Here is a 144179-nt window from a genome sequence, read left to right on the forward strand (position 1 = left end):
GAGCTGGAGCTGACAGAGGGAGCTCATCCGCACTCTCCCCTGATTCGAACCTGAGACCTGTTTGTCTTTAGTTCCATTGCTTGAGCTCTTTAGATATAGGACAGGTTATAATATCTATCTATCTATCTATGAGTCCTGCCAGCACAAGTGTTTAACCCATTGTGCAACTGGGGCAATTATCAGTGAATGGCCTTGTAGCTGCCTGCTTCCTGCCTGGGGGAATCCTTTGTCAGGTGTTAGCTGGCCACTCAGAAAACAGGAGAATTCCAGTCAGGAAAAGATCAGGGCCAGCTAACACCTCCCAACAAAGGATTCCCCCAGGCAGGAAGCAGCCAGGCTTTGAAGCTACAGGTCATTCAATGCTAATGCAGATTCCCCATGCAGGAAGCAGACAGGCTTTGAAGCTACAAGGCCATTCAGTGCTAATGCAGATTCCCCACGCAGGAAGCAGCCAGGCTTTGAAGCTACAGGCCATTCAATGGTAATGCAGATTCCCTAGTCAGGAAGCAGCCAGGCTTTGAAGCAACAAGGCCATTCAATGCTAATGCAGATTCCCCAAGCAGGAAGCAGGCAGGCTTTGAAGCTACAAGGCCATTCAATGCTAATGCAAATCTAGACAGGAAGCAGCTAGGCTTTGAAGCTACAAGGCCATTCAATCATAGACTCATAGAATCAAAGAGTTGGAAGAGACCTCATGGGCCATCCAGTCCAACCCCGTGCCAAGAAGCAGGAATATAGCATTCAAATCACCCCTGACAGATGGCCATCCAGCCCGTTTAAAAGCTTCCAAAGAAGGAGCCTCCACCACACTCCGGGGCAGATTTCCCAAGCAGGGAAATCAATGCTAATGCAGATTTCCCCTAGCAGGAAGCAGCCAAGCTTTGAAGCTACAAGGCCATTCAATGCTAATGCAGATTTCCCAAGCAGGAAGCAGCCAGGCTTTGAAACTACAAGGCCATTCAATACTAACGCAAATCTAGGCAGGAAGCAGCCAGGCTTTGAAGCTACAAGGCCATTCAATGCTAATGCAGATTCCCGAAGCAGGAAGCAAGCAGGCTTTGAAGCCACAAGGCCATTCAATGGTAATGCAGTTGGTAATTGAAGTCCAAGCACCTGGAGGGCCGAAGTTTGCCCATGCCTGATCTATAGCGTAAAGTTAATGCAGTTTGACACTGAGTTTATGCCTATGGCTCAATGCTAGAGATTCATAGGCAACCTGGCCTCTGCAGACAATATTCCTGCAATTCCCAATATTGGTGGAGAATTTATAAATGCAGGCTTTAGATCTCCAAAGCAAAGAATCATAGAATCAAAGAGTTGGAAGAGACCTCACGGGCCATCCAGTCCAACCCCATTCTGCCAAGAAGCAGGAATATTGCACTCAAATCACCCCTGACAGATGGCCATCCAGCCTCTGTTCAAAAGAGACCGCAAGTTAATGTGAAAAAGGTTGTTTTGCTTTCTCTGGTTGGCTCGAAGGGAAATGCTGCTGAGCCTGGGTGCAGCCTGGTTTGGAGAGAGAGCCCGCGCATGCGCGGAACATTACCGAAGGCATTACAGAAGGCAAAAAAGGAGGGAGACGGAGCGCGCATGCGCGGAACACGGCTATCCACCTCTTTCGCATTACAGAAGGGGAAATAAATGGGGGAGATAGAGCGCGCATGCGCGGAACACGGCTAGCCACCTCAGTACAGAAGGGAAAAAATGAGGGAGAGGGAGCGCGCATGCGCGCAACACGGCTCTCCACCTCTTTCGCATTACAGCAGGGGGGAAAATGGGAGAGATAGAGCGCGCATGCGCGCAACACGGCTATGCACCTCAGTTCAGAAGGGAAGAAATGAGGGAGAGGGAGCGCGCATGCGTGGAACACGGCTAGCCGCCTCTTTCGCATTACAGAAGAGGGGAAAAAAATGAGGGGGAGAGAACGCGCATGCGCAGAACACGCCTCTCCACCCCTTCGCATTACAGAAGAGGGAAAAAAAATGAGGGAGAGAGAACGCGCATGCGCAGAATACGCCTCTCCACCCCTTTCGCATTACAGAAGGCCCAAGAAGCAAAGCGCGCGCACGAGCCCTCTCCTTCCCTCCCTCCCTCCCTCATTCAGAAACACCCTTTAGGGCGCGAGCAACCGCTCTGATTGGCCGCCCGGCCCGCAAGATCCCGCCCACTCCTTACTCCTTTGGACCCAATCAACGGTTCGGAAGCGAGCCCCGCCTATTCTTTTTTCCCACCCCCTTTTCCCTGATTGGTTGTTTCTCGCTTCCCTTCCATCCTCTCCCCAAGGCAGAACCTCTTCCTCCCTCCCGTTTCCCTTGTCTCGCTTGGCGCGCATGCGCACTCGGGTCTCTTTTTTTTCTCTCATTTCTAATAGCGGTCTCTCTTCTAGACAGAGAGAACCCCGCCCCCTCTTTTTTTTTCTTCGCTGGGGCTGCGCGCGCATACTCCACCCCGTTCCCTTCTCTGTCTCTCTTTCTCAAGGGGAGGCCTGCCTCGCGCGCACGCGCATGCGCGCCGCATACTCCACCCCGTTCCCTTCTCTCTCTCTCAAGCGGAGGCCTGCCTCGCGCGCACGCGCATGCGCGCTCCCGCTTATGGTGCCGCCGCCTTGTGAGGTGAAAACGAATCTGCTTCATCCTCCGCCATTATTATTATCCTTATTATTATTATAGGCCTCCTTTTCTCTGAGGAGAAAAAGGAAAGGAAAGGAGAAAAGGAGGGAGTGAGAGGAAGGAAGGAAGGAAGGCAAAGAGAAAGAGGGAGAGAGGGAAGGAAGGAAGGAGAGAGGGAGGGAGAGAGGGGAGGGGAACATGGCGCCGCCTCCTTCTCCTCCTCCTCCTCCTCCCGCTGCCGCTTGGGCTCCTTCTCCGCCCCGCCCCACCGCCGCCCGCACCCGACCGAGACCACCGCCATCCGGTAGGTTGCCTCGCGCCCCAGGCCCACCTCGGGGAAGAAGAAGGAGGGAAGGAGGGAAGGGACAATGGGGGGGGGGGAGGGAAGGGAGGCAGGGAGGGACTGTGGGGGGTGGGGGGGGGGGCTTTTGTGTGGAGAGAGGGGGAGAAAGGTCCTTTCTTGGCGAGGGGAGGGGCGCGGCGCGAAGAAAAGACCTTTCCCCAAGAGGGGATTCGGGTGGGGGGCTCTCCCCCCCCCCACGGGCATCGCATCTACTTACATCTATACATACACATATATAGATTTCTTCTCAATCGATATATACGTATCTTTCTACTACAGGCACATACATAGATCATACACATACATAGATGTCCACTCAATCTATACATACTGAGAGAGAGAGATTTAATCAAATATATATACTATAGATATATATATACTAAATACACATACATAGATGTCTATTCAATCTTCTGTATTATATATATATACACACACATATACATATCTTTCCACTACATACATAGATCATACACATTCATAGATGTCCATTCAATCTATATGTATATATATATATTTATATATATAGTAGATTGAGTAGATGTATATCTTACTACTACATAGACAGCTACTCAATGTACTGTATAATATATATATATATATATATACCCATATTAAATATACATCTTTCTACTGCACATACATAGATGCCCATTCTATCTATATACACATATATAGATTTCTACTCAATCGATATATACGTATCTTTCTACTACAGGCACATACATAGATCATACACATACATAGATGTCCACTCAATCTATACATACTGAGAGAGAGAGATTTAATCAAATATATATACTATAGATATATATATACTAAATACACATACATAGATGTCTATTCAATCTTCTGTATTATATATATATACACACACATATACATATCTTTCCACTACATACATAGATCATACACATTCATAGATGTCCATTCAATCTATATGTATATATATATATTTATATATATAGTAGATTGAGTAGATGTATATCTTACTACTACATAGACAGCTACTCAATGTACTGTATAATATATATATATATATATATACCCATATTAAATATACATCTTTCTACTGCACATACATAGATGCCCATTCTATCTATATACACATATATAGATTTCTACTCAATCGATATATGCGTATCTTTCTACTACAGGCACATACATAGATCATACACATACATAGATGTCCACTCAATCTATATATACTGAGAGAGAGAGATTTAATCAAATATATATACTATAGATATATATATACTAAATACACATACATAGATGTCTATTCAATCTTCTGTATTATATATATATACACACACATATACATATCTTTCCACTACATACATAGATCCTACACATTCATAGATGTCCACTCAATCTATATGTATATATATATATCTACTTAATGTAATTTATATATATATAGTAGATTGAGTAGATATCTTGCTACTACATAGACAGCTACTCAATGTACTGTATAATATTTATATATATATATACCCATATTAAATATACATCTTTCTACTGCACATACATAGATGCCCATTCTATCTATATACACATATATAGATTTCTACTCAATCGATATATACGTATCTTTCTACTACAGGCACATACATAGATCATACACATACATAGATGTCCACTCAATCTATATATACTGAGAGAGAGAGATTTAATCAAATATATATACTATAGATATATATATACTAAATACACATACATAGATGTCCACTCAATCTTCTGTATTATATATATATACATACACATATACATATCTTTCCACTACATGCATAGATCATACACATTCATAGATGTCCACTCAATCTATATGTATATATATATATATATCTACTTAATGTAATTTATATATATATATATAGTAGATTGAGTAGATATCTTACTACTACATAGACAGCTACTCAATGTACTGTATAATATATATATATATATATACCCATATTAAATATACATCTTTCTACTGCCCATTCTATCTATATACACATATATAGATTTCTACTCAATCGATATATACGTACATTTCTACTAGATAGGCATACATAGATCATACACATACACAGAGATGTCCACTCAATCTATATATAAGTCTACTTAATCCATATATACATTTCTACTACGGACACATACATAGATCATACACATCTCTCTGTCTCTATATATATAGAGAGAGAGATTGAGATTCAATCAAATAGAGAGTAGATTGAGTAGATGTATATCTTTCTACTACAAACACATACATAATCATACATATACGTAGATGTCCACTCAATCTATATATATATATATAGAGAGAGAGAGATTCAATCAAATATATATAGAGATAGAGAGTAGATTGAGTAGATAAATATCTTTCTACTACATACACATACATAGATCATACACATACATAGATGTCCACTCAATCTATATATATATATATATATAGAGAGAGAGAGAGACTCAATCAAATATATATATATATAGAGAGAGTAGATTAAGTAGATGTATATCTTTGTGCTACATACACATACATAGATCATATACATACATAGATGTCCACTCTATATATTTATATATATAGAGATTCAATCAAATATATATATAGATAGAGAGTAGATTGAGTAGATATATATTTCTGTTACATACACATACATAGATCATACACATACATAGATGTCCACTCTATCTATCTATATATATATAGAGAGAGAGAGATTCAATCAAATATATATAGAGTAGATTGAGTAGCTGTATATCTTTCTGTTACATACACATACATAGCTACCAGACTCAATCTATATGTGCTCTGACTCAATCTACATGTGTATATATATATGAGAGAGAGAGAGACATTCAATCATATATATATATATATATATATATATATATATAGGTATATCTTTCTGCTACATGCATAGATAGCTACTCAATCTACTGTAATATGTGTGTGTGTGTATATATATATATATCTGTCTACTACATACAGACATAGATGTCCACTCAATCTACTATCTATATAGTAGACTGAGTAAATGTATATCTTTCTGCTACATACACATACATAGCTATTCAATCTACTGTAATACACACACACATATACACATATCCATATCTGTCTACTACATACACAGACATAGATGTCCACTCAATCTACCCTCTCTCTCTCTCTATATATATATCTACTCAATCTAATATATATATATAGTAGATTAAGTAGATAATATATCTTTCTGCTACATACATAGATCATACACATACATAGATGTGAACTCAATCTACTATATATGTATATATAAAATCATATATATAGAGAGTGGGAGAGTAGATTGAGTAGATATATATCTTTCTGCTACATACACATACATAGATATGTACTCGGTTTGCTATATATATATATATATATATATATATATATATATATATATATATATATTCTACTACATACACATACATAGATGTCTACTCAATCTACTGTATAATATACACATATACATATCTTTCTACTCCATACATAGATCATACACATACATAGATGTCCACTCAATCTAATATATATATATATATATATATACACACACACACACAAACACACACACACACTAAATCTACTATATATATATAGAGAGAGAGAGTAGATGGAGTAGATATAGATCTTTCTACTACATACACATACATAGATATCTACTCAGGTTACTATATATTTTATCTTTCTACTATATGCACATACATCAATGTCTACTCAACCATATGTATATTGAGTATACTATACACACACATCTCTATACTAAATCTGCTATATATTGTGCATATATAACAATCTCTACTAAATCATTTATCTAATTATCTCCATCTTCTTACTAAATCCAATATATGTGTGTGTGTACATTTCTCTATGCTAAATCTACTATATATATATATATACACACATACACACACATCACTCTAAATCTAATATATATATATATATATATATATACATACACATATGTATCGACTCAATCTATTATATATACATCTTGCTAACAAATACACTATATATATATATATACACACACACACTTCTCACTACTAAATCTACTATATATACAATTCTTACTACTAAATCTATATACTGTATATGTCTGTTTCTATTAAAACATTTATCTAATTACTTACCTCCATCTTCCTACAAAATCTACTCCATATATATATATATATATATATACATTTATGTGCTAAATCTATATTTATATGTACACACACATCACTCTACTAAATCCACTATATATCTACTAAACCTACTGCATATACACCCATATATATCTACCCAATCTCCTATATATATATATACACTAAATCGTGTGTGTATGCTTGTGTGTGTATATACACACACATTTCTCTCTACTAAATCGACTATACACATATTACTTTACGAAATCCACTATATATATCTACTAAACCTATATATATATACACACACTTATATACTCAATCTGCTATATATATATATATATATATATATATATATATATACTAAATTCACTGTATATACATTTCTCTCTACTAAATCTACCACACACACAACCACTCTACCCAATCTATTATATAGATATACATCCTTTTCCTAAATCTACTATATAGATATACATGCACACAGATATATATCTACTAAATCTGCTATATAGATACATCCTCCTACTAAATCCACTATATATATAGTGTATTTACTATATATCTATAGTAAATCTTAATAGTATAAATATATACTACTCACTACCCCCCCACACACCCCTACTAAATCCACTATGCATACAACCACACATATCTTTTAAATCTACTATATATACATCTCCCTATTAAACCTACTATTTAGATATACATCCCTCTACTAAATCTACGATATATATACATCTCACTACTAAATGTATATATATATCTTGCCACATACACACATCTCTCTACTAAATCCACTATATATACACACACATATCTACTAAATCTATATATACACATCTTGCTACTAATTTCACTATATATATACACACACCTCTCTACTAAATCCACTATATATATCTATATCTATTCTCTCTCTATATATACACACATTTCTCTCTACTAAATCTGCTATATGTATATATATACACACACACCTTTACTAAATTCACTATATATCTATACTAAATATACTATATTTGTACATCCCTCTACTCAGTCTACTATATACGTACAGACATAGTACATCTACTAAATAAACTATATATGTGTGTATACATCTCTCTACTCAATCTACTATACACACACACATCTACTAAATCTACATATATCTCTACTAAATTTACTATATAAATACATCTCTCTCTACTTTATATATACACCTCATTGCTAAATATATATATATATATATATAAATACATACACATTAAACTATATATATACACACATATATGTATTAAATCTCTATATATAAACACACATCTCTACTAAATTTACTATATATACAGATGCATATATATCTACTACATTTACTATATATATATACATACACATTAAATACATCTATGTATAAATATGTATACACATATATCTATTAAACCTATATATTTATACACACAACTCTACTAAATTTACTGTATATACACATGGATATATATATACACGCACACACATTCATATATACACATATATCTACTGTATCTATATATACATATCTACTTTGTCTGCTCTATGTATATATACACCCCCACACCCACGTATATCTCTCTTTTCTCTGCATCCCCTCTATGGTGAGATATGAAGAGGAAGTGGGGGTGAGAAGGGGTGTGTGCATTACGGGACACAATCTGTTGAGTGCTGCTTCATAATATCTATTTACATCCTCCCTTTTCCTCAAGATTGGGACTCTTTGAGGGGTGGCTGGAAGGCAAAGGTTCTCCCCTCCCTTCCCCTGTATGGACTGGTCAACCAGTTAAGCTGTTTCCTTCCCTTCAGTGTCTCTAGAAAGGGGTGGGTGGGTGTTTATGGGGTTTGGGCAGTTGTCTGTTCAGGAGACCCCCTTCTGAGAGGAGTGGAAATTGGGTGGACAGAACATGCCTGGGCTTGACATGATGGCTAGGGGTTTGGATAGGAGCATATAGCGATCCTTGGGTGGGAAGATTAGTCATCACTCAACCAACAGTGGATATAACTTCATAGTATTGCCTGCAAACAAACAGAGGCTTGTTGCTTGGGGTGAAGGAATGGATGAAGGCTGGAGCTGGGGAGGAATAACCCCGGAAGGCAGATGAATAGAGCCATGCTTGCTAGCTCTCCCATCCCTGGGTTGATGGTGGACAAGGCCTGTCAATAACCCTTCTTCTATTTTCCCTCCTTTGTTGGTCCTCTCTCCCAGAAGCATGGTGGATGCGACTGGGCTGGGAGCAAATAGCCATCTGTTGTCGCTTGCTTTCCTCAGCTCAGTTTTCTAAAGGAGTGGGGAACCTTTTCCACCCACTTTTGCAGGCACTCGCATTGGTGCTGATGTCATGCCATAAGTGGAGGAAGCCGAGTCTTTGCTTTATGCTCCCCTGTGCTCTTGGGAATAACGCTTATGGCCCTTGTTTTCAGTTTGTGTGCGCATTCCATCATACTTTGTATGACATAATAGAGAATTGAGAGCACTTTTGTCTTTTCCTCGTGAGTGCATTGTTGCTCCCTAAATACCAAACATGTCTAGTTAGGTAAAATTATGAATATTTAATTCTTTTGGGGGTATATTTTTATTAGAACCATAGCACTTCAAGATCTCCTTGCCATTCTATCTTCTATATATATATAAAATGCTCTGTGCATAATGAGTACCTTAAAAACAAAAGAACCAATGAACGAAATCACACCAAATTTGACAACAAAACATCTCACAACACAAGGAGTGACCATCACTCAAAAATTATGATTTTGTCATTTGGGAGTTGTAGTTGCTGGGATTTATAGTTCACCTCAATCAAAGAGCATTCTGAACTCCATCAACGATGGAATTGAACCAAACTTGGCACACAGAACTCCCATGTCCAACAGAAAATACTGGAAGTGTTTGGTGGGTATGGACCTTGAGTTAGGGAGTTGTAGTTCACCTACATCCAGAGAGCACTGTGGACTCGAACAATGATGGATCTGGACCAAACTTGGCACAAGCACTCAATACGCTCAAATATGAACACAGATGGCGTTTGGGGGAAATAGACCTTGACATTTGGGAGTTGTAGTCACTGGGATTCACTGTTCGCCTACAATGAAAGAGCATTCTGAATCCCACAAACGAATTGGGGCAAACTTCCCACACAGAAGCCCCATGACTAACAGAAAATATTTATCCAACTCCCTTCATCAGGGCAAGAAAATGTAATCAAAGTCCTCCTGACAAAGAGCCACCCAGCCATAGATAGATAGATAGAGAGATAGAGAGAGAGAGAGAGAGAGAGAGAGATATGATTCACACAGACACACAGATATAGTATCATAGATTTGAAAGGGACCCTTAAAGGACTATGATATGTTGCATGTTCCAGAGTAGGCAAACCAGGCACTCTCCACATCAATACTGACAAAGAAACAGCAAGAAATATTGTTTACTCACAAGCAAAAAGAAATTACATATATTAGAAATCAACATCTTCTCATTACTTTATTTTCCAGATCACCAGACTGGGCCACAGCAATGTGTGGCAGGGGACAGCTAGTCAGTTTATAAGTGGTAGGGTTGTTGGAAACATCTCCTTCAATGTTTTCTTTTTTACTTCTGAGAACTATCATCTTTGAGCTTTCTGAATAAAAGGCACATTTTATCTATATGTGTTTACCATATGTGCTAGATAAAGGTATAAATAAAAGATTGAAAGACGTTGTTCTTAACTTTGGATATATATTAAAGTTTGCTGCAGGGTTTTTTTTGGTGTTGTTTATTCTGATGATAATTTGAATTATCATCCTGAAGGTGTTGGTAGCACAGCAGAATGTGGAATGGTGAGTGCCCATTTTACCTGCAAGGGCAAGCACTTTTTCCTGTTTACTGTGCCTATTCTTGCACTGGGATCCAAGTTCATGTCAGAGTAGCCTTACATCAGTGATTTCCAACCTTTTTTTTTGATCAGGGACCACTCTCCAACATTAGTACCAAAAGGTTTACAAATCAGTTTAGGTTCAACTTTAGATTCGGTTAGGTTATTTGGGATGCTAATTCAGAAAATTGCATTGGATAGACCACATCAGCAATTGTTTCTGATACAGAACACATGTCATCCAGTAGTCGTCATCTGCTTGCCCACAGAAAACCTTATTTAATAATCTAGAGCTGATGCGGTAGTAGGAATATTTTGTGGTTTGTCAACCTCTCCCCTCCTGACATCCCCATTGCCTTAGCACTATAAGACCTGTTGCTCTCATTGTCATGTGGTTTTGAGCCAACGGTGTAGTAATGGTGAGTACGTGGACCATATTTTCGTTCTTGCGGAACACTTCATGGACCACAGGTTGGGAACCACAGCTTTACATCTATATAAAAGTTATCCAGATATAGAAAGATGTGAGAATGATGGTAGGATGCAGTATTAGAGAATATTGGCATTCATTTTGAGACTTCCTCACAACATTCTTTTATTTCTTCCTAGATTCTTTTCATTCTTATATAATTGTGTGATCTTTGGATAGTTTCTGGACCTCCAGATCATACGCATTTTCTTGCCATGGTACTTTCCCGAAGGAGGGTAAGGTTGTGTAACCAATGAGCCATTGGCCTTTTGGTTTAATAATAATAATAATAATAATAATAATAATAATAATAAAAATAATAAAAACTTTATATACCGCTCTATCTCCCCGAGGGGACTCAGAGCAGTTCCCAGGTAAAAAACACAGAACATACAAGTAAAAACAACATAACCATAAGATTAACAAAACAAAATATGCATAAAAATTGTCGACATAACACACATATATTAAAAGTAATCCCACCTGTTCAAGGCAATTTAAAAAATTTAAAAGGCTGGGCCAAGATTTGTGCAGGCCCAAAAAATTCTAGGGGGCCCGGGAATTAAATGCAATGCTATGGCAGGCAACAATAATATTAGATATGGATCTGTGGCTGTTCATTCCAGGGCCGAATAGAGGAAATAATCTGGGAAATTGGTAGGAAGAATAAGGCTGTACTCAATAATGTATAGGGCTGAGTTAGAACTGGCCATTTTCAAAGGCTTGTTGAAAACTACCAGGTCTTCAAGCTCTTACAAAAGGTAGCGAGGGATGGGGCCTGTCTTATTTCCCTTGGAAGGGTGTTCCCACCAACTGCGCTTGAGAGGGTAGTTGGACCGAGAGGAGGGCCTACCCGGAAGATCTTAGAGTTCTCGTTCTGCTCTCTTTAAATCAGTCTTTCTGTCCGATGTTCTGGGAAGTTCAAACCCCAGGACTATAAAATAAAGGAGTTTCACTATGCCCCTTACTTAATCCTGGAACAAGAAGAAGATGGACCCCTGGGGAAGGGGTCGCAAGGGAGGTTGAGAGGGATCACCAAAGACCATCAGAAAACACATATTTCGGATGGTCTTAGGAACCCCTTTGGCAGAGAAGGCAGAAGATCTCTCCGCCTGTCCTTCTCCTCCTTTTTGGAAACAGAGGGGAAATCCTCCCACCAGAAGCCCACCTCCACTGTGATTGGCCATCTGAAAGGGGAGCCAAGGGGAGGGATGTTTCTGAGACCCCAAGTAGAGGAGAGGAGAGCAGAGCAGGCCTGCTTGGCACATGGCAGCATAGTCCGCATGTGCGGATGAGGGAGAGCATACGAGGATGGAGGGAGGCCCACACTGGTGAGTCACTTCAAGGGCATGGGGGTTCTGTGTGGGAAGTTTGACACAATTCTATCACTGGTGGGGTTTAGAATGCTCTTTGTCTGTAGGTGAACTATAAATCCCAACAGCTATAACTCCCAAATGTCAAGGTCTATTTTCCTCAAACTCCACTAGTGTTCATATTTGGGCATATTGCATATTCATGCCAATTTTGGTTCAAATCTATCATTGTTTGATTCCACAGTGTACTCTGGATGTAGGTGAACTATAACACCAAAACTCATTGTCAATGACCACCAAACCTTTCCAGTATTTTCTGTTGGTCATGGGAATTCTGTGTGCCAAGTTTGGTTCAATTCCATTGTTGGTGGAGTTCAGAATGCTCTTTGATTGTAGATGAATTATAAATTCCAGCAACTACGACTCCCAAATGATAAAATCAATCCCCCCAACCCCACCAGTATTCAAATTTGGGAGTATTGGGTATTTGTGCCAAATTTGGTCCAGTGAATGAAAATACATCCAGCAGAACTCAAAATTTGGACACAAGACACCTAACAAAACAATGCATGTCCTTCACTCAAAAAAGTGATTTTGTCATTTGGGTGTTGTAGTTGCTGGGATTTATAGTTCATCTACAATCAAAGAGCATTCTGAAACCCAACAACGATGGAATTGAACCAAATTTGGCACACAGTTATCCCATGACCAACAGAAAATACTGGAAGGGTTTGGTGGCAGTGCCCTTTGTTTTTGGAGTTGTAGTTCACCTATATCCAGAGATCACTGTGGACTCAAACAATGATGGATCTGGACCAAACTCTACACTAATACTCAATATGCCCAAATGTGAACACTGGTGGAGTTTGGGGAACATAGAATCTTGCCATTTGGGAGTTGTAGTTGCTGGGATTTATAGTTAACCTACAATCACAGAGCATTCTGAACTCCACCAATGATAGAATTGGGCCACAGAACCCCCATGTGGGCCACAGCAACATGTGGCGGGGAACGGCTAAGTACTCATAATAAAGTGAGAAATTGGATGTTGGGCATGATGTTATTATACAACTAGTTGAATATATGCTCTGTTGAGCATATTTGAAAGTTCTCCTCACCTACCTTCTTGAAATTAAATTCATGGGCTCAGGTAAAACAAAATTTAGTTCTAATTACTGACACAGCTCCCTAAATCTAATTGCATATATCTTCTTAATCTTGGGCAGAGAAAAATAAACTGGATGTGCACCTTTGATCTTGGCACCAACAGAACCTGACCATCATGGTTCATTTGCAGAGGGAGTTATTTGGAGTTCAAAATGACTACCTAGTGCACTGCTTTAAATTTAGAAATTACACATACCTATAATCCTGCCCAACTCTGTCTATGTTTTGGGTCAGCCACCAAACAAAAACACTCCTTTATGGTGCAGCACAAAACTTTCATCGTTGGGGAAGTCATAAGGTTCTAATTGCGGAGGATGTTTTGGAGAAATCTTAGCAAGGAACCAGAGAGCAAGCACATTAATTGCCATTGCTGTCAGTAGGAAATTCGTTTGATCCTCAAAGGTTTTCTTAAATCAGTGTTGCACAACCTAGGAGTTGGTACCCCTGGGGGGTTTGAGGGGGTTTCAGAGGGGTTGCTAAAGACCATCAGAAAACTACTGCAACGCTCTCTACGTGGGGTTGCCTTTGAAGACAACTCGGAAGCTCCAACTAGTCCAACGCTCGGCAGCCATGATTTTAACAGGAGCGGAGCGCAGGGAGCATACAACCCCCCTGTTGCGCCAACTCCACTGGCTACCGATCTGCTACCGGGCTGAATTCAAAGTGCTGGCGTTGGCCTTTAAAGCCCTAAACGGTTCCGGCCCAAGCTACCTATCTGACTGCATCTCTGCCTATGAACCCACCAGGAGTTTGAGATCTTCCGGGGAGACCCTGCTCTCGATCCCGCCTGCTTCTCAAGCTCGGCTGGCGGGGACGAGAGATAGGGCCTTTTCTGTGGTGGCCCCCCGGCTTTGGAACACCCTCCCCATAGAGGTACGATCAGCCCCTTCGCTGATGGTGTTTCGGAAAAGATTGAAGACATGGATGTTTAAACAAGCATTTGGTTAATCCGTTGTAACGAATTGTGATGACTAAGGATTGGTTATACACGGACGATGAATTTTGGATTACGATTCCAGTTATGAGATGCATAGGATTGTTATTGGTGGCCCAATAATTTGTACTGTATATGTGTTTTATGCTTTTAACTGAATATTGTTTTTTAAATGTTGTAAACCGCAATGAGTCGCCGATTTAGGCTGAGATATTAGCGGTATACAAGTGCATTAATAAATAAATAAATAAATAAATAATAGTTCAGATGGTCTTATGAACCTCTTCAGCAGAGAAGGCGGAAGATCTCTCCGCCTGTCCTCTTCCTTTTTGGAAATAGAGGGCGAATCCTCACACCAAAAGGTCTCCTCTGCTGTGATTGGCTGGCCTCTCAGATAAGGGGAGGGCTGTTTCTGAGACTCTTAAGTCAGTGGTTCTCAACCTGGGGTCTCCAGGTGTTTTTGGTCTACAATTCCCAGAAATCTTAACAGCTGGTAAACTGGCTGGGATTTCTGGGAGTTGTAGGCCAAAAACATCTGGGGACTCAAGGTTGAGAAGCACTAAGTGGAGGAGGGGAGAGCAGGTGTGCTCTCCCCTAAATCATTGTCAATTCCTCCTAAATCCCTCCAGTGTTTTCTGTTCGTCATGGGGGTTCTTTGTGGGAAGTTTGGCCCAATTCTATTGTTGGTGGGCTTAGAATGCTCTTTAATTGTAGGTGAACTATAAATCCCAACAGCTACAACTCCCAAATGTCAAGGTCTATTTTCCCCAAACTCCACCAGTGTTCACATTTGGCCATATTGAATATCCGTGCAGAGTTTGGTCCAGATTGTTTGAGTCCAGGCTGCTCCCTGGATGTAGGTGAACTACAACCCTAAAACTCAAGATCTATTCCCACCAAACCCTCCCAGTATTTTTTGTCGGTCATGGGAGTTCTGTGTGCCAAGTTTGATTCAATTCCATCTTTGGTGGAGTTCAGAATTATTATTATTATTGTTTGGTACATTTCTATACCCGCCCTCTCAGCCTTCCGGCAACTCGAGGCAGTTTACAAGGCAAGAATTCAATGCCACCAAGGACACAGTTACAATATACAATATAAAAACATCAGCAACAATAAAATCAAACATTATAATAAAACATACTTCCATCGATATTCATTAAAACAATGCTCTTTGATTGTAGGTGAACTATAAATCCTAGCAACTACAGCTCCCAAATAACAAAATCAACCCCTCCCCTTCCCCAGTATTCAAATGTGGGCATATTGGATATTAATGCCAAATTTGGTCCAGTGAATGAAAATACATCCTGCATATCAGATATTTGCATTACGATTCATAACAGTAGCAAAATTACAATTGTGAAGTAGAAACAAAAATAATGTTATGGTTGGGGGTCACCACAACACGAGGACCTGTATTAAGGGGTCGTGGTGTTAGGAAGGTTGAGAACCACTGTCTTAGATCCATCTGCATCTGAGTGTTCTGTCATTCTGGTTTGAAGAAATCAAGTTGTTCTTTCTTTAGCAAACTCTGAGAATATTGCCAACAGCCCATTTTCATGATGTGGCAGCAAATAACTTTTTTGGCCCCTTGTGAACTGAATCCTTGGAACCGGCTTTGTACCACTATTCATGTTTTGAGAGCAAAAAGTTGGTGTGTGCTTCTCTGTGAGAACATTTTATATAATCAGAAAGAAATAGATAGCCTTGTTGAGAACTGGTTTTCCCTTGTGATCCCAAGTTGGGTATCTAGTTTAATAAAGCCTTTGGAGGTGCCCCTGTGCCATTCTGAGAGCTGATTTATTTATTTATTTATCATGTCAGGAGCAACTAGACATTTGTATTACATTTTTAACAAAACAAACAAACAGACAGACAAAGCACAAAGTTTGCAAGCTTGGTAATTGATTAAATGTCCTTTGACCAGTATCTGGCCACTTGGAGTGCTTCTGGTGTTGCTGCAAGAAGGTCCTCCCTTGTGCATGTGGCAGGGCTCAGGTTGCATTGCAGCAGGTGGTGAGTGGTTTGCTCTTCTCCACACTTGCATGTCGTGGATTCCACTTTGTGGCCCCATTTCTTGAGGTTGGCTCTGCATCTCGTGGTGCCAGAGCGCAGTCTGTTCAGTGCCTTCCAAGTTGCCCAGTCTTCTGTGTGCCCAGGGGGGAGTCTCTCATTTGGTAGCAGACATTGATTGAGGTTCTGGGTTTGAGCCTGCCACTTTTGGACTCTCGCTTGCTGAGGTGTTCCACCGAGTGTCTCTGTAGATCTTAGAAAACTATTTCTTGATTTAAGTCGTTGACGTGCTGGCTGATACCCAAAAAAGGGATGGGCTGGAGATGTCTCTGCCCTGGTCCTTTCACTATTGATTGCTACTTCCCGGTGGATGTCAGGTGGTGCAATACCGGCTAAACAGTGTAGTTTCTCCAGTGGTGTAGGGCGCAGACACCGTGTGATAATGCGGCATGTGTCATTAAGAGCCACATCCACTGTTTTAGTGTGGTGAGATGTGTTCTACACTGGGCATGCATACTTAGCAGCAGAGTAGCATAGTGCAAGGGCAGATGTCTTCACTGTATCTGGTTGTGATCCCCAGGTTGTGCCAGTCAGCTTTCGTATGATATTGTTTCTAGCACCCACCTTTTGCTTGATATTCAGGCAGTGCTTCTTGTAGGTCAAGGCACGGTCCAGAGTGACTCCCAGGTATCTGGGTGCGCTGCAATGCTCCAGTCGGTTTCCTTCCCAGGTCATCCTGAGAGCTGATGGCAGAGGAGGATCGCCAAAGAAAATGGTTTCTTACTGTACTGACAGTTTCAAGAAATCCCAAAGGTCACATTTTTAAATGTGGGGTAGTTATGTGTTCTTGTTTCTTAGATTCTTCAGGCAAAGATGCAGCACTTTTCTATATTGTCCTGTCTTTGACAGATAAAATGGGATGCGGAGAGTGTGCTTGAACCTAGGCAGTAAGTAATGAGGTATGGTTTCAAGTAATCTTTGCAAACGTAACTTAGAATTCAACATTGGAAAGTTAGGCAAATTGGGTAAGTTCTGTGTTTGTCTCGTAAAAGGTATTCTGAGGTAATGAGACAACATTTTTCAGTCATGTTTGGCTCATACAAAGTATGGAAAGCACCTGTGATTCCTATAAAAACATGTGGAATTTCTTTCTGTAAAGCAATCCAGACATTACTTTGCTTTTCTTCCTGGTACTTCTATTCTTAATGTGTCTCCTTGGAAGGAAGCGCAGTTTCCGTATGTTAGCAATAAGCATTTTTAGGGCCGCAGCTTAAGCATGTTTAAAAATGCCTACAGTGCCAAATGTTTCTCACGTAGCCATTTTGATCTTCCTCTCAAATAGCTATTGAATGAATACTTTGAATTGTTGTGTTTCAGGAGTAAATTGACACTTGTCTGTAAGTGGATTTAGTCCTGTTGGTTTATTATTTTAAACTCTATAACTGGCTACTTGCAAATTTATTATAGCAGAGAGATTTCCCCCATGCTCCGAAATCCTACTGTTATGTTCTTCTCTTTGAGGATGCTGTGGTATTTTCAGTATTGTATCTTCCTGAGCCATTTTAATGTTGTCACCTAAAATATCCTGTTTTTTGAGTCTCCCCAGCTTTCCTTTTCCTGGAATTGAATTCCTTTCCCATATACTTATCAAGAAACCTCTTGGTTGCCACTTGCCTCCTTATTTTCACATAACATAGTTATTGCAGCTAAAAGATAAACTCATAAAGTTTTCTTCTTGTGTCATTAAGTCATTAAGAAGTTACGTCCTTCGCCTTAGCATCACTTTTTGGCGTTGGGTACAACTCCAAACTTTGCTGAACTTAAAATTTGGTTTATGATTTATAATTCTGATTTATAGATCAGAGATAATACAACTTGTTTATTATTGAGCATAGCTTTAGACCAGTGTTTCTCAACCTGGAGGTCAGGACCACTGGGGAGGTCTCGAGGGAGTGTCAGAGGGGTCGTCAATGACAATTAGAAAACACGATGTTTTCTGTTGGTCATGGGGGTTCCGTGTGGGAAGTTTGGCCCAATTCTATCATTGGTGGAGTTCAGAATGCTCTTATAGGTGAATTATCAATCCCAGCGACTACAACTCCCAAATGTCAAGGTCTATCCCCCCCAAACCACACCAGTGTCCACATTTAGGCATATTGAGTATTCATGCCAAGTTTGGTCCAGATACATCAGTGCTCTCTGGATTTAGGAAAAGTACAACTCCAAAACCCAAGGTCAATGCCCACCAAACCCTTCTAGTATTTTCTGTTGGTCATGGGAACTCTGTGACCCAAGTTTGGTTCAATTTCATCATTGGTGGAGTTCAGAATGCTCTTTGATATTGTAGGTGAACTATAAATCCCAGCAACTACAACTCCCAAATGACAAAATCGATCCTCCCCTCAACCCCACCAGTATCTAAATTTAGGCGTATCGAGTATTCGTGCCAAATGAATGAAAATACATCCTGCATATGGGATATTTACAAGATAATTCATAACAGGAGCAAAATTAGAATTGTGAAGTAGCAATGAAAGTAATGTCTCACCACAACATAAGGAACTGTATTAAGGGTTCACGGCATTAGGAAGGTGGAGAACCACTGCTTTAGACCCACCTACCTGCCCGACCGCGTTTCCGTCTACGAACCCACACGGCCTCTTTGATCTTCCGGAGAGGCCCTTCTCTCGCTCCCGCCCGCATCGCAAGTGCGACTTGTGGGGACGAGAGAGAGGGCCTTCTCTGTGGTGGCCCCCCAGCTCTGGAATTCACTCCCCAGAGATATTAGGCAAGCCCCCACGCTGCCAATCTAAGGAATTCAATTTCAGGAAAAGGAAAGATACTGATGGGCGTGGCCTCATGTAAGCCACACCGAGAACCCCTGGGGAGATGGAGCGGGGTATAAATAAAGTATTATTATTATTATTATTATTATTATTATTATTTAGGTATAGTTTGGAATTGGAAATATGCCACCAAATATTTTAAAGCAGCGGTTCCCAACCTGTGGTCAGTGGACCACCAGTGGTCCTCAAGAACTGAAATACGTTCTGCGACCTCACCGTTACTACACTGTTGTAACGAGAGTTACTGGTTTTGTGAAACCCTCTTATAGTGGGGATGTCGGGAGGGGAGATACTGACTACCCACAAAAGGTGCGACAACAAGGTTCCTGACTTCTCCTCCTTCCCTCCCCCTGAACGGAGCAGTTCGATGTGGTGCCAGGAAGTGGGGGCACTTTGGTGTCTTCGTTTTTAGGTCTGTTCCTGGGGTTATTTGGGGTGCAGATTCAGAAAATTGCATTGGATAGACCACATCAGCTCAAGATTATTAAATATGGTTTTCTGTGGGTGCGCAAATGGTGACTACTTGATTTATTTATTTATCGTGTCAGGAGCAGACCAAACTGTTATACTGCATTTTTAAACAAGCAAACAAACAAAATACAAAGTTTGCAAGCTTGGTAGTCGACTACTGTCCTTTGGCCAGTAGCTGGTCACTTGGAGTGCCTCTGGTGTTACTATGAGAAGGTCCTCCATTGTGCATGAAGCAGGGCTCAGGTTGCATTGCAGCAGGTGGTCTGTGGTTTGCTCTTCTCCACACTCGTATGTCATGGATTCCACTTTGTGGCCCCATTTCTTAAGGTTGGCTCTGCATCTTGTGGTGCCAGAGCGCAGTCTATTCAACGCCTTCCAAGTCGCCCAGTTTTCTGTGTGCCCAGGGGGGAGTCTCTCATTTGGTATCAGCCATGGATTGAGGTTCTGGGTTTGAGCCTGCCACTTTTGGACTCTTGCTTGCTGGTGTCTCTGTAGATCTTAGAAAACTATTTCTTGATTTAAGTTGTTGACGTGCTGGCTGATACCCAAACAAGGGATGGGCTGGTGATGTCACTGCATTGGTCCTTTCACTATTGGCTGCTCCTTCCCGGCGGATGTCACTGGAGTGTAGTTTCTCCAGTGGTGTAGGGTGCAGACACCCCGTGATAATGCGGCATGTCTCATTAAGAACCACGTCCACTGTTTTAGTGTGGTGAGATGTGTTCCACACTGGGCATGCATACTCAGCAGCAGAGTAGCATAGGGCAAGGGCAGATGTCTACTTGATGGCATATGTTCAGTATCAGAAACTAGAGCTGATGTGGTCTATCCAATGCAGTTTCTGAATCATCACCCCAAATAACCAAACCAAATCTAAAGTTGACCAAAAACTGATTCGTAACCCTTTTGGTACTAATGTTTTGAAGAGTGGTCCCTGGTCAAAGTGGTCCCTGGTCAAAAAAAGATTAGGAAAGACTGTTTTAAACACAACAAGTGCAGTGGTCATTGTAATAGACAAATACCTTCATGTGTATCAGTTACCAGGCTAAGCAAGACTTCTGACAGTGCTCGTTGTAATGTTTTTAATCATGGAAGATAGGATTTTCCCAAGCCCAGTTAGGTTTATATTGTTGAGTAAGCATTTAAAATAATAGCTTGTTTCAGACGCAAGACCAAACTATGTGAAAAGCCTCCTGCTTGTTGCCTCCTCTTCTCTCGCCTATCCTGATTTCTCTTCTCTTCTTTCCCTGATTAGTGGGAACCATAGCTGTCTCTCTGAGCCTGGCAAGTCATGCCTTGCATTAAAATGCCTGTGTGTGGAGATTAGTATGCATGAGGGAGGAGAGCTCATGAGCACATGCCTCATTCATGTTTCACTCAAACCGTGGAATAGTTACTTTTTTATTTTTTGGACAATAACCACCAGAATTTCATGGTGAAAAACTACTCTATCTGGGCAATTTTGGGAGTTGCAGTACAAAAATGTAACTTTCCCAAAAATTGGTATCATCATACAGAGATTGTTAGAAGACTGTGGTCTGGGTTGTATGTATGTGTACAGTCAACCATTTTGTATCCATGGATACACAAATTTGATTTTGTTTGAAAGTGTTGTTTGAATTGCACAGATTTTTTAGGAAATGCAGTAATCTTACAACAGGAGGATTGTCATTTATCTCTAGGACTGCTATATACTTCTGAAAATGAAATAAAGAAGGATAGGGCACACATTGTATTTGGAGTACCTTTCCTGAAATTAATGATTTTAAACAAAACTGAATTATTGTTTCATTTGTTTATTATATACTATTATCAATGAATAACACAAAAAAGCCAAGCAGCTGTCCAGAATAATCTTTATTAGGTCCGATTAAGTTGTGACAAAACTGGGCAAGCTGTTGATGTTTAAGTGATGCCATGTGTTATTACTTTTCATAGAAGAAGAGAAACCTACATTTCCTGCCTAGTGCCTACAATATCTGACAGTAGTAAATGCTCTTTATTATTCTGTTTGTCGCAGCAATTGGTTTTCTAAATGTTTTCTTTGCAGGACAAAATATGGCAGGCACGTCAATATAGATGAGATCTAAATTTGTGCTATTAGATTAAGAATAGCAATTATAAATAAAAACTATTCAAAAATTGCTGGAGAGGATGTCAAGAATCAGGAACATATATACATATGTGGTGGCAATGTAAATATGTAAATAGTTTTGGGGGGAAAGTATTTAGAGAAATAGATGATATAATGAACATTAAAATAGAAAGAACTCCTAAGGTAAAGGTAAAGGTTGTCCCCTGACATTAAGTCCAGTCATGTCTGACTCTGGGGTGTGGTGCTCATCTCCATTAATAAGCCGAAGAGCCAGTGTTGTCCGTAGACACCTCCAAGGTCATGTGGCCGGCATGACTGCATGGAGCGCCGTTACCTTCCCACCGGAGTGGTACCTATTGATCTACTCACATTTGCATGTTTTCGAACTGCTAGGTTGGCAGAAGCTAGGGCTGACAGTGGAAGCTCACGCCGCTCCCCGGAATCGAACCTGTGACCTTTCAATCAACAAGCTCATCAGCTCAGTGCTTTAACCCACTGCGCCACCGGGGGCTCCTTTAGCTTTATTATCATTATATAATAATAAATAATTGAAGAAAGAGGATAAAGATGCGATAACGTATTTATTAACAATAGCAAGACTGCTTATAGCAAGGAACTGGAAAAGAGAAAAAAATATACAAATAGAGGAGTGGTATAAGGAAGTATGGAAATTGGCAATAAATGATAAGCTGACATGTATATTAAAAGTTAAAAGAGGTATATGGAAACAAAGTGATTTTGATGATGTATGATGAAAATTTATTGAAAAAGAATTAAAAAATAAAGAAGGAAAGTTTCATCTACAAGAAGAATTGAAATTTTGAACAGATGATATGTAAAGGCCGTGGCTTGGGAAGGGGTGAGGGGAGCACAGCGGTGAGAGATAGATAATAGGCCTGGGCAATCCATGGTTCTAAATGGATCTAAAGTACTTACAAAACTAAAGTTCTGGTGGTGAAAATTTCAGAACTCTTAACAAAACTTTCAAAATTTAATTATTATTTTATTATTGCCGATTTTTATGACAGAACCAATTAGGAACTGCCGTTTATAATGAAATTTTGAGAGCTTAGTTAGAGTTTTGAATTTTTAACCACCAGAACTTTAGTTTTGTAAGTACTTTAGAACCATCTTGAACCATGCATTGCCCAGGCCTAATAGATAATATGTATAAGCAGAAAAATAACACTAGATGCCAAAAGTCCCTGAAGTCACAGGTCCGCAGCTTGGGGGTCCTCCTGGATTCAGCGCTGATGCTTGATGCGCAGGCCTCGGCGGTGGCTGGGAGGGCCTTCGCACAATTAAAACTTGTGCGCCAGCTGCAACCATACCTCGTGAAATCTGACTTGACCATGGTGGTCCATGCCTTAATTACCTCTAGACTGGATTACTGTAATGCTCTCTACGTGGGGCTGCCCTTGAAGACAGCCCGGAAACTGCAACTTGTCCAACATTTGGCAGCCAGATTAATAACTGGGGCAACCTACAGGAAGCTCCACTGGCTGCCGTTTATTTTCCGGTCCCAATTTACGGTACAGTTTATCACCTATAAAGCCCTAAACGGTTTGGGACCAGTCTACCTTCGTGACCGTATCTTGCTCCATGTACCAACCCGGGCCCTACATTCCTCAGGGGAGGCTCTCCTTTCGCCCTTGTCATTATCACAGGCTCGTCTTGTAAGTACAAGGGAGAGAGCCTTCTCTTCTGTGGCCCCCAGACTTTGGAACTCTTTACCTGGAGAGATCAGGAAAGCCCCTTTACTGGAAACATTTAAAAAGAACCTCAAAACCTGGCTCTTCTGCTGCGCCTTTGGCAAGTAGGTGCGCAGCATGATTTTTTATACCCCCTCAACATTTTTGGCTAACGGAGTTTGTGCCCTCCAAATAGGATGTTCTGCCCCACATCTCTCTGTGTTTTATTAGTTCCATTTAAACTCCCTGTTCCTATTTTATCTCATCATAGTCTGCTAATTGTTTTTTATTTGGAATATGTGGCCCGCCCATTGTCAACTTTATCGTGATTATGTCTATTGGTATTTTATTTTATTTTAATTTTATTATTTTTTTAATGTCACTTTGATAATGTTGTTGTCTGATGTATATGCTTTGATTTTATTGCTGTATTATGTTGTCTGGGCTTGGCTCCATGTAAGCTGCTCCGGGTCCCCATAGGGGAGATGGTGGCAGGGTAGAAATAAAGATGATTATTATTATTATTATTATTACTTTCCTGTGCTGCCAGGTGTTTGTGAATTCCTGGTAAAACTTAACTTGCACAACAACCCTGTGTATCTAGCATACAGCACTGTACCCCTCAGAAAGATGGCAATATTAGTCTTTTTTTCAAATCACCAGTTTATTAGGTCCTTCTGTTACTTAGAAAGCTGCTGAATGATTTTCCCACTCTTTCGTTTGTCCTGTGTTTAATACAGTTGCATCTATTCCATGGGCATTTGTTTTCTGTTTCTGGCGGGGAGCATTTCTCTGGAGCATACTATGAGTAGTCCTCTTTTGGATGGAGGATATTCCCGGCTGCCTCTTTCCTCTGAGGTCTGTGTTTCTCCATCTGAAAGATGCTCAGTGAAATAATGTGTGTGGGCTCGGCCCCTGTCAGTGGGAGACAGGAACTGGCCGTCACGCTTGTCTCCAATGCAGCAATAGGAGTCTTTCTTCCTGAACCAGAGCCAGCCTAATAATTTTTGCCTGACCCAAGACTGGGCTGTCTTGTGCTTCAAGGCAAAGAGGATTTTGCCCAAGTGATCTAAATGTAGAGCTGGTTGTATCCGTACCTCATGAAGGCTAATATTTCATATGAAGCAGAGTTATCAAATCCAGAGAGAAAAATATTTCCTTTTGGTAGTTGGTTTTCTTCTGTCAGAGAGGCATAATTTGGATGTTAGGGAGAAGAATAAAGGCCTTGTAGAATTACGACAGAAGTTGGTTAAGTTAGACAAGCCTTTTATTTTTACACTAACCACCATGTCATCGGCAACCAGGAATTGCCTCTGGTGAATCCATAGCATTTCATACAGATGAGCATATGGGCTGGCAGAAGAGGAACTTTCCTAGCCTAGAAACCCTGTGTTCCCAGTCTTGTGCAGTGCAGAATCTTAGCCCCACATTCTGTTTTTGTTCTTTTCTTTTTTTTCAGCCAAAGATGCTTCCAAATTGGTGGGAATTGGCAGCAAATAACCAACCATTCTCACTTATTTGAAATTGAATTGGAGTTTGTCTTAGTGTTTTTGAACACCCTGTACTCATTTGTGAATCCAAAGAGAAATACTATTGACGTTGTGTTGTCGAAGGCTTTTATGGCCAGAAACACTTAGTTTCTGTGAGTTTTCCGGGCTGTGTGGTTATGTTCCAGAAGCATTCTCTCCTGACGTTTCGCCCACATCTATGGCAGGCATCCTCAGAGGCTGTGAAGTGTATTGGAAACTAAGCAAGGGATGTTTATATATCTGTGGAAAGTCCAGGGTGGGAGAAAGAACTCTTGTTTGTTGGAGGCAAAGGTGAATGGTTGTCATTGCAAAGCCATGCAGCTTCAAGGCTTGGCTAATTCCTGCCTGGGGAGTCCTTTGTTGGGATGTGTTAGGCGGCCCTGATGGAAAACAGGGGAATTCCAGACATTAAACAAAGTGTTGCTCTTTATTTACTGTCCTAATTGTAGAGTTTTAAAAATCCTACTAGCCATATTTTATTCATTTTCATGGTTTTCTCCTTTCTGTTGAAATTATCCACATGCTTGTGGATTTCAATGGCTTCTCTGTGTAGTCGGACATGATGGTTGTTATGGCTGACTTCTCACAAAACACAGCATTGCCCAAACATGAATCAAGAAACATGAAAAGCATTTCTGACTAACTCAACCAGAGAAGTCAGCCATAGCAGAGCACTTGATGAACCATCATAGACACAGCATAACAGAAATGCTGGACCACTTTTAACAACCATCATGTCCAACTACACAGAGAAGCCATTGAAATCCACAGGCATGTGGACAATTTCAACAGAAAGGAGAAAAACATGAAAACAAACAAAATATGACTACCAGGATTTTAAAAACTCCAAAATGATGACAGTAAATAAAGAACAATATTCTGAAAACAGGGGAATTCCAGACAAGAAACAATCAGGGCCAGTTGACACCTCCCAACAAAGGATTCCCCCTAGGCAGGAATCAGCCGGGCCTTGAAGCTGCCAGGCCTTGAAGGAGATTCCATCTGAACATGAGGAAGAACTTCCTGACTGTGAGAGCCGTTCAGCAGTGGAACTCTCTGCCCCGGAGTGTGGTGGAAGTTCCTTCTTTGGAAGCTTTTAAACAGAGGCTGGATGGCCATCTGTCAGGGGTGATTTGAATGCAATATTCCTGCTTCTTGGCAGAATGGGGTTGGACTGGATGGCCCATGAGGTCTCTTCCAACTCTTTGATTCTATGATTCTAAGACTTTGCAATGCTAATCAAAGTGATTAATTGCACCATTCACACTGGCCTCCAACAGACAAGAGTTCTTTCTCCCACCCTGGACATTATCCCACAGATATATAAACCTCCCCTTCTTGGTTTCCAATATACATCACAACCTCTGAGGATGCCATAGATGTGGGGTTTTTTTTTTGTCAGGTCAGGATCAACTTGAGAAACTGCAAGTCGCTTCTGGTGTGAGAGAATTGGCTGTCTGCAAGGACGTTGCCCAGGGGGCGCAGGATGATTTGATGTTTTTATCATCCATATGGGGACATGAGAGATAGATGTGGGTGAAACATCAGGAGAGAATGCTTCTGGAACATGGCCAAGCCGGAAAACTCATAGCAACCCAACTATTGACTTTATAAATCTAGAAATTCATCCTCTTGGTCTTTTGCTGATTTACGAAAAGCCCAAGTGATGTGAACATTGTCAAATGGTTCTGAATTAGAAGTGGTGCTATTTTTAAAAGATAGACTCTTTAATAGATTTTAGAGTGGATTTTTTTTTTGCCCTAAATTTCATACTGACCCTGCTGATAGAAGATGTCAGATGAATTCTTGACTGCTGGAAAATGTCAACTTCTTGTTAGGTGAGCTGTTAGCAGATTGAGGGCACAGTCCGCTGGGAACATCTTGATTGCAAGTTTCTGTGAAATTAAAGGAAAGCGAGAGCGATGCGCTTGTAGAGCACCTATTCATTTCACTGGGGCATGTGCAGGTAACGTTCCCTCGTGGTTTGCCTCCCTTCTCTTCGGCTCATCGGCTACATTTACAGCTGTCATTTTGGAGGCTAGGTTCCAGCTGTAAGTTTCCTGGTTATAACTCCTGAATTATTTTCATCAGGAATTCCTTTTCTTTCCAAAAAACCTACCAAAATATTTGGCTATTGAAGATACCCCAAAGGTGAGGAAGCCAGCCTGTGATGCCCTGAGATGCTCTTTTGCTACATGGGTCATCCGCGTCCCCAGCCGGGGAAAGAATCCCTGCTTCTTGACTCCTCTCCAAATCTTCCATTATCTGAGCTGTTAGATTAGTGTTTTTCAACCTTCCTAATGCCACGACCCCTTGATACAGTTCCTCATGTTGTGATGACCCCCAACCATCAAATTATTGTCATTGCTGCATCATAACTGTAATTTTGCTAGTGTTATGCATCCTAATGTAAATATCCAATATGCAGGATGTATTTGCATTCACATTTGGCACAAATGCCCTATATGTCCTAATTTTAAAAATGGTGAGGCTGGAAGGGGCATTGATTTTCTCATTTGGGAGTTGTAGTTGCTGGGATTTATAGTTCACCTACAATCAAAGAACATTCTGAACTCTACCAGCGATGGAATTGAACCAATCTTGGAACACAAACTCCTATGACCAACAGAAAATACTGGAAGAGTTTGGTGGGCATTGACCTTGAGTTTGGGAGTTGTAGTTTACCTGCACCCAGAAAGCACTGTGGAGTAAAACAACAACAACAACAACAATAATTATAAAATCATAATAATAAAACTTTATTTGTACCCTGCTACCATCTCCCCAAGGGACTCGGTGTGGCTTACTTGAGGCCAAGCCCACAGTACATCAATAAACAAAGGCAATAACAAATAATCAATACAAACATTAAAATAAAATAAAATAAATAGAACTCAAAAACAAAAAAAAATACATAATAAGCAATAAACAATAACAATAATTACATATAGCATTTAAAAACCTATGATGGATCTGGGGCAAACTTGGCACTAATACTCAGTATGCTGAAATGTGAACACTGGTGGAGTTTGGGGGGAATTGTTTTTGTGTGTTGTTGTTCATTCGTTCAGTTTCTGACTCTTCGTGACCTCATCGTGACAAAGAGTCGGAAACGACTGAACGAATGAACAACAACAAACAGCAACAATTTTCCCAAAACTCCATCAGTGTTGGGGAAAATAGACCTTGATATTTGGGAGTTGTAGTTGCTGGGATGTATAGTTCACCTACGATTATTATTACTATTATTATTATTATTTAGAATTTTTATATCCCGGTCTTCTCAACCTCCGCAGAAGGACTCAGGCCAGCTAACAACAGAAAATGCATACACAAATAAACTAATAACAGCATAATACATTAAAATACAAACAGAATAAATACATAAAGTCAAATCGTCAAGATAGAATCGCATTCATCACAGTCCACCAGTGTGGTCAGTAGTTATTAGGTTACCGCCAATCATTCTGTGAATGCTCTGTCCCAGGGCCAGGATTTCACTAGCTTTCTGAAAGTCAGGAGGGAAGGGGCAGATCTAATCTCAATCGGGAGAGAGGTCCACAGCCGAGGGGCCACCACCGAGAAGGCCCTGTCTCTTGTCCTCACCAGACGCGATTGTGAAGGTGGTGGGACCAAGAGCAGGGCCCTTCCAGAAGACCTTAACCTTGATGGTTCGTATCAAAGAGCCCCTTGAATCCCAATGATAGAATTGGGCCAAACTTCCCACACAGAACCCTCGTGACCAAGAGAAAATATGTGTTTTCTGATGGTCTTTGGTGACCCCTCTGACAGCTCCTTGCGACCCCTCCAGGGGTCCCGACCCCCAGGTTGAAAAACACTGTGTTAGATGCTTTGGAGTCCTCGGATGCTACAGTGACAGCAGTGCTTCAGCAAACTATAGAGTGCCTCACAGTATTTGCTTGATTCTTAAAGATTTAATACCTAATTCTGTTCTGAAAATGCAGTTGGGGTTCTAATAAGGGATGGGAATAATAGGGCCAAATTCAGGTCATTGCATTTTCTCTCACTGCTTGGGTTTTGGGTGTGGAAGCTAGAATTTCCTTTGGTAGTGGCAGATGTGTTTGGCTTAGTTTTTCCAAGATCGAACACAGAATAAAGGCTTTCTTCTTGTTCATAGTTCTTTGAACTGGAACAATACCAAGGTATAGATGACCACAAAAAGTGTGCATTGCGTACAAATCATGGGCAGATGAGGCTTGGCCCTGCAGAGTGCTAAGTGCTATGTAGGGCATTATTTGGGTGAAATGAATAGGCATTCCCCAGTAGTGCTAAGTAATTAAGTAGCCTGAAAAGAGTTGAGGAGGACAGGGTGATAACAAACCTCAGAACTTGGTGCGTATGCCTCTGCATCTTAATTGGCATCCCCATATACCCATGCCGCACAATGGGAGTTCCTGACAGTCTTATTTGGTGAAACAAAAAGACTTGGGCTTCCTCATTAGTAAAAATAGTGGTTTACAGATTAGAAACAGATTTGTCCCACTGTAGCTGCGGAGGTGTGACAATGCTATATTTTCAGGGCATCTTTTTTGATGGAGTGGAAAAAAACAAGATACAAATAGAATATTTATTATTTATTTATCGAGTCATCAGCAACCAGTCAATTATATTACATTTCTAACAGAACAAAGCAAACAAACAGACAAAATACAAAAATACAGAATACAGAATACAAAATTTGTGCGTTTGGTAGTTGATTAGATGCCCTTTGACCAGTATCTGGCCACTTGGAGTGCCTCTGGTGTTGCCGCAAGAAGGTCCTCCATTGTGCATGTGGCAGGGCTCAGGTTGCATTGCAGCAGGTGGTCAGTGGTTTGCTCCTCTCCACACTCACATGTCGAGGATTCCATGTTGTAGCCCCGTTTCTGAAGGTTGGCTCTGCATCTCGTGGTGCCAGAGCGCAGTCTGTTCAGTGCCTTCCAAGTCGCCCAGTCTTCTGTGTGCCCAGGGGGGAGTCTCTCATCTGGTATCACCCATGGATTGAGGTGCTGGGTTTGAGCCTGCCACTTTTGGACTCTCGCTTGCTGAAATAAACAAATAGAATATTAAAAAGTATATAAAAGTTAATGTTTTGATTCTCTTTCAGTATATATTTCCTATTTTCTATTCTTGTGATGCAGATGAAACCCCTTACTCTAGTTCAGGGGTCTTCAAACTAAGGCCCGGGGGCCGGATGGTCATTTACCTGGCCCCCGCTCAGGGTCAACCTAAGTCTGGATTGACTTGAAAGCACACAACAACACAACAATCCTATCTTATCAGCCAAAAGCAGGCCCACACTTCCCATTGAAATACTAATAAGTTTACATTTGTTAAAATTGTTCTTCATTTTAATTAATGCATTGTTTTAAGTGTTGTTGTTTTTTTGCACTACAAATAAGATACGTGCAATGTGCATAGGAATTCATTCATGTTTTTTTTTTTCAAATTATAATTCAGCCCTCCAACAGTTTGACAGACTGTGACCTAGGCCTTTGTTTAAAAAGTTTGAGGACCCCTGCTGTAGTTTATCTGACCATGTACTGAAATGATGGGGGAAAATATGTAAAGAGTTGTCATATGATTATACTGGCAGAAAATGATAAATAATACTAATCCAAGCAGGGACTGCAATATAGCACCTAGTAAAGGTAAAGATTTCCCCTCACATAAAGTCTAGTTGTGTCCGACTCTGGAGGATGGTGCTCATCTCCATTTCTAAGCCAAAGAGCCCGTGTTGTCCATAGACACCTCCAAGGTCATGTGGCCAGCATGACTACATGGGGTGCTGTTACATTCCCACAGAAGCGATACCTATTGATCTACTCACATTTGCATGATTCCGAACTGCTAGATTGGCAGAAGCTGGACCTAATAGCAGGAGCCCATCCTGCTCCCCGGATCTGAACCACCAACCTTTTCGTCAGCAAGTTCAGCAGCTCAGCGGTTTAACCCACTGCACTACCAGGGGGAATATAGCACTTACTAGTATATATAGGTGGTGCAGCGGGTTAAACTGCTGAGCTGCTGAACTTGCTGACTGAAAGGTTGGAGATTTGAATCCAGGAAGCAGGGCGAGCTCCTGCTGTTAGTCCCAGTTTCTGCCAACCTAGCAGTTAGAAAACATGCAAATGTGAGTAGATCAATAGGTACCACTTTGGCAAGAAGATAATGGTGCTCCATGCAGTCATGCCAGTGGCCACATGATCTTGGAGGCGTCTACGTACAACACCGGCTCTTTATTTATTATTTATTTAAAACTTTTCTATCCCGACCTTCTCAACCTCCGTAAAGGGACTCAGACCGGCTTACAGCAAGGATTCAATGCTAATAGTACAATCTAAAAACATCATATAATAACAACGGGTTAAAATACATATCGATTAAAATTACAAATAAGCCAAATTGCTAAGATAAAATCATGTCCAACTCAGTTCGTATGTGTGGTCGATAACTCTTTGGCTTAGAAATGGAGACGTGCACCACTCCGCAGAGTCCCGCACAACTAGACTTATTGTCAAAGGAAAAACCTTTACCTTTACTAGTAATTTTGAATTACATTCATTTTTTGTAGCTAAAAAATGAAAAGACGTGGAAGCTTAGAGAACATTATCAAAACAGAAGGCATTCTGGCTCAGTCTATCTTAGTTATAGATAGCTTCCTAACATGATGGGATGTATAAGTAGTTTTCCGAAGGCAATAAGAAAACAAAGGAGTATTGTATCATCTTTTGGCTGACCAATTTGTTTAGCACGTGCTTCCATGGATTGCAATCTACTTCCTCACATGCATTGATAGAATACAGTATTCAGGCCTCAGGTTATATGAATAGTCACATCACTAAGCGATAGCTATGTTAGTCTATTTTAGTATTAGAAGGGTATATTTTTAAGTAAGTAGTCTAGTGCTACCTTCTCAAGTTAAAGCTCTTGAGAAGATCTCGAAGTTGTGAAGACTACTTGATCCTTTGAATGGAAGGGTATGTGGAGTTCAGAGGGCTTACCATGCCTGGGAAAATCAAAATGCAGCTGGTGTCGCTGCCTTCTTCCTTCTGTCTCATTTATCTTTTCAAGTAAGTGCTGAGAAAGTTATGGAGCTTTGTTGCCTGAAGAACAAAGCAACCAGACAATGTCCCATCTGCTGGTATAGTACACCCTTTACACAAAGGTGACATAAATTGTCCACTGTTACCTTTCAGAACAGTCTAGAAGGAAACGGTTCTCTCTCACTGAATGAGAAAGAGGTGCAATATTTGGTAGCACATTTTTATTTATCGAAGGTACAGTTGTAATGTATTTAAAAACATAAATGAAGTTAAAAACATGGCATTGTACTAAATGCGCTTCAACCAGTAGCTGGCCACTTGGAGTGCCACTGGCGTTGCTATAAGAAGGTCCTCCATTGTTCATGTGGCAGGTCTCAGACTGCATTGTAAGTGGAGGTCTGTGGTTTGCTCTTCTCCACACTCGCATGTCGTGGACTCCACTTTGTGGATCCATTTCTGCATCTCGTGCTGCCAGAGTACAGCCTGTTCAGTGCTTTTCCAGTTAGCCCAGTCTTTTGTGTGCTCAGGAGGGAGTTTCTCATTTGGTATCAGCCATGGGTTGAAGTTCCGGGTTTTAGCCTGCCACTTTTGGACTCTTGCTTGCTGAGGTGCACCTACGAGTATCTCTGTAGATCTTACAAAGCCATTTCTTGGTTGTTTTAGGTTTTTTTGGGCTATATGGCCATGTTCTAGAGGCATTCTCTCCTGACATTTCGCCCGCATCTATGGCAAGCATCCTCATAGGTAGTAAGGTCTGTTGGAACTAGGAAAATTGGGTTTATATATCTGTGGAATGACGAGGGTGGGACAAAGAACTCTTGTCTGTTGGAGCTAGGTGTGAATGTTTCAACTGACCACGTGTGGTTTGTTAGTGCTTGGGGGAATCTTTTGTTGAGAGGTGATTAGCTGTCCCTGATTATTTCCTCTCTGTTGTTTTGCTGTTGTAATTTTGGAGGTTTTTTAAAATACTGGTAGCCAGATTTTGTTCATTTTCATTGTTTCATCCTTTCTGTTGAAATTGTCTACATGCTTGTGGATTTCAATGCCTTCTCTGTGTAGTCTGACATAATGGTTGTGAAAGTGGTCCAGCATTTTTGTGTTCTCAGATAATATGCTGTGTCCAGGTTGGTTCATCAGGTGCTCTGCTATGGCTGATATCTCTGGTTGAAGTAGTCTGCAGTGCCTTTCATGTTCCCTGATTCGTGTCTGGGCAATGCTGCGTTTGGTGGTCCCTATGTAGACTTGTCCACAGCTGCATGTATACAGTAGACCAGGGGTCCTCAAACTAAGGCCCGAGGGCCGGATACGGACCTCCAAGGTCATTTACCTGGCCCTTGCTCAGGGTCAACCCAAGTCTGAAACAACTTGAAAGCACACAACAACAACAACAACAACAACAACAATCCTAACTCATCAGCCAAAAGCAGGCCCACACTTCCCTTTGAAATACTAATAAATTTATATTTGTTAAAATTGTTCTTCATTTTAATTATTGTATTGTTTTTAAGCATTTTTGCACTACAAATAAGATATGTGTAATGTGCATAGGAATTCATTCATGCTTTTTTCAAATTATAATCCGGCCCTCCAACAGTTTGAGGTACTGTGACCTGGCCCTCTGTTTGCAAAGTTTGAGGACCCCTGCAGTAGACTATCAAGCTATTTCTTGATTTAAGGCATTGGTGTACTAGCTGATATCTGAACAGGGGATGGGCTGGAGATGGTAGCACATGAATGAAGTTCAGTAGAGTCTCACTTACCTTGACCATAAATGGACCAGCAGAACGTTGGATAAATGAAAATGTCGGATAATACGGAGTCTCCTGCTATTACCCATCTGACGTGGTGCTAGACACCTAGAATATTAACAACAGGGACTCAAAAGGTTAAAGCAAGGCAATACCTCAGGGCTAGAGCAGCCCAGCAGGAAGTGCCTGGAAGTGGAAGAGGAGCGTGGAAATCACAGAAGAAAGGAGGGGGGACACTTCCGCTTCTGGTCTGGCCTCTTTCCCCCCTTTTCTCCCTCCTCCTCCTTGTCTTGCCTTTTTCTCTTATTGGTAATGGAGAGAGAGTTGGGGAGTGCTCTTTTAATTGAAGTGGAAATGCCGGAGGAAAAGGGAGGCATTGGATAAGACATACCATATATTCTGGCAAATAAGACTACTTTTTAACCCAATAAAATCTTCTCAAAAGTCAGCGGTCATCTTATACGCAGGAGTAGTCTTATACACGGGAGTCATCTTATTCGCTGGAGTAGCCTTATGCATGGAAGTCATCTTATACGCCGGGAGTCGTCTTATAGAGCGGGTGCTGAAACTTCCAATCCGAATTGGAGAATCTGTGGTTGCTGCATATTGTGGGGGCGAGCTCAAAAATGGCAGTGACTGTGTCCCTGCCGTATGCAGCAACTGTATGAAAGCATTAAAGGCGACGATGTACAAGTACGGGATTCATGGACTTAATGTGGTCCTGATGGTGAGGTGAAGGGGCGCCTCACCGGGAAGGTGTAAGTGAAGGGCGGAGCAAGCTGCAGGCGTCTGGGGCACCCAGAAAAAAGAGATAGAGTTGCTCTGGGCCTAGAAAAACGGAACTCTTTTATCTGTCTGGCCCGCCCTTGTCTCCTATTACCATACCTCCTCCTCTGCCTCACAGATCTCGCTCCTGAAGATTGCAGTGAAGAAGTGCAGGTGCGCATGTGCAAGATCTGAGAGGCAGAGAAGGAGGGACAGTAATAGGAAAATTACAATATTGAAATCAAATCTGATGCTTTTAAATTTTTTATTTGGTGTGTGTTGGAAGAGGGGTAGTCTTATACAGTGAGTATATCCCAAACTCTATATATTAACTGGAAAAGTTGGGGGTCGTCTTATACATCCAGTCATCTTATATGCCGGAATATACGGTAATATCGGATAAATGAAGGTCGGATAAGTAAGACTCTACTATTGTCGCTTTGCGGTTTTGAAAAGTGATGAGTAGCCCTGCTTCCAGAGGTTGGATTTTTTTACCTGGTAGCAGTTAATACTGCAGACTTTTACTTTTATTGCACGAGGGAAATTGGGCACGAAAGCAGTCCCTATTACAATTTGTATGAGAAAGCAATGTGGAAGTCTTTTTGTTTTAAGACAACAATGAAATAAACAACAATGATGTTGTGCAACCTACAATAACTGTATACCGCACACTTCAGATGTTCCATTTGCCTTTGTTTTGAGATCTATTGACTGTGCATGTACAGATACATGCTTGCTGAAATATAATAAGCATGGCTAACTAATTGCAGAAATGTTATATCGGCAACATTTTTTCCTTTTGAACTTCCGTTTTTATGGTGTGGGTGTAAATTGGCACCCAGCACTACACCAAACTACACTGGGAGTTCCAACAGATGGACTTACTAGAACAATCCCTTTTTAAAATAATATTCGTGGCATGGTAAGAGTCTTATATGTCAAATTACAGTGGTTCTAATAAATCATTTCCTTGGTACATCTGCTTTTCAGTTGTTGTTTTTTGGTATATTTTATGTCTTCTAAGTAAGGTTTAATGGGAGGCTTCCTTATTTATATCTAAATAGAGAATCTTGTTTTGAAACTAACGGCAAGAGGGATAGTTGCCTGTAATGGATACTGTTTATAGAAAGAACCTTCTGTGTTTCATTAGAAACTATGTGAAATTTGGTGCTCACACATTTTGTTAAAGGCTGAGGCACAGCATTGCTTGTTGTAAGACTCAAGAACAGAATTTTTTATCTGTAAGGATCCATGTTCTGTTCCTCAGGCATTTTTTTTAAAACTTTCATAATTTTTGATTACCTTAATATTTCATATCCCTCGTTGTACCTATAAGAGGTACAGGTTTGAATGGTTGAAACACTTATCTTGCTGAATAAGCAGAATTATCAAAGTCTTTCCTAGAAATTGTGATGTTTTCTTGATAATTTGTTTATTTATTATTTATTTTATTTATTTCGGGTACTTCTACCCCGCTCTTCTCAACCCCTAAGGGGGACTCAGGACGGCTTCCAACCGGCATACGTTTGATGTATACAATTCAACACAATAAAATGCATAGTAACAATAATTATAAACAGTTAAAACATTACATTAATACCATAAAAAGCCAGCCTGGTGGCCATCATTTCGCGAAGTCTGTAATGAATAAATTCATTCCGCTTATCATAGTCCGTTTCCAAAGCTTTAGTTGTCATTGTCCTTGTCAGTCTGCCAGATTACCCAAAGGCCTGGTCCCATATCCATGTTTTTAATTTCCTTCTGAAAGAGAGGAGAGATGACAATGATCTAATTTCCCCGAGAGTGAATTCCACAGGCGTGGAGCCACCACCGAGAAGGCCCTGTCCCTTGTCCCTGCCAATCTCCTCTGTGACAAGGGCTGGGCCGAGAGCAGGGCCCCTCCAGAAGATATTAAATTTCCTAGGCAGGACATAGAAGGAGATACTTTTGTTTGTGCCAGGAGCGACTTGAGAAACTACAAGTTGCTTCTGGTGTGAGAGAACTGGCCGTCTGCAAGGACGCTGCCCAGGGGACGCCCAGATGTTCTACCATCCTGTGGGAAGCTTCTCTCATGTCCCTGTGTGAGATTCTGGAGCTGACAGATGGGAGCTCACCCCGCTTCCTGGATTCAAACTGCCCACCTTTCGGTCAGTAGTCCTACCAGCACAACCCATTGCGCTACCGGGGCACCTTGAGAATAATTATGCAGTATTTGTGTCTATCATAGTGATCCTAGCTCTTGTCTGACAAACACAGAAGTAAAATCTCAAAGGCAAAGTGTGTTTGTACAGCAGGCTGTGCATGATTGGCGTGCACACATTAATCCTTTGATTTGCATAGATTTTGTAATGTCTAATAGATATTGTTGCTTGAGTACCGAACCCTGTGAATACCTTCTGTGTTGAACAAAGACAATTGAATACATGCACCTATCGAGGGAAATGGGATTTGGGTACGAGTGAAACCACATTTGAGTATGATTGAAGCATTTTTAAAAGGATTGCAAACATTCCGTGTTTCTCTTTGCATCTTTTACTAACTTCCCAAGTGGGGTCTAAATTTCACTGTAATAGATTTGATGGGTTTTTGAGACGCATCCTTTTCTGGCATCTGTTCCCTGTGTTAATTATAAAGCTCATTCCAGAATTACAGAAGCCTCTGGAGCCGTATTTGATCTAGTGGTAGGACTCCATTGCTTGATGAAGGCTGCAGTAGATGTGTTTGAGCCCAGGCACAAAAATCTCTTCTGCCTCAGCTTCATTTTATCCAGAGAACTGTAAGGGAAATTGCACAATTCTTCATTGAACTAGAAGAAGGGTTGCCTGCGCTTCCCTCCCCGTCCCCTTTTCGGGATGTGGAAGGACAGGCTCCTCGTGGCATAATTTGTGAACTTAAGTTTTGCAACATGTTTACTTAACTAGAGCATTCCCTTTCAGGGGTCCTGGCCAATGTTCAAATATCTTTCAAAATAAGTAGAGCACAGTCACACTAAGTCCAAGCAATAGGGTTGCTGTTTTCAAAACTCCTAGTGGGCCTTTACATATGTAGTGGCATGGGTTTTATCTACTGAGAAGAATACCGTATTTACTCAAGTCTAATGTGCCATCTAAGCACACCCCTGTGGTGCAGTGGGTTAAAGCTGCTGAACTTGCTGACCGAAATGTCACAGATTCGAATCTGGGGAGCGGCATAAGCTCTGCCAACCTAACAGTTCGAAAACAAATGTGAGTAGATCAATAGGTACCACTCTGGTAGGAAGGTAACAGTGCTCCATGAAGTCATGCTGGCTACATGACCTTGGAGGTGTCTACGGACAACGCTGGTTCTTTGGCTTAGAAATGGAGATGAGCACCCCCCCCCCCAAAAAAATTTGGACATGTTTGGACTTGATGTCAGGGGAAAACCTTTACCTTTACCTAATGTGCCATCTAATCTAATGCACACATCAATTTTCAAAACCAAAAATCTAGTAAACTCTACCTGGTAAATCACACATTTTGAACCCATAATCTATATAAATAAAAATATAATGTTCGTTTGTGGGATTAACGTAACTCAAAAACCACTGGATGAATTGACACCAAATTTGGACACAATACACCTCTCAGGCTAACAAGTGACCATCACTCATAAAAACACCGAAAAACACAGCAGAAGAGACTTAAAAAACCAAGAAAACAAAATTACATTACAACGCTTGCGCAAAACCCTATATATATATATATATATATATATATATATATATATATATATATATATATATATATATGCGCAAAAACACACACATATATAAACACAAATATATATACACACAGCAAGGCATGGGCCTATGGGCCACAGCAAGGCATGGCAGGGGACTGCTTATATATATATATATATATATATATATATATATATATATATATATATGAGATGCCAAATGTAATATGCAGCAGCAAATAATAATAATAATAATAATAATAATAATAATAATAATAATAATAATAGATTTAAAGTTCGAACTGCAAATACTCTGGCACAAGCCAGTCAAGGTGGTCCCAGTGGTGATCGGCACACTGGGTGCAGTGCCTAAATACCTTGGCCTGCACTTAAACACATCTGGCGCTGACAAAATTACCATCTGCCAGCTGCAGAAGGCCACCTTACTGGGATCTGCACTCATTATTCACCAATACATCACACAGTCTTAGACATTTGGGAAGGGTCCGATGTGTGATCCAATACAACAGCCAGTAGAGTGTCTGTTGTGGACTCACCTTGTTGTGTTTCAAATAATAATAATAATAATAATAAGCTTTATTTGTACCCCGTCTCCTCTCCCCAAAGGGCAATCTTTGTAATTTGGCCATTACAGTTGCTGCCTGTCTAGAATTCCTTCTTTAAAAACAAAAAGCGTTTGAGCATCAAAGCTTTCAACAATAGAAAGGAAAACCTTGGGGCGCATCTATGCCAGTGGTTCCCAACCTTTGGTCCTCCAGTTGTTTTGGACTTCTAGTCCCAGAAATCCCCGCCATTTTACCAGTTGTTAGGAATTGTGAGAGCTGAAGTTCAAAACACCTGGAGGTCTAAAGGTTGGGAAACAGCGAGGGACCTCAACCCAAACTACAAATCTCAGGATCCCATAGCATTGAGTGATGGCAATTAAATTAGGGTTGAGGTCCCTCTAATAGAAGCTCCAAGCACTCCTAAAACAGCTTCATCTTTTGCTTTGGCTCAGCACTAAGATGATCATATGATGCGGATCTAATCACACCCTAGTTTTGACAGGTTATTTAGCCAAAAAGGTTGAGCATTAGAGTCAAGTACATAGGACATTTGTTACGATGCAACCTTCATTTGCATTAGGAGGAGCTGGGTGTTTTTCCCAATTCAGGAGCATGGAGCAGAGGGAATATAGTAGCAGGGCTGGTGCAAATTGTGCCCATTCTTCGTTTCTCTCCTTGTACCAGTGAGCTTCCAAAAGGATCCAGAACGACTCCATTATTGGTGCACATGGCCAGATAGCTCATGTACACCTTCCCTCTAAGAATAGCCCATCTGTTCCCGGAGATTAAACGTCTCAGATCCAGATGGTTAAAAGCTTAAATCAGCCTTTCCAAAGATACAAATGACCCATTTCAGAGATTTTCTACACTTGGGCCACTGTGGCGCAGTGAGAAAATTTACAACTCTGTGAAGAAATCCTTTCCCCATTGTTGCGCTTACAGTATATTCAGTGGAGTGAAGCAGCACCTCTTGCGCTGATGTGCTTCAGGGTCACTTGGCGTTTGCTTTATTAAAAGTGATATTCGACAGTATGTAATTCTGAATGTGAAAACTACATCAGGCTGAAGCTGAGGATTTAAATACACAGTGTGTAGCAACCAATCGGCCTTAAATTAGGCTAATTTGTGGTATGTTTTAAACTGCTCAGCTGGGATATGTTTCATTATGAATTAGAATGGGACTATTCAGCAAACGATGAAAATAATTTCATTGTGAATTACTTATTGCAGAAGAGCATTTCTTCTTTCCACCAATAAAATATAGTAAATGAGGTGTTATTTCTTGTTAACTCGGAATAATTCCTAGTTTGGTGTTTAGATAACTAATCTTTTGTGCTGAGGAGTCTTGGTATTACTTGCTTCTCTTCTCAAGAGCTCACGATACTTGGAGAATCCCTTGTCTTTTGGTTTAGTGTCTTGTACATGTTACTGTGTTTTGGCCTCACTGTTACTACACTGTTGCAACAAGAGCGACACGTCTCACGAAACCCTCTTATAGTGCCAAGCGTTAACAAAATCCATGGATAATAACATAGCCCAACAAAAAATATATATATTTTCTTAGTGTCTTTGTTTTTAGGCCTATTCCTGGGATTATTTCTCGCCGATTGGCTGAGGAAGGCAGTATACAAATACAGTAAATAAATAAATAAATTATTTGGGGTGCTGATTCAGAAAATTGCATTGGATAGACCACATCAGCTCTAGATTATTAAATAAGGTTTTCTGTGGGCGAGCAGATGACGACTACTGGATGACATGTGTTCCGTATCAGAAACTAGAGCTGATGTGGTCTATCCAATGCAATTTTCTGTATCAGCATCCTAAATTAATTGAATCTAAAGTTGACCAAAAATTGATCAATGGTCCAAAAATGGTCCAAAATGGTTAAAAAAAAGGTTGGGAGCCACTGGACTAGAGGTAATGTAATAGTAGGAATTGTGAATGAGAATTGTGCCCACTCTGTCCTTTATTTCAGTCTATGAGGGTAATTTTGATCAAGGGCAAGCATGTAGAAGAATTTGAGAATTAAATTGCATACCTGCGATATAAATTGCTTGTGTGTAACGGATAAAAAGTTTTGCTTACATTCTGGCTGCATAACATTTAAAAATTAATGAAATTAAATAAAAATAGGGGGGCTTACAAAAAATCCAGCGATTGGGTGTTTCTCTAGGAGAGGAACCTTTCCTCCTTTTTTTCATCTTCTAAAACGGAACGTGCCGTAACACACATGGCCATCTGAAACAAGTGACACATTTTCTTCAGATCATCTTTGTTGATTTTGCAAAGTTTAATCAAATGAGGAAGTCATTAAAAGGGGGGGGCAGGGGGGAAGGACTTTGTGGAAGTGAGGCTGCCAACAGCCTTAGCTGGCATAACCAACATTGAGGAATGCTGGCATTTTTTGCAGTTCAGCCACCATTATCTAGAGGACCACACAATCCCCACCTTGGATCAAAGCAACCATAATCTACTAAGGTTTGTTTAGCTATGTGTCAGATTGTGTAGGTAGTGTGTATCAGAGATCTATCTTATTTGTACTAGCATTGCCTTTCCCCTGCTACTAAAAGATATCAGTAAAATTATACAAATGGGGGGCCTTTCTATTACAAGGAAGATATGTTTAAAAACTGTTTATATGATATATATCAGTTTTGCATGCTACTAGACAGGTTATGTCATAATTCATATTTTTCTCAGAGTTTTTTCTGTGGCAGTTTATTATGTCATGTTTTCCAGCGATATGTCCCTTGTATAGTAATTTATAGCAATAAGGGGATTGGGTACAAACATATAACTATACAAACATACAGCTATCATTAATTGCTAGATAGTAGCAGAAACATATACGGTGTTACTGCTTTGTAGACAAATTTCTGCAGGGTTGGAAAATGGAGCAACAAGAATGGCAACATTTGGGGCAAGGAGAAACAGGATGATAGGAATATATTATTTTAAAACTTTTTACAGTATCTTAGACAAAAGAGTATGTCATATTATATACAATCTAACAGTAAATAAACATCAAAAACATCTTTAATCATATTTTTATTATTTTTAAATTTCCATTACAACTTATGCTACATATAACTATCACACACCTTTTATCCACTTATGCATGTTGTATTTCTTTATAATTATTATTATACTGTTTTCCCCCCTCTTCCCCTTACCCTTAGTTTGTGCCCCTCTCGCCAGGACCAACCAACACATGTTGTTTCACCATTCCAAAAAATCATTGTTTCACTAGCTGGCTTATACCCCTTTCCCTCATTAAACACATACTCAATAAATTTTCCCCATATTTTCCAAAAGTCTGTTAGTTTACATATTCCCCCTTTAATTTTAATATTGCAAGTTAGCTTATCATTAGTGGCTATATTCCAAATTTCCCTATACCATTCTTCTAATTGAATTTTTTTCTTTCCAGTTTTTTGCTATTAACAATTTAGCTGCTGTTACCATATTAGAAACCAATTCTTTCTCCTCTTGTAAGGGAATTATATTATCATGCATAAGTAATAATGCTAATTTTGGTGTAATCTCAATCTCTATTTTTATTATTGCTCTTATTTCTTTGAATATGCTTTCCCAAAACGTTTGTATAATATTACATGACCACCACATATGAAGGTACATCCCTATTTCCTGACAACTTCTCCAGCACTGATTTGAGTATTTTTATCAATCTGATTTAATCTAATGGGAGTTAAATACAGGGTGATAAGAAGATTAAGAATGAATTCATTGGGTTGCATGCTCACATATTATTTACCATTATCATGTATTTACCATGTGATTTTCTTTCTGAATTTCAACATGTTTTTTGCTAGCAAACATGCTGACTCAGTCTTCAGTGTTGATAGTTTCCTCTTTGAAATGTGGCAGCCAAGTCTAGGCAGAAGAATAGCATGTGTTGGGATGTCCCTAAGCCACAGGGCTTCATTACGCATGCTGAATCGCTTTAGCAGATGCCCAGTAAGCATATTTTTGATTAAAGAGTTCGCAGTAGAGAAGTTCAGAGTCCAACGAGATTTATTTCTTTAAACAGGAATGGTAGGAATCATGTGGCCTTCCAGGTATTTGTGTAATGAAAGCCCAGCATTCCCCACTATCGGGTATATTGGTTATAGCTGGTGGGATGTGGAGTCCCACATCTGGAGGGCTGAGTGATTTCAGCCTCGTCTTTACAACAGTCCACATCATAATGAAGGTTTCTAACTCAGAGGTCTTGCTTGACCTTGTTTAGCGGTATCGTCAATTGATTGCTTGTGTCATCCTGCTGCCTGGTTAAATTAAAAGTCTCCCACCTCTTTTTCTAATGCTGAGGCAATCCCCTGCTGTCTCACTCCTCAAGCGCTTGTGTATGTGTCACATTCCTTGTTTGTTTTGGTAGCCTTTTGCTTTTTCCAATATCAGCTGTTTCAATCTTTTCTATGCTCGCTTGTAGTGCTTTATTTATGGCTGACATGCTCTGGGCACTTCGTAGCAGTTGAACCAGCTAGCATTTGGAAAAGACGGTTCTCAGCCTGCCTTTTGAGTTTGCTTTCAAAGGTTGGCTGGACTTGTTGAGGTCCTTCTGGCTTTGCTTAGAGACAGATCAGTGAGCCAGCTCTTTGCTCTCTCTGTACTGTTTTGAAGCACAAGTCATTCTCACTCTAGCACAGTGGTTCTCAACCTGTGGATCCCCAGGTGTTTTGGCCTACAACTCCCAGAATTCCCAGCCAGTTTACCAGCTGTTAGGATTTCTGGGAGTTGAAGGCCAAAAACATCTGGGGACCCCAGGTTGAGAACCACTGCTCTATCACATAATGTGTAGCTTGGATATCATACTACAGCAGGCATGGGCAAACTTCAGCCCTCCAGGTGTTTTGGACTTCAACTCCCGCAATTCCTAACAGCCGATAGGCTGTTAGGAATTGTGGGAGTTGAAGTCCAAAACACCTGGAGGGCTGAAGTTTGCCCATGCCTGTGCTACAGCCTCTGAATTGTGATTTGCAAAATGACCCAAGAAACGGTAAGATTGTGTGTTTGAATCTATCATCCATGTAAGCATCTTTGGATCCATGTTTCTCAACCTGGGGGTCATGACGGGGTGTCAGAGGAGTCGCCAAAGACCATCAGAAAACACAGTATTTTCTGCTGGTCATAGGGGTTCTATGTGGGAAATTTGGCCCAATTCTATCATTGGCAGGGTTCAAAATGCTCTTTGATTGTAGGTGAATTATAAATCCCAGCAACTACAACTCCCAAATGTCAAGGTCTATTCTCCCCAAAATTCATTCGTATTCATGTTTAGACAGATTGAGTATTTGTGCCAAGTTTGGTCCAGATTGGGTTGTTGTAGTTTTTTTCGGGCTATATGGCCATGTTCCAGAGCAGTGGTTCTCAACCTGGGGTCCCCAGATGTTTTTGGCCTTCGACTCCCAGAAATCCGAGCCAGGTCACCAACTGTTAGGTTTTCTGGGAGTTGAAGGCCAGAAACATCTGGGAACCCCAGGTTGAGAACCACTGCTCTAGAGGCATTGTCTCCTGACGTTTCGCCTGCATCTATGGCAAGCGTCCTCAGAGGATGCAGGCAAAACGTCAGGAGAGAATGCCTCTAGAACATGGCCATATAGCCCGAAAAAACCTACAACAACCTAGTGGTTCTGGCCATGAAAGCCTTCGACAATACATTGTCGAAGATTCATCAAGTTTGAGTCCACAGTGCTCTCTGGATGTAGGTGAAATACAACTCCAAAACTCAAGATCAATGTCCCACCAAACCCTTCCAACATTTTCTGTTGGTCATGGGAGTTCTGTATGCCAAGTTTGGTTCAGTTCCATCATTGGTGGAATTCAGAATGCTCTCTGATTGTAGGTTAACTATAAATCCCAGTAACTACAACTCCCAAATGTCAAGGTCTATTTCCCTCAAACTCCATCTGTGTTCATATTTGGGTGTATGGAATATTCATGCCTAGTTTGGTCCAGATCCAGAATGCTCTCTGATTGTAGGTTAACTATAAAACCCAGCAACTACAACTCCCAAATGACAACCCCCCCCCCCCCCCCACAACCCCACCAGTATACAAATCTGGGCGTATTGGTTATTTGTGCATTTCAGATATTTATATTAGGATTCGTAACAGTAGCAAAATTATAGTTGTGCAGTAGCAATGAAAATATTGTTCTGATTGGGGGTCATCACAACATGAGGAACTGTATTAAGGGGTCAAAGCATTAGGAAGGTTGAGAACCACTGTGATAGAACATCTCTATTTGAATGTTGCATATGTGCATATGTCTTTTGTGGAGAACAGAGAAATATTTACAAGAGCATTGCTTGATTATGGACCTTCCTTCCTCTCCAGCAGCAAAGAGATGATTTTTGGGGCAGAAAAAAAGAAGTGCAGTGGCATTTATTGCTAGATAATGTGCGGTTAACTCCATCTCTGCAGCATGTGCCACTTCCACAAGCCCCTCTGAATGAGTCTTGAAGTTTGTAGAAAACCTTTGAATTACAGCCGTGCTTAACTAAGATAAATACCCAGCTGGCCTTAGGTGCAGAGCGGCATTAAATGTGGAGTGCGTGTCAGCTTCCCCTTTTCCCACTTTTATTTTGGCTCGCGTTCCAAATACTTAATCTGGTGACTCAGCTGACTTTTCAAAGCTACCTCTTAGAAAAGTTGAATGCACTTAAGATCAAATGCTCCAGGTTTCTTTTTCTAAATCAAGCGTACAATAGCATTTCAAACTTACAGCAACCTTTTGTCTCCTGTAATTCATTCCAACTGAAGAACTAGTTAAACTGCATTATTCAGCCATCAAAGCAAAGGATAATTTATATTGGCTGCGGATTCAAAGTCCACATTCTCTGACAACAGGCATGTTGTAACTATGAAGGCCAGCAATGTCATCCGAGTGCCAATCCTCCCGCTCCCCATTTTAAAAGAGCAGTGCCAGTTTTAATCTGAATTAAAAGAAACCAGAATGCCTGCAGTATTGCAAAATCAGTATAATTGGGAAATGTTCAAATTGCTTCTGCACTCGTACTTAAATCTTGGCTAATGCATCCCAGTAATATCCCTTAAGAATGCTCTTAGGTCTTTTTTTCACACTTCTAACAATGGTGATCCTATTAGACTGAGCCTATCCATTTGTGGAAACGTAATCTTCCTGATTATAAGAATAATCAGATGCCATTGTTGACCTTAAACCAAAAAGCAAAGATAATGTCTGTCTAGTGCATTCTGTATTGCAACACTGGCTTCAGAAAAAAATTAGCTACTAGCTGTCCCCTGCCATGTGTTGCTGTGGCCCAGTCTGGTGATCTGGAAAATAAAGTAATGAGAAAGTGTTGGTTTCTAATATATGTAATTTATTTATGCTTTTGGGTAAACAGTATTTCTTGTTGTATCTTTGTCATTGTTGATGTGGTTTGCCTACTCTGGAACATGCGACATATACTGTATATACTTGAATATAAGCCTAGTTTTTCAGCCCTTTTTTTAGGCTGAAAAAGTCCCCCTTGGCTTATGCTCGAGTCAAGGTTGTATATTGTTTTACTCTATTATTATTATTATTATTATTATTATTATTATTATTATTATTGTTGTTGTTGTTCTTCTCGTTTCATTTATTATTTTATTCTAATTATTATTATTACATTTATCATTTTACTCTATTATACATTTATTGTTTTACTGTATAATTGTTGTTATCGCTACATTCATTATTTTACTCTTTTTGTTATTGTTGTTCTTATTACATTTATTATGTTACTCTCTTTATTATTATTGAAAGGATACGTAAGCACATTTATTTATTTATTTACAACATTTATATGCCACCCTTCTCACCCCGAAGGGGACTCAGAACGGCTTACAAGTAAAAAGTAAATACAATATATTATTATCATAGCACAATATTAATATTATATATTACATTGTACTATAACATTATACTGTGATATTATTAGTAATATTACATTTAATATAAAATATATAATTATAATATCATTTTATTATTATTAGTATATTATTATTTACATTGAAGAAGATAAATAATCATTTAATCAGAGTTGGGCAGTCTTATCTTAAATTACCATTTTTGTAAATATTCAAAAATATATAACCTACTGATCCCTCAATTAATGTAATTTAATTGGCATCTATTTTTATTTTGCAATTTAGCAGTAGCTGCTGCTTTTCCCACCCTTGGCTGATATTCGAGTCAATCCATTTTCTCAATTTTTTGTGGTAAAATTAGGTGCCTCAGCTTATATTCGGGTCGGTTTATACTAGAGTATATACGGTAATTGTCCTTTTTTAGGAGTCCCTTTCCAATCTAAGATATTATCTCTCTGTGTGTATGTGAATAATATATATCTATATCTATGGCTGGATGGCTCTTTGTCAGGAGGGTTTGATTACGTTTTCTTGCCCTGGTGAAGGGAGTTGGACTGGATGGCCTTCAGGCAGCATTTCTGTTGGTCATGGGAGTTTTCTGTGGGAAGTTTGGCCCAATTCTATCGTTGGTGGGGTTCAGAATGCTTTGATTGTAGATGAACTATAAATCCCAGTAACTACAACTCCCAAATGTCAAGGTCTATTTCCCCCAAACTCCATCTGTATTCATATTTGGACATATGCTATATATTCGTGCCAAGTTTGGTCCAGATCCATCATTGTTTGAGTCCACAGTGCTATCTGGATGTAGGTGAACTACAACTCCAAAAGGTCAATGCTCACCAAACCCTTTTAGTATTTTCTGTTGGTCATGGTAGTTCTGTGTGCTAAGTTTGGTTCAATCCCATTGTTGGTGGAGCTCAGAATGCTCTTTTATTGTAGGTTAACTATAAATCCCAGCAATTACAATTCCCAGATGACAAAACCAATTTTTTTGAGTGATGGTCACTCCTTGTGTTAGTAGGTGTCTTGTGGCCAAATTTGGCGGCAATTCGTCCAGTAGTTTTTGAGTTATGTTAATCCCACAAACGAACATTACATTTTTATTTATATAGATTTTGGAAAGGCTGGAAGAAGAAAGATTTCTAGTATAGAAATAACAGATTTCTTATAGTAGTCGTTCAGCTCTTTCAGCTGCACATTGGGCAGATTTCCTTTCCTTGATGCTCTCACCTTTTGCAATTTCTCTTTTCCCATCTTGTTGGTAATGCAGTGATTTGAAGTGTGGTGTAGCCAGGGGACAAAGACATAAAGCTGACATTTGACTCCTGTTAAACTTTACGTTATAGTAGTTAATTTATAGTTCAGGAGACTTTTCGCCTTTTATTGCTATTTTGTTAATAACCTCTGCCAGATAAACTATATAAAGTCCACAGAGTTGTGTGTTTATTGGTATAGCCACTGCCTAGCGAACAAGAATCACGCTCTTTCTGTAAACGGAGTTATCTGGTCATCTTGTCTCATGAATGTGTTTCAGGAAATCTGGAAGTGGTCTGGTCTCAGCTCCTTGCATGTCTCTGTCTCTTGAAATTATCCAAAGCAAGCTAAGTGATACCTAGGTGTACCAATATGGTAGGTCTGTGGAAATTCTTCCCTAAGGAAGGGAATTTAGCACTTCAAGAATATTGCCAGCTAAACATCTACATGTCCATTAGATACAGGATATGCATGTGTTATTTTATTTATCATGTCAGGAGCAGCCAGACATTTGTATTACATTTTAAACAAAACAAACAAACAGACAGACAAAACACAAAGTTTGCAAGATTGGCAGTTGATTAAATGTCCAATATCTGGCCACTTGGAGTGCCTCCGGTGCTACTATAAGAAGGTCCTCCCTTATGCATGTAGCAGGGCTTCTCAACCTGGGGTCCCCAGATGTTTTTGGCCTTCAACTCCCAGAAATCCTAACAGCTGGTAAACTGGCTGGGATTTCTGGGAGTTGTAGGCCAAAAACATCTGGGGAACCCAGGTTGAGACTCACTGTTCTAGAAGCATTCTCTCATGTTTCGCTTCCTCACTACTAGAAATACTGTTAGTTTGGGTTGCTGTAAGTTTTTTGGGCTGTATAGCCATGTTCCAGAAGCATTCTCTCCTGACCTTTTGCCTGCTTCTATGGCAGGCATCTTCAGAGTTTGTGAGGTCTGTTGGAAACTAGGAAAATGGGGTTTATATGTCTGTGGAAAGTCCAGGGTAGGAGGAAGAATTCTTGTCTGTCGGAGCTAGGTGTGAATGTTTCAGTTGGCCACCTTGATTAGCATTTGACGGCCTGACAGTTTTTAGGTGTGGCTTGTTACTGCCTGGGGGAATCCTTTGTTGGGAGGTTATTAGCTGTCCCTGACTGTTTTTTGTCTTGAGTTCCCTGTATTTGAGAGGGTCTTTCATTAATAAGCCCATTTACCCAAGAGTTTTCAGGGCACAACCTTTGTGTGTGTGTGTGTGTTATACTTTTCCTTTTGAATCAAGTTGAAATTCCTATGTGTCTCTTTGCCATGTAGTAGTATGTTTTAATGAAAGATCTCTTGCACTTTTCCTGTAATTAAAAATATCCTAAACCTGTTCCTATTCTCCACTTTTCCCCAGGGAGACATGCTGTCTATCCAGTTGTGAAGATCAGTGACAACTGAGCTGCTGTCGGTCCACGCAACATGGGAAGAGCCATCTCCGCTGTCCTGCCCATCGTTAATGTGAATTGCTAGCAGTCACCTGCCCGTTATTGCGATTGCATGGAAATTCAGCAGGCATTAATACTCCGGGAAGCTGCCAAGGGTAACAGGATGTTTGGACGATGATGATGGCAAGGAAGCAAGATGTCCGCATCCCCACCTACAACATCAGTGTGGTCGGATTGTCTGGGACGGAGAAAGAGAAAGGGCAGTGTGGCATTGGGAAATCGTGCCTGTGCAATCGCTTTGTGCGGCCCAGGGCAGATGACTTCCACTTGGACCACACTTCAGTCCTCAGCACCAGTGACTTTGGAGGAAGAGTTGTCAACAACGACCACTTCTTGTACTGGGGGGAAGTGGTGCGTTCCCTGGAGGACTGTGTGGAATGTAAAATGCACATTGTGGAACAGACTGAATTTATTGATGACCAGACTTTCCAGCCTCACCGCAGCACAGCCCTCCAGCCCTATATCAAAAGGGCGGCTGCGACCAAGCTTGCATCTGCAGAAAAGCTCATGTACTTTTGCACTGATCAGCTCGGGCTGGAGCAGGACTTCGAGCAGAAACAGATGCCGGATGGGAAGCTGTTGGTAGACGGCTTTCTTCTCTGTATCGATGTCAGCAGGGGCATGAACAGGAACTTTGATGATCAGCTCAAGTTTGTTTCAAACCTGTACAATCAACTCACGAAAACGAAAAAGCCCACAGTGATCGTTCTGACAAAGTGTGACGAAGGGGTGGAGCGGTACATTAGAGATGCACACACTTTTGCCTTAAGCAAAAAGAACCTCCAGGTGGTCGAGACGTCTGCCAGATCCAATGTGAACGTGGACTTGGCTTTCAGCACTTTAGTGCAGCTGATAGACAAAAGCAGGGGCAAGACTAAAATTATCCCTTACTTTGAGGCTTTGAAGCAGCAAAGCCAGCAGATTGCGGCTGCGAAAGATAAGTATGAGTGGCTGGTGAGCCGCATTGTGAAAAACCACAATGAGACTTGGTTGAATGTCTCGCGGAAGATGCAGTCCTCTCCAGAGTACCAGGATTACGTCTATCTGGAAGGGACGCCGAAAGCCAAGAAGCTCTTCCTGCAACATATTCATCGCCTCAAACAAGAACATATAGAGCGCCGGAGGAAAATGTATCTTGCTGCTTTGCCTCTCGCTTTTGAAGCCCTTATTCCAGACTTGGATGATATAAACCATTTGAGCTGCATCAAGGTGGAGAAGCTGTTGGAGTCGAAGCCGGACTTCTTAAAGTGGTTTGTGGTTCTTGAGGAGACTCCCTGGGATGCCACCAACCACATCGATAACATGGAGAACGAACGCATTCCCTTCGACCTGATGGAGACCTTGCCTGCCCAGCAACTCTACGAGGCCCATCTTGAGAAACTGAGGAATGAGAGGAAAAGGGCAGAAATGAGAAGGGCTTTCAAAGAGAATCTGGAGACTTCCCCTTTCATAACCCCAGGAAAACCTTGGGAGGAGGCGCGTAGTTTCATCATGAACGAGGACTTTTATATGTGGCTCGAAGAGTCGGTCTACATGGATATTTACGGTAGACACCAAAAGCAGATTATAGAGAAGGCTAAGGAGGAGTTTCAGGAGCTGCTTCTGGAATACTCAGAACTGTTCTATGAACTGGAGCTTGATGCCAAGCCCAGTAAAGAGAAAATGGGCGTCATCCAGGATGTCTTGGGCGAAGAACAACGATTTAAAGCATTACAAAAGCTGCAAGCCGAACGAGATGCCCTGATTTTGAAGCACATCCATTTTGTGTATCACCCAACAAAGGAAACCTGCCCCAGCTGCCCAGCTTGCATAGATGCTAAAATTGAGCATTTGATAAGTTCCAGGTTTATAAGGCCTTCTGATCGCAATCAGAAAAACTTACTGTCAGACTCCAATATAGATAGAATCAACTTAGTCATTCTCGGTAAAGATGGACTTGCACGTGAGTTAGCAAATGAGATCCGAGCTCTTTGCACAAATGATGACAAGTATGTGATAGATGGAAAGATGTATGAGCTCTCCTTGAGACCGATCGAAGGTAATGTCAGGCTTCCTGTTAATTCTTTTCAGACGCCAACGTTTCAGCCCCATGGTTGCCTCTGTCTTTATAACTCCAAGGAATCTCTGTCATATGTTGTTGAAAGTATTGAAAAGAGCCGAGAGTCCACTCTTGGCCGAAGGGACAACCACTTAGTTCACCTTCCTCTGACCCTCATCCTGGTGAACAAGAGAGGAGACACGAGTGGAGAAACCCTGCACAGCCTCATCCAGCAAGGGCAGCAGATTGCCAGCAAGCTGCAGTGCGTCTTCCTCGACCCAGCTTCTGCTGGCATTGGCTATGGGCGTAATATTAACGAGAAGCAAATCAGTCAGGTTCTGAAAGGCCTGCTCGACTCGAAGCGCAACTTAAACCTGATGAGCTCGACAGCGAGCATTAAAGATATGGCTGATATTGATCTTCGGATAGTCATGTGTTTGTTGTGTGGAGATCCCTTCAACGCGGATGACATTATCCTCCCAATTCTTCAGTCCCAAACCTGTAGGCCTTCCCATTGCGGGAGCAGTAATTCTGTGTTACTTGAATATCACATAGGACCACACAAGAGGCGTATAGAACTCTCCTTGCTTTCGTACCATTCCTCCTTTAGCATTAGGAAAAGCTGGCTAGTCCATGGCTACATTTTGTTTTATTCAGCTAAGCGTAAAGCCTCCCTGGCTATGTTACGTGCCTTCCTTTCTGAAGTGCAGGATATTATCCCTGTTCAAATCGTGGCACTCACAGATGGCTCCTTAGATGTTCTGGACAACGATTTGAGTAGGGAACAGTTGACGGAGGGAGAGGATATCGCCCAGGACATCGAAGGAAAGTTCACAACTATCCCTTGTAGTCAACCTCAACATAAACTAGAAATCTTCCACCTGTTCTTCAAGGACGTGATGGAGAGGAAAAACATCATTGAAGCCACCCACATGTACGATAACGCTGCGGAAGCCTGCAGCACCACGGAAGAAGTGTTCAATTCCCCTCGGGCCGGCTCCCCCCTCTGCAATTCGAACCTTCAGGATTCGGAGGAAGACATTGAGCCTCCGACCTACAGCCCTTTCCGAGAGGACACCTCATTGCCCAGTTTGTCCAAAGATCTTTCTAAACTTTCCATGGAGTTGGAGGGGAACGATGGTCTTTCCGTCTTTTCTGTTATGAGCACTTTTGAAAGCAAGCTGAACAACAAAGTACCTCCACCAGTGAAACCAAAGCCCCCGGTCCATTTTGATATTACCAAGGGGGATCTTTCTTATTTGGAACAAGGGCATAGGGACGGGCAGAGGAAGTCCGTGTCATCCAGCAGTTGGCCCCCAACGGATGGCTTTGACCCTTCCGACTATGCAGAGCCCATGGATGCGGTAGTCAAACCGAGGAACGAGGAAGAAAATATCTACTCAGTGCCCCACGACAGCACCCAAGGCAAAATCATCACCATTCGGAACATCAACAAGACCCAGTCCAACGGAAGCGGCAACGGGTCAGACAGCGAAATGGACACGAGCTCCTTAGAACGTGGCCGCAAGGTGTCTATCATTAGTAAACCAGTGCTGTATCGGACAAGATGTACGAAGCTCGGGAGATTTGCCAGTTTCAGGACCAGTTTCAGCGTAGGAAGCGATGATGAATTGGGCCCCATCAGGAAGAAGGAGGAAGACCAGACCTCCCAAGGTTATAAGGGAGATAATGCTGTCATTCCATATGAGACTACCGATGAAGACCCCAGGAAAAGGAACATCCTCCGAAGCTTGAGGAGAACAACTAAGGTAACGTACTGATTGTTTTTTAAAGGCGAGTTAATTTCTATAGTTTGACAGCCTCTTAACTCATTAATTCCAGTTAATATTAAAAACTTGGCTCTTCCAATGTGCCTTTGGAGAATGACCATATCTCCCATTTCTGTCTGTTCCATCTACAGTGTCGTCCTCATGATGACGACACTTTCCTCCATCCTTAATGAAGGCCTAACCCCACTGTTTGTCCTTTTTGGGCTCCTCCCTCACAAATACATTTTTTCCACTTCTATCTCATCCAGGGTTTTATTATTTTATCTTGCGCATTTAGCCCGCCCATCGTGTTCGACTTTTCATTATGTTATTTTGCACTGTTTATTTTATCCTGTTACATTATGTATTTTATTGTGATGCACTTTTTCATTTTATTTTGCTGTATTGTTTTTTCAGGCTTCCCCGAGTCCCCTTTGGGGAGATGGTGGCAGGGTATAAATAAAGATTATTATTATTATTATTATTATTATTATTATTATTATTATTGACACAAAAGCACAGTATGTCACAGCAGAACGAGATCTCGATGCTGGATTTCGTATCACAAAATCACAAGTCGAACACTTCCCAAGCGTCTAGGACTGTGTGATGTATTTTCGAATGTAGCCTTTTGCAGTTGACAGATCGTGATTTTGTCGATGTTTACTGTTTCCAAAGGCCGGCTGAGATCTTTTGGCATGGCACCCAGTGCGCCAGTGACCACTGGGACCACCTGTACTGGTTGATGCCAGAGCCTTTGCAGTTCGATTTTGAAGTCTTGATAGCGGCTGAGTTTTTCCTGTTGTTTTTCCTCAATGCGTCTGTCACCCAGTATGGCGACATCAATAATCCAGACTTTTTTCTTTTCCACAATCGTGATGTCTGGCGTATTGTGTTCCAAAACTTTGTCAGTCTGGATTCGAAAGTCCCACAGTATTTTTGCATTTTCATTTTCTACGACCATTGCGGGTTGTAATTATTATTATTATTATTATTATTATTATTATTATTATTATTATTATTGCTTTGGAAACTGAGCGACAGAGTAGAGATGGGTGTCAATTAAGAAAACTCCCATGTATTGCAACAATATTTGCAATATTTGAATCTCCAATAAAAACACTTGTTTGCCCAATACATTTCATGAAAACTATAAATAGGAAATATACATATGTTGTTTTTACTCTGTATGTTTTGTGATATTACTTGGGAACCGCTCTGAGTCCCTTCAGGGAGATGGAGCGGTATATAAATAAAGTTTTATTGTTGTTATTATTATTATTATTATTATTATGGTGGCACAGCGGGTTAAACCATTGAGCTGCTGAACTTGCTAACGGAAAGGTCGGCAGTTCAAATCCGTGGAGCGGGATGAGCTCCTGCTGTTAGCCCTAGATTCTGCCAACCTAGCAGTTTGAAAAACATGCAGATGTGAGTAGATATTGATCTACTCACATCTGCATGTTTTTCAAACTGCTAGGTTGGCAGGTACCACTTCTGTGGGAAGGTAATGCTCCATTCAGTCATACTGGCCACATGATCCATGGAGCGGGACGAGCTCCTGCTGTTAGCCCCAGCTTCTGCCAACCTAGCAGTTTGAAAAACATGCAAGTGTGAGTAGACCAATAGGTATCATTTTTGTGGGAAGGTAACGCTCCATGCAGTCATACTGGCCACATGATCCGTGGAGCGGGATGAGCTCCTGCTGTTAGCCCCAGCTCCTGCCAACCTAGCAGTTTGAAAAACATGCAAATGTGAGTAGATCAATAGGTATCACTTTTGTGGGAAGGTAATGCTCCATGCAGTCATACTGGCCACATGACTTTGGAGATGTCTATGGACAACGCCAGCTCTTTGGCTTAGAAATGGAGATGAGCCCCACCCCCCTGAGTCGGATACGACTAGACTTAATGTCAGGGGAACCCTTTACCTTTACTTTAGACATGATTCTGGTTCAGTGGTTGCCATTTTAGCCAAGTTTTAGTGAGAAATAGATTGTTATCATCGTTTTCCCACTTGTGCAGCCTCTAGATGATCATCGTACAAAACTGCCAGCAGGTTATCATTCCCTGGTGAGCATGACATATTAGCCCTGTTCCTGTTGCCATATTTTGAGATGATTGCTGCTAATTATCTCCTCTGATCAAGATTTGAGATGCCTGCTTAATAATCATTATGGAAAAATATATTTCAGTGAAAGATTTTAAATTACATCTCTTGTTAAGTATCTTTGCGTCGAGCCTGGCTTCTGGAAACACTCTGAACAAGGAGCAGTTGGTCCCTTAAGGATTGATTAATTTTGAAGGACAGTTGTCTGGAATGCAGGGCGAGCCTTGTATTTAAACTCGTTATTTATAAACGTAATTATTCCGAGAGGTAATGACTTGCAGTGTCCCATCTAAAATAGGCAGGGAAGTCAATCAACCTTCGCTTGTATGTGTAGAGAGACCTATTTCTTCCCCCCATGAGTTTTAATAGTCCTATCTTCTCAAACTTTGCTCTCAGCGGAGTTATTTTCTTAACCTGGGCCTTTTGTCGAGGGCTTTTCCCATTGCAGCACAAAAGGCTACTGAACAGAAGTAGGTTCGTTTCTTTCATGCAAAGACTTTTGTCTCTTGAAACAATGTCGTGACTGCTTTGCAAAACAGTGGTGATTTCATACTTGCGGCAGCTGTCCCTTTGCCAGCAGGGTAGACTTCTTCTCTTCATTGGCATTAGAGGCCTGTTCCTGGAAGAGCGGGGAGGGGGGGGACACAAACAAAGGCCGAATGGTCTGGTCAAACTCTTTCTGAGGAAGCTTTGAATAATCGTGTAGATTTTTCAGAAGTGGGAAAAAAAAGAGAGAAGGTTCTGTTATTTTGCTTCAGAATTCTGTTGCGGCTTTTACAGTGGACGTTGCGAATAGGAAAAGTTGGGAGCCTATTTTTAGAAAATCATGCTCAGTCCTGAATCACACAATGACTTCTTGGATCACCCAGCGGGAAAACATCTCTGGATGAGAAAGTGTGTGAATATCATTAACTGGGTTGTTATGTGCTTTCCGGGCTCTATGGCCATGTTCCAGAATCATTCTCTCCTGACGTTTTGCCTCCATTTATGGCAGGCATCCTCAGAGGTTGTGAGGTCTGTTGGAAACTAGGAAAATGGGGTTTATATATCTGTAGAATTTCGAGGGTGGGAGAAATAACTCTTGTCTGTTTGAGGTTGGTGTGAATGTTGCAATTGGCCATCTTGATTAGCATTGAATGGCCTAGCAGTTTTTAAGGTCCCCAAATACTTAATGAAGGCACCCAGAAGATTCTGCAAAGCAAAGGTTAATGTCCCTCCCGGGTAAGGTGGTAGGGAAAATGCAACAAGCGTTTGTAGGTACTGCCAGAAATCTGACATAAAGATATAAAACAAAATACATTGAATTCCTTTGCAGAGCAAAGGAATATTCTCTATCATCTCTTTTGGTGTGAACTACACACATTGAGCTACACACATCAGAAGCCCCCTGTGGCGCAGTGGGTTAAAGCACTGAGCTCCTGAGGTTGTTGATCGAAAGGTCACAGGTTCGATTCCGGGGAGCGACGTGAGCTTCCGCTGTCAGCCCTAGCTTCTGCCAACCTAGCAGTTCGAAAACATGCAAATGTGAGTAGATCAATAGGTACCGCTCCGGTGGGAAGGTAATGGCGCTCCATGCAGTCATGCCAGCCACATGACCTTGGAGGTGTCTACGGACAACGCTGGCTCTTCGGCTTAGAAATGGAGATGAGCACCACACCCCAGAGTCAGACATGACTGGACTTAATGTCAGGGGACTACCTTTACCTTACACACATTGTAAAATGTGATGCCATAAAAATAGGGAAAAATTCTGATATTGAGGTGCCCTTCTGGTTCCACATATGAAATTTGGTGTTTTAAAAGCAAAATGAAAAATGTATTGTCGAAGGTTTTCATGGCCGTAATCACTGGGTAGTTGTGAGTTTTCAGGGCAGTAAGGCCATGTTCCAGAAGCATTCTCTCCTGACGTTTCGTCTGCATCTATGGCAGGAATTCTCAGAAGTTGTGAGGTCTGTTGGAAACTAGGGTTTATATATCTGTGGAATATCCACGGTGGGAGAAAGAACTCTTGTCTGTTTGAGGTAGGTATGAATGTTGCAATTGTCCACCTTGATTAGCATTGAATGGCCTAGCAGTTTTTAAGGTCTGGCTTCTTACTGCCTGGGGCAATCCTTTGTTACAGGGAAGAGGGATCAACCTGGAGATATCCTACCCTAGGCTTCCTTTAAAAAGTCCCTCTTCCTTCCCTGGGAAGTGGGAGTCTCCTTAAAATGCCCTGGAAAACTGCCTGCTGCAGGGAAAGAGCATGTGCACCTGCAGCTCCTGTCTCCTCTACAGTAAAAACAGCTTTAATGAAGCATTAAACCTGAAGCAAAAAGGAGGGGGAGGGGAGGCACTGCTCTAGTGCCTCCAAACCAAGAGAGAAGAGAGGGCTTTTTAAAGGAAACCTAGGGTAGGATACCTCCAAGTCATTCCTTCCCTGGGAAGTGGGAGCCTCCTTAAAATGCCCTGGGAAACTGCCTGCTCCAGGGAGAGAGTACATGCACCTGTTTTTACTCTGCAGCTCTAGAGTAAAAACAGCCTTAATTAAGCATTAAACCCAAAGCAGAAAGCAAGAGGAGGGGAGGCACTGGTCCAGTTCTTCCAAACCAAGAGAGAAGAGAGGGCTTTTTAAAGGAAGCCCAGGGTAGGATATCTCCAGGTTAATCCCTCTTCCTTTCCTGGGAAGTGAGAAAGAGCATGTGCACCCAAAGCAGAAAGCAAGGGGGGAAAGGTACTACTCCAGTGCCTCCAAACCAAGGTGATTAGCTGGCTCCGATTGTTTCTTGTCTGGAATTTCCCCTTTTTGGGGTATTGTTCTTTATTTACTGTTATGGTGAGCTTACCCATCCGAACGCATCTCTCCTTATGAAGCATCTAGGAACTTAAGATCATCTGGGGAGGCCCTGCTCTCGATCCCACCTTCTGTGCAGGCACGCCTGGTGGGGACGGGAGACAGGGTCTTCTCCCCTTGGCTGTGGAACAAACTCCCTAGGGTATATTAGACCCCCCCCCCCCAAATTTCCAAAAAAGAGTAAAAAGTTGGCTCTTTATGCAAGCGTTTAGAAATACAGCGCAATAAATAATTATGAACTACGAAGAATGAACATGAAACAGTTAGACAATGCTACCGGACAATGAGTTTAACAGGACGATACTGGTGATAATATGTTTTTAATGGTTTTATATGGTTTTATAATATTATGTTGTATGTTCTAATTGTATTTTTATGAATGCTGGCATCGAATTGCTATCTCCTTGAGTAGTTTTATGATTGAGAAAGGCTGGCTACAAGTACTGTAAATAAAATAAATAAATAAATAAATAAATAATAATCACCTCCCAACAAAGGATTCTCCCAGGCAGTAAGAAGCCAGATCTTAAAAACTGCTAGGCCATTCAATGCTAATCAAGGTGGCCAATTGCTACATTCACACCTACCTCCAACATACAAGATTTCTTTCTCCCACCCCGGACATTATTCCACAGATATATAAATCCTATTTTCCTAGTTTCCAACAGACCTCACAACCTCTGAGGATGCCTGCCATAGATTCAGGCGAAACGTCAGGAGAGAATGCTTCTGGAACATAGCCATACAGCCTGGAAAACACACAACAAGCTAGTGATTCCAGCCATGAAAGCCTTTGATAATACATATCATTAACTCTTCCTTTCCAGTGGAGGACAATGAAACCTGTGTGTGCCGCTTCTGTATCGTGGCACTTGCTTGAATGGCCGTTGAAGGGAAGTTGGTAGATTTCAACGTTTGGGGAGAGGAGAGTGAACTATTTAAGCTTTTGACTATTTTCCCAAAATGTTGTTTGTAGGAATTCTAGCTTGTCAGAATAACAGGACAGAAATTCTTTTTGTGATTTATACTAATGGTTTATATGTGATTTACACTAATTGTATTGTTTTTGTTTATTGCTTTCTTGTTTTATTGATGGGTTGTTGGGCTTGGCCTCATGTAAGCCATTCCGAGTCCCTTGGGGAGATGGTAGCGGGGTATAAATAAAGTTATCATTATTATTATTATTATTATTATTATTAATAATAATAATAATAATAATGGGATGTGTTGAAGGCAGGGGAAATCCTTATGGCCCAGGAGGCAAGGATGGTGCTAACCTGCTTCAGAATCAGCAAAGGGAGCACAAGTTAACTGCTGGTAAAAAATTATTAAAGCTTAAAGCTGATGCAAGAACAGTTAGCTTTTGTTGACGTCCCTCTCTTTCTCTCGCTCGCTCGGAAGTCCTGGGAGTGCATCTCAAATACTTCCCTGTTCAGAGTGAAAAAAGGCAAATTAGGTGAAGAGTTGTACTGTTACGGAATCAAAAGTGGAGTGGCATGGGAATACTTGGCGGCATCTCATTTTTCAAAGTAACACATCCCTTAAACAAAGACCAGAATTAATAGCCTTTGGAGCTCTTGACATTTCAACAGGTAAACTCTCTTTACGAATCCTTCAAGTAAAAGCCATGCACTGCTTTCGTTGTCACCAGTGCTGTGCTTCGCCTTTTCGGCCTCCATGCTCAGAAGCAGCCTGGTTGTGTGTTTTGGACACACAACCTTTTGGAAAGGCATGGCTTCCTGAGAAGAGCCAAAAACCTAGGTTGTTGTAGGTTTTTTTGGGCTATATGGCCATGTTCTAAAGTCAGGAGAGAATGCCTCTAATAGAACGAATATAGTTTAGTCACCTCCTATCTCTATTCCCCAGCAACGCTCATGGGGGTGTGGGTTGCAGAATTAGGGATTTGCCTTTTTTTTCAAATTGGAATGTAACCTGGATTCATTAGAAATATTTATTTATTTATTTGATGCACTTATTAACCGCCATTCTCAGCCCATTAGGGCGACTCATGGCGCCCTAGAAATATATTATTCTAATCAAACTGCTTGATATTCTATTTATATCCAGAGAGGTGAGCAAACTGCAGGAAGAAAGAGGGATTGCTCAATTCCCAGATTGATTTGATTTAAGAGCTTAACCTTAATTGGTTGAATCACAATTTACAATGGTAGTAATGAGCACTTGTGATTCCTACATTTGCTCTCTTTTTCGTGGAGGCACACGATCGTTTGATGCCACCTCTAGTTATTCAGGGATGCATTTTCCTTGGAAGGCAGGTAATCACTGAGCAATTAGTTTGAATTGCTTTCCCATTAATTTCCAGTTCATCAAAAGCTGGAAGCCCTTGCATTTAGGGCCAGATTCCTTGTTGTTGAAGTCTATCCCACCTCCCCCAAAATTCTCTATCTTTCCACTTGGAGAGAGGCAGAGCTGTAAGAGGTAGAGTGTGTATATGCACTTCAGGTGCATCTCTTGCACAATAGGCCTAATAAAGCTACCACCCATCTCCTCAAACCGCAGTTAACATACCGTATATACACGAGTCTAAGCCAATACCAATAAAATTACATTAATTGTGGCACCAGTAGGTTAAATGTTTTTGAATATTTTCATAAAACTGTAATTTAAGATGTCTGTCCATCTCTGATTAAACCATTATTCTAACCTTCAATGTAAATGTGCTTACATATCCTTCCAATAATAATAAAGACAGTAAAATCTATATAAATAAAAATGTAATGTTTGTTTGTGGGATTAACAGAACTCAAAAACCCCTGGACGAATTGACACCAAATTTGGACACAAAATACCTATCAGTAATCATCACTCATAAAACACTGAAAACACAGCAGAAGGGACTTAAAAAGCCAAAAAACCAAAAAGACACTACAGCGCATGCACAAAAATGACTTGCCCTGGCAGACAAAATACCCAATAGCATATCCACACTCTCTTCTGGACTCCAGCTCCCAGCATCACCTAGACCAGGCCCTTTAGAAGAGGAGGATGATCCAAATGCACTGCTTCCAAGCTGCAAGCTTTCTTCTCCTTGGATTTCTTTGAGAGCATCCCAATCTCTGCATATTTCCAATTTCCTATTTCTGGACTACAACTCCCAGCAATCATCTATATAGATAGATTAGATAAAGATAGATAGATAGGTAGGTAGATCAATCAGGAGGACTGCTGAAAGTTGCAGTCCAAGACTATTCTTGGACTGTAAAGAAGGAAGAAATAGGAGAAAGGGGAAGGGAAAGAAAAGGGGGAAAGGAAGGGAAGAGGAAGAGAAAGAAAGAGAAAAAGGGAAGGAAGGAGAGAAAGAAAGAAGGAGAAAAAGAAGGAGGGAAGGCTGGCCACAGCAACACGTGGTGGGTACAGCTAGTAATAATAATAAATGTAATAATAAAAAGAGTAAAATAATACATGTAATAACAACAACAACAATAGAGTAAAATCATAAATGTAATATGGCCTTATACTTCCTACCTATTACCCCGGGCATCCCTCTAATAGCCCCTGGAAATGAGCAGCCACACACCCGTACCTGCTATTGCTGTTAGCCTGTTATAGCACTGTACTTAATTCCCAGTCCCCTCATATTTTGAGTTTGCACTAGCCTCAGCCCGCCCTGGCCTTTTAATTACTCTGAACAGGCAGGATTATTTTTATATATACGTGTGTGTAATTGTAATAATTTTATGCTTATGTTGTTTTTTTAATTTTGTTATGCTGTTTACTCTTTATGTTTTGGTGATGTTGCTTGAGTCCCCCTCAGGGAGATAAGAGCGGTATATAACTAAAGTTTATTATTATTATTGACACAAAAGCACAGTATGTCACAGCAAACGAGATCTATATGCTGAATTTTGTATCACAAAATCACAAGTCGAACACTTCCCAAGCATCTAAGACTGTGTGATGTATTTTCAAATGATGCGTGCAGATCTAAGTCAGGTGGCCTTTTGCAGTTGACTGATCGTGATTTTGTCCATGTTTATTGTTTCCAAATGCCGACTGAGATCTTTTGGCACGGCACCCAGTGTGCAGTGACCACTGGGACCACCTGTACTGGTTGATGCCAGAGCCTTTGCAGTTCGATTTGAGGTCTTGATAGCGGCTGATTTTCTCCTGTTGAGGTCTTGATAGCGGCTGATTTTCTCCTGTTGTTTTTCCTCAATGCGTCTGTCACCTGGTACGGCGAGATCAATAATCCAGATTTTTTTCTTTTACACAATTGTGATATCTGGTGTGTTGTGTTCCAAAACTTTGTCAGTCTGGATTTGAAAGTCCCACAGTATTTTTGCATGTTCATTTTCCATGACCTTTGTGGGTTTATGGTCTCACCAATTCTTTGCTGCTGGCAGGTGGTCCTTGTGACATAAGTTCCAGTGAATCACTAAATAGAGTAAAATAATATATTTAATAAAAAATAATAAATAGAGTAAAATAATAAATTTTATATAATAATAGTAGTAGTAGTAGTAGTAGTAGTAACAGAATAAAATAATAAACAACTTTGACTTGAGTCTTATTGATAACATTGATAATCTTGTATATTTTATTGTCTATGTTTCTATTTTAATTGCTTGTACTGTTGTTGTTATTGCTTGTATTGTTGTATTCGGGCTCGGCTTCATGTAAGCCACACCGAGTCCCTTGGGGAGATGGTGGTGGGGTACAAATAAAGTGTTGTTGTTGTTGTTGTTATAGTATAAGTCGAGTGGGGCTTTTTCAGCCTTAAAAAGGGAAGAAAAACTCGGCTTATACTTGAGTATATATGGTATATTTTTGAGATCAGAAATGACCAAAATCTGACCTCACATTGTCATTTGCACTCCCCATGTGCCAAAATCATGGCAGAATTGCCCGACACAAAGGTATATATAGTATTCCTAGAATATAAGTTGTATAACTAGTTTTGATGATTATATCTTTTACCTGGATTATTTTTCTTTTTACTGAATGCTTCAAGGAAATTTTGAAATTGAATCTAAATATTTCAAAATCCAGGTCAAAATTTATTTTTTTTTCTTTAAAAAAATCATTATTTTTTTTAAGTTCTTGTGGGTTTTTTTGGGCTATATGGCCATGTTCTAGAGGCATTTCTCCTGACGTTTTGCCTGCATCTATGGCAAGCATCCTCAGAGGTGAGGTGATTATTTTTCTCAAACCTGCTTCATCCCTTGGTCATTGGTTGGCTTGAGTTCACTGCAGACTTCATATGAAGGATATATTTCCTTGGTAGCCAGCATAGATTAACAAATAAATTGGCAAAATCAGAGGCGCACAGTCCCTTCATTATCAGGCTTGGTTCCCAGGTCAGAAATTCTGCAGGTTGTCAGACATCAGGTATAGCAGACCATTTCTTATGTGCCTCTCCAGTTGGTAGCAAGTCCCGTGCCCCCCCCCCCCCCCCAGCTGTGTAGTAGTGTCTTCGTTGGCTTATAAATATTGTTCAAGCTGTTACGTTTTATGGCCTTACATGCCCATCTGGCCTTACACAATTATTTCATAATTTAAAACGGTACAGTTAACCTGGAATATAGTTCCCCGTTGCACTTAGAACACATGACACCTCGTAAACCTCATTGTGTGAATTGCTCTGCAGAGTATTGAAATACCTCTAGTTTCTCTTCTCGTGTGCCTTTACTCTTTTCCTGTGCCTCCAGTTTAGCTGGAAAGCATCAGCATATGGGCATCCTAAGCTTCTGCTCCTTTTCTAGGTTTTGTATCATGTGAAAGGAAAGATCAGTCTAAGATTACATTCCATCTCTGTGATTCTTTTCCCTTCTATTATTTTTCATGTTGGATTGCTGTGAGTTTTCCGGACAGTATGGCCATGTACCAGAAGCATTCTCTCCTGACGTTTTGCCTGCATCTATGGCAGGCATCCTCAGAGATTGTGAGGTCTGTTGGAAACTAGGAAAGTGGGGTTTATATATCTGTGGAAAGTCCAGGGTGGGAGAAAGAACTCAAGGTGGCCAATTGCAACATTCACACCTGATTAGCTTCCCATAACAGTAAATAAAGAACAATGCCCCAAAACAGGGGAATTCCAAACAAGAAACAATCAGAGCCAGCTAATCACCTCCCAACAAAGGATTCCCTCAGGCAGTAAGAAGCCAGACCTTAAAAATTGCTAGGCCATTCAGTGCTAATCAAGTTAGCACTAATCAATCTGTCTCTGTTTTATCTCATCTGAGTTTTTAATCTGCTTTTAATCAGCTTTTCTTTTATCCATTACATGTAGCTTGCCCGTGTTATTGTGATTGTGCTTATTGTAATCTTATATTGCTATGTTTTCATTTGTTTTATGTAATTGCGTTATTATTGTTCATTATTTGCATTTTCGGTTTTATTTTATGTAATTGTTGTTTTGGGCTTGGCCTCACGTAAGCCGCACCGAGTCCCCATCGGGGAGATGGTGGCGGGGTACAAATAAAGATGATGATGATGATGATGATGATTATCATTATTATTATTATTATTATTATTATTATTATTATTATATTGGTCAATTGCTACATTCACACCTACCTCCAACAGATAAGTTTTTTCTCCCACCCTGGACATTATTCCACAGATATGTAAACCCTATTTTTCTAGTTCCCAACAGATCTCACAACCTCTGAGGATGCCTGCCATAGATGCAGGCAAAATGTCAGGAGAGAATGCTTCTGGAATATGGCCTTACTGCCCTGAAAACTCACAACTACCCAGTAATTCCGGCCATGAAAGCCTTCGACAATACATTTTTCATGTTGCTTTTAAAACACTCAATTTCATATTGGGAGCCAGAAGGGCACCTCAGTATCAGAGCTTTTCCCTATTTTTATGGCAACACATTTTACAATGTGTGTAATTCACACCGAAAGAGATGATAGAGAATATGAACTGCTCTGCAAAGGAATTAGATGTATTTTGTTTTGTACCTTTATGTCAGATTTCTGGCAGTACCTACAAGTATTTATGATTGTTGCTGTTTCCCTACCATCTTACTGTGAGGGACATTAACCTTTGCTTTGCAGGATCTTTTGGGTGCCTTCATTAAGTATTTGGGAGCTCCTTCAAAAAATGATGAAGATGCTCTGTATTGTATTGTCAAAGGCTTTCGTGGCTGGAATCACCGGTTGCTGTAGGTTTTTCGGACCACATGGCCTCCTGGCTTTTAGAAAAAAATTAAAATCAGGGTTTTGAGATCAGGCCTTCGGACAGTAGATGTATGTAGCATTTTAGAGGGACATTGACTGGAACGGCGATTCAACTGACGAGACTGTTTTATTGTTTTAATGCTTGTTGATGTATTGTTTTAATTGTGATTTATGTTTAATTGTGGTTTTACTATTGTAATTTTTTGTATTGGCATCGTATCGGTGCCCAATGTAAGGCATTGAATCTTGTCATTATTTATGTGTAAACCTCTTTGAGTCCCCCCAGGGGTGAGAAAGGCGGCATATAAATACTGTAAATAAATAAATACTGTATATACTCGAGTATAAGCCTAGTTTTTCAGTCCTATTTTTAGGCTGAAAAAGTCTCCCTCGGCTTATACGCGAGTCAAGGTTATTTATTATTTTTCTTTCTTCTTGTTTTTTTTTTACTTTATTGTTGTTATTGCATTTATTATTTTACTCTATTATTGTTATTGTTACATTTATTATTTTACTCTATCATTGTTATTATTACATTTTTTACTCTATTATTACTGTTACTATTACATTTCATTATTTTACTCTATTATTATTATTATTACTATTATTATTTTATTCTATTTATTATTATTGGAAGGATACGTAGGCATGTTTACATTGAAGAAGGTTAGAATAATGGTTGAATCAGAGTTGGACAGTCTTATGTTGAATTGCAGTTTTATGTAAATATTCAAAAACATTCTACCTAATGATGCCTCAATGCAATTTTATTGGTATCTAATTTTATTTTGAAATTTACCAGTAGCTGCTGCATTTCCCACCCTCGGCTTATACTCAAGTCAATCCATTTCCCCAGTTTTTTGTAGTAAAATTAGGTGCCTCAGCTTATATTTGGGTCGGCTTATACTCGATTATACACGGTAAATAAAATGTTCTAGAAGCATTCTCTCCTGACGTTTCACCTGCATCTATGGCAAGCATCCTCAGAGGTTGTGAGAACCTCACAACGTGGCCACATAGCCTGAAAAACCTACAACAACCCATGCTCTGTATTTTTCTGCCGGGTATCCCAAGTCTTGTTTTCATGGCCTTGAGCCAGTAAACAAGGACTCGTGAGGCATATTCTTAACAATCCGTAACACTACACTACAAATAACATTCTTTGTGACTCTTTTGTGAAGGCTGGGATGAGGTTCCAATACCTGCTGCTTTTATAGGAACCAGGCATGCGAGAGGAAGTGGGAGGCCTGCCTGCCTGCCTGCCCTTTATGGTCCGTGCCGTTATATTCTTCCTGATCGACCGCATGAGCATACCGAGAGAATTCCATTGTGTCAGATCCCACCAGCATGGCCAGCACTTAAAATAGTGATGTTTAAGAGTAGGAGCGATAGGATAAATCTGTCCTGGTGTATGCCTTTGCCTCCTTAGATCTAAAGTGTGTGCTTGTCTTTGTGGTGCACAAACTGTTCCCGAAGCGAATAAGAGTTTGAAAGGCTGAATGATGTTGGAATGGTGCGGAATTCTCTTCCCCGGAACGCCTGCTGCTGCTGCTGTGTAACATTTTAATGGCTCCCTAATGACAGGCACATGCCTGGCTGAAGGCAGCAGGCTTGAACCACTAGACATCTGGCAAACACTAAGGGAATGGCATTTCCAGCAGGAACCAGTGTGGTTAACCCTTTGGCTGACAGAAGCCCAGGGTCTTTGTTGGGGAAAAAATGGGAAGCTTGCCTGGCTCTTCGTCCACTTAGCACTGTCTGACTGGAAGCCTCTTTTCAATTAGGCATCTCCACTCTAGCAGATGATGCTAGAAATAGATCCTCACTTACTTACTTAGGTGATCCCTAGTTGTCCAAGTATAATGGTCTTCCAAATGTAGTGTTTTGGTGGTGGATACGTAGGTGACTGTGGAACCCTATTCTTGCCCTGCATGTTCTTCCACAGTGAGGGCATCGGTTTCCAGGGCGAAGGCAGTCCTGGTCAGGGTTGTCTTGACCCGCCTTCCTCCCTCCGTTCGTGCCTCTTCGAATACTACAGCACTGCTGGTCACAGCTGAGCTCCAGTTAGAGCTCTCGAGGGCCAGGGCTTCCTAGTTCTTGGTGTCTATGCCACAATTTTAAAGCTTAGCTTTAAGCCCATCTTTAAATCTCTTTTCCGTCCACCAACATTCCATTTTCGATTCTTTAGTTGGTAGTAGAGTAACTGCTTTGGGAAAGGGTGGTTGGGTATTCAGAGAACATGGCCAGTCCAGTGGAGTTGATGGCGTAGGAGCATCGCTTCATTGATAGTGGTCTTTGCTTCTTCCAGCATGATCATCATCATCATCATATTTAATTACTTATTAATCGCCCTCCATCCAAGAATGCTCTAGGCGATTTACAGCTAAATTGTAAAAGATAAAATACATATATACAGAATTTAAAATTTAACAGAGATCGAATGCTCTGGTAAAAAGCCAGGTCTTAAGTGCTAGAGTAAAAGGCCCTAAGTCACGCATGACTCTCATATAGGGCGGCAAGGAATTCCATAAGGCAGGGGCAGAAATAGAAAAAGCCCTGCGCCTGGTACTTTCCAAGTGCACTTCTCTAGGATTCGGTATATAGAGTAAGTTGCGTTGGGCTGGTCGTTGCAGTCTTCGATGATGGGAGAAGGAGAGGCGGTCCCTAAGGTACGATGGGCCTTGACCGTAAAGAATTTTAAAGGTCAGAACTAACATCTTATACAGGCCATGGTACTCAGTTGGAAGCCAATGTAAATGTTACAGCACTGGTGTTATATGGCATTTCATAGGCGTTCTTGTGAGTAACCTGGCTGCCGCATTCTGAACAATACGGAGCTTTCGGGTCGTAGACATCGGAAGGCCAACATACAGGGCGTTGCAATAGTCCAGCCTAGACGTGACCGTAGCATGGATGACAGTTGCCAGAGCCTCGTCAGATAGGTAGGGTGCCAGTTGCCTCGCTTGTCGTAGATGGAAAAAGGCCTGACATTTGTTCACCTGTCTTTCCAAGAGATTTGCAGGATTTTTCAGAGGCAATGCCTCAATCACGTATCTAAGCCAGTGTTTCTCAAACTCTGCTCCTCCAGGTGTTTTGAACTTCAGCTCCCAGAATTCCCAGCCAGCTTACCATCTGTTAGGAATTGTGGGAACTGAAGTCCAAAGCATCTGGAGGAGCAAAGTTTGAGAGATACTGCTCTAAACTGTGTCCTTTCCCTTATGCACATGGTAGTGGTTAGTACTGAGTGGGGCCTGAAGGGAGAAAGGTATGAGTGATTTTTTTTTTTTGGTCATGCCAGGAACAACTTGAGAAACTGCAAGTCGTGTCAGGAACAACTTGAGAAACTGCAAGTCGCTTCTTTTTTTTTGCATAAGTTATTCTGGCAGCCGTTGATAAGTGATTGAACCGGGGGGGGGGGGGGTTTACCACATTTGGCCGTCTGCAAGGACATTGCACAGGGGATGCCCGGATGTTTTGATGTTTTTACCATCCTTATGGGAGGCTTCTCTCATGTTCCAGCATGAGGAGCTGGAGCTGATAGAGGGAGCTCATCCGCGCTCTCCCCGGATTCAAACCTGCTACCTTTTGGTCTTCAGTCCTGCCAGCACAGGGAAAGGGTAGTGGAGTGAGTGGGCCTACCCTACTTTTTTGGCTAAGTAATATCTTTTCTCCAAGTTACCTTGTGTTTAGGGGAAGATTGATTCTAGAGGAGGTCACAACCTTTGCCTTGGCCTGGTGAAGGACTCTGGCATTTCATTCTTAATCATCCTGAGACGATGCTAGTGAGGGAAGTAAGACCACAACTCTCTCATGGGTCATTGTACTATTTCACTTCGTTGCCAACCTTGAACTGAGAGCTGGAGAAAACATTTCAGAAGCTGAGGGGAAATGGATGGCTTCAGGATTTTGTCAGCCTTCCTCCTGCTGTGCTATACATCATTAAAATGATGTTCGGTGTGAGAACTTTTCCCTGATTGAAGGCACCACAATTACACTTTCCTATCTCATCTCAGTGCTCGATCTTTTTTATCTCTTTTTTACTGCTGAGATGCTGATTGCAAATTGCTGGTGCTTTTAAAAGGCTGGATTCTTTTTGTTGTTTCTTCAGACCATGATCAAATGTATAATGCTGTTTGTAGTGGCTGTTGGATTTGTTTGTTAGTAGCAGAATTTCAGGATGTGTTCTGTAGGCATCTTCTTGGAGAGTGAGTTTACTTAATCTGCTCCTGAAACTTTATCTTGTATGGGTTTAACTTTTGCTGCTACACAGTTTTCTGTATGTCTAACAACAAACACACAAAAACTAGATGTCTCTTTACCTGCGCTTGTCAAGGACATAAATGTGTCATTTTGTTATTCTAAACCTATATTATTAGTAAATATTTTTAATATTAAAGGAACTGTTGATTTGTCAAAGGCTTTCATGGCTGGAATCACTGGGTTGTTGTAGGGTTTTTTTGGGCTATATGGCCATGTTCTAGAGCAGTGGTTCTCAACCTTCCTAATGCCGCAACCCCTTAATACAGTTCCTTATGTTGTGGTGACCCCCAGCCATAACCCTAACCTTATTAATCGCCATATAAATAACGATCTTCAGGATGTATTTTCATTCACTGGAGCAAATTTGGCACAAATTCCCGGTGTGCCCAAATCTGAATACTGGTGGGGTTGGTGAGGGGATTGATTTTGTCATTTGGGAGTTGTAGTTGCTGGGATTTACAGTTAACCTGCAAACAAAGAGCATTCTGAACTCCACCAACAATGGAATTGAACCAAAGTTGGCACACAGAACTCCCATGACCAACAAAAAATACTGGAAGGGTTTGGTGGGCATTGACCTTGAGTTTGGGAGTTGTAGTTTACCTATATCCAGAGAGCACTGTGGGCTCAAACAATGATGGATCTGGACCAAACTTGGCACGGATACTCAATATGCCCAAATGTGAACACTGATGAGGTTTGAGGAAATAGACTGACATTTGGGAGTTGTGCTTGCTGGAATGTATAGTTCACCTACAATCAAGGAGTGTTCTGAACCCCAACAATGATAGAATTGGGCCAAACTTCCGACACAGAACTCCCATGACCAACAGAAAATACTGTGTTTTCTGATGGTCTTTGGCAACCCCTCTGACACCCCTTCGTGACCCCCCCCCCGGGGTCCCGACCCCCAGGTTGAGAAACACTGTTCTAGAGGCATTCGCTCCTGACGTTTCGCCTGCAGATGGAGTAGCTATAGGGAGCCCCCTAAGCCCAGTCATAGCTATTTTCTACATGGAACACTTTGAAAAACAAGCTCTCGGAACAGCAACAAAAAAGCCCACGATATGGTTCAGATATGTGGATGACACTTTCACCATTTGGAGCCATGGAGAAGAAGAACTCAACAGGTTCCTGGACCATCTAAACAGCATCCACCCAAACATCCAGTTCACCATGGAAAAAGAAAATGATGGAAGACTGCCTTTTGTCGATGTCCTAGTCATCCGTAAACCAGATCAACAGAAAACCCACACACACAGATAGATATCTACATCAAAACTCCAACCATCACCCAAGTAAAAAAAGAAGCACAATTAAAGCCTTGGCAGACTGCAAAAAGAATCTGGGAAGCCCACCTCCTCCAAGATGAACTGAACCAACTCAACTGGGCTCTCCAGGCCAATGGAGACTCCACCTCAGACATCAGAAGAGCTGCAAGACCAAGAACAAGCCACGAGAATAAAGACAAAGATCCACCCAGAGGAAAAGTGTTCTTGCCATACATCAAGGGAACCACTGACCACAGAGGGAAGCTGATGAGGAAACACAACATACAAACTATCTACAGACCCACCAAGAAAATCCAACAATTGCTACATTCAGCAAAGGACAAGAGGGATCCTCTCACTTCTGCAGGAGTCTTATCGCGTACCATGCAGCTGTGGACAAGTCTACAGAGGGACCACCAAACGCAGCAGCATTGCCCAGACACAAATCAAGGAACATGAAAGGCACTGCAGACTACTTCAACCAGAGAAGTCAGCCACAGCAGAGCACCTGATGAACCAACCTGGACACAGCATATTATTTGAGAACACAGAAATGCTGGACCACTCTCACAACCACCATGTCAAACTACACAGAGAAGCCATTGAAATCCACAAGCATGTGGACAATTTCAACAGAAAGGAGGAAACCATGAAAATGAACAAAATCTGGCTCCCAGTATTAAAAAGACTCTACAATTATAACAGCGAAACAATAGAGAGGAAACAAGAAGGGACATCTAATCACCTCTCAACAAAAGATTGCCCCAGACACTGCCAGGCCATCAAATGCTAATCAAGGTGGTCAGTTGAAACATTCACACCTGGCTCCAACAGACAAGAGTCCTTTGTCCCACCCTGGTCATTCCACAGATATATAAACCCATTTTCCTAGGTCCAACAGACCTCACTACCTCTGAGGATGCTTGCCATAGATGCAGGCGAAATGTCAGGAGAGAATGCCTCTAGAACATGGCCATATATCCCGAAATAACCTATAACCACCTAGCTGTTGATTTGTTTATATGCTGTATAGAGAGAAATCCAAGCAACTTCGTATTGACCTGGGTTGACAAATTGCACTTAGGCTGATGAATGGTTTACCAATTAGGAAGGAATAGGATTTAGACAATTAGCTTTTACTTACTTGGTTCCTATAATATACTGACTAATGCCTTTGGAAGGAAAACTCATTTCTGTAGCTGTTGTCCAAAAATAAATGGCCCCGCTGTTGTTGCAGAACAGTATTGTTCCAAGTATCCTCTTTTCAGCGGGGCTTCGGAGGAGGAAGTTGTATGGAAACAGACTAAACAGGAAGTGATCATTTTCATTTAGGATTGAAACGGAGACAATGGAAGAAGTGGGTGGGTGGAAATTTCCTTGGGCGACTTGGTGGAACAGATGTCTTTCAAGGGAAGCTGACTTACTCGGGCCCCATTAATCTCCTCTTTGGGGCTCAAAATAACAAGACACCTGTCCTTGTATAATGCTACTACTTTCAGGCTAGAAGCCTTCTTTCAGTTGAGTCATACACTACATTCACTGCAGAGCACACATTTCCTGCCAACTTTCTCATCTAGAGAGAATGCTGTGAAGATCTATTTTTAAAGACAGAGTGCAATTGTTGTTCTTTCTAAACAGTATCATATACCTAACAAAGGTAGATAGATGAAGTTTGGGTCATACTGACAGATACTGAAACCAGATCATAGAATCATAGAATCAAAGAGTTGGAAGAGATCTCATGGGCCATCCAGTCCAACCCCCTGCCAAGAAGCAGGAATATTGCATTCAAATCAACCCTGACAGATGGCCATCCAGCCTCTGTTTAAAAGATTTCATACATGATTCCATTCATTCCTTCTAAAAGCTTGCAAAATATTCCCCATGCCCCCTGAGGACACAGGTCCACAGTCTGGGGGTTCTCCTGGGTCCATCGCAGGTGCTTGAGGCTAACCAGTGACTGGGTGGACCTTTGCACAGTGAAAATTTGTGCACCAGCTGCAACCATACCTCAAAAAACCTGACTTGGCCACTGTGGTCCATGTCTTAGTCCAGTGGTTCTCAACCTGGGGTCCCCAGATGTTTTTGGCCTACAACTCCAGGAGTTGAAGGCCAATAAACTTCTGGAGACCCCAGGTTGAGAACCACTGTCTTAGTCATATCCAGAATGAACTACTTCAATGCACTCTACAGGGGTCTGCCTTTGAAGATGGCTCGGAAACTGAAGTTAGTGCAAAGGTCAGCAACCAGATTACTCCAGATTATTAACTGGGGTTAGCTTTAGGGAGCATACTATGCCCCCCCCCTTTTTTTTCCATGTCAGGAGCAGTTTGAGAAACTGCAAGTTGCTTCTGGAGTGAGAGAATTGGCCATCTGCAAGGACGTTGCCCAGGGGACGCCCAGATGTTTTGATGTTTTACCATGCCCCTATTAAAGCAGCTCAACTGGCTGATAACTATCGGAAAAGAGTTTTACTTCCAAAGGCATTAGTCAGTATATTATAGGAACCAAGTATTATAAGTAAGGTTATTACTTATAAAGCCATATATGCTTCAGGTCAAACCTATCTTCGAGACCGCATCTCTAAGATCTGCTGGGGAGCTCCTCTTCTTGGTCCCACCTCTGTCCCAAGTGCAGTTGGTGGCGACAAGAGAGAGGGCCTTCTCGGTGTTGGCCCCCCAGCTCTGGAATGCTCTCCCTAAAAAGATGAGGTTATCCCCCAGCCTTCAAGTTTTCAAATCAAATCTGAAAACATGGTATTTCAAGCAGGCATTTGACCATGTTTAGAGCCCTATCTGGTATTCTTGAGGACCTAAGTGATTTGTTCCATCCCAGCAACTTACTGCAACGATGTTAGTACAGTTTATTTTTATATCAGCAGTCATAGCTGCGTTTTATTAAATCTTTTAAAGGGGTTGGGGATTTTATATGATGTTTTGTGTAATCTTGGATCCCTCGGTGGTGCATTGGGTTAAAGCACTGAACTGCTGAACTTGCTGACCGAAAGGTCGCAGTGTAAATCCCGGGGAGCGGATTTAGCCCCAGCTTCTGTCAACCTAGCAGTTTGAAAACATGGAAATGTGAGTAGATCAATAGACACCGCTCCGGCGGGAAGGTAACAGTGCTCCATACAGTCATGCCATCCACATGACTTTGGGAAGTCTACAGACAACGCCGGCTTTTCAGCTCAAAAATGGAGATGAGCACCAACTCCCAGAGTTGGACACAACTGGACTTAATGTCAGGGGAAACCTTTACCTTTGCCTTTATGTGTTTTTGTTATTGTGCTATTTTTTCTTATGTATTTTCTGTATTATATGACTGCACTGTTGAGTGCTTTTGTAAGCCACTTAAGTATTATTATTATTATTATTATTATTATTATTATTCCATTAAGCATAGGCCAATAGCTAAGGGGCTACTTGGGCTTTACTCTGTCTTTTAACTCATTCTCTTTTTTTAAATCCAAATGTGAAGGGTCAACTAATGCATGGCATGGGAGACCTATGACTAAGCCAATTAGTACCTGTCTTTTGCAATGGGAGGGATTTAGATTGGCAGGAGGAAAAACTAGCCTCTCTATACCTCAACTGAAATCCAGTGTCCCCATTTAGTGGAAGAAAAAGACTGTAGGAGGTCAATCATATGTGTTACTTCTAAATCTATCTTTTTTGTGTCTGCCTCCAACAGCTGAGCACCACAGGAAGAGTAGTCGTAGTATATAATTTATTGTGCGACCATAGGTCATAACAACCATAAAGGGAAATGGGGGTGCTTTCAGTTTCTGCTGCATAGAGTTTAAAGGAAAATTAGTCCTGTGTTTCTTCACATGAATCAGAGTTGAAAGAGACCTCATGGGCCATCCAGTCCAACCCCCTGCCAAGAAGCAGGAAAATAGTATTCAAAACACCCCTGACAGATGGCCATCCAGCCTCTGCTTAAAAGCCTCCAAAGAAGGAGCCTCCACAACAGTCTGGGGCAGAGAGTTCCACTACTGAACATCTCTCACAGTCAGGAAGTTCTTCCTCATGTTCAGGTGGAATCTCGTTTCATGTAGTTTGATGCCATTGTTCCTCGTCCTAGTCTCCAGGGCAGCAAGCTTGCTCCCTCTTCCCTATGACTTCCTCTCATTTCTTGATCCCTGGCCCTCATTGTATCTCTTCTCAGCCTTCTCTTCTTCAGGCTAAACATGCCCAGTTCTTGAAGCTGCTCCTCATAGGGTTTGTTCTCCAGACCTTTTATCATTTTAGTCGCCCTTCTCTGGACACATTCCAGCTTGTCAGCATCTCCCGAATTGGACACAGTGTGATTCCAGGTGTGCTCTAACCAAGGCAGAATAGAGAGGGAGCATGACTTCACTGGATCTGGACACTAGATCACTGCCTGGTCTTCTCTTCTCTAGCTTCTTAAGTTATTTCCCATCAAACAATATAATCCAACCTTCTTCTCCCAGTGCAGAAAATTCACAGAAGCATTCCTGCAATAATGTTGCTTCTAAGGGTTCCAGGAGAAGAATTTAAACCTTTCCTGACCAGAAAAAGCACAGCTGGGAGTGTCTTAAGGGCTCGACAGCCATGAAAATACCACTGTGGGTCCTTCTATGGCCCTGGGATTCCTTCCCTTACATATCCAGTCCTTCCTAAGAGACTTTGACCCACCCACTTCCCATCTCATAGGGCTTGTTCTCCAGACCCTTGATCATTTTAGTTGCTTGTCAACATCTCCCTTTTCTGGACACGGTGTGATTCCAGGTGTGGTCTGACCAAGGCAGAATAGAGCATGGGGAGCATGACTTCCCTGGATCTAGACCCTATGCTGCTATTTATGAAGGCCAAAATCCCATTATTATTTTTTAGCTGCTGCATGACATTATTGGCTCATGTTCACCTTCCTTCCCACGAGGACTCTAAGATCTTTTTCAGCCATCCTGCTGTTGAGCCAGACATTGTCCCCCATTCTGTATCTTTGCACTTCATTTTTTTCTGCCTAAGTGGAGTCTCTTGCATTTGTCCCTGTTGAACTTCATTGTGTTAGTTTTGAATTCTACTCCTGTCTTCTGCAGTATTAGTTCTCTATCCCAATTTGCTGTTGTTCTGCACATTAGAAGAGTAGAAGCATGTAGCTCTGGGGGACAAGGCCATACATGTTTAAATTGATATGTTAATTGTTTAAATTGATATGTTATGTTTATTATTATATGTGTAATGCAGCATTGTATGCCATGGATTGTAAGCCACCCTGAGTCCTCCACTGGGGTGAGAAGGGTGGGGTATAACTATAGTATAATAATAATAATAATAATAATAATAATAATAATAATACATGGAATTCCTGCCTCATATCTCTACTGAACCAAGTCTCAAAGTGTCTGTGTTGCGTCTTGTTTCATTACACCTCATTTCTGATCCCAAGCATTTTGGGTAAGGAATACTTAACCTTTACCAGTCACGTTTATTTATTTATTAACAGTATTTATATTCCACCGTTCCCAATCCACAGGGGATTTGAAGCGCGTTACAATGCACATATACATGGTAAACATTTCATGCCATTAGACATACAACATTTATAGACACAGAGGCAATTTAACATTCCAGCTTTTGGGGCTTCATGACGTTATGCTCAATTCTGGCCACAGTGGGAGCTGCTGCTTCACTGTCCACTTGTCCTTTAATGGAGTACTGCGTCATTCTTATGCACACTGCTGGAAGGGGTTTTTTTAATGGGTTTTTATTTTTTGGTCGTGTCAGGAGCAACTTGAAAAATTGCAAGTTGCTTCTGGTGTGAGAGAATTGGCTGTCTGCAAGGATGTTGCCTTGTGGGAGGCTTCTCTCATGTCCCCGCATGAGGAGCTGGATCTGATAGAGGGAGCTCATCCACGCTCTCCCCAGATTCGAACCTGTGACCTATTGGTCTTCAGTCCTGCCAGCACAGGTGTTTAACCCACTGTGCCACCGGGGGCTCCTTTTTATGGTGTCATAAATTAGTTAAATTAGCCTCCCCACATAAAGCGGAACCTAAATTTCATACTTGACAGATGCAACTGTCTTTTGGGCTGCAATAGGTCAACAGCAAGCTAGACTATTAATGGTCGGGAGCTCACTCCAACCCAGGCTAACTTCAAACTCATGACCTCTCGTTCAGTAGTGATTTAATGCAGCTGGCTACTAACTAGCTGCACCACAGCCTGGTCCTTTCATTGGGCTTCTTGATTTGTTCCTTGTTCACAAATAAAATTGTGTGAAGCCCCATTGGTTCCACAACAGAGCTTAAACCTGTAACATGACCTGCTGTTGCAAGTGTCACTCTGAGCTAGTTTTAGTACCTTTTTCCTTGAATGTAGGACTGGCTAGGACCCAAACAATCCTGATTTCTTTGCTGTGTTTTATTTACTGAGAGAGGAAAATACCCTGTTGCATTTGTGGCAATGTTTCTCCACTGAATACAATATAGGCTGCATCTGGGATCTTGATTTAGAGGAAATGCAAATGGCTTCTTTCTTATCCTTTATTGGATGTCATATTTGTTGCTGTTCTGGTTTCTTCGTCAGTCTGATGAAGGTATCGGATGTTCATGTTATTATTTTTTGAGAACTCATAAATATGTTTACTGTGACAGGCAGTATCATTCGAAATGTTTTTCTTACGCATTTATGTGACTATTGCAAACTGAGGCTGTATTTTGTTTTCTGTTACTGTTATGGTTACTTTGCTGAGACCTCATAATATCCATTACTTCCTTACTGATATATTTGCATGTTTCTACAGAAACCAAAGCCTAAGCCGCGGCCATCTATCACCAAGACGACATGGGAGAGCAGTTATTTCGGGGTGCCTTTGACCACTGTAGTGACACCAGAGAAACCAATTCCCATTTTCATTGAGAGATGTATCGACTACATTGAAACAACAGGTAAGATTTGTTTGTACCAAGAAGTTGCCATTGAACATTGATCTTGGGTAAAATCAGTTTGGTTAGCTGGTTAGCTATTATCAGTTCTGAAAACAGAACTATTCATAAAAGAGTTTGACTCCATTTGGCAAGAGGACTAAAGATAGATAACATGTTATTTAGTAGATAAAATATTTTTTGCAGTTGGCCTTGTTTTGACAGAGTAACATGCATACTTTGGTTCAAAAATGATATCTTGGTTCTATATTTTAACTTATTTCGGCTAAGATGACCAATTTGTCAGTGGATGTCTTAGAAAAAATGTGTTTTTGCTGTCTCTGGTGTATTGTTTCTTTAAAAACAAAAGCACTTTTGCATACACACAACTTCTTTCAAAGACTCAATAATCCTGGAGTTGAACACTTTCTAAATACCATATATACTCAAGTATAAGCTGACACGAATATAAGTCGAGGCACTTAAATTTACTTCAAAAAGCTGGGAAAACATTGATTCTCGAGTATAAGCTGAGGGTGGGAAATGCAGCAGCTACTGGTAAATTTCAAAATAAAAATAGATACCAATAAAATTACATTAATTGATACATCAGTAGGTTTAATGTTTTTGAATATTTACATAAAACTGTAATTTCAGATAAAACTGTCCAATTGCAATTAAACTATTATTCTAACCTTCTTCAATGTAAATGTGCTTACATATCCTTCCAATAATAATAAAGAGTAAAATAATGGAAATGTAATAATAGTAATAATATAGTAAAATAATAAATGTAATAATAATAATAGAGTAAAAATACTTGTAATAAGAGTAGTAGAGTAAAATAATAAATATACATAATAATAAATAGAGTAAAGTAATAAATGTAATAATAATGACAACAATAAAGTAAAATAATAAATGTAATAATAATAATAGGGTAAAATACATGTAATAAGAGTAGTAGAGTAAAATAATAAATGTAATAATAAAGAGTAAAATACTAAATATAATAATAACAACAATAAAGTAAAATAATGCATGTAATAATAAAGAGTACAATAATAAATGTAATAATAATAATAGAGTAAAAATACATGTAATAAGAGTAGTAGAGTAAAATAATAAATGTAATAATAGCAACAATAAAGTAAAATAATGAATGTAATAATAATAGAGTAAAATAATAAATTTACTACTAATAATACAGTAAAAATACATGTATTAAGAGTAGTAGAGTAATATAATAAATGTAATAATAATAAATAGAGTAAAATAATAAATGTACTAATAATAATAGAGTAAAAATACATGTAATAAGAGTAGTAGAGTAAAATAATAAATGTAATAATAATAATAATAATAGAGTAAAATACATGTAATAAGAGTAGTAGAATAAAATAATAAATGTAATAATAATAATAATAATAAATAGAGTAAAAATACATGTAATAATAATAACAACTACAACATAGTAAAATAATAAATAACTAGGACTCAAGTAGAAGCAGAGGGGGGCTTTTTCAGGCTAAAAAAGGGGCTGAAAAACTCAGCTTATACTTGAGTATATACGGTATGTCTTTTTCATCTTATTTTCTCCACTGACTTTAAAAGTCAGGAGAAATAGTTTATTATAGAAACAGAATTTGGAAACTATGCCTGCTGAGTTTTGTAGGCGTCTAAATTAATGCCGTCGAAGCTTGAACAGCCTGTAGATAATGTAGGTGTTTGCCTCGTGCATCACAAGTGTGTCTGCCTTTTGCTGACTCCTCCAACCAGGATCTTGTGAGATCAGAAAGATGATTCCACATTACATGGAAAGCTGCTTCCTTCTGCTGCTTTTAGCAACAACACTAACATATTCAGACAGTCATGTATAAATAGCTGCAACAACAAGGGGGCTTTTTGTGTCTGTGTTCCTTCATTCTGTTTCCCAACCAGGAGAATGAAACACCTTCTGAATGCTTTCATATTCTCCTGATTTCCTGGTCCTTTTTCCCCATGACTCTGTAGAAACCGACGTATCTTTTGACAAGTTGACAGGCTGTATTATCAAGACCTCAGCCACAAGCAGAGAAAAGTTAAAGCAGAGTGAGGCAGATAAAACTATTCTGAATTCTTCGGCATTGCGTCTCATATTTGTGGAAGCCAGCTTCGGATTTTCTAGGCAACCGTCTTGCATTAGACTGAATAAATATTTCAAATTCCTGAGTGTCAGCAAAACATTTGATGGCATGCAAGCTGAACACCTTTTAGTCTGTTTTGCTTGGGCACAATACTGAATTCTTGCACTAAGAGAACTTTAATCACTTCCTGTTGTTAGGACCGTGTTTTTGAAATCTTAAAAGTACTCTTACATCTTTCTGATTAGACTTAAAAGAGTATTGAGAGCTCTGGCCCCATATTGTAATGTGAACCAGCTGCAACTCGACTACCCAAGAACTGAAATCATGGTGTTTGTCAAAAGACCCAACCAAGCTTCACCTCTTGAGTTAAGATGGAAGCCAAATCAAGCAGGTTCCATGCTTCCAATATCTGGGGATAGTCCTCCATTCCTCCAGCAGCAGAAAAGCCTATGGAGACCATATGGCGGAGGTTGCACAAACGAGCTCCTCTGCTATACAAAAATATCACAGGTCAAAAGGGGGACACTACATACCCACCTCAGAGTTTATGATCTTCTGGGGAGGCCCTGCTCTTGGCCCTGTCTCTGTCTCAAACACGCTTGGTGGGGACGAGGGACAGGGCCTTCTTGGTGGTCCCCCCCCCCCCTGTGGAACTCACTCCCCAGGGAAGTTAGGTCATCTTCATCCCTCCTTCATCCATCGGAAGAGCTGCAATACTGAGAACAAGCCACAAGAGTCAAGAAAAGATCCACCCAGAGGAAAAGTGTTCTTGCCATACATCAAATGAACCACTGGCCGTATAGGGAAGCTGATGAGGAAACACAACATACAAACTGTCTACAGACCCACCAAGAAAATCCAACAAATACTACGTTCAGCAAAGGACAAGAGGGATCCTCTCACTTCTGCAGGAGTCTACCGTGTACCATGCAGCTGTGGACAAGTCTACAGAGGGACCACCAAATGCAGCATTGCCCAAACACGAATCAAAAACATGAAAGGCACTGCAGACTGATTGAACCAGAAAAGTCACCATAGCAGAGCACCTGATGAACCAACCTGGACACAGCATACTATTGGAGAAGACAGAAATGCTGGACCACTCTCACAACCACTATGTCAGGCTACGCAGAGAAGCCATTGAAATCCACAAGCATGTGGACAATTTCAATAGAAAGGAAGAGACCATGAAAATGAACAAAATCTGGCTAGCAGTATTAAAAACCTCAAAAATTACAAAAGCAAAACAACAGAGAGGAAACAAACAAGGACATCTAATCACCTCTCAAGAAAAGTTTGCTCCAGGCACGGCCAGGCTATTATATGCTAATCAAGGTGGTCAGTTGAAACATTCACACCTAGCTCTAGCAGACAAGAGTCCTTTGTCCCACCCTGGTCATTCCACAGATATATAAACCCATTTCCCTAGTTCCAACAGACCTCACTACCTCTGAGGATGCTTGCCATAGATGCAGGCGAAACATCAGGAGAGAATGCCTCTAGACCATGGCCATATAGCCCGAAAAAACCTACAACAACCCAGTGATTCCGGCCATGAAAGCCTTCGACAATACATTATCAATTGTCCTTTAACCTGATTGTCCAAAGGCCTGGTCCCACAGCCACGTTTTAACCTTTTTTCTAAAGGTGAGGAAGGATGACAATGACCTAATTTCCCCGGGGAGCAAATTCCACAGGCGGGGGGCCACCACCGAGAAGGCCCTGTCCCTCGTTCCCGTCAAGCTTGTTTGAAACAAAGGTGGAGCCGAGAGCAGGGCCTCTCCAGAAGACCTTAAGCTCCGAGGTGAGACGTAGAAGGAGATATATTCGGACAGGTACGCTGGACCGGAGCCGTAAGCAACTTGCAGTTTCTCAAGTCTCTCCTGACATAAAAAAAGTCTTCTATCTTAAAACGTAAGATTTGCAACAGGAAATGTATGGTATAAGTGGATTGGATTGGAGAGCTTGGGTTACCCAGGCAGCTCTCCCCACAGGTCATGGGTGAGCTACTGACACAGCCCTAAACTTCTTGGAAGAGAGATAGCATGGTGCTTTCAGTAGTGCTTAAACCTTTGCACTTTCAATCACGACTCCTGCAGCCAAAAACCGAATAGTTACTTTCCAGCAGCGGCTTCGGCCTAGTTTGAAATCTGGCCTCGCCCAAGTCGTAGTCTTTCAAACTTCGCTTCTCATCAACTCACCTCTTTGCTGCATCCATAATTGATATAATGTGCCTAACTCTGGAAGTTCAAACAGAATATGGATTCTTTTTATCCCTTGCAGCAACAGTAGGTGAAATTGGATAACATCTGTGGACTGTTTTAATATTTAATTATTAGCCAGGTTGATCTTGAAGCCTTAAAAGAAATCCTTGCAGGATGTGGGTCCCTATAGGATAAATGTTCGGTGAACCTTGGGGCGAAAAACTGCAGAGCAGACTTATAAGTGACAGATCTGATCTCTTATTTACATCAGAAATAAGAATGTCAGGTTGGCTGTTACGTGGCCTAAAAGAAGGCACTTAACCTTCTAGCTGAGTCCCCACTTCCTCCTTATAAGGAGGGATGTTGGCTGTGGTTTGGCGTTGTGGTATGAGTGGTATTTGCTTGTGGCTTTTTTTGATTACTTGTTGAAACCGTTCCTTCCCCCCGTGGTTGGCGGGCGGCTGTGTTAACCCACCCGTTTACAAAAAGGTTGCTGATAGCCCTGATCATTACGAATAACCCCGACCTCTTACGGAAATGAAATATCAGTTGGCACTCTGATTAGCGCAGGAGTTGAATGTGTTGACATATGTATATGTGCACAAGCGACAATTTATAGAACTGTCACTGCCAAGAGATAAAGAGCATATTTGTTATTAGAAAGTAGGCATTTCCCAGCAAACCAGAGTTGCGGGTAAATGACTGTGATCGATTGAGTTGTGTGCATCATACGTAATTATATTGTTTCAGCTTAAGTTGTTTTCTGCTGCAGAAGGAAGGTTGGGCCAATTCTGAGTTATGAACCCATTATGACTTCGCAAAGTCATGTATAGGTCGGTGTTGCAATCCAAGACACTTTTGCATGAGGATTATTAACAGTAAAGCAGAGCTTCTTTACTACTAGAAATACTGTTAAAGTTGATTTTGCTGTAAGTTTTTTGGGCTGTATGGTCATGTACAGAAGCATTCTCTCCTGACCTTTCGCCTGCTTCTATGGCAGGCATCCTCAGGGTTTACAATATCATAAGCTGCTGACACATCTATGAAGACAGCTCCTGTGATCTGCTGCCTTTCAGAGCTATCTTCTATGTGCTGAGTCAGGTTCAGCACTTGCGATGTGCAGCTTTTGCCTTTCCTGAAACCAGCTTGCTGTGGGATCAGACATGGGTCTATTTTTTCCATAATTCTATGCAAAATAAGTCTCTCCAGAACTTTGTAGAGGTGGCACAACAGGAAGATTGGTCTATAGCTTTTTGGATCATTACGGTCTTTGCCTGGCTTCAAGATGGCGATGACTCTTGCTTTCCTCCAGATTTTGGGGATCTGACAGGATGCAGTGCAGTTGTTCATCAGCTCCAGTGGCCACCACCTTGCTTTTGGACCAAAGTTCTTGATTTGTTCCATCCGTAGATCATCCAGGCCAGATGCTTTGCCATTTTTACATTTATTGAGATAAATAAAATAAATAAATTCTCAGAGGTTGTGAGGTCTGTTGGAAATTAGGAAAATGCGGTTTCTGTGGGTGGGAGGAAGAAGTCTTACCTGTTGGAGATAGGTGTGAATGTAGCAATTGGCCACCTTGATTAGCATTTAATGGCCTAGCAGTTTTCAAGGTTTGGCTTCTTACTGCCTGGGGGAATCCTTTGTTGAGAGATGATTAGCTGTCCCCGATTGTTTCTTGTCTAGAGTTCCCCTGTTTTTTCAATGTTGTTCTTTATTTACTGCTATAATTTTAGAGTTTTTTTTTAATACTGGGAGCCAGATTTTGTTTGTTTTCATTATTTCTTCCTTTCTGTTGAAATTGTCCACATGGCTTCTTGTGGATTTCAATGGTTTTTCTGTGTAGCTTAACATGGTGGTTTTTGGAGTGGTCCAGCATTTCTGCGTTCTTAAATCATATGCTGTGTCCAGGCTGGTTCATCAGGTGCTCTGCTATGTCTGATTTCAGTGGCTTCTCTGTGTCGTCTGACATGGTAATTGTTGGAGTGGTCCAGCATTTCTGTCTTCTCAAATAATATCCTGTGTCCAGGTTGGTTCATCAGGTACTCTGCTATGGCTGACTTCTCTGGTTGAAGTAGTCTGCAGTGCCTTTCAGGTTCCTTGATTCGTGTCTGGGCAATGCTGCTGCGTTTGGTGTTCCCTCTGTAGACTTGTCCACAGTTGCATGGTATACTGTAGACTCCTGCAGAAGTGAGAGGATCCCTCTTGTCCTTTGCTGAACGTAGCAGTTGTTGGATTTTCTTGGTGGGTCTGTAGATTGTTTGTAGATGGTGTTTTCTCATCAGCTTCCCTATGCAGTCAGTTGTTCCCTTGATGTCTGGCAAGAACTCTTTTCCTCTGGGTAAATCTTTGTCTTTACTCTTGCGGTTTGTTCTCGATCTTGCAGCTCTTCTGATGCCTGTGGTGGAGTCCCCATTGTAAAGCCCAGTTTAGATGGTTCAGTTAATCTTGGAGGAGGTGTGGTTCACAGATTCTTTTTGCATGGTCTGCCAGGGCTTTAATGGTGCTTCTTTTTTGATTTGGGTGATACTTGAAGTTTTTATGTAGAGATCTTTCCATGTATGTAAACTGTGTGACCCAATTGTTGATTGGGTTTGTGGATGACTACTTGATGTCTGGCAAGAACACTTTTCCTCTGGGTGGATCTTTGTCTTGACTCTCGTGCATTGTTCTCGGTCTTGCAGCTCTTCTGATGCCTGTGGTGGAGTCTCCATTGGCCTGTAGAGCCCAGTTTAGGTGGTTCTGTTAGTCTTGGAGGAGGTGCAGTTTGTAGATTCTTTTTGCATGGTCTGCCAAGGCTTTAATGGTGCTTCTTTTTTTATTTGGGTGATGGTTGGAGTTTTTATGTAGATATCTATCTGTGTATGTAAACTGTGTGACCCAATTATTGATCTGGTTTGCAGAAGACTAGGACATCTAGAAATGGCAGTTTCCCTTCATTTTCTTTTTCCGGGGTGAATTGGATGTTTGGGTGGATGTTGTTAAAGTGGTCCAGGGACTTGTTTAGTTCTTCTTCTCTATGGCTCCAAATGGTGAAGGTGTCAACCACATATCTGAACCATCTAGTGGTTAAAGTTTGCCAAGCTCTGTCCCAGACATGAGCTTTTGGATCCTTAATGCTTTCCTTTCAGGAGACATTGGCATTATGCCTCCCACCTGCTTCGTCCTAGAACATTGGTCTTTTGGGAGAAGAGAAAATTGAAATGTAGCTCATCAGCAAAGAGCTCGGAGCAAGGGATTTTTCAGCAGTGGGTTACTCTGTCTGCTCTTTTGGCACCAGGAGCACCATTAAATCACCCTACAGAAATTGATGGGGAAGACTGTCTCCATTGATTTCTGTGGGAAGAATTAGAGAATCTGCAACCTCCAAATAGAAGGTGGAGAGCTAAAGCCCAGTCCCAACGTACTCTCTCAGCAGTTTCCCCCAATTAAGACTTTGAACGCGGAGCCTCTACCAATCAGTTTATTTAGGGACCAAGAAAACTGAAAGTGAATTTTGATTTGAAGGAAAATTGCTTGACTACTTCCTGAGGTTCGGTGGTATCAAGCAGAGTGTGATTTTGTGCATCTATATTTACTTTTTTGTTTTCAAGACTTAAGTAAGAAATTCCCTGAGGATCCAAAATTAGCTGGGAGGAAAACACCACAAAGAGAACGTGGCTGATCTATGCAATGTGTGGAAATTCTGTATTCTGCTTTGGGTAAATTTAAAAACAAGTAATGCATACTGAGCACTCTGTGGGGTATTTTGTCCTGTCACCTGTCTGTGTTACATTAACTTGGGTCATTGGTCCCTTTACCTACGTCCTTTTGGTGTTGTCTGACAGAGTCTGAACCACCGAGTCTGAACCACAGAGAAGTACTTTCCTGCCTTGGGCAACTTACCATATATACTCGAGTATAAACTGACCCAAATATAAGTTGAGGCACCTAATTTTGCCACAAAAAACTGGAAAAACCTATTGCCTCGAGTATAAGCTGAGGATGGGAAATGCAGCAGCTACTGGTACATTTCACAATAAAAATACATAGCAATAAAATTACAAATTGAGGCATCAGTAGGTTAAATGTTTTTGAATATTTACTGTATTTCAAAGACTTCAAAATTGAACTGCAAAGGCTCTGGCATAAACCAGTACAGGCGGTCCCAGTGGTCATTGGCACCCTGGATGCCGTGCCAAAAGATCTCAGCCGGCATTTGGAAACAATAAACATTGACAAAATCACGATCTGTCAACTGCAGAAGGGCACCTGACTTGGATCTGCACGCATCATTTGAAAATATACCACACAATCCTAAACTCTTGGGAAATGTTCGACTTGTGATTTTGTGATACGAAATCCAGCCTAGAGATCTCGTTGGCTGTGACATACTGTGCTTTTGTGTCAATAATAATAATAATAATAATAATAATAATAATATTGCAACCAGTGGCCTCCAGGCTCCACTGCCCTGCTTGTCCCCATTATAAGCTGAAGGAGGCTTTTTCAGCTCAAAAAGTGGTTGGAAAACATGGCTTATCTTTGAGTATATATGGTAATCAATGGGATTTTCTATAACCAAGTGGATGCCTACCAATGCACTGTAGCCCCTTTCCCAACTGTACAGCTATCCCCATGCAAATGAATCATTTTCCTTAATTCAATAAATTTTGGCATTTCCGGTCTTGTTCCAAGGATATGCTAAATGTAGCAAGAATTGGCTCTGTTATTTCCAGTCAGGATTTAAAACTAATCTCCATCCACCCCCATCTTGTAAATGAATAAAATGGTTCGGTGCAATATTGCAGATTGTTAGTATTTCCTCAATGCAGGCTGGTAATAAAGAGTGAATTAAGCAGGCTCCTGGCTCCATTAAGCACTACTTAATGTGATAGCCATTATCCAACATGATCAGCTTGGCTGGGTTAAACAAAGGAAACGGGAAGGTGTATTTCAAGGCAGACTCCCCTTTGAGTTTTCATGGCTTCCATCTACTGATGTCTTGAAAAACATTGCAAAGCCTCTATCTATCTATCTATCTATCTATCTATCTATCTATCTATCTATCTATCTATCATGTCAGGAGCAATTAGACATTTGTATTACATTTTTAACAAAACAAACAAACAAGCAGACAAAACACAAAAGTTTACAAGCTTGATAGTTGATTAAATGTCCTTTGACCAGTATCTGGCCACTTGGAATGCCTCTGGTGTTGCCGCAAGAAGGTCCTCCATTGTGCATGTAGCAGGGCTCAGGTTGCATTGCAGCAGGTGGTCAGTGGTTTCTTCTTCTCCACACTCGCATGTCGTGGACTCCACTTTTTGGCCCCATTTCTGAAGGTTGGCTCTGCATCTCATGGGGCTAGAGCGCAGTCTGTTGAGCACCTTCCAAGTCACCCAGTTTTCTGTGTGCCTAAGGGGGAATCTCTCGTTTGGTATCAGCCATTGGTTGAGGTTCTGGGTTTGAGCCTGGCACTTTTGGACTTTCGCTTGCTGGGGTTTTCCAGCGAGTGTCTCTGTAGATCTTAGAAAACTATTTTTTTATTTAAGTCATTGACGTGCTGGCTGATACCCAAACAAGGGATGAGCTGGAGATGTCACTGCCTTGGTCCTTTCACTATTGGCTGCTACTTCCCGGCAGATGTCAGGTGGTGCTAGACAGTGTAATTTCTCCAGTGGTGTAGGGCGCAGACACCCCGTGATTATGCAGCATGTCTCATTAAGAGCCACATCCACTGTTTTAGCGTGGAGAGATTTGTTCCACACTGGGCATGCATACTCAGCAGCAGAGTAGCACAGCGCAAGGGCAGATGTCTTCACTATGTCTGGTTGTGATCCCCAGGTTGTGCCAGTCAGCTTTCGTATGATACTGTTTCTAGCACCCACCTTTTGCTTGATATTCAGGCAGTGCTTCTTGTAGGTCAGAGCATGGTCTAGAGTGACTCCCAGGTATTTCGGTGCGCTGCAATGCTCCAGTGGGATTCCTTCCCACGTAATCCTCAGAGCTCGGGATGCTTGTCTGTTCTTAAGGAGGAAAGCACATGTCTGTGTTTTAGATGGATTAGGGATCAGCTGGTTTCCCCTGTAATAGGCAGTAAGGGCACCTAGAGCAGTGGTTCTCAAACTGGAGTCCCCAGATATTTTTGGCCTTCAACTCCCAGAAATCCTAACAGCTGGTAAACTGGCAAGGATTTCTAGGAGTTGTAGGCCAAAAACATCTGGGGACCCCAGGTTGAGAACCACTGACCTAGAGCTTCAGATAGATTCTGTTCAACCATCTCAAAGCTCTCTGCTTGGGTGGTGATGGCACAATCATCAGCATAGATGAAACTCTCTGTCCCTTCTGGCAGTGGCTGGTCACTTGTGTAAATGTTGAACATGGATGGGGCAAGCACGCTCCCCAGAGGCAGGCCGTTCTTCTGTTTCCGCCATCTGCTTCTCTGGCCCTGGAACTCAACAAAAAAGCTTCTGTTTTGTAGCAGGTTTCCTATGAGGCGGGTGAGGTGGCAGTCCTTTGTGATATTATACATTTTTCTCAGGAGGAGGCGGTGGTTTACAGTATCATAAGCCGCTGACAGGTCTATGAAGACAGCTCCTGTGATCTGCTGCCTTTCAAAGTCATCTTCTATGTGCTGAATCAGGTTCAACACTTGCGATGTGCAGCTTTTGCCTTTCCTGAAGCCTGCTTGCTGTGGAATCAGACAGGGGTCTATTTTTTCCATAATTCTGTGCAAAATAAGTCTCTCCAGAACTTTGCAAAGCCACTGAAAATAGATCTTATTTTTAATGCAGTGGAAAGCTAGGGCTAAGACAATGAATGACTTGGAGATGACTTTCAAACTATAATCCTTCCATCAGGCCTCCAGCCTTCATGAACATATTTCCTTTCTGTTTGTTGTACTTTGCTTTAGTTCAGTATTCTGCTGACTCTGATACAAGCCTGGTTGAAACAGAACAGAGGAAGGGCTCAGAGTAAGGGTCCTATCTACTCTAGCACTCTCTCATTGGAGAGTGGCCATCCAGATGGTTATGGGATGCTCCTAAACAGTTCTGTAGGTTGTTCTGGTGGGGAACATTTGGCCTTCTAGATGTTTTAGACGTCGACTGACACAGTTCCTTCCCATGGACACTGTTAAATGAGGCTGATGGGAAGTCTAGACCAAAACATCTGGAGGACCAAAATTTCCTCATACCTACTTGTGTGCTAATTAGGATCAACCTCAAAATAATAGTTTGAACTTGGATTTACAAACTGTGGTTACAAGAGTGGTTAGTTGTGGCAGCTGGTTTGATGATGCAATGCGATTAATGTAAACCGTGGAGGGGAGGGAGAGTCCTGGCAGATTAGCAAATTATGGCTCACAATTGCTCGGTTCTATTTGCACGCTGAATCACTCATCTTCGTTTGTGCCGAACCACTAGTCTTGTTTGACCAAAACCTTTGTTCTGGCCACTCCTTTATGTTTTGATTTCTGTTATGCTGTGTGGAAATTGCAGGTTGTTTTGCTCGTATCAAACCAGCCGGAGGTGGTGCAAATAAATTATGAATTTCACTGTTTACAGATCTTGTGCATGTTTATTATTATGCTGCACATTTCATGTGAAGGTTGGCTTTTGAGCAAAAATATCTGGAGTACTTTCAGTATTGTTGAGAGTGCAGAAAGCACCATCGCTACTAATTCACTGAACTTTTGGTTAGCCTTTGTGTGATGTGGGACATTACCCTCCGTAGGTGTTTGATCTGATTTACCACGGCAGCTATTCCGGTCCCAGAGATCCTGCTTCAAGGTATGTTCAACATACTCATGTTCTCGTCCAACAGCATTATATCGCAGTCACAACTACAGTGTTTCCTCGCTTATCATGGGTGTTACGTTCCAGGAATACCTGCAAAAAGTGAAAATCCGCAAAGTAGGGATGCTATATCTATATAAATAAAAATGTAATGTTCGTTTGTGGGATTAACAGAACTCAAAAACCACTGGGCAAATTGACACCAAATTTGGACACAAAACACCTAACAGTCCAGTGAGTGTCCATCGTCCCTAAACACACACACACAAAACCCCAGCGGAAGAGACTTAAAAACCCCAAAAATACACCATATATACATATACAAATACACTCATATACATATACACATGCACACATTCATACACACACACATGTATATATGCACAAACACACACAAATATACACATATGCACACATATACATACACACATATATACATATACACATGCACACACAAATATACACATATGCAGACATATACATGCACACATATACATATACACATGCACACACAAATATACACATATACACATATATACATATACACATGCACACACAAATACATATACACATACATACACACATATAAACACACATACACAAATATTTACACACATATACACACACACAAACACACACACATATATGCAAACACACACATATATACAGATATATACACACACATACGCACATATACACACACAAAACACATGTATACAGACTGGGCCACAGCAATGCGTGGCAGGGGACAGCTAGTCTATATAAATAAAAATGTAATGTTCGTTTGTGGGATTAACATCGCTCAAAAACCACTGGGTGAACAGACACCAAATTTGGACACAATACACTTTTCAGGCCAACGAGTGACCATCACTCATAAGGTACTTAAAAAGCCAAAAAAAATACAATACAACGCATGCGCATAACCACATAAATACACATATACACACACAAAACACACATAAAACCCCTTCCACACTCCATCGTTGCCAGGAGGCGGGATTAGAATGCCACCCTGGGCAATAGCAACCATTCATAAACTGGGACGTGACCTCATCTCCAAGCCTCATTGGTGGCCCAGTAGGGTAAACAAGCTGGGATTGACAACCGCTGGCAGGGCTGTGGGCCAATGGCAGGCGTACTATGCATGTGCAGAACGAGTACTGCAAAAACCCGCGAAACAGCGAGTCCACAAAAAGTGAACCGTGAAGTAGCGAGCGAACACTGTACTTAGATATAATGTTGTTGGATGATAACATGAGTATGTTGAACATCAACATGCCATCATTTTTTCATTAAAATAGCCAGTTAATACCGTCAAATAAGCATAAAGTTCCAACATGGTAAGGCACTCAAAAGTCACACTAATAATCAACTTAGTTGTGTCACCATCACATGTCTCAGAGCAAACGTAGCCTATTCAAAGTAGCAAGCAATTAAATGTTCCAATACAAGGTTTTATAATTCTTGATTACTGTGTAGAGAGAAGTGGCATCCAAACAGTTTTCTTTCATGTCACTGAAGTTGCCTCATTTGTTTTTAAACCAAATTAAAGCAGTGTTGAAATTGGGGAAATCAGGTGCTGCTTGTCGCTGTCTGCTCTGTCTGCATTCAAGCCCATTTGAATTTCTGGTATGTCTGGAACTTGGCGCAGCATCATCAATCATGCAGTCAGTCACACGCGCATGAGTTATGCATCTTTCATATATCCAACCTCAAACTTTCACACTTCTGTTATTCATCGCTTATCAGCTTTTGTGCGCAGAAGCATTACTTGTTCGGACCAGAATGCATTTTCAATTTATGTATATAAGCTATAGCGGTTCATCTGAAACATAATTTTTCTAGCCAGCCTGAACTTAGATGAGCTGAATGTATAAATAGTAAGCAACATTTCTCTATGTATTCCTTTCGCATGTCTTTATGTTACACCGAAAGGAAAGAGTACATAATGAATAGTCTAAAGGATTGTTTGGAAGCCGTTCTTCAGAAGCAAACAAGCAGAAATAAGTGTGGTATTGTTTTAAAACTTTTCCATTAGAGTTTGAGAAGTAATAGTGGAGCCCCCGGTGGCACTATGGGTCAAACCCTTGTGCCAGCAGGACTGCTGACCGAAAGGTCGGTGGTTTGAATCTGGGGAGTAGGGTGAGCTCCCATCTGTCAACTCCAGCTTCCCATGCAGGAACATGAGAGAAGCCTCCCACATGATGGTAAAACATCAAACATCCAGGCATCCCCTGGGCAATGTCCTTGCAGACGGCCATTCTCTCACACCAGAAGCAACTTGCAGTTTCTCAAGTCACTCCTGATACAAAAAATGTGGGTTCGTTCCTATATTACATTACTAGTCGCATTTTGTAAGTTACACGGATCCTGTTGAATTGCTCTGTTTTCATGATATTTCCTATGCTATTATACATTTCCATCCACCTTATTAAACCAATTATTCTTTAATCAGCTTGCATATTGGCCTTCCCCCCCCCTATTCAAAATTAGTCTTTTATTGCTTGATGGTTGTTTACTATTGTTATGCTGTTTTATGCTTTTTAAATTGTAATTTGTTATTGTATTGTTGAAGGCGTTCATGGCCGGAATCACTGGGTTGTTGTAGGTTTTTTCGGGCTATATGGCCATGTTCTAGAGGCATTCTCTCCTGACGTTTCGCCTGCATCTATGGCAAGCATCCTCAGAAGTAGTGAGATCTGTTGGAACTAGGAAGAAGGGTTTATATAACTGTGGAATGACCAGGGTGGGACAAAGAACTCTTGGCTGTTGGAGCTAGGTGTGAATGTTTCAACTGACCACTTGATTAGCATTTGATGGCCTGACAGTGCCTGGGGAAATCTTTTGTTGGAGGTGCTTAGATGTCCTTGTTCGTTTCCTCTCTGTTGTTTTGCTGTTGTAATTTTTGAGTTTTTTAATACTGGTAGCCAGATTTTGTTCATTTTCATGGTTTCCTCCTTTCTGCTGAAATTGTCCACATGCTTGTGGATTTCAATGGCTTCTCTGTGTAGTCTGACATGGTGGCTGTGAGAGTGGTCCAGCATTTCTGTGTTCTCAAATAATGTGCTGTGTTCAGGTTGGTTCATCAGGTGCTCTGCTATGGCTGAGTTCTCAACAAAAGATTGCCCCAGGCACTGCCAGGCCATCGAATGCTAATCAAGGTGGTTAGTTGAAACATTCACACCTAGCTCCAACAGAGAAGGGTTCTTTGTCCCACTCTGGTCATTCCACAGATATATAAACCCATTTCCCTACTTCCAACAGACCTCACTACCTCTGAGGATTCTTGCCATGGATGCAGGTGAAATGTCAGGAGAGAATGCCTCTAGAACATGGCCATATAGCCCGAAAAAACCTACAACGCAGTAATTTGTTATTGCTTGATTTCAATTGTATGCTTGCCTGGGCTTGCAATTAGAAGTTCTTCTTCTTCTAATGTGTATGTCTTCAAGTTGCCTGCCAAATTGTGGCAACTCTGGCCCCATCTACACTGCCATATAATGCATTATATGAGTCTTCACTGCCATATAATTCTCTTCGTCCCTTGCATTCTAAACTGCATTTAATGGCAGTGTAGATGGGGCTTCTATGACTTTTATAGGGTTTTCTTAAGCAAGGGATCTTCAGACGTAGTTTTGCCAGTTCCTTCCTCTGAAATAGAGCCCAAATGACCCAGTGTTTGTTTGTTTGTTTGTTTATATACTGACCCAGTATTTGTTTGTTTGTTTGTTTCTTTATATACCGCTGTTCTCAGCCTTCGGGCTGAGAACAGCGGTATATAAGCAAAGTAAATAAAGTAAATAAATAAATATTTACAGTATTTCTTTCCTGCCTTTCTCAAGCCCGAAGGTGACTCAAGTATTCTATGATAGCCTCCCATCCAAGTACTAACCAGATGCAGTCTGGTCTTGGAAGCTGACCGTGCTTTCACAATGAGACACAATTTGGGTATCTTTAGAGTATTTAGGCCCAATCAGGTCTAATACTAGCATACCTTTAAGCACTGAAACTACCCGTTTTGTAACCAAGATGCAAATTTGTTGTGGTGTTGTTTCTGTGAGTTGGTAAAATCTCCACTGGCCAACCTGAATCCACTTGGAGTTTCTTCTTACCTCTCCTTCCAGGAGACAATGTTAGAACTTGCTATCAGGTGCCAAGGGCATGTTCAGGGCACAAACTGACTTGTCCCCGGTGTGTTTTCACAGGGCATGAGGTGTGGTTGGGTGGGGTGCTACTGTTGGACTGAGTTGGCTGAACCCGGCATTAAACCCTAAATTAAACTCACGGAATGACCTTGGATCAGTCACTGTCTCCCAGGGAATCTACCACAGAGGAGGCCATGTGTGTTGACTGTGCTCTTCTGTGGACAGACAGGGTGTGAATGTGCTAAATATAAATTTGGTACCCAAATTTGACTCAAGAAGGAGAGTGTAAATATAGATACTTACTTAGGCAATCCCTTGTTGTCTGAGTATGATAATCCTCCAGGGTGGGTCTGTAGGTGACTATGCAGCCCTATTCTTGATCTACATCGTCTCCCGCAGTGAGGACATTGGTTTCCAAGTGGAAGGCGGTCCTGGTCGGGGTTGGCTTGATGCGCCTTCCTCTTGGCACATTCCTCTCTTTCGCCCTCCATTCGTGCCTCTTCAAATTCTGCAGCACTGCTGGTCACAGCTGACCTCCAGCTGGAGCACTCAAAGGCCAGGGCTTCCCAGTTCTTAGTGTCTATGCCAGAGTTTTTAAGGTTGGCTTTAAGCCCATCTTTAAATTTCTTTTCCTGTCCTCGAACATTCCGTTTTCCATTCTTGAGTTCGGAGTAGAGCAACTGCTTTGGGAGACGGTGGTCAGGAATCTGGACAACGTGGCCGGTCCAGTGGAGTTGATGGCGGAGGACCATCACTTCAATGCCAGTGGTCTTTGCTTCTTCCAGCACGCAGACATTTGTCCGCTTGTCTTCCCAAGAGATTTGCAGGATTTTCTGGAGGCAGCGCTGATGGAATCGTTCCAGGAGTTGCATGTGACGTCTGTAGACAGTCCACGTCTCGCAGGCATACAGCAGGGTTGGGAGGACAGTAGCTTTATAAACAAGCACCTTGGTCTCCCTACGAATGTCCCGGTCCTGAAACACTCTCTGCTTCATTCGGGAAAATGCTGCACTCGCAGAGCTCAGGCGGTGTTGTATTTCAGTGTTAATGTTGACTTTTGTGGAGAGGTGGCTGCCAAGGTAGCGTAAATTGTCCACATTTTCTAATATAGATAACAGGATCACTAACTAGAATGGGTTCCATTTGATCAATGGGAAGCCTAGGATATTAGTCCTAAGGGGCTTCTATGGCTTGCAGTTGATATACACCTGGATGCTGCATGTTGCAGGAAGAATGCTATACTCTCCAGCTGAGCACCATCCCAGTGTTGTAAACTCAAAATGGGTTCTGACGTGGGAAGTCTTTGTGGCTTAGTAGCTTGCTCAGAATTGTGAAAAATTGGATTGACAAGGCCCTCAGTTTCTCTCATAGATCACAAAGTTACTTGTTTATGTGCTGAGACTTTTATTGCTTTTTCTTTTTGCCAATCACTCCCCGTGTCCTTGTTTGTCCTTAAGTCTTTTGGATATGTTTAAAAAATTGTCCTAGTGGCTGAAATGTTATGCATTTCAGCAGAGTTATCAACAAGAGCCTTTGAGTCAAGAACATGGAAAGAGAGCTGACAGCTTCAGGAAGCCTTGTCCACAATTTTGGCCTAACGGTGCAGTTTTGTCGAAATGGAGTTTTACAGCAATGGATGTCGTGTGCAGATGTGCTTATTTAGAGACTTGTAGACTTTTGGAGAACTAGCTCTTGAAAAGCCAGTGCCTTGGATTTCTCAAAGACCATAAAAACAATACAAAATATGGAAATCTTCAAATTTGTGATTGAAAAGAAAGCAAGCAAAAGCACAATTTTTCTCTTGGTTGTTTTAGATATGGAATGAATAACTTTGAGATTCTGGAACAAAGAGGGATAAGATGCCTGGCATGTTTTGGGACCTATTGGGAGGCCCTTCCACATCACACCATTATAGCACTACAATTGTCTTGCAACTTGCATTCTTGCAATCTGTGGAATCCTGCGAGTTTATGGTTTGGTGAGGCATTGGAGCTCTCTGGCTGAGATGTATAAATATGCCTCCTTTCACTGCAAGTTCCAGGAGGCCCTAAGATGGAGACTTGACCGTTAAAATGGAGTCATAATGCTCTCACTGTGCTCATGCGAAAGAGCTCCGGTGCATGGGGAAAAGAACCGGCATGTTGGTTTTATTTATTGTGTCAGGAGCAACCAGACAGTTGTATTACATTTTTAACAAAACAAACAAACAGACAGACAGACAAAACACAAAGTTTGCCACCTTGGTAGTTGATGAAATACCCTTTGACCAGTATCTGGCCACTTGGGTTGCCTCTGGTGTTACCGCAAGAAGGTCCTCCATTGTGCATGTAGCAGGGCTCAGTTTGCATTGCAGCAGGTGGTCAGTGGTTTGCTCTTCTCAACACTCGCATGTTGTGGATTCCACTTTGTAGCCCCATTTCTTGAGGTTGGCTCTGCATCTCGTGGGTGCCAGAGCGCAGTCTGTTCAGCGCCTTCCAAGTCGCCCAGTTTTCTTTGTGCCCGGGGGGAGTCTCTCATTTGGTATCAGCCATTGATTGAGGTTCTGGGTTTGAGGCTGCCACTTTTGGACTCTCGCTTGCTGGGTTGTTCCAGTGAGTGTCTCTGTAGATCTTAGAAAACTATTTCTTGATTTAAGTCGTTGACGTGCTGGCTGATACCCAAACAAGGGATGAGCGGGAGATGTCACTGCCTTGGTCCTTTCGCTATAGGCTGCTACTTCCTGGCGGATGTCAGGTGATGCAATACCAGCTAGACAGTGTAATTTCTCCAGTGGTGTAGGGCGCAGACACCCCGTGATAGTGCGGCATGTCTCATTAAGAGCCACATCCACTGTTTTAGCGTGGTGAGATGTGTTCCACACTGGGCATGCATACTCAGTGTAGCATAGCGCAAGGGCATGTTGGTGAACCGACGGCAGTAAACAAGAGAAGCCGCATCTCATTTTGGTGGCTCACTAATATCCCACCAAGAAACTCATCTTTGGAACTATGATCCTCTGTATTGTTAGAGATCACTTCATTGCAATGTTGCGTTCAGAGGAACTTGGGCAACTTACAAATTTCATTGTGTATTATAGATGTTTTGGAGGGCGATTGTGGCCCAAAGGTCACTCATATAATTACAGAAAGCTTTGTGTTGTCTAAGGCTTTCATGACTAGACTCAATGGGTTGCTGTGAGTTTTCTGGTCTGTATTGCAAGAAGCATTTTCTCCTGATGTTTCACCCACATCTATGGAAGGTATCCTCAGAGGTTGTGAGGTCTGTTGGAAACTAGGCAAGTGAGGTTTATATATCTCTGGAATGCCCAGGGTGGAAGAAAGAACTCTTGTCTGTTTGAGACAAGTGTAAATGTTGCAAATGGATAGCTTGATTAGCATTTAATGTCCTATCAGCTCCAAAGCCTGGCTGATTGCTGCCCAGGGGAATCCTTTGTTGGAAGGTATTAGTTGGCTTTGACTGATTCTGTCTGGAATTCCCCTTCTTGCTCTTGATTTACTGTCCTGATTTTAGAGTATTTTAATACCAATAGCCAGATTTTGTTCCTTTTCACGGCATGCTCCCTTCTGTTGAAATTTTCCACATGCTTGTGTATTTCAGTGGCTTCTCTATGTAGTCCGACATGGTAGTTGACAGAGTGGTCCAGAAAGCTTTGGTCAAGTGATGACTAATACTCAGTTTATTAGAACAGTACAGAAGGATGCTTGCTTCAACAACTGGATTTTTAAGTAGGCCATCTACACAAACAAATCACTTGACTACTGTAGTAAAAGGGGGGAGGAAGCATTGTTTACATTTTTGTGACAGAACCCCTGCAGCTTTTAACAGGAAAAAGAGTTAAAATAAGGAGGCTTGGTTCAGTAACTATTATAGTTCTTATTGGGGAAGTTTTCAGAAGTGCAAGACAGTGGTCTTTTGGCAGCCTGACACTTTTCTTCCGTGTTGAATCTGCTGAAAAATTAAGAAAAGAGATTGAACATATATGTAGTCTGTAAGCTGGTAGGTATAAGAGGAGCTAGGTGTGGTTAGAAATGAAAAGATCAGAGCCCATTAGTCTTAAATTGTTAGCATATTACCTCATATTAAACACTATTGGAAACTATCTGAACAAAAGCAAGCCGTTAATCTGCCTTGTGTTTTGTAAGAAAAGGTGATTGTTCAAACAACACCTTAAAATACTACTGAAAGCCAAGCCAAATGTTTACATGTTTGCCCCAGTGAGTCATGTTGAATTTTTCAGCTGAAGTCTTCCTAATAACTAGTAACGTTGCAGAAAGGAAGCGAAATATAAATAAGAATTAACAAAGTGTCAAAGAGCTGATTCACAACTTTCAAAAATGAAATGTTGCTGCGAAAGTACAGATTTTGGATACAGTCTATTGGTAATACAGACAAAAGACCCCAGGTAATAACGATTTGGGAGAGAATGGGTTGCAAATTGAAATAAGCAAGAAAAAGAAAATGAAGAAAGACTGCCTTTTCTCGATGTCCAAGTCATCCATAAACCAGATCAACAATTGGGTCACACTGTGTACAGAAAACCCACAAACACAGATAGATATCTACACAAAAACTCCAACCATCACCCAAGTCAAAAAAGAAGCATTATTAAAGCCCTGGCAGACCATGCAAAAAGAATCTGCGAAGCCCACCTCCTTCAAGATGAACTGAACCACCTCAACTGGGCTCTACAAGCCAGTGGAGACTCCACCTCAGACATCAGAAGAGCTGCAAGACCGAGAACAAGCCACAAGCGTCAAGACTAAGATCCACCCAGAGGAAAAGTGTTCTTGCCAGACATCAAGGGAACCACTGACTGCATAGGGAAGCTGATGAGGAAACACAACATACAAACTATCTATAGACCCACCAAGAAAATCCAACAAATGTTACATTCAGCAAAGGACAAGAGGGATCCTCTCACTTACTTCTGCAGGAGTCTACCGTATAACATGGACAAGTCTACATAGGGACCACCAAACGCAGCATTGCCCAAAAACGAATCAAGGAACACGAAAGGCACTGCAGACTACTTCAACCAGAGAAGTCAGCCATAGCAGAGCACCTGATGAACCAACCTGGACACAGCATATTATGAGAACACAACCACCATGTCAGACTTCACAGAGAAGCCATTGAAATCCACAAGCATGTGGACAATTTCAACAGAAAGGAGAAAACCATGAAAATGAACAAAATCTGGCTTCCAGTATTAAAAAAAACTCAAAAATTACAACAGCAAAACAACAGAGAGGAAACAAACAAGGACAGCTAATCACCTCTCAACAAAAGATTGCCCCAGGCAATGCCAGGATTGTTCCCCAGCCTTTTACTGTATAAAAAAAACCCAAATAAAAAATATTGGGGGAAAAAAAGATTGCCCTAGGCACTGCCAGGCCAGCAAATTCTAATCAAGGTGGTCAGTTGAAACATTCACACATAGCTCCAACGGACAAGAATCCTTTGTCCCACCCTGGATATCATTCCACAGATCTATAAACCCATTTTCCTAGTTCCAACACACCTCACTACCTCTGAGGATGCTTGCCATAGATGCAGGCGAAACGTCAGGATAGAATGCCTCTAGAACATGGCCATTTAGCCCGAAAAAACCTACAACAACCCAGTGATTCCGGCCATGAAAGCCTTCGAGAATACATTGAAATAAGCAAACTTGTAATCTTTAGCATCCTCATGTCCTAAAACTTGGCAAACATAGAGTAGAAACATTCATAGGACTTCTCGTATGCCATCTTGTAATCCTCACAACAACCATGTTAGCTAGGCCAGTATTATCCTCATATTGCAAATGTGGATCAGCCTCAGGCAACCTTGGCAAGATTTGAATAGAGAAATCCTGAGCGGGTAATTTTTCCTCTGTTGCTAATTGAACCTCTGATTGAAAAATAATGATCCTTTTTACGGAGTGTAACATGCTTCACTTCTTAACATTTCCCACTGTATTCCTTTTAAGTATTGATATGTTAGTCCTCACCTGCAAATTAAGCTTATTTCCCTCATTTATTTTTTGTATCACAGCTGGCGCGTAAAAGCCACTGGCTTTCATTAGACAAGTAGTGATCTATGCAGAAATCAGAGTGGTCATTCCAAGCCCAAGTGGTTGCTCATTCTTCATTAGGGACTAACTTCGTATTGTCAGTTCTTATCATGTACCTATTGAAACAGTTAGGCCAGTGTTTCTCAACCTTCCTAATGCCACGACCCCTTAATACAGTTCCTCATGCTGTGCATAACATTATTTTTGTTGCTACTTCATAACTGTAATTTTGCTACAGTTATGAATCAACATGTAAAATATCTGATATGCAGGATGTACGAGGTTGAGTCAAAAAGTTTTGCCTCCTGTGTCATAAAAACATTATAAATTAACATATAACAGCAGAAGTTGCTACAGATCATACCTGAACTATCCTCTACACAAAAGTACTGTTCAACATAATCACCATCGATTTGTACACATTTGCGCCATCATTTAACCCACGCATAATGTACAGAAAGTTTCATCTATGCTGACGATCATGCCATCACCGCTCAAGCAAGGAGCTTCGAGATAGTTGAGCAGAAGCTCTCCGAAGCTCTAGGTGCTCTTACTGCCTATTACAGGGAAAACCAGCTGATTCCTAACCCATCTAAAACACAGACGTGTGCTTTCCATCTTAAGAACAGACAAGCATCTCGAGCTCTGAGGATTACCTGGGGCGGCTTACAGGGAGAGGTCAACCCCCCTGTTTAAGGAGCTCCATTGGCTGCCGTTCATTTTCCGATCCCAATTCAAGGTGCAGGTTTTGACCCACAACGCCCTGAACGGTTTGGGACCCGCCTACCTGTGTGACTACATTTCTGTGTATGAACCCACGCGATCTCTTCGTTCATCTGGGGAGTCCCTGCTCTCGCTCCCACCTCCCTTGCAGGCACAATTGGTGGGGACAATGGAGAGGGCCTTCTCCATGGTGGCCCCTTGACTCTAGAACTCACTCCCCAAGGATATCAGACAGGACCCCACATTGGCAGTCTTTAGGAAAAGTTTGGAATCGTGGCTGTTCCAATGTGCCTTCCCTGAATAAAGGAAACAATCTCCAGCAAATACTCCGAGAAGCACTTTAATTACCCGTTGGGTTGTTCTTACCTTGATTTAAAACCCTCCCAATAGATACACCCTCTTCTCATGTCCAGCATCTGTTTTAAAAGTTTTTAATTATTACATCTGGCCCAGTCATAGGTTTTTAAATTCTTGTGTGTTATTGCTTACTTGTGATTTATATTGATTGTACTGTTTATTTTGGTTATTGTTGTTTTATTATTGCTTGTTGTTTTGATATGCTTTTGGGCTTGGCCTCATGTACGCCGCTCCGAGTCCCTTGGGGAGATGGTAGCAGGGTATAAATAAAATAATAATAATAATAATAATAATAATAATAATTATTATTATTATTATTATTATTATTGCCTGGGAAGGAATCCCATTGGAGCCTTGCAGCACACGCAAATACCTGGGAGTTACCCTGGACCGTTCTCTGACCTACAAGAAGCACTGCTTGAATATCAAGCAAACAGTGGGCGCTAGAAACAATATCATATCACCCGGGCATAAAACCATTTTGGATCTGGAGTGGACAGATCATTGGCAACAGCTGAGTTCGATCCAGAGTTAGGTTTGTATGATTTGATATCGTCTCTCAAATATACCTGACCACCAAGGCAGCTTATCCATTTGTAGCGCTGTCGCTCATTGTTCTTCCTTTCTTGCTTTGTTTTGGCACATGCACAAATCTTATGATAATAGCTCACATACTGTTCTTAGTATATGCAGTTTGCTAGCTTTGCATGTGGCCAGGACGTGGTGTAAAACAGGATTTTATAACGTAAACATGGAAGTGGATTGCAGGAAATATTGAGCCTGTTATTAAACATTGCTGTTTCTCTGCAGTGAAGTTGAATGGCTTTTACAACTGACTTGCATTCATCTCAGTTCATTGTATGGTTGGTACGCTCGCATACGTCCTCCCAGCTCATAAGCGGTTGATGTTTTGTTGTTGCTGTCTTTGTGCAACTTGCTGTAGAATAAGAGAGCTGCATATCTGTGGGGGAAACGTAATGTTGTAGGAGACAGTGCGGATACTGCATTAATTATGCGTAGCCATCTTAGAGATGTTCTTGTCCCAAGATCTGTTTTGTTTGTTCCAGCACAGTCTGGCTTTTGAGCAAAAAATCTCACCCATTTTGATCTTTTTTATGCTGCGCAGCAATCAAGGCTCTCATTCCACGGCACCCATCTCCTTCCCCGAGAAATGAGGCTAGCTTTGTTCGGTTTGGTGCGGCAGGGAGCATTTGGGGTCAAGCTTGCTATCCAGAGCCCAGAGCTTGCAAAGGCTTAATGACTGTGTGACTGCGTTCAAACAGCCCTTTATGTCTCGTGCTGGTGCCTTTCTTCCCCTTCGAGTTTACACGCTTGCCTTTTGATTTTCTTTCTGGGCCCCGTCGGGTATGAAAATGGAGCCAGCGGAGGTGGTTGCTTAACTAACCACCTTTTTTCATAGAGGTGGAGTAATGGCATGTTGCAAATCCTCCTAATGATAAGGAACCACAGGGTGGCTGTAAGGAAATGGCAATGTATGGTGTGTCTTGAGAGAGAGAGAGATGCAACTAAGTGTGATGAACAAGGCCTTGAAGCTTCTGCAGGTGAAATGCCTTTGTTGCACTCTCAAATGTAAGGCTGAGGTGGGGATGGGGAAGCTCAATTGGAGACCTTTTAGAATCCTTGGCACTTACCGTTGGAAGAGACCCTAAGGGCCATCCAGTCCAACTCCCTTCTGATGTGCAGAATCACGGAATCCAAGCCCTCCCAACAGATGTGATCCAATACAACATGTGATCCAATACAACAGCCAGCAGAGTGTCTGCTGTGGATTCATCTTGTTGTGTTTCTAATAATAATAATAATAATAATAATAATGGATTTTGTATCACAGAATAACAAGTTGAACACTTCCCAGCATATATATCTTGTTTGCTGTGTCATAATGTGTTTTTGTGTCAGAATAATAATAATAATAATAATAATAATAATAATAATAAATTATTTCTAGAACACACCTCTCTCCCAACATGGACTCAGGGTGGTTTACAGCACAAAAACAGGCAAACATTCAATGCCTTACTAAGTAGCAAACAACATCAGGAATAATACAAAAATAATACACAATAATAATAATATATTATAATTATATATTTATATTACATGTAATATTACTAATAATATTACAGTATAATTGATATAGTGCAATATAGCAATATTTAAAACTGATATTGTACTATGTTAATAATATATTGTATGTATATATACCTTGTAAGCCGCTCTGAGTCTCCTTCGGGGTGAGAAGGGCGACATATAAATGTCGTAAATAAATAAATAAATAATAACAATAAACTTATAATGAAAGATTTAAATGTTGAGATGAGGTATAAACCAATTAGACAATAATCTAGGATGTGTGAGAAGAGCAAACCACTGACCACCTGCTGCAATGCCATCTCAGCCCTGCCACATGCACAATGGAGGACCTCCTTGCAGCAACACCAGAGACACTCCAAGGGGCCAGCTACTGGTCAAAGGACATTTAATCAACTACCAAGCTTGCAAATTTTGTGTTTTTTCTGTTTGTTTGTTTTGTTCTGTTAGAAATGTAATACAATTGTCTGGTGGAGCCCCCAGTGGCGCAGTGGGTTAAACCCCTGTGCTGGCAGGACTGAAGACCGACAGGTCGCAGGTTCGAATCCGGGGAGAGGCGGATGAGCTCCCTCTATCAGCTCCAGCTCCTCATGCGGGGACATGAGAGAGGTCTCCCACAAGGATGATAAAAACATCAAATCATCCAGGGGTCCCCTGGGCAACATCCTTGCAGATGGCCAATTCTTTCACACCAGGAGTAACTCCTGACACGACCAAAAATAATAATAATAATTGTCTGGTTGCCCCTGACACGATAAATAAATAACCATAAGAAGAACCCAGTGTGAGGTTAACTTGGGTGACACAGAGATATACTTTTTCACCCAATCCGCTTAACCTGAGTTCATCCACTTGCACCAGTCCCAGGCTGGGTTTGAATCCACGGCTTGAGGGGTTTAATGCACCTTCCTTCACAGTCCGGGCTGCCTCCGAGCGGACAGCGCAGGTAGCCTGTGTGTCTGCATAATCTTTCCCATATTGTCCGTTGACAAGTTTGTTTGGACTGGAGGCGCTGGGAAGATAAATGGCGGTGGCAGCTGCTCCTTTCCCTCTCCCCGGTGCACAGGCACAGTGGCTCTTTTGTTCCCAGCGTGGAATGATACGGCCCTCTGGGCTGGTCCATTAACCCACTTTCCCTCCCTGATGAGGTGAATAGCTTTCTGCGAAATGAGGTCCCTGTGCAGGCAGCCTCTGTGGCAATTAGAGCTTTTAAGCCACGCAATTGATGACCTGGACGCTGACTAAATCCTCTCCAGCCCAGATTCACCTATCATCAATCTACTCCCTTCACTGGGAGGCAGGCAAGCAGGCCTTCTGCTTTTATCTCCCCAAAGGCTGGCCTCTCGGAAAGTGGCAATTAAAACAATTGCTTAATTGAGACATTGGGCTCCCCCTCCATCCCCAACTCAGCGTGCATATTTACTGAAGCAGGCCTTCCTCCTCCGAAGGGCAACCACCTTTGCCCTCTGGTGCCTTCCCTCTTTTCATATTGTAAATTTCCTGGCCAGATTTCTTGCATTCCTCTTTAGGACAGCTACAAGCAGCACTGAAAATCACTATCAACTTTCTTAGATGTGAAATTGCTAAAAACTTCTTTAACCCTAAATGCAACCAGGCATGCCACAACTCACCTTTCCATCATATTTTACAACTACCGTATATTCCGGCATATAAGACGACTGGGTGTATAAGACGACCCCCAACTTTTCCAGTTAAAATATAGAGTTTGGGATATACTCGCCGTATAAGACCACCCCTCTTCCAATGCACACCAAATCAGATTTGAATTTAATATGGTAGTTTTAATTCAAATGCTTATGACATGAAGGTTCCTATGAGAGGGACATTGTACCTTACATTGTACATTACAGTTGCTCTTCCTGCCTTGAATTTCATTTACACTCTGGGTCGTTTACATCATGCTGGCAAGTATGAAAGCAGGCTTTAAATGGTTCAGATTACATTTATGTTGGCATAGAAGCTTGCATGCAAATAGAAGTCAAGCTTTGTATTATGAGTACTGAGGTGATGGCAAAGCATTTGTAGAATTTTTATCTATATGTAGTTTTATAAGTCAGGATCTCCAATCAGAAGAGAGAGGCAGATTGGACCCTAATCCTTCAGAAATGTAGCATTTGGCATGGCACATGTTTACTAGGTCACATCTTGAGATGTCTTCTTCCTTAAAGCACGGTGACAGCTTGAATTGTTTTGGAGTTTCTCAAGAACACAGCCAGGTGATGTTTAATTGTTAGAAGGGGAAAAGAGATCAGAAAAGAGGAAGGAGGGCCCTGGGTCAATAAGAGCTTTCAAGTTTGACTTCTGTCAAAAATGAAATGCAAAGATATAGGATGAGGGACGCGTGGCTCAAGACCAGTACATGTGAAAAAGATCTTGGGGTCCTTGTGGACAACAAATTAAACATGAGCCAACAATGTAATGTGGCGGCAAAAAAAGCCAATGGGGTTTTGGCCTGCATCAATAGGCGTCTAGTGCCTAGATCCAGGGAAGTCATGCCACCCATGCTCTATTCTGCCTTGGTTAGACCACACCTGGAATACTGTGTCCAATTCTGGGCACCACAATTGAAGGGAGATGTTGACTAAGCTGGAATGTGTCCAGAGGAGAGCAACTAAAATAGTCAAGGGTCAGGAGAAAAAGCCCTATGAGGAAGGGCTGAAAGAGCCAGGCATGTTTAGCCTGCAGAAGAGAAGGCTGAGAGGAGGCATGATGAGGGCTATGTATAAATATGTGAAGGGAAGTCACAGGGAGGAGGGAGTGAACTTGTTTTCTGCTTCCCTGGAGACTAGAACGCAATGGAGCAGTGGCGTCAAACTACAAGAAAGGAGATTCCATCTGAACATGAGGAAGAACTTCCTGACTGTGAGAGCTGTTCAGCAGTGGAACTCTCTGCCCTAGAGTGTGATGGAGGCTCTTTCTTTGGAGGCTTTGAAACAGGCTGGATGACCATCTGTCGGGGGTGCTTTGAATGCAATTTTCCTGCTTCTTGGCAAGGGGTTGGACTGAATGGCCCATGAGGTCTCTTCCAACTCTATGATTCTATGATTCTGCTTCATAACTGTAATTTTGCTTCTGTTATGAATCGTCATGTAAATATCTAATATTTAGAATGTGTTTTCATTCACTGGGTGAAATGTGGCACAAATACCCGATACACCCAAATTTGAATACTGGTGGGGTTGGGGAGGGGATTGATTTTGTCATTTGGGAGTTGTAGTTGCTGGGATTTATAGTTAGCCTACAATCAAAGAGCATTCTGAACTCCACCAACAATAGTATTGAACCAAACTTGGCACACAGAACTCCCATGACCAACAGAAAATACTGGACGGGTTTGTTGGGCATTGACCTTGAGTTTGGGAGTTGTAGTTCACCTACCTACAGAGAGCACTGTGGACTCAAACAATGATGGATCTGCACAAATACTCAATACGCCCAAATGTGGATACTGGTGGAGTTTGGGGAAAATAGATCTTGACATTTGGGAGTTGTGGTTGCTGGGATTTATAGTTCGCCTACAATCAAAGAACATTCTGAACCCCATCAACAATAGAATTGGGCAAAAGTTCCCACACAGATATATAAACCTCTCTAGTTTCCAGCAGACCTCACAACCTCTGAGGATGCTTGCCATAGATGTGGGTGAAACGTCAGGGGAGAATGCTTCTGGAACATGGCCATACAGCCCAGAAAACTCACAGCAGCCCAGTCATTCCGGTCATGAAAGCCTTCAATAACAATGCTTGTAATTCCTTGTTTTGCAAGGGCAAAATCAATGTATACTAGTTCCTCTTTTTCAGCTAAGATGAGCTTCCAGAGCAGCTTGTAGCAATTAAAACCCTCGCAGTATTAGATGTTAAGGCTACGTGGATGCTTAGAGAGGGGTAGAATAATATTTTCTTTTTAAAATCTGTTCCTGTGACCTTCTAGAATTCTGCCTTTATTTCTTTTTTAGCACCTTCTCTGATCTCTCTTGATATAGTGAAACATTTAAGACTAATATAAATTTAGTAGGAAATGTTTAACCAAAGTTCCCTAATGTTGATAATATAACTAATCTTTTATGATAATTTCCCTCCCAGAAACTTCGATTCTCTTTTTCTACTTCTTGGTGGTGCTAAGTCCTTCAGATTTGTGATTTCTTTTTCTCTTGCCAGGGTTGGGCACAGAAGGTATCTACCGGGTGAGCGGAAACAAGTCTGAGATGGAGAGTTTACAACGGCAGTTTGATCAAGGTATTTTGGGAAAAAATTGCATTCGTAACCTTTTTGAAAAGGAAAAGTGATGTCATTTCCTTTTGGTAAATTTGAATCTCCATGAACATGTGGAGACCACCTTTTGAAAACCACTAGTCAAGGAAAGGCATGACCTTGTTAGAAGTCAACCCTTTGAAAAAGTGATGTTCACAAGCATTCATGTAATGGCACACAGGTAACTCAAATGTTAAACTGATAAACCATGTCTTTGAACTGCCAGGGACAAAGACATACCATTACACAAAAGACATATATTTGGCTAGTAGAGTTTTTAAAATACTTCTTTGAGGTTGAAGTTGAAATTGCAGTTGCCCAAAAACATATACTGTATATACTTGAGTATACGTCTAGTTTTTCAGCCCTTTTTAAGGCTGAAAACGTCCCCCTCAGCTTATACTCAAGTCAAGGTTATTTATTATTTTACTCTGTTATTATTTATTATTATTTTCATTTCATTTATTATTTTATTCTATTTATTATTATTGTTATTGCATTTATCTTTTTATTCTATTATTATACATTTATTATTTTACTGTATAATTGTTGTTATTGCTACATTCATCATTTTACTCTTTTTATTGTTATTGTTATTATTACATTTGTTATGTTGCTCTCTTTATTATTATTGGAAGGATACGTAAGCACATTTACATTGAAGAAGGTAAATATAAGCCGAGGCACCTAATTTTATCACAAAAAACTAAGAAAACGGATTGACTCGAGTATAAGCCGAGGGTGGGAAATGCAGCAGCTATTGGTAAACTGCAAAATAAAAATAGATACCAATTAAATTACATTAATTGATGATTCAGTAGGTTATATATTTTTGAATATTTTCAAAAATGGTAATTTAAGATAAGACTGTCCAACTCTGATTAAATTATTATTTACGTATCCTTCCAATAATAATAGAGTAACATAATAAATGTAATAACAACAACAATAATAAAGAGTAAAATAATGAATGTAGCAATAACAACCATTATATAGTAAAATAATAAATGTATAATAATAGAGTAAAATTATAAATGTAATAATAAATAGAATAAAATAATAAATAAAATAATAATAATAACAACAACAATAATAATAATAATAATAATAATAATAATAATAATAACAGAGTAAAATAATAAATAACCTTGACTTGAGTATAAGCTAAGGGGGACTTTTTCAGCCTAAAATTAGGCTTATACTCGAGTATATACAGTGTGTGTGTGTGTGTGTGTGTGTAGAGAGAGAGAGAGAGAGAGCTCTCAGTGAGTGACAAAATGCTTGTAACTAGGAAACCTGAAAATTCAGTAGGGCAAAGGTATGCTGTTTGCCTTGGTAGCGTTGATAGACAAGGTGTAATCATTGTGAAATGTTCATGTAGATCACAATCTGGACCTTGTGGAGAAGGACTTCACTGTGAATGCTGTAGCTGGAGCCATGAAGAGCTTCTTCTCAGAATTGCCTGAACCCCTGGTACCTTACAACATGCAGGCTGAGCTGGTGGAGGCCCACAGTGAGTATGCCTCATTGGGCTTTTTTTATATATTAATAAAGGTATGTTCAGACCTCTCAATCTTTCTTCATCCTGGCTTGAAAGCACTCTGACTTGGGGAGGTAATCACAAAAACTCCTATATTTTTCAAACAGATGGTGCTTTCTGCAACCATCAGGATCGTCCCCATGTAAGCCACCCCGAGTCCCTTCGGGGATGGAGGCAGGGTACAAAAACAAAGTTGTTGTTGTTGTTATATTTGTTCATGTTCTGTTGCAGATACATATGTGGATAATAGCACAGAGTGGGCATGACAACTCTAGCTCTGCCATGGCCTGGAACACATACCCCTCTACAAGGCTTCCTGCATTTGTGTTTTTCTCTCAGAGTTCAGAGCTGCATAGATGATCTGAGAAAAATCGTTCTTGTGTTTAAAAAGAGAGGATCCTAATTTCCTTGCCTGCTCTTCAGCCTTTGTGTGGATCAAGACTGCTATAAAGGGTTGCTCATGAGCTTTACCCCTTCATCTCGGCAGCTCACAACTTCTGATTGGCTTCTGATTCTAATTATATCAGGTTAAGGTCCTCCAAGCCCTTAAATATTGAATGGTAGAATCATAGAATCAAAGAGTTGGAAGAGACCTCATGGGCCATCCAGTCCAACCCCCTGCCAAGAATATTGCATTCAAATCACCCCTGACAGATGGCCATCCAGCCTCTGTTTAAAAGCCTCCAAAGAAGGAGCCTCCACCACACTCTGGGGCAGAGAGTTCCACTGCTGAACGGCTCTCACAGTCAGGAAGTTCTTCCTCATGTTCAGATGGAATTTCCTTTCTTGTAGTTTGAAGCCATTGTTCCATTGCGTCCTAGTCTCCAGGGAAGCAGAAAACAAGCTTGCTCCCTCCTCCCTGTGGCTTCCTCTCACATATTTATACATGGCTATCATATCTCCTCTCAGCCTTCTCTTCTTCAGGCAAAACATGCCCAGCTCCTTAAGACGCTTCTCATAGGGCTTGTTCTCCAGACCCTTGATCATTTTAGTTGCCCTCCTCTGGACACATTCCAGTTTTTCAATATCTCTCTTGAATTGTGGTGCCCAGAATTGGACACAATATTCCAGGTGTGGTCTAACCAAAGCAGAATAGAGGGATAGCATGACTTCCCTAGATGTAGACACTATGCTCCTCTTGATGCAGGCCAAAATCTCATTGACCTTTTTTGGCGCCACATCACATTGTTGGTTCATGTTTTACTTGTTGTCCACAAGGACTCCCAAGATCTTTTTCACACGTACTGCTCTCAAGCCAGGCATTGCCCCCCATTCTGTAGACCTCTGGACCACTTAATTCCTATACAGCAGTGGTTCCCAACCTGTGGGTCTCCAGGTGTTTTGGCTTACAACTTCAAAAATCCCAGCCAGTTTACCAGCAATTAGGATTTCTGGGAGTTGAAGGCCAAAACATCTGGGGACCCACAGGTTGAGAACCACTGCTATACAGAGACATACATAAAATTGAGTAATAATAATAATAATAATAATAATAATAATAATAAACCTTTATTTATACCCTGCTACCATCTCCCAAAGGACTCGGTGCGGCTTACAATAGGCCGAGACCCAATACAACAATAAAATACAACAACAATACAGCAGTAAATAAAAATCAAACAGTAAACATTAACAATAAACACGACACAATTAAAACCAATGTCAGGGCCAGATGTAATGGTAAATTTTTTTAAAAAGCTGGGCATGACCGGGTAAAATGGATAGGTATTTTGGCGAATAGGTAGGGCATTCAAGAAAGGAAGCAATTAGGATTAATTTTCTGTGGTTGTGCTTGTTTTTTTGTTTTTGTTTTTGTTTTTTTGTTTTTTGAACAAAACAAACCCAATAACTGGAGAAGATCTGACTGAGAGATTAATGACAGGTTCAAACCAAGCTCATAAGAGTTAGGAACAACCAGCAGAATGTTTTGCCATGACAATTTTGTCTATACAGATATTTTTTATAATTCTAGTTTTTCCAATTGGTAAAAAAAAAATTTTTTTTAAAAAGAGAATAGTCTTTATCTTGATGGACTACCATCAAGAATAAAGAACAAGAGTTGCAGGTGATAGAGCAAAATGGCTTCAGCTCTCTGTGTTAATTCAATATGCTTCTGGGTAGAGAATTCATAAAATTACCCTAAGTGTGAGTGAGGCTGAATCTCATAGACCTGTCTGTGAATTCTGTCAGTGAAGACTGCTCTTGACTGTTGCACACTCATGTTGCCCCTAGGCTTACAATTAAGCAAGCAAACAGACCCCAGAACTCAAAAGAGCTGGTTTTTCAGCCCCTGTGACAGCTATTTTCTTTTTCAAAAAACACTAGGAAACCAGTGTGAGTCTTGCTATGGTGCCATCTAGAGCTGGCAAATATAACAGCATGGGAAAAAACTCAGTTGTATGTGGGGATTGCTTATTTATTTTGTATCAAAAGCATTGAATAAATAAGTATAAAACTGATAAAAATAGAAGGAGCACAAGCGGCAAAATATTTTTTGACCGGAAACGAGCAACAGCAACCGCATGTCCAATTCTGGACACCACAATTGAAGAGAGAGATTGACAAGCTGGAATGTGTCCAGAAGACGGCAACTAAAATGATCAGGGGTCTGGAGAACAAGCCCTATGAGGAGCGGCTTAAGGAGCTGGGCATGTTTAGCCTGAAGAAGAGAAGGCTGAGAGGAGATATGATAGCTATGTATAAACTCTCGGTGTGACAGGCCCCAGTCTCAAGTCCAAAGCACACAGCTTCAAATACAGTCTCCAAACTGGTCAGCAACTCTGCAGGTAAACTGATCCAGATTAACAAGCCTGATCAGTTGCAGGGCCCATAACCACTTGTTAGGGCTAGCAGAAGAATCACAGAAGCACTGAATAATGGGCTCTGGAGTCACCAGTAAAAAGCAGGTTTCAGCTTTACTTGAGCAGTTCATAAATCCAATATATACCATCAGCGAGCAGACGCGAAGAACACAAAATGAAAGAGATAGGCACTAAAGACAAACTGTAGCTGGGAAGGAGTTATCTCTGACACTCCCTAATTCTTCACACAGCAAGAAACTCAGGGTCACATTCTCACAGCTCTTTTGTGTAAACATACATCCTGGCAATACAATTCTATTACAGTCTATTACAATCACAATCCTATCACATAAAATTGCATTTAAACATACATCATACATAAATCATACACTGACAAAAGTCACAGGGAGGAGGTAGCAAGCTTGTTTCCTGCTTCCCTGGAGACCAGGACGCAATGGAACAATGGCTTCAAACTACAAGAAAGGAGATTCCATCTGAACATGAGGAAGAACTTCCTAACTGTGAGAGCCGTTCAGCAGTGGAACTCTCTGCCCTGGAGTGTGGTGGAGGCTCCTTCTTTGGAGGCTTTTAAGCAGAGGCTGGATGACCATCTGTCGGGGGTGCTTTGAATGCAATATTCCTGCTTCTTGGCAGAATGGGGTTGGACTGGATGGCCCATGAGGTCTCTTCCAACTCTATGATTCTATGATTCATTGTCTGTAACAATTCTTCCTCTGTACATGAGGCAGGACATTGTGGGCAAGCATACAGATGCAGTTTGTTCTGCTCCGCATCGCACAAGGTGGAGGATTCTTTTAGGGAACGGCTGAAGCAGCATCTTCTGCATATTCATCTCTTTTTCAACCAATCTGGATGATTAAAAAAATCAAATGACTCCAGCTTCATATAATAATAATAATAATAATAATAATAATAATAATAATAATTTATTTGTACCCCGCTACCATATCCCCAAGTGACTCGGTGCGGCTTACATGAGGCCAAGCCCACAGTACATCAATAAACAAAGGCAATAACAAATAATCAATACAAAACAGTTAAAATAAAGCTCAAAAACAAAAAATACCCAATATTGGCATAGTATGAAAGCGTATACACTTGGAGTGAGCTTTTTTTTCCTAGCAGAAGTAGGTATATCATGAGGCAAAGTGAGGCAACAGCCTCAAGCTATATGGTTTGGATTCCATTAAATATGGTGGAATGGGAAAGCAACAGATCAGGGTGAAGGGACCAATTGTCAGGGAACTCCTCATGCATGAACTCCTGGGGACTGAACAAGGCACACATTGGACAAATACAAAAGAGAACCATCCATATGCTGCCGCCTGATTATTCCATGCCGGTCGAAGACGAGCTGGCATACTTTCATTATCATATGATAAATTCTGCTGGCAGAACGAAGCCGTTTTGAATAATACTTGCATATCAGAGCAAAAGTAGTCTTGCATAAGCATGAATGTGTTGGACCCAAAAGCTCGAGACTATGAGAAAAGATTTTGAGTTTTGGGGATTTTTTGTTTCATACTGTAAAATCCGTATCCTGAATTGTCCTGACCCTTGTTAGTAGGTTCACAGCCGAGGAAACGCTGAGATCCAAAGGTTTTGGGATTGGGGACATAGAATGGAGTTCCAGGTATGGAACTGAGCTGTCTTAAAGAGGGAAACGGGTACAGTTCTCACACCAAAAGCAACAGCACTGTAGGTCTGGATTCACAGTATGCAATATTTATATTGAGGGAGAAATGTACAACACTCACCAAAAAGCAGAATTCATGTAGACTGAAGCTTCAGGACTGTCACAACAGCATCTGTTTGATCATTTAATTGGTGTCTTTAGTAAGCAGTGTTAGTAGTGCTGTAAAATTAAGGTTTTATTAGGTGTCCCTTTGACTACATTTCAAATGATAAAAGCTGAAGTTCCTATCCTATTTTGTACTTTTTGAAAACATGTTCAATTTTTCAACACACTTTGAAATAAATGAACAAAGTGGTCAAGCAAATCGCTTAACCCCCCTCCCTCCCACCCCTCCAATTCCTCACAGCTCTCCTGTTAAGTGCCAATGTCTGTGTGACATGGTCTATAGATCTATACCAGATATGGGCAAACCTAGGCCTGAGACCCTCCTCTCTCACCATCCTATCCTTCCTTCCTTCTCTCTTTCCTTCCGACTTCCCTCCTTCACTTCCTTACCTCCCTCTTTCCCTCCTTCACTTCCTTACCTCCCTCTTTCTCATTCCATCCTTCCCTTCCACCCTTTCATCCTCCCTCCCTCCCTTCCCTTTTGTCTTTCCTTCCTTCTCTCTTTCCTTCCGACGTCCCTCCTTCACTTCCTTCCTTACCTCTTTCTCATTCCATCCTTCCCTTCCACCCTTTCGTCCTCCCTCCCTCCCTTTCACCCTTCCTTTTTGTCTTTCCTTCCTTCTCTCTTTCCTTCTGGCTTCTCTCCTTCACTTCCTTCCTTACCTCTTTCTCATTCCATCCTTCCCTTCCACCTTTTCGCCCTCCCTCCCTCCCTTCCTTTTTGTCTTTCCTTCCTTCTCTCTTCCCTTCTGACTTCCCTCCTTTACTTCCTTCCTTACCTCTTTCTCATTCCATCCTTCCACCCTTTCATCCTCCCTTCCTTCCTTCCTTCCTTGCTTCCTTCCTTCCTTTTTGTCTTTCCTTCTGACTTCCCTCCTTCATTTCCTTCCTTACCTCCCTCTTTCTCATTCCATCCTTCCTTTCCACCCTTTCGTCTGTTCGGCCTTTCCTTCCTTCCTTCCTTCCTTCCTTCCTTCCTTCCTTCCTTCCTTCCTTCCTTCCTTCCTTCCTTCCTTCCTTCCTTCCTTCTTTCTTCCTTCTCCTTCTCTCTTTCCTCCCTTCCTCCCACCCCCCTCCCTTTTGTCCTTCCTTCCTTCCTTCCTTCCTTCCTTCCTTCCTTCCTTCCTTCCTTCCTTCCTTCTCCTTCTCTCTTTCCTCCCTCCCTTCCTTCCCTCCCAGCCCACCCACCAACCCACCCTACTCTGGCCCGCCATACAGCCCCTGAGTTTAAAAGTTTGCCCATGAGTGATCTATACACACACTTTCATGTTTTAGTAGGCCTGGCTGTAGAAAATGAGGGTAGGTTACAGGAACCTCAGTTTCTTTATATTTCAACCACTTAACAGTTTCCAATTCTGAGGGCTTAAAAAAAATGTGAGGAAAAATTATAATATTTGAGGATTGCAAAATAACTGCTGCAGAACGCACTCTGTGTACCGAATGCAGTCAGTCTGTCACCTGTCATGTTAGTGACAGAGAATAATTTTAAGCACCAGCAAATTAGCTGTGATTGTTCCTCATTAAACCGTCAGTGTTTAACAAGTGGTCGACGTTGTTCGCTGTGTTGGGAGATGGTTCTCTTACCCGAAGAGAATTCTCAGGTGTGTTGGGAAGGGTCTTGTGGGATTTTTGTCGTGGCGGTTGTAAAAGAGAACCCTTCCATTTCTTTTTTTCACCATCAATAAGTTGTGTTCCTTTCCCTTTTCAACAGAGATCAACGACAGGGAGCAGAAGCTGCATGCGCTTAAAGAGGTGCTGAAAAAATTTCCCAAGGAGAACTACGAGGTCTTCAAATACGTTATCTCCCATTTGAACAAGTACGTGCCCTACGCCTTTCCGCGACAGCCTGAGATGCAAATGGGGGAGGTGGGCATGTCACCTTAGTTTTAGCCGCTGCCTCCTTAACAAGCACGGAGTGGAGCCTTGCCAAGGCTGGGTCATTTCACAGCCACAATGGGGCAGCGGAGCCTGCCTGGAGTGAATCTCTTCCCTGACATCTCTCCCAATTAAGCCAGCCTGCATTTATCAGGGGTCTCATTAAGTTGGGTAAATCCTGCTCCTCCAGAAATTGGCAGCGGCGCTCTAGCGGAGGTTGTGTTCGGCCCGCTGTCTCCCCACTTTCATTAGCCACGTCCAGAGGGCATTTGCTGCTTGGCAGAGGTCATATTTGCAAGGCTGTGCTCTTACATTCCCAGTTAATGAGTCCAGAACAACCAGCAGCCCTTTGGGTTCGGTTCTCACAGCCTCTAATGGAGATGGTAACAGCCCCACGACACTCGGAAGGTGTGTTCTTGGCATCGCTATAAACAACCTTCTTGTTCAGAGAAAAAAGGCAGCTGAAGAGGGTTTTTCCACTCTTCTTGTTAAGTTCACTTGTCTTTTTTTGCAGATCTATTTTATATTACATGTAATATTACTAATAATATTACAATATAATGGTATAGTACAATATAGTAATATATAATAATATTGTATTATGCTAATGATATAATATATTGTATGTATATATATCTTGTAAGCTGCTCTGAGTCCCCTTCAGGGTGAGAAGGATGGCATATAAATGTCATAAATAGATAAATAAATAAATCTATGCTAATCTGTATGCATTAACCTGGAGTAACAACCATGGTCCACTCTTTAAATGCTTTTAGAAGGGGAGAAGTCCAAATAATTACTTTCCTGCTCTTTTATTTATTATTATTTATTTACTTTATTTATACTCCGCCCTTCTCACACCAAGGGGACTCAGTGGCTTTACAAACTATGGCAAAAATTCAATACGACATCATACAAAATGTAAACAAACCACATTAAATTGTAAAACAATTTGAGCATATAAAGAATATGTTTTTGCAGATCTATGCTAATCTCTGTGCATGAACCTGGAGTAACAACCTGGTCCACTCTTTAAATGCTTTTAGAAGAAGAAGAGTCCAAATAATCTCCTTCCTGCTCTTTTATTTATTATTTATTTACTTTATTTATACCCCTCCCTTCTCACACCAAAGGGGACCCAGAGCGGCTTTACAAACTACAGCAAAAAATCAGTGCCGCATCATATACAAAGTAAACAAGCCACATTAAATTGTAAAACAATTAGAGCACATAAATAGTTAAAAACATATAAAACAGATGAAATGGAATGGGGTGAGCTTCCAGCTTCTGCCAACCTAGCAGTGTGAAAACATGCAAATGTGAGTAGATCAATAGGTACTGCCTTGGTGGGAAGATAACAGCGCTCCATGCAGTCATGCTGGCCACATTACCTTGGAGGTGTCTATGTCCAGCGCCGGCTCTTTGGCTTAGTAATGGAGATGAGCACCAGAGTCTCAGAGTCATGCATGACTAGACCTAATGTCAGGGAAACTTTTACCTTTACTTTACCTTGACCTGGAGTTATGTACTATGGTCATGTGACGATGTCAACCATTGAAGACCGACAGGTCGAAGGTTCGAATCTGGGGAGAGCATGGATGAGCTGCCTCTATCAGCTCCAGCTCATCATGAGAGAAGCCTCCCACAAGGATGATAAAACATCAAAACATCTGGGCGTCCCCTGGGTAACGTCCTTGCAGACAGCCAATTCTCTCACACCAGAAGCGATTTGCAGTTTCTCAAGTTGCTCCTGACACGACCAAAACAAAAAAGAAATTATTATTATTATCCATTGACACTGTCCAATGTTTGTATTCAGTTAAATTGTGTATTATTTTAATGATATGTAATTCTATTTTATGTGTGGCACCTTGAGTGCTTTGTTAGTTGTGCCAATTCCCTTCGGGATGATGTTGGTGGGGTACAAATAAAGTTTTATTATGATTTATTATTATTATTATTGCAGAGTCAGCCAACACAACAGAACCAACCTGATGACGAGCGAGAACCTCTCCATTTGCTTCTGGCCCACCTTGATGAGGCCCGACTTCAGCACCATGGATGCGCTCACTGCCACCCGCATTTATCAGACAATCATCGAACTCTTCATCCACCAGTGCCCCTTCTTTTTCTACAATCGGCCCATCATAGAGCCCCCCGGTGCCATGCCCAGTTCCCCCTCGGCCCTTCCCGCCAGCACGCCTTTCCTCTCCTCCACCCCTGTGATGGCCCAGCCCTCCCCTCCACAGACGCCTCCCCCCTCACCACAGTCCCCTCTCCAGCCCCTTCTCCCTCCCCAGCTTCAAGCTGAGCAGCATACACTGTGAACTCGGGCGCGAGAGGAAATCGAGGTCCACTGCTGTTCTGACGTGCCGAACAGAGACTGGAAACTCCGCCCCGGCATCACTTGGCACGCTCTTTCCCCACTCCACTCTGTGGCAGACTTGCGCTGCGGAATAGAGCACTGGCAAGTTGGCGCATTGGACACGCGTGAAGCCTTGGTTCCGCCTCAGTGCCTGGCGCAGAAGGGCCTGCCGGAACACGGGCCAGCGCAGGACCTTCTCCTGAGCAGAGAGGATGCCGGCCTCTCCCCTTCCGCACCGGCTCTTTCTTCGACCCAAGTAGAACTTGTGGGAACATTGCCAAGTTCAGAGGAGGGGAGCGTAGTCTGTTGGCTTTTAGGTGCATCTTTGGGAATCTCTCCTTTCCTGTCTCCTCTTTGGCTCGCATGTGAACAGAGGGGCGCTGCTAAGGCGTAACAGGATTTGGAGCTTCTCCCCAACAACACATTCCATAAGCTGTAATGGAGGCCTGTCCTGCAGCACCGGGCATCTCACCCATCTTGCGGGGACCATGATTTCCACTTGCAGCACCCCAGCCTCTTGGCTCAGAAGGACTTGGACCAATGCTTCTGAACGGAACGCTTTTTAAATGTCGGCAAGGCTGGAGTGAAACTTTGTCTTGACTCTTCAATAATGGCCAATCCAAGTGGGAAGGAAGAGCCCCCCTCTCCTTGACATGAAGAGAAACGAGGCGTTCCCCGCCTTTGCTTGCTGGTTGGGCTGTTTTTAACCTGGCAAAGTTGTGTGGGACTTTGGCTCCTTTTTACTTGTTCAGAGAATTTGTGCATGGCAGATTTCCCTTGGCGGCGGCGGCGGGTGGGTGGCGGGTTGTAGGGCAGTCCAGGTTTGGTCTGGTAGGTTCTGCTGTCTTCATTGGACAAACAGCAACATATCTCTTGTTACCCTTCCTCCTCCTCCTCCCCCCCTCCGCGCAGAATATTTGTGTTAGCACTTAAGAGAGGAGAAAGAAAAGAGGCAAATGCGTGTGTGAGTTTTGCAAACCAAGTCCACGTTTCGTTGTCTGACCTGAGGTTTCATTCCTTGGGCACGCTGTGTTGGAAAAATACTATTGGTGTGTGTGTGTGTATGAGAGAGAGAAAGAGAGAGAGAGAGAACAGGCATGGGTGGTTATAACTTCTGCTTTTTCAAAAATATCCCCAGTATTTTAAAGTGTGCTGGAATTAAATTGTGGAAAGTGTGACTTCTGTAGCTTCTCCTCCCTTGGCCTTTGTTGGAGGAGATGACGTCAGAAGAACTACATCTGTAGTATTGTTTTGAAGGCCCCTTGGAATCTGGTCACTGGTCTTCCAAAGTCAATTGCTATTTTGGAGACCCAGATAGATATGCTTGTTCAAAAGGCACACACAAAGACGCACAACCTGTGAACCTCCCCCCAACATCATCTGATGCTTCTGACCATTTTGGCTCTAATCCTGAAAATGGGCACCAGTCAAGAAGACCCCTCAGTTGAGTTTCACATTGGGCTGCTCAGAGCATGAAGGTTTTCCAAAGTAAATTGCTATCTTGGAGACCCAGATAGATATGCTTGTTCAGAAGGCATGCACAAAGGTGCACAACCTATGAACACCCCCCCCCCCTTCCCAACATCATTTGATGTTTCTGACCATGTTGGCCCTAATCCTGAAAATTGACACCAGTGAAGAAGACCCCTCAATTGAGTTTCACATTGGGCTGCTCAGGGCATGAAGGTCTTCCAAAGTCAATTGCTATCTTGGAGACCCAAGTAAATATGCTTGTTCAAAAGGCACGCACAAAGGTGCACAACCTGTGAACACCCCCCCCCCCAACATAATCTGATGTTTCTGACCATTTTGGCCCTAATCCTGAAAATGGGCACCAGTGAAGAAGACCCCTCAGTTGAGTTTCACATTGGGCTGCTTAGGGCATGAAGGTCTTCCAAAGTCAATTGCTATCTTGGAGACCCAAGTAGATATGCTTGTTCAAAAGGCACGCACAAAGGCGCACAACCTGTGAACCTCCCCCAACTTCATCTGATGTTTCTGACCATTTTGGCCCTAATCCTGAAAATGGGCACCAGTGAAGAAGACCCCTCAGTTGAGTTTCACATTGGGCTGCTCAGGTCATGAAGGCTTGGGGAGAAACCACATAGGAGGGTCTCAAATGGGCTAAAATCAATAGCAGCTTTGTAGAAAGAGGCCTCGGGGCCAAATCTCAATGGCAATGATTATTTACCTTGCCAGAACTACAGGAAACGGTCAAGGTGTTAATAAATATAATGCGTAGGCCTTCTTTAAATCCTCCTGTGCCATTTCGCAGCTCCCTCCTCCCAGTCTGTTGATGTGTTTGCATGCATGTGCAAAGAAGCGTGTGCCCTGGCTCAACTCTTTGGTGCTCCCATGCACAGTGCACTTGTCTTTTCCCTTTGCCCTACACATGAAGCCACTGTGTGCTCCTGTCACCCCTTAACTCTGTGGTCTTCCCCCTCTTTTCCTCGCCTGTTCTGCTCGTATTGAGCCGGCTTCTTTCCTTACCTCTTGAGGAAGAGCTAGAAGTGAACCACTACAATATTTCCCATGGAGACACCATGAAAATGGCCTATGGGCTGTATAGCAGCAGGACCTAGTCAACTGCCTTGTGTGTATGTGTGTGTGAAAGAGAGAGAATGAGTGTATGAGAGGGAGAGGAGGTGAGGAAGTCCGCACCTGCTGAGTTTCAACTGGAGTTTCCACGGTACCACTAGGAAGACACAAGGGAGGACTCCCGATGCCATCCTTTCTGTCTCTTCGCACTTTAAAGGAGAACCTGTGGTTTAATTGCTGGTTTCGGCATTTCAAGGATGTTTGTGGTGACCTGTGTTTGGGGGACGGAGGGACCGAGGGTGGAGAGAGAGAAGGAGCCCCGACCCATTCCCAAACCGGACTCTCCCTTCGCTCTGCTCCTTTTCTGGCATTTCAGAGGCCCAGTCTTCAGCAAGCTGACTCTCTCCTATAAATACGCTGAATTATGTACTCCTTTTTTCCTTGAGAATCACATTTTAAAGAGTGTATTGTGTCAGGATCGTGTGCCTGAAAAGCGTCCCCTTGCAAGCGTTCCCCTTTCCCTCCTCTTCCAAGTTTTATATTCTCATGTGTTAAGGAAATTGAACTTTTGTAAATAATGGAAACTTTTTTGGTTGGTTTGAAGACTGTTAAAAAGAAAGCAGAGAGGGTTCACACCACAATACAGAGGCTTGGGAAAGGAGAGGGATAATGAGGGGGCTGGGGAAACTGGATCTCCCACCTGACCGAGATGAGGGTCACTACACCCGTGCCAAGTTGGACTAGTGTGATAAAGTGGCGTTGTCTTGTCAAAGGCTTCCATGGGTTGTTGTGTGTTTTCCAGGCTGTATGGCCATGCTCCAGAAGCATCTTCTCCTGTCGTTTCGCCTGACTCACAACCTCTGAGGATGCCTGCCATAGATGGGGAGAATGCTTCTTGAACATGGCCATACAGCCCAGAAAACACACAACAACTCAGTGGCATTGTCGTTTTCTGTCGAGATAGGGTCCTTTTGGGTATGCAAGGTCTTTTTCTGTGCCTTCTTGAAGGGTCTGATGCTACACATCTCCCACTAAAAAGGTCTCCTCGTAACAACGTTTGGGATTTGGGGCTTTTCCTTGCTGTTCTACGCCTCTATCGGGGAGAGGTTTATTCAATGCCAGGCATCTTTTCTATTTGCTGCTTATCTTCATCCTCTACAATGTGGTGGCTGCCTGCTTGTTGCCCTTCACCAAAATGATTGTGGCAGAATAGTGTCCCACTGCTGCTGTGCTATGGAGGCTGTGGCCCTCCTTTCCCATCAGTCGTATGCTCCGAAAAGTGAATTTAGGATTTGCCGGACTGGCTCTCTGTAGTTGCCAAACGCCGTGGCCTTGTGATTCTGACCCTAGTTTCTGTGCTGGAAGTGGATGTCGGAAGAGATGTGCGTCTTTCTCCCTTGGCCTGCCTCATTTTCCTTGGTGCATTGGGTTGAGGAGGTCTTGTTTTGCAGAGTGGAGAAATAGATGTCCTCTTGCAAATTCTATATTGGACACCGGTAATCTTAGAAAAACAACAGATGAAGCGAGGCAGATCCTCCAGACTAGCAGGGGAGGCATATGTGCATGTTATGTGTATGTAGCAGAATCAAGGCGCCGCTGCTGGGGACCGCTGCATATTTTGAATTAAGTGACTTCTGATGCCCACTTGAACCTCATCCCTTCCCCACAAAGAAAAGGAGCTAAACCAGTGGTTCTCAACCAGATGTTTTTGGCCTTCAACTCCCAGAAATCCTAACAGCTGGTATACTGGCTGGGATTTCTGGGAGTTGTAGGTCAAAAACATCTGGGGACCCCAGGTTGAGAACCACTGAGCTAAACTATTCAGGCCTCTTTAGTTCCAATGGGCTTCTTGAGACCAATCCTTCTGTGCTACGGAACCAGATATCTCCAAATCCTTCAATCAACTAAAGGAACAGCTTCTCTTTTGTACTTACTAGTGTTTACAGTTTCCACCCCAATCTGACATTGTTTATTTGCTGCCTAGGTGTTCCTTTCCACTACCAAATATCTCCAAATCCTCCAATCAACTAAAGGAACAGCTTCCCTTTTGTACTTACTAGTGTTTACAGTTTCCACCCCAATCTGACAATTGTTTATTTGCTGCCTTGGTGTTCCTTTCCACAACTGAGTTCGGGGATGAGGGTTGTCGAAGGCTTTCATGGCCGGTTGTTGTAGTTTTTTTCGGGCTGTATGGCCATGTTCTAGAGCAAGGGTCCTCAAACTATGACCCGGGGGCCGGATGCGGCCCTCCAAGATCATTTACCCGGTCCTCGCTCAGGGTCAACCTAAGTCTGTAGCGACTCAAAAGCACACAACAACAACAACAATCCTATCTCATCAGCCAAAAGTAGGCCAACACTTCCCACTGAAATACGAATAAGTTTATATTTGTTAAAATTGTTCTTCATGTTAATTATTGTATTATTTTTATAGTTATTTGCACTACAGATAAGATACGTATGTGCATAGGAATTCATTCATGTTTTTTTCAAATTATAATCCATCCCTCCGACAGTTTGAGGGACTGTGACCTGGCCCTCTGTTTAAAAAGTTTGAGGACCCCTGTTCTAGAGGCATTCTCTCCTGACGTTTCGCCTGCATTTATGGCAAGCATCCTCACCTCATAACCTCCGAGGATGCTTGCCATAGATGCAGGCGAAACATCAGGAGAGAATGCCTCTAGAACATGGCCATATAGCCTGAAAAAAACTACAACAACCCAGGGAAGAGGGTTGTCATATGCCTCTGAGAGTTTAAGGATCAGTCCTGGTGAAGAATGAGGAGCATATAGAAACATGTGGGTCGCAGTCCAGCTAAACCAGGCATGGGCAAACTTGGGCCCTCCTGGTGCCTTGGACTTCAACTCCCACCATTCCTAACAGCCTCAGGTCCTTTCCTTTCCTCCCTCAGCTGCTTCGGCCCTCTGGGTGTTTTGAACTTGCACTCCCACCATTCCTAACAGCCTCAGGCCCTTTCCTGAGGCTGTTAGGAATTATGGGAGTTGAAGTCCAAAACATCCAGAGGGCCCAAGTTTGCCCATGCCTGAGCTAAACCCTGGCTATATCCAAATAGTCTGTTTGGAAGACTCTAGTAGAAGGAAATCCACCCTGTAATATAAATACGGTTTGGCACCACTGTCTTGACTCCGTGATATGGAATCCTGGGATTTGTAGTTTGGTGAGGTCCCAACTCTCTTGGATAGAGAAAAGTGAAACCACAACTCCCATTATTCCATACTATTAAACCACTACAGTGGTATCAAACTGCCTCAGTTTCTACAAGGCTTTGAATCTCTGGGTGCATCTACACCAGGCATGGGCAAATTTTGGCCTTCCAGGTGTTTGGGACTTCAACTCCCACAATTCCTAAGCCTTGGACCCTTTCCTTTCCCCCCCCCCTCAGCCACTTAAGTGGAAAAGGAAGGGGTTTGAGGCTGTTAGGAATTGTGGGAATTGAAGTCCAAAACACCTGGAAGGCCCAAGTTTGTCTATACCTGAGCTAAACCTTGCCTTTCTTTGTCGGATGTTGTTTCTTATTGTGCCCCCCACTTATGGGCATTTTTGACACCTTTAGAAAGGAGGGAAATACATGTTCTTCATGTGCAAAAACTGGACAATTTCCTCATGTGACCTGCAGCATCTTTCCTTTGGGAGAATGTCTGGACTTGGCTGTGTTGTGGCTGGAGTTTTACTTAGTCAGGCCCACCTCAAATGTGTGTCACTTACCTTCCTTTTAACACTGAATCAATCCATTCTGTGTATTGTTGGAGGCGTTAATGGCTGAAATCACTGGGTTGTTCTGAGTTTTTCGGGCTGTCTGGCCATATTCCAGAAGCATTCTCTCCTGATGTTTTGCCAGGCCTCCTCAGAGGTTGTGAGGTCTGTTGGAAACTAGGGAAGTGGGGTTTATATATCTGTTAAACAACACACAAAAGCAAGGGAATTCCAGACAAGAAACTATATATTTATTGTCAAAAACTTTCATGGCTGGAATCACTGGGTTGTTGTAAATCTTTTGGGCTATATGGCCATGTTCTAGAAGCATTCTCCCCTGATGTTTCGCCTGCATCTATGGCGAGCATCCTCAGCAGTTGTGACCTCACAACCTCTGAGGATGCTTGCCATAGATGCAGGCGAAACATCAGGAGAGCATGCTTCTAGAACATGGCCATATAGCCCAAAAAAACTACAACCCAACTATATATTTATTTATTTATTACAGTCAGTGACCAGCACCAAAAAATGTACAAATGTCACAATAGGAACATATACATTTAGGTATTAAGAAACCATGTCAAAACAAAGTTGAACCCAGTATTGAATATGATAGTTAAAATGGTATTAAACATTTATATGCTAAAAATAAAAATGGTAAAAACTGAAATATATATTAAAACTTTCTAAGACTCTGAAAGAAACAAGACAAGAAATAATCAGGGGTAGCTAATCATCTCCCAACAAAGGATTCCCCCAGGCAGCAACCAGCCAGACCTTGAAACTGCAAGGCCATTCAGTGCTAATCAGTGTGGTCGATTGCAGCATTCACACTTGCCCCAAGCAGATAAGAGTTCTTTCTCCCACCCTGGACATCATTCCACAGATATATAAACCTCACTTCCCTAGTTTCCAACAGACCTCACAACCTCTGGGGATGCCCGCCATAGAAGCATTCAGGAGAGAATGCTTCTGGAATATGGCCAGACAGCCCAAAAAACTCACAGTGATCCATTTCAAGGCTGTCAGGCTTACAGCCTGTTCCTTCACAACACTATGCTTCACCAACTGACCTACATGTGAGGTTTTCACAAGAGGAATCCTCAATTGATCATCCGGCTCCTTCATCCTTGACTCAGATCCTGACGTTACATTCCCTTCCCACATCTGAATTCTGATTTTTCATGTGTCTTTCACTTAAGTTTTTAGGTGACTTTGGTCCCCAGGCCAAGCAGCTCCTTTGTCTGTCTGTCTATCTGCCTGAACTGTAAGATTTCGGTTTTTACAAGAGGAATCCTTAGTTGATCATCTGGGTCCTTCATCCTCGACTCGGCAACTGCTGTTCAGAGTCTGACGTTGCATTCCCTTCCCTTCTCACATCTGAATTTTGACTTCTCATGTGTCTTTCACTTAAGTTTTAAAGTTACTTTGGTCCACAGGCCAAGCAACTCCTTAGTCTGTCTATCTACCTGTCGTGTCTGCCTAAACTGCAGTTGGAGTTAGTCTTGCTATATGATTTCGGTGTGGTTTGGGGATGGCTTGGGGGCCCATGTCCCCTCACTGCCTGCGTGATAGGTCATACTTTAATGTATTGTCGAAGGCTTTCGTGGCTGGAATCACTGGGTTGTTGTGAATTTTCTGGCCTGGCTAGCCATGTTCCAGAAGCATTCTCTCCTGATGTTTCACCTGCACCTATGGCAGGCATCCTCAGAGATTGTGGGGGTGTTTCACCATCTATGGCAGGCATCCTTAGAAGTTACGATGTTTCACTTGCATATATGGCAGGCATCCTTAGAAGTTGTGGGGACGTTTCACTTTCATCTGTGGCAGGCATCCTCAGAAGTTGTGGGGATGTTTCACCTTCATCTATGGCAGGCATTCTTAGAAGTTGTGGGGATGTTTCACTTGCATCTGTGGTAGGCATCCTCAGAAGTTGTGGGGATGTTTCACCTGCATCTATAGTAGGCATCCTCAGAAGTTGTGGGAATGTTTCACCTGCATCTATAGTAGGCATCCTCGGAAGTTGTGGGGACGTTTCACCTTAATCTATGGCGGGCATCCTTAGAAGTTGTGGGGATGTTTCACCTGCATCTGTGGCAGGCATCCCCAGAAGTTGTGGGGATGTTTCACCTGCATCTGTGGCAGGCATCCTTAGAAGTTGTGGGGACGTTTCACCTTCATCTATGGCAGGCATCCCCAGAACTTGTGGGGACATTTCACCTGCATCTATGGCAGACATCCTCAGAGGTTGTGGGGATGTTTGACCTGCATTTATGGTAGGCATCCTCAGAAGTTGCGGGGCTGTTTCACCTGCATCTATGGTAGGCATCCTCAGAAGTTGTGGGAATGTTTCACCTGCATCTGTGGCAGGCATTCTCAGAAGTTGTGGGAACATTCACCTGCATCTATGGTAGACATCCTCTGAGGTTGTGGGGATGTTTCACCTGCATCTATGGCAGGCTTCCTCAGAGGTTGTGGGACCCTTCAACCTCTGAGGATGTCTGCCATAGATGAAGGTGAAACGTCAGGAGAGAATGCTTCTGGATCATGGCCTTAAAGCCCAGAACACACATAATAACCCGGTCATACTTTAACTGTTACAATTGACCCCCACTTACCAGGTTTATTATTTTTTTGCGAAATTGAAATACAATAGAAATAATTGTATTTTAAATGTAGTCTAAGGCAGGGCATAAGTTATTGTTGAAATAAGAAAAACTTAATTTTTTCCCTTGTGTACATTAAAAAGAGAGAGAAGAGCGCCCTGCCTGCTTCTGAAAACTTGTCCCGAAAAGTCGGATTTAGTTCTGCACTCAGCTTATCTTTCCCGCTCCCCGTTGGTACTTGTATTTCACATGTAAAATTATCTCTATATATGTTGAATTAACTTTTGTTTTTTTTTAATTGAAGAGGAAGGAAAAGAAAAAAAAAAGATATTAATGGTCATAAAATGTGTTCGTAGTTCCAGCTAAGTATGTGCCCAAAACGTTCTTCACGGAAACGTACAAATATTTTTGTTTTCCTGGAAAGATCTGTATGTAAAGTATAATGTTTTATTTCTCTGTAATTTTTTAGGAGCCTAACAACATCCTTTTTTTTCGTTATTTGGTGATAGAATATGTTTCCTTTTTTAAAAAAAATGCTTCTTTTTAAAGCACATTTTTAACAATTTTGTGGTTCTCTCCCTTTTCCCTTTTCTCCATCCCCATCCTAGGCCAATCCAATTAGTGCATGATAATGTTGAAAAGCTCTGGGCAAGCAAAGAAAAGAGAAAAAAAAGAAGAGAAAAAGCCCATTTTCTGCTGAGTTTAAAAAAAAAAATCATGTATTTGCTACAGAGTCTTGTATGTGTCTCATTGGGAATGGTGTAAAAACTTAAAAGGCCTTACATGATATGTATCATAGTTAATAAATCAATCTTGTACAAAAAAAGAAGAAGGAAAGATTCAGTCCAAGCCCTCCGAGTGGCTCTTTTCTGCTCTCTGTGCGCGCTCACTCTCTCCATCCCCCGTTCCCACCACAACGCTTTGTTTGGCTTCTGATTCTTTGTCTCCTCTAGAGAAAAAGGCCGGCGAGATGTAGGCTGCCTTCCAGCCCGGTAGGGGAACCCTGGCACCGCCGAAGACGAGGAGGAGAGGGTCAGAAAGACGGACAAAGCACAAAGAACCCAGAGGAATCCCAACTGATGGCACGGTTGCAAGCATCTTCCTTTGTTTTCATCCGCCCGCCCTCTTTTCTGCTGGGGGTGCATCCAGGCTCATTGTATGACTCCTCTGCTGATAATAGGCACCTCCATCTAATACAGCGTTTCTCAACCTGGCGGTCGGGACCCCTGGGAGGGTCGCAAGAGGGTCTCGGGGTCACCGAAGGCCATCAAAAGAGACAGTATTTTCTGTTGGTCATGGGGTGCCTCGAGTGAGAGGCCCTAAGGATTTTCCTGTACAGAGTCTTTAGAAGCTTGAAAGGTTTAACAAAGTCCTTTATTATTGCTTAAGTCTTCAACAAACAATCAAATACTTCTTAGATCAGCGTTTCTCAACCTGGGGGTTGGGACCCCTAGGGGGGTCACGAGGGGGTGTCATGGGGGTCAACAAAGGCCATCAAAAACATATTTTCTGTTGGTCATGGGGGACTCTGTGTGCCAAGTCTGGCTCAATTCCATCGGTGGAATTCAGGTTGCTCTTTGATTGTAGGTGAACTATAAATCCCAGCAACTACAACTCCCAAATGTCAAGGTCAATGCCCACCAAATCCTCCTTCCGGTATTTTCTGTTATTAATTAATTAATTAATTATTTACATTATTTATATCCCGCCCATATCAGCCCGCAGGCGACTCAGGGCCGTCTACATATCGGCACAATTCGATGCCATCAATACATACATTCAAAAAGCAAAAACAATTAAGTGCATTTAGACAAAAAAGATGCCATCAATATATACATTCAAAAAGTAAAAACAAGTGCATTTAGACAAAAAAAGACAGTACAATAACAGTTTAAAAAGAGCTATATCCTCTCGTTCCAATCCTCATCCGTTTCATCGTCTTGGCCGTTCCTGGGTTGTTCTCCATCTCAAGCTTGAGGTTGTTGGTCATGGGGGTTCTGTGTAGGAAGTTTGGCCCAATTCTCTCATTTGTGGGGTTCAAAATCTTTTGGATTGTAAGTGAACTATACATCCCAGCCACTACAATTCCTAAATGTCAAAGTCTAGTTTCCCCAAACTCCACGAATGCTCACATTTGAACACATATTTGTGCCAATTTTGGTCCAGATCCATCATTGTTTGAGTCCACAGTGCTTTCTGGATGTATGTGAACTACAACTCCAAAACTCAAGGTCAATGTGCACCAAACCCTTCCAGTATTTTCTGTTGGCTATGGGAGTTCTGTGTGCCAAGTTTGGTACAGATTCATCGTTGTTTGAGTCCACAGTGCTCTCTGCATATAGGTTAACTACAACTCCAAAACTCAAGGTCAGTCCCCCCAAACACAGTATTTTCTGTTGGTCATGGGAGTTCTGTGTGGCAAGTTTGGTACAGATCCATCATTGTTTCAATCCACAGTGCACCAAAACTCAAGGTCAATGCCCACCAGACCCTTCCCAGTATTTTATCTTGGTCATGGGTATTCTGCGTGCCAAGTTTGGTTCAATTCCATAATTGGTGGAGTTCAGAATGCTCTTCGATTGTAGGTGAACTATAAATCCCAGCAACTACAACTCCCAAACGTCAAGGTCTATTTTCCGCAAACTCACCAACATTCAAATTTGTCCCAGATTTGGTCCTGCGAATGAAAATACGCCCTGCATATCAGATATTTACATTACAATTCATAACAGTAGCAAAACAACAGTTATGAAGTCACAACAAAAATAATGTTATGTTTGGGGGTCACCACCACATGAGGAACTGTATTAAAGGGTCGCGGCATTAGGAAGGGTGAGAAACACTGATCTAATGCATTATTTTGAGGGAGTTCACCAGGAATGGAGTATATTGAGAAAGGGAGAGAAAGATGCTGGTATTTTACACCCAAGGAAAAATTGGTGCTGCAGCAGGTGCCTAAAGACTAGTCCTTTTCTCAGTGGGGTCAAGAGTGAAGATTTCCTGTCATAGAACCCAATTCATGGTGTGTGATTGCAAGGACTGACTTGGGCTGGATCTACACTAGGTATGGGCAAACTTCGTCCCTCTGGATGTTTTGGAATGCAAATTCCACAATTCCTAACTTACTTAGGCGAACCCTAATTGTCTGGCCCATCATCTCTCTAATCTGTCAAGATGGTTTTGAATCCTGCTCCTGTCCTCTGGAGTATTGGCTCTCCCTCCCAATTTGGTGTCGCCTGCAAACTTGATGATCATGCCTTCTGGCCCTTCATCTAGTCATCCGTAAACCAGATCAACCGAATCTCAGGAAGTAGTCAAGCAATTTTCCTTCAAATCAAAATTCACTTTCAGTTTTCTTGGTCCCTAAATAAACTGATTGGTAGAGGCTCCGCGTTCAAAGTCTTCATCGGAGGGAACTTTTGCAAGAGTATGTTGGGCCTGGGCTTTAGCTCTCCACCTTCTATTTGGAGGTTGCAGATTCTTTAATTCTTCCCACAGAAATCAATGGAGACAGACTTTCCCATCAATTCCATCTGAACATGAGGAAGAACTTCCTGACTGTGAGAGCCATTCAGCAGTGGAACTCTCTGCCCTGGAGTGTGGTGGAGGCTCCTCCTTTGGAAGCTTTTAAACAGAGGCTGGATGGCCATCTGTCAGGGGTGATTTGAATGCAGTATTCCTGATTCTTAGCAGGGGGTTGGACTGGATGGCCCATGAGGTCTCTTCCAACTCTAGGATTCTATGATTCTAGGAGAGGGCCAATGTAGAAGGGAAAAAAGGATGACCCAAACAATGACCAATGTCCGGTCAGCCTCACGTTGATACCAGGCAAGATTCTGGAAAAGATTGTTAAGGGAGTGGTCTGCAAACACTTAGAAACAAATGCAGTCATTGCTAATAGTCAACATGGATTTATCAAAAACAAGTCATGCCAGACTCATCTGATCTCTTTTTTTGATAGAGGTACAAGCTGGGTAGATGCGGGGAATAATGCCGTGGATGTAGCGTACTTGGATTTCAGTAAGGCCTTCTTTGACAAGGCCCCCCATGACATTCTGGCAAGGAAACTAGTCCAATGTGGGCAAGGCAAAACTACGGTGAGGTGAATCTGGAATTGGTTAAATAGACGAACCCAGAGGGTGATTCTCCCCAAGGCTTCCTCATCATCCTGGAAAGAAGTGACAAGTGGAGTGCCATCGGCAGGGTTCCGTCCTGTGCCCGGTCCTGCTCAGGATCTTTAATAATGAATTGGATGAAGGGCTAGAACAGCGGTTCTCAACCTGGGGGTCACGACCCCCCAGGGGGTCGTTTGGCCATTTCGGAGGGGTCGCGAGGCCACCTCCTTAGGCCCCGCCCACAAGGCTGCAAGCCCTCCTGGAGCGCCTTCGCGGCCTCACCATTTGGCGAGCCCCCAGGGGAGCCCAGGGAGGGCTCTTGCGAAGGCGGTCTCGGCTCCCTTGTGGCCTCGCCAAATGGCAAGGCCACAAGGCAGCCGGGGGTTCCTTCGCACGAGCCCTCCCTTGGTTGTGGGCTGGATTCATAGTGCACTTTGATTGTAGGTGAACCATAAATCCCAGCAAATGCAACTCCCAAATGTCAAGTCAATGTTCCCCAAACTCCACCAGTGTTCACATTTGGGCGTATTGAGTGTTTGTGTCATGTTTGGTCTGGATCCATCATAGTTTGAGTCCACAGTGCTTTTGGAGGTAGTTGAACTACAATTCCAAAACTCAAGGTCCATGCCTGCCAGATCTTTCCAGTATTTTCTGTTGGCCATAGGAGTTCTGTGTGCCACATTTGGTTCGATTCCATCGTTGATGGAGTTCAGAATGCTCTTTGATTGTAGGTGAACTATAAATCCTAGCGATTACATCTCCCAAGTGTCAAGGTCTAATTTCCCCAAACTCTACCAGTGTTCACATTTGGGCAGATTAAGTATTCTTGCCAGGTTTGGTCCAGATCCATCATTGTTTGAGTCCACAGTGCTCGCCTGATGTAGGTGAGCTACAGCTCCAAAACTCAAGGTCAATGGCCACCAAACCCTTCCAGTATTTTCTGTTGGTCAAGGGATATCTGTGTGCCAAGTTTGTTTCAATTACATCGTTGGTGGAGTCCAGAATGCTCTTTGATTGTAGGTTAACAATAAATCCCAACAACGATACCGCTGAGTTGCTGAGCTTGTTGACCGAAAGGGCACAGGTTCAAATCCAGGAAGCGGCATGAGCTTCCGCTGTCAGCCCCAGCTTCTGCCAACTTAGCAGTTAAAAAACATGCAAATGTGAGTAGATCAATAGGTACTGCTCTGGTGGGAAGGTAACAATGCTCCCTGCAGTTATGCTGGCCACATGACCTTGGAGGTGTCTACGGACAACGCTGGCTCTTTGGCTTAGAAATCGAAATGAGCACCACACCCAAGTCAGACATGACTGGACATAATGTCAGGGGAAAACCTTTACCTACAACTCCCAAATGACAAAACCACACCCCCCCCCAACCCCACCAGTATTCAAATTTGGGTGTATCGGGTAATTGTGCCAAATTTGGTTGGGGGGTCACCACAACATGAGGAACTGCATTAATGGGTCACGGCATTAGGAAGGTTGAGAACCAGTGGGCTAGATGGCAGGATCATCAAGTTTGCAGATGAGACCAAATTGGAAGGGATAGCCAATACTCCAGAGGACAGGAACAGGATTCAAAACGATCTTGACAGATTAGAGAGATGGGCCAAAACTAACAAAATGAAGTTCAACGGTGACAAATGCAAGATACTCCACTTAGGCAGGAAAAAACGAAATGCAAAGATACAGAACGGGGGACAACGCCTGGCTTGAGAGCAGTACGTGTGAAGAAGATCTTGAAGTCCTCGTGGACAACAAGTTAAACATGAGCCAACAATGTGATGTGGCGGCAAAAAAAGCCAATGGGATTTTGGCCTGCATCAATAGGAGCATCGTGTCTAGATCTAGGGAAGTCATGCTCCCCATGCTCTATTCCGCTTTGGTTAGACCACACCTGGAATATTGTGTCCAATTCTGGGCACCACAATTCAAGAGAGATATTGACAAGCTGGAATGTGTCCAGAGGAGGGTGATTAAAATGATCAAGGGTCTGGAGAACAAGCCCTATGAGGAGCGGCTTAAGGAGCTGGGCATGTTTAGCCTGAAGAAGAGAAGGATGAGAGGAGATATGAGAGCCATGTATAAATAAGTGAGAGGAAGCCACAGGGAGGAGGGAGCAAGCTTGTTTTCTGCTTCCCTGGAGACTAGGACGCAATGGAGCAGTGGCTTCAAACTACAAGAAAGGAGATTCCATCTGAACATGAGGAAGAACTTCCTGACTGTGAGAGCCGTTCAGCAGTGGAACTCTCTGCCCCGGAGCATGGTGGAGGCTCCTTCTTTGGAAGCTTTTAAACAGAGGCTGGATGGTCATCTGTCAGGGGTGCTTTGAATGCAATATTCCTGCTTCTTGGCAGAATGGGGTTGGACTGGATGGCCCATGAGGTCTCTTCCAACTCTTTGATTCTATGATTCTATGAGAGTCATTTTCAGTTGAATGTTAGAAGAAATGTCTTGATTAGTGGTTTACCCCACTTCATTCATGGCTTTTCATTTTCAGGGTCCTGTAAATCCAAAAAGTTTGCTTTAGAGAGAATCTTAATGTGAGAATCCAGCAGATGGCAGCACACTCCCATGTTCAGCAACAACCCATTTTTCCTGAGGTCCCTGGAGAAGATAACTCCTCTTGACAGCAGAGGGCGCCATTGCTCTGCATTGCAACAGGTGAATGAACAGGTGCCTTTGAATCACATACTGAAAAAGACATTAGTAGCAGATACATTTGATGTATTTTCCTATATTCTAGCTTGCCATATCACCCTGGTGGTGCCCTTGTGCCGGCAGGACTGCTGACCGAAAGGTCTGCGGTTTGAATCCGGGGAGTGGGGTGAGCTCCTGTTTGTCAGCTCCAGCTTCCTACGTGGGGATGTGACAGAAGCCACCCACAGGATGATAACACATCTGGGTGTCCCCTGAGCAATGCTCAAGCTTTTGTACAGTGGCACTTATTTCCCATGCCAATGCTCAAGATCATGCAAGGAAGACTCCAACAAGACATGGAGAGAGAGTTGCTAGATGTACAGGCTGGGTTTAGAAAAGGCAGAGGAACGAGAGGCCAAATTGCCAATATCTGGATGCTGGAGAATGGAGAAAGGCAGGTATTTTCAGAAAAAAACATCTATTTCTGTTTTATTGACTACTAGCTGTACCTGGAACGCATTGCTGTGGCCCACCTTTACTCCCTCTTTCTCTCCTTTCTTTCTCTCCTTCCTTCCTTCCCTCTTTTTTTTTCCCCTTCTTTTTTCCTCCTTCTCTACCTCTTTCTTTTCTCACTTCCTTTGCTCTTTGGTTCCATCCTGTCTTGTCTCTTTCCTTCCTTCCCTCCTCTTTCTCTCTTTCGATCCTTCTCTCCTTCCTTCCCTCTTTCACTTTTTTATTTCATTCTCTCCCTCTTTCTCTCCTTCCTTCCTTCTCTACCCTTCTCTCTTTCCTTCTTTATCTCCTTCCCTCCTTCTTTCTCTCCTTCCTTCTCTACCCTTCTTTCCTTCCTTCCTTCTCTCCTTCCCTCTTTCTCTCCCTCCTTCTCTCCTCCCTCCCTGCTCTACCCTTCTTTTTTTCTTCCTTCTCTCCTTCCCTCCTTCTTTCCCTTCTTCTCTCCCTCTTCCTCTTCCTCTTCCTCCTTCCTACTCTACCTTTCTTTCCTTCCTGCTCTCCTTCCCTCCTTCTTTCCCTTCTTCTCTCCTTCCTTCCTTCTATACCCTTCTTTCTTTCCTTCCTTCTCTCCTTCCCGCTTTCTCTCCCTCCTTCTCTCCTCCTTCCCTCCTTCTTTCCCTTCTTCTCTCCCTCTTTCTCTCCTTCTTTCTCTCCCTCCTTCCTTCTCTACCTTTCTTTCTTTCCTTTCTCTCCTTCCCTCCTTCTTTCCCTTCTTCTCTCTCTCCCTCCTTCCTTCTCTCCTTCCCTCTTTCTCTCCCTCCTTCTCTCCTCCCTTCCTTCTCTACCCTTCTTTTTTCCTTCCTTCTCTCCTTCCCTCCTTCTTTCCCTTCTCCTCTCCCTCTTTCTCTCCTTCTTTCTCTCCCCCCTTCCTTCTCTACCTTTCTTTCTTTCTTTCTTTCTTTCCTTCCTGCTCTCCTTCCCTCCTTCTTTCCCTTTATCTCTCCTTCCTTCTCTACCATTCTTTCTTTCCTTCCTTCTTCCCTCTTTCTCACCCTCTTTCTTTCCTCCCTTCCTTCTCTACCCTTATTTTTTCCTTCCTTCTCTCCTTCCCTCCTTCTTTCCCTTCTTCTCTCCCCCTTGCTCTCCCTCCTCCTCTCCTTCCCTCCTTTTCCCCCTTCTTCTCTCCCTTCTTCCTTCTCTATCCTTCTTTCTTTCCTTCCTGCTCTCCTTCCATCCCTCCTTCTCTCCCTTCCTTCATCCTTTCTGTGTACGTGTTTTGTGTGTGTGTATGCATATATGTGTGTATATATGTGTGTTTGTGTATATATATGTGGTTTTGCACATGTGTTGTAATGTTGTTGGGTTCTTGTTGTTTTGTTTTTTTTTAAGTCCCTTCCACTGTGTTTTTCAGTGTTTTTATGAGTGATGGTCACTTGTTGGCCTGAGAGATGTCTTTGTGTCCAAATTTGGTGTCAATTCGTCCAGTGCTTTTTGAGTTATGTTAATCCCACAAACGAACATTACCTTTTTATTTATATAGATTCTAAAGCCCTTGTGGATCATAACATTTCGTATGATATTGTTTCTAGCACCCACGTTTTGCTTGATGTTCAGGCAGTGCTTCTTGTAGGTCAGAGCACGGTCCAGAGTGACTCCCAGGGATTTGGGTGCGCTGCAATGCTCCAGCGGGATTCCTTCCTCCCCAGGTGATCCTCAGAGCTCGGGATGCTTCTCTGTTCTTGAGATGAAAGGCACATGTCTGTGTTTTAGATGGATTAGGGATCAGCTGGTTTTCCCTGTAGTAGGCGGTAAGAGCACCTAGACCTTCGGAGAGCTTCTGTTCAACCATCTCAAAGCTCCCTGCTTGAGCGGTGATGGCACGATCATCAGCATAGATAAAGCTCTTTGTCCCTTCTGGCAGTGGCTGGTCATTTGTGTAGATGTTGAACATGGATGGAGCAAGCACGCTTCTCTGAGGCAAGCTGTTCTTCTGTTTCCGCCATATGCTTCTCTGGCCCTGGAACTCAACAAAAAAGCTCCTGTTTAGAGAAGAGCATGATGCCAGGGAAAATGGAAGGAAAAAGGACGAGGGCCTTGAAGGAGCTGGAGGTGGCCACGGCTGACAGGGAGCTCAAGCATGGGCTGGTCTATGAGGTCACGGAGAGTTGGAAGTGACTGAACAAATAAACAAAAACAAAAACTACGTTTCTGCAGCAGAACAACGACTATCAAACTCAGGACCACGCTATTAAATTGGAAATTGCACTTTTGAACCAGGGAGAAGAGGGAAAAAATGAAATTTTGTGTTGTCGAAGGCTTCCATGTCCAGAATCACTGGGTTGCTGTGAGTTTTCCGGGCTGTCTGGCCATGTTCCAGAAGCATTCTCTCCTGACGTTTCTAGAACAGGCATCCCCAGAGGTTGTGAGGTATATTGGAAAGTAAGCAAGCAAGGCTACCAGTATTAAAAAATTCTAAAATTACAACAGCACAACAACAGAGAGGGAACAAACAAAGACATCTAACCACCTCTCACCAAAAGTTTGCCCCAGGCACAGGCAGGCCATTGTATGCTGATCAAGGTGGTCAGTTGAAACATTCACACCTAGCTCCAGCAGAGAAGAGTCCTTTGTCCCACCCTGGTCATTCCACAGATATATAAACCCTTTTTCCTAGTTCCAACAGACCTCACTACCTCTGAGGATGCTTGCCATAGATGCAGGCAAAACGTCAGGAGAGAATGCCTCTAGACCATGGCCATATAGCCCGAAAAAACCTACAACAACCTAAGCAAGGGAGGTTTATATATCTTTGTAAGGTCCAGGGTGGAAGAAAGAACAATTGTCTGTTGGAGGTAGGTGTGAATGTTTCAGTTAGCTACCTTGATTAGCATTTAATGTCCTAGCAGGTTTCAAGGTGTGGCTTCTTACTGCCTGGGGGACTCCTTTGTTGAGAGGTGATTCACTGTTCCTGATTGTTTCTTGCCTGGAGTTCCCCTGTTTTTGAAGGTCCAGGGTGGGAGAAAGAACTCTTTGTCTGTTGGCGGCAAGTGTGAATGTTGCAATTAATCACCTTGATTAGCATTGCAAAGCCTTACAGCTTGAAGGCCTGGCTGCTTCCTGCCTGGGGGAATCCTTTGTTGGGAGGTGTTATCTTTCCCTGATTGTTTTCTGCCTGGAGTTCCCCTGTTTATGAAGGTCCAGGGTGGGAGAAAGAACTCTTGTCTGTTGGAGGCAAGCATGAATGTTTCAACAGCTACCTTGATTAGCATTTAATGTCCTAGCAGTTTTCAAGGTGTGGCTTATTACTGCCTGGGGGAATCCTTTGTTGGGAGGTGTTATCTGTTCCTGATTGTTTCTTGTCTGGAGTTCCCCTGTTTTTGAAGGTCCAGGATAGGAGAAAGAACTCTTGTCTGTTGGAGGCAAGTGTGAATGTTGCAATTAATCAACGTCCTTGCAGACGGCCAATTCTCTCACACCAGAAGCGACTTGCAGTTTCTCAAGTCGCTCCTGACACAACACAAAACAAACCTTGATTAGCATTGCAAAGCCTTACAGCTTCAAGATCTGCCTGCTTCCTGCCTGGGGGAATCCTTTGTTGGGAGGTGTTAGCTGTCCCTGATTTTTTCTTGCCTGGAGTTCCCCTGTTTATGAAGGTCCAGGGTGGGAGAAAGAACTCTTGTCTGTTGGAGGCAAGTGTGAATGTTGCAATTAATCACCTTGATTAGCATTGCAATGCCTTACAGCTTCAAGGCCTGGCTGCTTCCTGCCTGGGGGAATCCTTTGTTGGGAGGTGTTAGCTGTCCCTGATTGTTTCTTGCCTGGGGTTCCCCTGTTTTTGAAGGTCCGGGGTGGGAGAAAGAACTCTTATCTGTTGGAGGCAAGTGTGAATGTTGCAATTAATCACCTTGATTAGCATTGCAGTGCCTTACAGCTTCAAGGCCTGGCTGCTTCCTGCCTGGGGGAATCCTTTGTTGGGAGGTGTTATCTGGCCCTGATTGTTTCTTGTCTGTGTGAATGTTGCAAGTGTGAATGTTGCAATTAATCACCTTGATTAGCACTGCAAAGCCTTACAGTTTCAAGACCTGCCTGCTTCCTGCCTGGAGGAATCCTTTGTTGGGAGGTGTTATCTGTCCCTGATCGTTTCTTGCCTGGAGTTCCCCTGTTTTTGAAGGTCCAGGGTGGGAGAAAGAACTCTTGTCTGTTGGAGGCAAGCGTGAATGTTGCAATTAATCACCTTGATTAGCATTGCAGTGTCTTACAGCTTCAAGACTTGCCTGCTTCCTGCCTGGGGGAATCCTTTGTTGGGAGGTGTTATCTGGCCCTTATTGTTTTTTGCCTGTGTGAATGTTGCAAGTGTGAACATTGCAATTAATCACCTTGATTAGCATTCCAAAGCCTTACAGCTTCAAGGCCTGCCTGCTTCCTGCCTGGGGGATTCCTTTGTTGGGAGGTGTTATCTGGCCCTGATTGTTTCTTGCCTGTGTAAATGTTGCAAGTGTGAATGTTGCAATTAATCACCTTGATTAGCATTGCAAAGCCTTACAGCTTCAAGGCCTGTCTGCTTCCTGCCTGGGGGAATCCTTTGAGGCAAGCATGAATGTTTCAACAGCTACCTTGATTAGCATTTAATGTCCTAGCAGTTTTCAAGGTGTGGCTTCTTACTGCCTGGGGGAATCCTTTGTTGGGAGATGTTATCTGTCCCTGATCGTTTCATGCCTGGAGTTCCCCTGTTTTCGAAGGTCCAGGGTGGGAGAAAGAACTCTTGTCTGTTGGAGGCAAGTGTGAATGTTTCAATAGGTACCTTGATTAGCATTGCAATGCCTTACAGGCAAGTGTGAATGTTGCAATTAATCAACGTCCTTGCAGACGGACAATTTTCTCGCACCAGAAGCGACTTGCAGTTTCTCAAGTCGCTCCTGACACGACACAAAACAAACCTTGATTAGCATTGGAAAGCCTTACAGCTTCAAGACCTGCCTGCTTCCTGTTTGGGGGAATCCTTTGTTGGGAGGTGTTAGCTGGCCCTGATTGTCAGAATACTTCTGGAACATGGCCATACAGCCTGAAAAATGCACAGCAATCCAAATTCAATTTTGTTACGTGGTGTTTGCAATGTGTTTGCAAAACCACCTCTGTGGCACAAGTATACCACCAAGGTTGGGAATGTATCCCCTGTGGATACGGGGGTTGGAGAACATGCTTTAATGCTCCTTGGCTTGGCTGTGGGGCTGAAAGGAGGAATGCCGGAGCCATTCAGTGGGGCGCCTCTCTGCTCTCCCACCCCTTAGCCGAGCCGTGGAAGAGTTAAAGGGGGTCACGCGCATGTCAGCAGCTGGAGGTGTCTGGAAGCTGGCACATCGGTTCTGCGGCAGCGAGGAGGAGCCCCCAGGGATGCGGTGACATGGATTGGAAGCCGCCTGATTGACAGCTGTGCCTCAGCTGGAGTCAAAGGCCTTCCCAGCCGAGCCACGGGTCAGGCTTGGGCCTAGTCCCTCCAGGCGCCGTGGGGAGGGGACCTCCTGACACAGGCATCGGCAGGCCCGGCCCCCTCCCCACATCCGCCTGGCATCATCGCCATGTGCATTGCTGAGTGCGTGCCTTCGAACTTCTTGTCTACGGGTTTCATAAGGTCTTCTCAGGCAAGGAATCCTTGGAGGTGGTTTTGAAAGACAACTCGCGGCCTCCCATCCAAGGACTAACCAGGGCCGACCCTGCTTAGCTTCCAAATCCAGAGGCGATCTGGTACCTTTAGGATATTTAAATCAGCTTTACGATGCTGCTTGAAGACCCTTAGAGTTGGAAGATGTAATTTCAAAGGGGGTTTGTTGTGGGGTCTCTGGGATGTATAGCCAATGTATTCTAGCAGTTGGTTGTTGTAGGTTTTTTTGGGCTGTATGACCATGGTCTAGAGGCATTCTCTCCTGACGTTTCGCCTGCATCTATGGCAAGCATCCTCAGAGGTAGGATTGACCTTGAGTTTGGGAGTTGTAGTGCACCAACATCCAGAGAGCACTGTGGACTCAAGCAATGATGGATCTGGACCAAACTTGGCATGAATACACAATATGCCCAAATGTGAACCCTGGTGGAGTTTGGGGGAAACAGACCTTGACATTTGGGTGTTGTAGTTGCTGGGATTTATAGTTCACCTAAAATCAAAGAGGATTCTGAATTCCACCAGTGATTGGATTGACCCAAACTTGGCACACAGAACTCCCACGACCAACAGAAAATACTGGAAGGGTTTTGTGGGGATTGACCTTGAGTTTGGGAGTTGTAGTTCATTTACATCCAAAGAGCACTGTGGACTCAAGCAATGATGGATCTAGACCAAACTTGACATGAATACTCAATATGCCCAAATGTGAACCCTGGTGGAGTTTGGGGGAAACAGACCTTGACATTTGGGTGTTGTAGTTGCTGGGATTTATAGTTCACCTAAAATCAAAGAGGATTCTGAATTCCACCAGTGATTTGATTGAACCAAACTTGGCATACAGGACTCCCATGACCAACAGAAAATACTGGAAGGGTTTGGTGGGCATTGGCCTTGAGTTTGGGAGTTGTAGTTCACCTACATCCAGAGAACGCTGTGGACTCAAGCAATGATGGATCTGGACCAAATTTGGCACGAATACTCAATATGCCCAAATGTGAACCCTGGTGGAGTTTGGGGAAAACAGACCTTGACATTTGGGAGTTGCAGTTGCTGGGATTTATAGTTCACCTACAATCACAGACCATTCTGAACACCACCAACGATATAATTGGACCAAACATGGCACATACGGACTTCCACGACCAACAGAAAATACTGGAAGGGTTTGGTGGGCATTTACCTTGAATTTGGGAGTTATAGTTCACCTCCCAAATGGACCTTGACATTTGGGAGTTGGAGTTGCTGGGATTTATAGTTCACCTACAACCATAGAGCACTCTGAACCCAGCCATCAATGGATCTGCACCAAACTTGACACACTACTTCCATTACCAACATTGAATACTGGTGGCGTTAGGGGGGCTGTTTTTGTAATTCTGGGAGTTGTAGTTCACCAACACCAAAAAGGAAGAGTTGGACAGGTGAAGAGATCTTCAGCCTTCTCTGCCAAAAAGGTTCCTAAGACCATTAGAAATGTGTGTTTTCTGATGGTCTTTGGTGACCCCTATGAAACCCCTCGTGACCCCCCAGGGGTCTCGACCCCCAGGTTGAGAAACACTGCCCTAAATGGTCTATTCCAATACTAGAATTCTCTTCTATGACATGCAACCGATTGAATTGGATGAGGATGGAATCTGGGAAGGACTAAATTGGGGTGATGGACACCAACGGCCTGGATTGCACCCCAAACTCAGTACCTAACTCACCATCCTAAACTGCGTCTGCAAGCATGTGCCCCCCCCTTTTCCCTCCCCACATCAACCTGTCAATCAAGCCCAGGGTGACACGGCAGGCCGTCCTTGGTCATTACGGCTGACAGATGTCCATTATCTGCTAATCTCTCTGCATTAATAAGGTGTTTGCTGCCAATCACGCGCGGAGGAGAAGATGCGTATTTATTTGCATCTGTCAGGCCCAATTACTGCAGCGCAGACAAAAGCTTTTTCCACACACACACCCCATTTCATCTCCCCTTCTTTCCCTTTTCATACTTTGTAAGGAGGAGAAGGAGGAGGAGGACATCAAGGTCTGAAGGAATCTCTGGTGGTCCCCAGCTTTGACCAGCTTCGATCACACCCCAAAGTAAGGACCATCCCAGGTGATGGAGACCCAGAATCATAAAGGGACCCCCAAGGAACATCCTTCCCAAGCAAGAACACACAACTCGAGCACCCCTGAAAGATGTCCATAAGGACCATCCCAGGTAATGGAGACCCAGAATCATAAAGGAACCCCCAAGGAACATCCTTCCCAAGCAAGAACACACAATTCAAGCACCCCTGAAAGATGTCCATCCAAACTGATGAAATGAGTGACCCTCCAGGGTGGTTTCCTCCATTCTTGAATAGCTCTTAACACCCAAAACGTTCTTCATAAGGGTTGTTGTAGGTTTTTTCTGGCATTCTCTCCTGACGTTTCGAAGGAGGAGGACATCAAGGTCTGAAGGAATCTCTGATGGTCCCCAGCTTTGACCAGCTTCTATCACACCCCAAAGTAGGGACCATCCTAGGTAATGGAGACCCCGAATCATAAAGGGACCTTCCCCCCAAGGGACATCCTTCCCAAGCAAGAACACACAATTCGAGCACCCCTGAAAGATGTCCATCCAACCTCTGATGAAATGAGTGAACCTCCAGGGTGGTTTCCTCCATTCTTGAATAGGTCTTATCATCCAAAACGTTCTTCATAAGGGTTGTTGTAGGTTTTTTCGGGCATTCTCTCCGTCCTGATGTTTCGAAGGAGGAGGACATCAAGGTCTGAAGGAATCTTTGGCGATCCCCAGCTTTGACCTGCTTCTATCACACCCTAAAGTAAGGACTATCCCAGGTAACGGAGACCCATAATCATAAAGGTTCTTCATAAGGGTTGTTGTAGGTTTTTTCGGGCATTCTCTCCATCCTGATGTTTCGAAGGAGGAGAACATCAAGGTCTGAAGGAATCTCTGGTGGTCCCCAGCTTTGACCTGCTTCTATCACACCCCAAAGTAAGGACCATCCCAGGTAATGGAGACCCAGAATCATAAAGGGACCACCTCCCCCAAGGGACATCCTTCCCAAGCAAGAACACACAATTCAAGCACCCCTGAAAGATGTCCAGCCAACCTCTGATGAGATGAATGACCCTCCAGGGTGGTCTCTTCCATTCTTAAATAGCTCTTAACATCCAAAACGTTCTTCATAAGGGTTGTTGTAGGTTTTTTCGGGCATTCTCTCCTGACGTTTCGAAGGAGGAGGACATCAAGGTCTGAAGGAATCTCTGGTGGTCCCCAGCTTTGACCTGCTTCTATCACACCCCAAAGTAAGGACCATCCCAGGTAATGGAAATCCCGAATCATAAAGGGACTTCCCCCCCAAGGGACATCCTTCCCAAGCAAAAACACACAATTCGAGCACCACTGAAAGATGTCCATCCAACCTCTGATGAAATGAGTGACCCTCTAGGGTGGTCTCTTCCATTCTTGAATAGCTCTTAACACCCAAAACGTTCTTCATAAGGGTTGTTGTAGGTTTTTTTCGGGCATTCTCTCCATCCTGACGTTTCGAAGGAGGAGGACATCAAGGTCTGGAGGAATCTCTGGTGGTCCACAGCTTTGACCTGCTTCTATCACACCCCAAAGTAAGGACCATCCCAGGTAATGTAGACCTAGAATCATAAAAGGACGTCAAGGGACATCCTTCCCAAGAAAGAACACACAATCCGAGCACCCCTGAAAGATGTCTATCCACCCTCTGATGAAATGAGTGACCCTCCAAGGTGGTCTCTTCCACTTGAATCGCTCTTAACATCCAAAACGTTCTTCATAAGGGTTGTTGTAGGTTTTTTTGGGCATTCTCTCCTGACGTTTCGAAGGAGGAGGACATCAAGGTCTGAAGGAATCTCTGGTGGTCCACTGCTTTGACCTGCTTCTATCACACCCCAAAGTAAGGACCATCCCAGGTAATGGAGACCTAGAATCATAAAGGGACCCCCCCCCCAAGGGACATCCTTCCCAAGCAAGAACACACAATTCGA

General features: G+C 42.3%; 1 protein-coding gene across 1 annotated transcript; it reads left to right on the plus strand.

The window, feature by feature from the left end:
• Window positions 1–2577: 2577 nt before the first annotated feature.
• LOC137094971 (rho GTPase-activating protein 35-like) lies at window positions 2578–120688 on the plus strand. Its single transcript, XM_067461046.1, has 7 exons — window positions 2578–2913; window positions 49855–53752; window positions 78144–78288; window positions 107946–108023; window positions 109420–109551; window positions 115913–116018; window positions 118043–120688. The coding sequence occupies exons 2-7, from the start codon at window positions 50060–50062 to the stop codon at window positions 118401–118403; spliced, it is 4515 nt and encodes a 1504-aa protein (XP_067317147.1). The 5' UTR covers window positions 2578–2913; window positions 49855–50059; the 3' UTR covers window positions 118404–120688.
• Window positions 120689–144179: the final 23491 nt, after the last annotated feature.

The sequence above is a fragment of the Anolis sagrei genome, chromosome X (assembly GCF_037176765.1).
Source record: "Anolis sagrei isolate rAnoSag1 chromosome X, rAnoSag1.mat, whole genome shotgun sequence".
NCBI lineage: Eukaryota > Metazoa > Chordata > Lepidosauria > Squamata > Dactyloidae > Anolis > Anolis sagrei.

Excerpts from the sequence above, each read along its gene's own strand:
- LOC137094971 (XM_067461046.1), top strand. The coding sequence starts at position 50,060 with ATGATGATGGCAAGGAAGCAAGATGTCCGCATCCCCACCTACAACATC. Across the intron at positions 53,753-78,143 it reads GCTTGAGGAGAACAACTAAG|AAACCAAAGCCTAAGCCGCG; the intron begins GTAACGTACTGA and ends ATGTTTCTACAG. Across the intron at positions 78,289-107,945 it reads CGACTACATTGAAACAACAG|GGTTGGGCACAGAAGGTATC; the intron begins GTAAGATTTGTT and ends TTCTCTTGCCAG.